Genomic DNA, 144,179 nt, shown 5'->3' with positions numbered 1-144,179 from the left:
ACCCCAGTTGAGTGCTAACAAATGCTCACATTAAACATTTGAAAAGTTATTACTTCTTTTTTTTCCCCGGTTTTGCCAGTATCTCTTTTCTGCTGCCAGAGTCTCACCACTCAACACCATTCAATATGCACACATAAGTGAAGGAAAACCAGTTATTTTTTGTATGCAAGTGGACATGGAATGAAATTTTTGTCAAGACCACCAAATGTGTATTTTATCACTTGCCCTTCCATGCAATGTTCATATTTACCTGAATAATTCTTCCAGAGTCCAATGAAATTAGATTGAAGTCTAGTGGGGAAAACCATGACACTAAAGAACTATGCACAGAAGATCCAGAAACAAGCCAAGGTTCCAGGAAATAATTAAGAGGAATAGGTTGCTGATAATGGTTATATGTGTCATATAAAGAACTGCAGTTGCATTCAGTTCAAAGAGCAGTGAGAGGCAGGCTTAAATGACACCATTAGGGAGATTCCCCTGGGCTGCCAGGTATTGTGAATTGCCTGAAACTTTGGAAGAGTTCCTCAGTCTTGACACAAACTCCGTTGCTTGTGTACTTAAATCATGATAGCTCACACAAACAGATAAGGGATGTAGCTTCCACCATGGATTCACAGTACAGATTTTATCATTCAGACAAAATCTCTGTTTGTTGTGGATGCCTATGCCTATATGTCCTCAGTTTCAGATTCTCAACCCCTCTTATTTTTTTCAGTATTTCATGGAATCCAAAGGAGGAAAGTAGGAAAAATCCAGCATTTCTTTCTTCCTGTAAGTTACATTTTCAATCACGGTACTTCCTTGAGATTTGTTCCTGTTTGCTAGCTGTTGTCTGGACATGTAATTGTTCTACTTCCTCATCCCAGAATTGACTTAGGTGCATGTAACACAGGAACTATGCATGGAGTGTTACACTCCTCTGGATATTCAAGAATTTGTTACGGCAAGGGAAAAAAGATACACCAGTCACCCACTACTTTAACTCTCCATATCTTATTTATTTTTGAAATCTGTTTCTAGATCTTGCAGCAAAAGAGAAAAGACACATAACATTCCTAAGTTAGCATAGCCCTATCAGTCATGTTCTGCTTAGCCAAAGTGTGCTTCAAGCATTTTTGCTTCCTTAGGTAGCAGCTTTCACTTGAATTTTCCCAATATTCTGAGCTAATTTACAAATCTTGTTGAGTGTACTACTCTGTTGCAAAGGTAGATCACAAAATATATGTTAAAAGTTTCATGCACCGGGAACACACTCTGGATGCAGATATGACATCATACTGTCACAAAATGTTATGCTAGTCCAGTCAAAAGGCTAGATGTCATATATCATTTTTAGTGAAATAATTGTTCTGAGTCTAAATAGCAAGCAACTGAATAGGCACCTTCATATACATATCCTTATAGATATATATGACCAGTAAGGATACAATAACAGGGGACGCCTGCCCACTCATTGACCATACTGGTCTTTTAAGAAGCTAGGAAATGTGTCTTCTCCATTGTAGCCCCTACCCTCCAGAACAGGGCTGCCAAACTTGTGGCCCACAGGCCAAATGCATCACGCAGTGGCCACACCCACACCTGGTTTAGCGAAGGGGAAACAAGTCCTGATATGTCACGTGACGCTGCTGTGACGCTGCAAGTTTGTCTGGAGATTAAGACAACCCTGACTCTGTTGGCTTTTCATAAGCCTGTCAAGACCTGATTCTGTACCCAGGTCTGGGGCCCCAAAATGTATTAAAGGCCCCATTTTTTTGCCTGCATTAATATTCATAGCAATAATTTTAGTCAGAAATGATATATTTTTCTTTTGTATTGTTTTAATTGTTTTAAATTGTTTTTTTATTATATATGCTGCCCAGAGTCACTTGTTGAGATGCATAGCTATAGAAATCAAATCAAATTAAAGAAATAAATAAGAACAGTGGCAGAATATGTGGGGAACAGCAGGGAGCAGTCAGGGAGGAGGAACATCTGAGGATATCATGCCTACAGCTGTCTTATACCCGATACCATTTCTGATAGTGAGTTTCATAAGAGAGAGTTGCTTGTAACATGTTCCAGTGTGCTATAAAGAATTTCACTAATCAAGCCTGGTTAAATTCTTTCCATTAAATACTAATTAGGGACAATCTCAGTGGTTGCATGCTCACTAGAGTAAGATGCTACTAGGTAAATTATTGCTCACATTTCTGCACTGCCTTTATGACAATAAGGTTTCCAAATAATAACCAAAGCCTTTTGGGCATTTCTGTATTACACACTGTTCTGTGGTTGTAATGATCCGATTGTAATGATCTGATCATATATTCTGGCTGCTCAAAGAAGAACATTTTCATTATTTATTTTTAGTCTCGCTGTTCAATCATTCAGTACTGTGCCTCATTTGCTGAAACTCATCAAAATTGTGAAATAGATTTTTTTAATTGAATATTTTATCAGGCAGTAGCTATATGTGATTTCCCTTTTCTTAATGTTAATGAATCTAATAACATGGTATTATCAGGATTCCTGCATAATGTACATCTTGTGGGCTTGCTGTTGGGAAAATGTTTGTTAATGAAAATGAGGAGATAGGTGTGAGAGATATACCAAGCTATGATCTAGCTAATGTAGCCTTTAATTGTTGGCCAGTAATTACATAGGTCTAATGGAATGGGATGGTTAGGCAGAATAGAATGAGATAGATAAAAGAAAAAGACTCCTATTTCTGATACAGCCTGTGGAAAATAATAATTGGGGGCGGATCCTTTCTTTCCTTGTATAAATGCAGCTCTGAGTTAGAACAAAGGTGGTACTTATCTTCATATTTTAAAACCATAAATATTAAGATGAAACCATAGCTTCTATGACAAAAGTTATGTAGGTTTTGGTTTTTTTGGCTCTACAAACATAGTTTGCACTTACTGACAAATGTTACAGGTGCTAAAACAGTTCATAAAGCTTATGTAATTCTAGCCTACAGTAATAGATGAAGGTTGTGAAACCATCTGGGTCCAGAAGAAAATGCTTATTGTGTGTGTGTGTGTGTGTGTGTGTTATGTATGTATATGTACACGCATACACACACACACACACAAACACACACACACACACACATGGTTCCAGGGGATATTTTACCATTTATCCAGGCACTGTTCTATAATCTTGATCTCCTCTGACTTCAGAAAAAAAAAAAAAACACTTTACAATTCTCACTGTGTGTGGAGAAACTGGGAGTAAGAGATAGGACCCAGCACAGCTTGCTGACTAAAAATACTGTTACTATATTACACTGAACATAGTTCTTTAATAGATTCTAGCATTAGGTGTGCTGATTCTCACTGGCAATGCCTTTGACTATTTCTGGAGTCATGGAGTGTGCAAATCCTAAGACTCCATGAGATGACTTTATCAACTCAAATCCAGGACTTTTAGATGCGCCCATAAAACAATACTGAATAAAAAAATATGATAAGAGTAATACATTTTCCCCAAAATATAACAATATAAAATATCGAAGTAGTTTATTTGTCTGTTCATCACATTTATAGACTACTACAATGGCAAAGACTCTTGACATTTCACAAGATAAAATATACGATACAAATGCAGACTTTAAAATTCCACAAACCAATTAATAAACAAGGAATAAAATCTAGAACCCAACAAATTATTCCCCATTTTTGAAGAGCTCTGTTTGATATGCAGATTACAGATTAACAGAGTTGGAGGGACCTTGTAGGTCATCTAGTGCTAACTCCTGCCCAAGCAGGAGATCCTACACAGCAATGGGTTCCTACCTTGGTCATTACCAGTTTGGTGGGTGATTGCATGCGCGCACCCCTAACACACATGCGCACATGCCCCTAACGCACCAATCAGCTGAGAGGATGAAGAAATGAAAAGGTAGGAGTGACCCTCCCACCTGCCCATGCGCTTGTCGTTTCTTTTATCCTCTCAACTGATCATCAGAGGAACCAGTTGAGATGAACTGGTAGTGTTTTTTACTACCGGTTTGGCCAAACCGGGTTTAACTGGTAGCATACCACCATTGTTCCTACACCATTTTTGACAAATGGCAGTCCAATCTCTTCTTGAAAGCCTCCAGTGATGAAGTTCTCACAACTTCTGAAGGCAAGCTGTTCCATTGGTTGATTATTCTCACTGTCAGAAAATTTATCCTTATTTCTAGGTTGAATCTCTCCTTGATCAGTTTCTATCCATTATTCCTTGTCAGGCCTTTGGGTGCCTTGGAAAATAGCTTGACCCCTTCCTCTCTGTGGCAGCCCCTCAAATATTAGAAGACTGTTATCATGCCTCTCCTGGTCCTTCTCTTCACTAGACTAGCCATGCCCAGTTCCTGTAACCATCCTTCATATGTTTTAGTCTCCAATCATCCTGGTTGCTCTTCTCTGTACTTTTTTTGCTTTTGAAAGGCAGTAAAAGTAGGAGTCAATCAGATGTCCACTATTTAAAAGAATCAATACTGTTATTGGAAGGCATCTATACACACACACACACATACACACACATGCCTTATCTCCTGTACCTTAAATGGGAACCACTAGTAGTTTTTTCAGGTAGACTGAATTAGTCAGTTAAGTTCCAATAGGAGATTGTGATGACTCACAATGTAACACAAATGTAACAAAATCCAAAACATAAATAAATGTCCTTTATTGCCTCCAACTTGGCCCCACTGTCAATATTACTCAGTTGGAGATAAAACTTACTCAAAAATAGTCTTCAAAAGAAAGCAATACAGTCCAAATTTAATGAGCAGATAGCGGTGAAATAAAAAAACAAACAAAATGATGAAATGTCCACAATGGAACCGGAGAAGTATTTACCAAATTCAAGGAGATAACAAAGCACAGTCTGTTGGAAGGACGCCAACCAAGATAACTTCAGACCAAAATAAAACATGCTTGTTTCTGGCAACCTGTGTTCTAACCGTCTCTCTTATATACTCGTCTCCCCAGCTGTAACCAGTGAGGAGGATCATTGCCGCTTCCTCTCTCGCAAGCCAAGTTATTGCCTTCTCCTTTCCTCCCTGCGTGTCCTAGGATGCAGAGGGGTTGGGCCTGGTTCTTCCTCTGACTACCCAGCTGGCCTCAGCCCTTTTCCAGCCTCTTCCACAACCTCCAGAGCCACACTTCCACTCCCTGTCAGCTGTTCCTCCTCTTCCTCAGAATCCGACTTTACCAAGGGCATGACATAGAATGTGGTTTTGAAGTAATTTAACACCAGGCCATGTTGGGTTTATAGGTTAATATCAGCACTTTAAATTCTACTCAAATATCTATTGCTAACCAATATGGGGCTCTAGTGTAATGTGATCCTATCCTGATGAGTGCTGCACATCAGCCACTGAACCAACTGCATCTTCCAAGTGATCTTTTAATTCATCCCCATGTAGGGTATGCAGCAGTAGTCTCAGCAAGTGGTGACAAGGACAGGAGTCACTGCAGCAAGCTCCCCCTGCCCAATGTAGGGCCACAAATGCAGCATTAGCCAAAGCTTGGCATACCACCCACTACAGCCATAACCTACTGCTAAAGCAGGAGTATGGGTCCAGGAGAATGCCCAAATCATGAACCTGTTTCTTTATGAATAGTGCCATCCATCAAGAGATACCACTAGGAGAGACAGAGAATCCAAATGCCCAGATAGTAACTTCTTTCCAGGACCATTTAAACCTTTTGTTACCCATCCAGACTCTCTTAGACTTGTAAAGCTAGAACAGAACAGGACTTCAATAACATTATCAGTCTGGGCCAGATAGTGATGGAAAAGCCTACTGAGAATAATTAACACCAGGTTGCCAGATGATCTCGCCCAGTGACTTTATATGAATGTTAGTAGAAGATGGGGAACAACTGATCCCTGTGGCACCCAACAAAGTCCCCTTTCCTTTCCCAACTATCTCACATCTTTGGGACTACAGTGGACTTCTTAAGGCGAGAGTACACCACTGGCTTCTGCAATGAGGCATTTTCAGACTCCCAAATCCAAGAAATTATCCCCTCCTCAAACTGTCCAAAAGAGTCAGGATCCAGCCTACAAGTTTTCAATTATTTATGTATTAAATGTATTTCTCATCTTTTTATCAGAAGCTAAAGGCAGCCCACCTCCTAATATCTACCAGATCTCCTCCCACTCGGTGAGATAATGGGTGAGAATGGCTGGTTAACAGAAGCTGTTTGTATCAGTTTTTGTTTACTCAAAAAGTTGCACAAAATCATGTGTTTGAGAAAGCTATACCCTCTCCCCCAAAAGCATGCATGTGGGAAAGACCTAAATATATATATATCTTTAAACAAAATTCATGCACTTATGATCTTTATATATTTTAAATTTTACACTAAAATGTAGTTGGCACCTTTAAACAGTCAAAGAGAAATATACAGTATACAGATATAATGTTGCTTCCAAAGGTGCTTTTTCCAGAAGGCTACTGGATTTTGTTTGACAACATTTTACTTCTCATCTAAGAAGCTTTTTCAGTTCCCATGTACATAGATTTATCTGACTTTCACATTCCCTCTCGGGCAGGGTTTTTGTTTTTGTTTTGAAATTTCTCATATTTAGACAATGTACAGTGTATCCTGTGTGGTGTTTCCAGTTATATTGACCAATAGGAGACAGGATATGACCAGTTTCACCCTTACTGAGAACTGTTAGGTGAATGTAGCCAGATCATATTCTACAGGATTCAAAGCCTCTATTGGGAGGCTTCATAGGAATTGTTGGAAAATTAGTTGGAATTGAGTGTGACACTGATTAAAGGCTGGAATTGAACTCACCTCAACATTCCTCATAAGATCTTTAAATGACCCTTTCATCTCTATTATTATATTATATTCTCTGCATTTCAGCTTTTCTTTATATTACCTTATTACTGATAGAATGATTTGGAAGTGCTTCTCTAATTACCCTCCAGAAAGTAAGCCCTACATTCAAGGGAAGGCTTTTTCAAGATGGTCTGTATAAGATTGCATGTATTTCATATCATTCTGTTAGGGTCCATTGTCCATCCTACACAGAATCATTCAATCTCTCTCCTTCATTGGACTCTTAATATTTGTGTAAAATTTCTTATATCATTAATCTTTGATCACATCTGGAGATGTCCTGGTTCTATCATCACCCATGAATATGAGGAGAATGATTGACTTAGCGTCTAAACATCTCACTGAATTTAGAACTGTGAGAAAAAGTTTGTCTCTTTCCCTAGCATTAAATTGGAACAGAAGATTTCCTTGTTTCCAAACATTTGCAATGAACTATATGATTGCTTTGAAGCCAAACATGTATATATTACAGGCTGAAATGGTGCACCTTAATTTCCCCTATAAATGAGCAGTCTTTGCCCTATTCCTTTTTCCCCCTGTCTTGGTTGCCATTCAAAAGCTCACAAGACGTCTTCAGTTCCAGAGGTAAAAAATCTAAGTGGAAGAAACAACCCTTTCCCCAAATTTAATCAACAAGGGTCACAGAAGTGACAAGCCAACAATAACAATGACAGTCTGCCAGCTGGCAAGGACTCTGAATGGAGCAATGCTGCCCTCTTGAGACAAGCAAAAGGGAAGACAGCTTTTCTTCTCCCCATCAAATTCTCCCAGTCTTCAAAAATATCTTAAAAACATAGAAATATAACTTCATTCATTTATCTCATTTATTCTGGGACTTTTTTTTTTTTTTTTTTGGCTCCTCTTGGTTCCCCACTTTTCTTTCCATGTTCTTATATTTGTTCCCTGCCAAATCTAAATTTGCATTATTTTATTTGATGCTTTGGAGTGAGTATTGACTCTTAGTGACTGCTTGTGTCAACCCAGGATCCATCTTGAGACAGATTCCAGGCTGCCACAGCATGGGATGGGCAAGTTGTAGGAACAGTAGAGTAGCAAAGGGAGTACAGCCACAACAACATTATTTCACCAGTGGTCAAGGACAAGCGCGGCGGGGGGGGGTGGATTCCTGAGACAGGAGCTGACCATGGCACCAAATGGGGAGGTGTGAGTGGGGGGAATTGGCTTCGTTCAGTTTTCCTCAGTTGAGACAGGATTGTTGACCAATGTGATCTGAGAGTCACTAAATGGGGCAAGGTGTGAGTTTTAGTGTGGAGAGGGGCAAATCATGGGACTTCAGATTCGGATTTTCCTCAAATGTTCCAACATAACTACTCTAATAAAGTCTTCCTTTGATGGACTTTGTCTCAGAGTTCTGGAGAGTTTGGAGAGTTTACTTGAAACACTGAGCTTGAACAAGTCCATGCAGTTTTCTTGGCAAGATTTTTCTGACGTAGTTTGCCATTGCCTCCTTCCTACGGCTGAGAAAGAGTGAGACCCAAGGTCACTCAGCCATGCCTAAGGTAGAACCAGAACTCATAGTCTCTCACCTTATAGTTTGAGAGACTATACACCACCAGAACAAACTGGATCTCTTCTAAAGTTGCATTATCAAGACATAACAGCTGCCTTGTGAAAAGTTAGTTTGCATGCAGGCATTTTGTTGAGGCTTCTATGAAGAGATTTCCCTGGGTTTCAATAATTTTGCCCATGGAATGCTTTGCTTCTGCTCTAGCAACAGATTTATATGCTCAGACTAAGCTACATTTGTGGGCAACATGCATCTAATGAGGGATCTTAGTTTTCCAAAGCTTTCTGGAAAATTTTAGTACAGAGACTTGTCAAGAAGGTGTTCTTGCAGAATCTACTAAAGATAATGCCTACAAAGATTTCTTGGTACCTACTATCTGACTTTTCTTGTTGTTTTTTAGATTATTTAAATTAAATACCAACAAATGGGAAGATGTCTTATTGCAAAACAGAGAATGAATCCATCTCATTTCTTTTATTTCCAAGAAAACCTATAGCGGTTTTTTTAGGAGAAAAAAAAAAACAGCAGCTCAATTTAGTTAGATGATTTCTTTGGAAGAGTGTCTAGGAAAAGGCAAAGATATATGCTAAGGTAGTAAAGAGCATCCTGGGAGTAAAAGGTTTCTCACTCATTTGCCTTTAGTAAATAGGAGTTTGGGATCTACCTGGACTACTAAGGCAGACATTTTGAAAAAGCTATCTGCAAATTACTGTCATAATGCCAAATGTGCCCATTTTTCATTAGCACTAACCATGGCCAAATTAAGGAGATGAAAACAGGCAGTGAATCCTTTTAATGAATGACAAATAAAACATTAGTATGATGAAAATAGCAACATGAAGAGAAAGAGAGTGGGGAGTGTTCAGTTGTCAAAAATTGCCCACTGAACTTTACAAGTATGAGAAAAAATTTATTCGCAATCCCACATTTTTCTTCTGCTCACTTTCTCTGCCTCTCCAGCAACCACCTAGATCCCAAGCTGATTAAAATTTTAAGTTTCAACCTATATTTTGCAATCAAATTAAAGCTTGGGGGGGTTATCTAAGGAAAGGTCAATTTCATTATGAGACATAATCCAAAATAGAACTTTAGATGTGTGTGGAATATCTTGCATCTAATCTTCTAAATTTAAACTTTAAACTTCTTCAGGTGGTTTTTTAATATATTGGCGTATCATATAGATATTGTAATTGCAGGATAACCAAATATTCTGTCTACTAACTGAATCTATCCAAAATGGCAACTATTAGACTTATACTCATCTACAAACAATCTTACAATATTTAAGCTGACAAGTTAGACCAAAAGATGGGGATTTGGTCTAACTTGGGGATTTAAATGAAACTAAGAACCTAAAGTTACAATACTGTACTTGCAATTCCATCAAGGGCTATATTCAGTCCCAATCAAAGCAGACTAGGGTACACTTCCTTCTAGGTCCAATTCAATAAGATGACCGTAAGAACCACTCTTACTCTATTGAGCTTTATAAATATTTAGACTAAGATATTTGTCCATTTCAGAAGGCCTTTTCTCACTGCATTTTGCTCCTGTACAATCACCTTTAAAAAAAAATCTTTCTCCTCTATCCCCTCCACTTTTTCTTATTTTGCTTCTTTCAGCTAGCTCCATTTGTAATTTGACTATCTTCTCTCAGTTAGGCTACTGACTTCTGGCTTTTCTGAGCTTCAAGAACTATTTTCAGAACTTGGTCCCTGTGTAAAAATGGGGAAGAAATAGGATCAGAACACACTAACCATTCCAAAATACAAATGCAAAATACTCTGATACGCACACTTTGAGACGTAGTTCTCCAATAATAGTAAACATCCTTCAAATATGCATTTATTAAGTAAAAATGTACATTTAGTTGTGGTTCATGAATACAACATGAAAACATAATTTGGAAAATGGATTGCTCTCTGCCCACATTGCTCTGATTTGTTATGAACTAACAAAAACCATTTGTTCACTAAGTCACTGACTCGTCTCAATTACTTGCACCCATGCCCAGAATATAACATGATTCTGCCATCATTTAAGTAGCCTTAAAGTCTGACTTTTTCCAACCTCTGGGATAAAGACTGCCTTTCCTTGATCGTCTTATATTTTAATGCCTTCTCCTTTCTTTGCTTTTATTTTATTAGTTTTATTTTATATCAGGGATTTTTATTAGCTTTTTTTTTTGTAAGTCACTCAGAGTCAATGGAGTTGGGCAGCACTATACATTCCACTAAACAAATATATAATCTGATAATGGGAGAAAAACATTTATATTGAGAAAATAAAAATTTGAAAGAAATGAAATAGAAAAATTTATGCTGACATTTTTTTTCTGCCTAGTCCAGGCAACATTACTTGCTTATCTATTGAATTCACATGGCCAGTGTCTTTCCTTCACTCAGAACCTGGAACAAATTATGTTTTGCATACATTCATTGGTAGTTAATGTTGATTTTCTGGAATTGTATTTTTTTCAGTAGATATGCATGGCTGTGCATAGAAGGAAGGCTGAGCAGTGATTTTAAAACATCCTATCCATAGAAACCTAATATGGCAAGATTTTTCTAAACTTAGCTTTTTTTTCTAATAAACTAATTGTGCATTTGTAAGGAAGATTTATTTGTTAGTGAGGTTTTTTTCAGGTGCAATTGCATTCAAGCATAATTTCCCCACCTTAAATGTCTATCATCTGGAATTGTCAAACTACTTTTAAAATTATTCACAGGACTTTCTGAATCAACACTGACAATTTAGTTGCATACTGTAACTAAATCCAGCTCAAACAACTCAGCACTACTCACATTTCTTTCTGACCATAAAAAATTAGTATTTATATTTTATATTATGTAACTTTTCTAGCTTCCTTCTTAAAAGCAGTTTCTTGTATGAAATTTTCAGAGTTAAATTATTAAAATGTTATCAAGACCGAGCAGAAGTGCCTAGGTTTTTTTTTTCCTTGTTGCTGAATATGCTATTGTATAATTCAGGTTTTATTCCACTTTCTTCCTTAGCACTAATCTTCCCTTATTTAGGATTTCAAAAGATAATGGACAATTACTTCCTCTTTTTGGTTTGAGTTTAACAACTAAAATTCTTAAATAAGTGATTATCATAAGCAGAGAGCTCTCATTTATGATAATTTGTCCTCAACAATTCATGAAATTCAAGTTGTTGACTCCCTGTTTATTCGATCTTATGCCATTTATTGTATATTTAGTGTTGCTGAGATATAATGATGTCTTATCTTTTTTTTTTTTTGCTTCCTTTATAAATGATAGAAAGAATTGGGGGTGGGGAGCTAGGAAGTATATCACTGGAGAAATTTGCCTGAAGTTATTGGCAACTTTAATAAGAGCTTCCACAATTTGGTCTATTCTTGACCTCTTCCCCCAGAATTTCCACTAAGATCTGAATAGCTAAAGCAGAACATCTGAGATCTCAAAGGACCATATAAATATGCATATGTTCCTTAGACAATCTGCCGGTGAGAACTTTATTTCTCTTCAGGACAACTCAGAACATGATGTATATGTTTATTTTGTTGTTGCTGCTGTGCTTTTGTTTTGTTTTCCAGATTATGTTTATTTTGTTGTTGCAGTTGTTCTGTTTTCCAGAGTCATAGATTAAAGGGAAATGAGGTAAAAAGTTCTTTCTGTCTATCCAGGATGATCTTCATTTAGAAGAGGTGATCTACATTGTACAAAGCAAGGTATTACTATCCCAGCAAACAGAGACAAAGTTTCAAGACAGTTTCAAGAAAGCATTTACATCTCAAAACTTTTGCAAAGGTTCATATAACCTCCAGAAATGACATGTGGTTCCTTAGGTTTGCTCCATTTTGGGATTCTTCAGTGATTCTTCCTATATGACAGAATAACAGAGTTGGAAGGGACCTTGGAGGTTTTCATGAGATAGGAATCACTCAAAAGTACTATTTTGCCTCTGATGTAATTCAACCTCATCATGGAATTCTACTGAAGTGGTTCATGAGATTACAACTCCCCATAGATGCCAGATGGAAAAAATAGGAGGCACAGATCTCTAGGTGTAAAGGAAATATTCTAATCATGAGTTATTGTTGCCAACCAGTTTAATAGTGATGAGAGCAGTTTTGTCAGTACTAAAGGTAGATCCCTCAGCCTTGGACAGAAACATTCATGTCGTTGCATGCATAGACAAAATAAAGATGAAAGTATTACCACTGGAATTGTGCACCAGTGACATTCAGTAGATAGGTAGGCAGAAGATACATTTACTTTAACAGAATATATCTAAGAGTCTCTCTTAGAGTTTAGACACAGTTGCTCAACTGCTTATATTTCTTTTATATTTCTTTTAAGCAAACTGGTCATTCCAATCTTAGTTATTTCAAAGCATTGTCAAGGTTTTCATTCATTTGGCAGACTCTAGCAACAACATATTTCTGTAAATTTACTCTTATGGCAAAAATAATAGTGAGGAAGCATTAAAAGCTCTGTTGGCTCTGTGGCTCAAGAGCCTGTGGATCACTCTATTTCTTTATGTTCAAGATAATTTGCAAGTTGATTTTCAGGTAGTTTTGCACTTATTAGCCTTATCAGTCCTTGGCTTTTGATCTTATGAATATGATTTCTCAGTTCTCATAGAACTTTCTCTGTCTGATCATTCCAATGTACCATCTGATCCAGAGTTGCTTTGGTTAACCAAATGGAAATAAGTAACATCCTGGCTTTTCAGATTTAATAATGAACTCTAATTTTGGTTCAAAGTGGAAATCTTCCATCTTTTTAAGAAAACAATTTATCTATTTCCCTTTTAAAAGTGATGTAGGTGACAAAGATAAGATATTCTTCTGATATATCTTCCAGACTTCCTGGGATTTTTTTCAGCCTATCTTGGTAAAGAATCTGGCCGCCAGTACTCTCCAGAGGCACAAAATAGTATTGGATCCAGTTTATACTGTGGAGAAAGGGATCTGCACCATTTTGAATCAGCAGATATAACATTTTTCCTTCAAGGATGTTAGATGATTTCACCTCTATTTGTACCTCATTTCTACTTATGATATCTTGTAGTAAAGCTGGGAGCATTTCAAATCCATTTATTCAGGTCCTTTAGAATTTCTGATTTGGAAAACTTTTTTTTTTTTTTTTTACTAATGCTGAATTCTGCATTTCTAATCAGGGAAATCACTGTCCTTTCTGTTATAGGTAGTGATTTGTTTCCCCATACAAAATAGAGGAATACTGGTTCCTGCATTTGTCCACCAAGTCAGTATTTTTCAACCTCAGCAGTTTTAGGATGTGTGAACTTAAACTCTCAGAATTGTCATGCTGGCTTCTCCCATCCTCTGAAAATTGCTAGATTGAGATACATTGCCATTGATAAATTCTACCTGCATTCCCAGGAAATAATCTTTCCTAGATACTTCTCATCTGCTGATAGCATAAATAGGAAATCCAGAGGTCTGTTCAGATCTAACTCAAGAACATCCTAGATGGTTAGCCACAGCATCAATATTTGCTTCAGTGATTGATTGTAAGTGAACCTCTATTAAAATGACATACATTTCTCAGGTTCCAATAGGAATTAAAGTCTATAATTCCTAGTCCCTTTGTTAAAAGATTATACAGTAACCATTTGGGTTACTCTGTCTACATTTGTCAGACATAAGATTGACTGGTTTGTTTCTTCAATGGATTGTATTGTGTTGCATAGTTTTATCATTTTTAATCTGCCCTCAGGAAATTGATTTGGGATGATCCTTTCTTTTAAGTTATACTAGAAGACCTAGAAGAAATACTGGTTTTATATAAAGTCCTTCTCTTCATCCAGCTGTGTTTCTCCTGTTTTCCCCTGTTCCTTTCATTTATTATTTGGTGACGAAACGAATCAGTATTCGCATTTCCCCAAATTCTCCAGTGAACTGGGACTATTATCATTACATTCTGTCTTGCTGTTACGATGCTTATAAAATCAATCAAATGTATTTTTATTACCCAAAGCTATGTCTTAAGACTGAAGATGTCTCATCTCAAGGGGTACAATGAGTTCTTCACCAGCGCTGTCTTCAGAAATAAGAAAATAGGAAGCTTTCTTGTAGGATGCATCCATCCTTAAGTGGAGGACACCTTGAGCTAAGAACAACGCTCCTCTTTCCTGGGGGGTCTGTGCGATTTTATCCAACTGCAGGCAATCACAGCATTTTTGGGAAGGATCAAATTGAAAGAGTGCACTTGAAAATGGCAATCTTCTACCAATGTATTCAGAGAGACAGAGAAAACCTCTTCTAGGTACAAAAGAAAAGATTAATTGACAATTTTTATGGTACAATAAAGCTGTTCATGGCTCTAAGAAGGTTGGGACAAGATGCCTGGCATTGTTTCACAGGAATCTTCTCAGCAAAACCACTTCCACTTCTTTTAGGTCTTTTGTTAGGAGCAAAGTTATTACACTGAATCATATTATTCTGTTTGCCGAAAAATTATGATTCAATGCTTTGAACTTCTTTGCTTGTAAGTTATTCTTGTGTTTACTTTGATAGCTCCCTTCTAGATAAATGGATAAATGAGAGGGGGAAGAAGCCTGTCAGTAAACATGTGTTATTGCTGTGATTAACTCTGGGAATCATATACATTTTTCATGATGTTCTTCTCCTGTAGTTCTCAACCATATAAACACCCATCTTTTTCAAATATGCTTTTAGGGTAAGCTGATAAATAGTACTTCATTCTAAAGTGATTGGGAAAGCTTGCATGAGACAGGAGGAAAAACTGATGGTAAAAGAGAAAGAAAGGGCATTTGTGTTTGGAATTAGGTTGAAGTTTATTTTATCATAAGACTGCCATTCATTGGAGATGGTTTATCATCCATAATGATAAACAGATTTCCCTAATGAGAGATTGCGCTACAATTCAAAGATGCTAAAATGACATGGACAATAGGTTCTGAAGCACTTCTTGTTGTGGTTCTTTAGGTACCTTCAGGATGTTGTCTTGTGAGCAACTTTCGTCACAAGCATTGCAAAACAGAAACTAAGTGTTCAAAAAAGAAGCTTTATATGAAAGCTTTTCCAAGCCATCCACACTTGCAATAAAGGACAATAGTCTAAGGGAGGAATCAAATTTGTCATTAGTCATGACTCTCTTCACACACGCAAGATATCTAAGTCCAGCCCACCTTGAATTCATTTTTCTCTTATCTACAGCTAATTTTACTTTGCCATTAGTAGTTCAGATTCTTTTAGAGAGTTTAAGCTTGCTTAAGCTCGCACTGAATCTTTTGAACTATCTGGATCTCCTTATTTTCCTCGTGCTTGACATGTAATATGCACGGTCTATTTCCTTCAGATTTCAGATGTTGCTATATTCTTATTTCATATATAAGCAAATCCAGGTCTTGTTTGGAAGAAAGCTCTTTGGATTTCAGTTGAAATAGTATAAGAACAAAATGAAAGCAAAGGAAAGACAAATGCTGCCATTTGAGATTAAACTTTTGAAGTCTTTATTTTCTTTGTGGATATTTATTTAAGAGATTGTTATGGCCATGCAACTCAAATACTGTGACTCTGGGTGGCTTGCCATTTTATTTGTATTTGTCAAATTTAGATACCTTTAGATCTTACTCCAGAGTGACTGGGCTATGTACAATTAGATTATAAAAACCTTATAAAACTTATAAAACTGTGATACATCAATAAAGAAGTCAGATAAAAACAGAAATAAAAATTTTAAAGGTGGGGAAGGGCTATAGAGATGCCAACTAGAATCTCTTCCTGGACCCCACCTATGGAAATTCTTTAACTGGCAGGATCTATAACATACTTTCTCTACTAGATCAGGTCAGATGGGGAAATAGATGGTTCTTATAATCACCTGGCCCCATGCCATTTAGGGTTTTAAAGGTAATAATTAACACGTTGCATTGGAGCCAGAAGCAAACTGGTAATTTCAGTTTTTCCAATAGGGTTTTTTTTTGGTTTGTTGTTTTTTGCAATTATAGCTTCATCTCATTCTTCAATGCATGAGCATTTCAGAGGTACAAAGTTCTGTTTTGGGTTTAAAAAATGGCTAAAAGGAGAACGATGATGATAATGATGATGGACAAGATGATCATGATCATTATGAACATGATCATGCTTCAATTTTTTTGGGGGGAGGGAATGAAAGTATTGCTTCATTTCTATTTTGGGAGGGGGCTGTATTTTAAAAAATGAGGTCTGGCCTGTTATTGCAGCTTGCAAGCTTTGAGTTGTCCAACCTCTATTTAGGCATCCTAACCAGAAAAGTAGGAGAAAAAGTTATAACAAAGGGCAGTGGAAAATGTTTTCAATAAATACTCTATGTGATTAGAAAGCAGGAGACTCCAATTTTCCCAGGTGTGTGAACGATACCTGTATATTGTGTATATGTGTATATTCATGCACATACCTGGATTGCAAAAGTGTGACTAAGCCTTGGATGGGAGAAGAGTTATAGCCATAGCCCTGTCTAACATATGTTATAGTGTGACTTCCAAGCAAGGTTCAGGAGCTTGGGAGAGTAGGGCAGCAGGCATCCTGTCTCCCTTCCATGGTCCAAATCTTTTAGCACTGAAGAAGGCTTCTCTATATAGATCTTTTTACTGTACAGAGCCCTTTAATTCACTTTGCTAATGTTCTTTGCATCATCCTTCTTGGCTTTGATTGCTGTGATAACTCTCCCATGTGGTCTTGGCACTGTACTTGCTGTAATTGCTGTGAATCCACAGAGACTCGATAATGGGCTATTGATGTTCATTGTGTTCTAATTCTCTCCTCACCACCTTTACATTTCCTGTCACCCATTGGCAGATAATCCTCAAGTGACCTTTTGGAGAAGTGCATCCATAGAAACAACTTGATAAGCAGAAGCTCCAGAAGTGCATCTAGAATTAGTAACTACTCCAGGTTGCTCTGATCGCTTTGCAATGTGCCACTTCACATCCCTTAAAGAGACTGATTTGAGAAGTAAATGGAGTTGGAGCAGGTGAAACTTTAAGTAATTGCAAATTATTAGGACACTTCATGTTGTAAGGACTCTTCAAATGATTTTAAATTTCTCTGCACTAATTGTGATCAATGCTGTATTCATTTCTAATACCTCTTCAGATTGACAGCCATGTTGTATTTTAGAGGCTTACAGAGCCAAAGTTTATTTAAATAAATTTTCTTTTAAAAATATTACCCATTTATCTGCAAGATAAATAAAAATCCTAGGACATCACTTTTTATTATTTTGACTAACACAGTATTTTTCTACAAAACTGTATGCTCAAATTTATACCAACACTAAGTAGTAACAAGGGAAACTATCACTCACTTAGTATGTAGGTAAGGAAACTTACCAAATTTATTATATTTTTGCCTAAGTTAAAAGTATAAGAAAATATAAATATTTTCTCTTTGTGTATTAGATATTTTGCTAGACACAGAGTTGATAAGGTGGCTGAATGCTCTTTATCATCCATTATTTTCTAGTCTACTGGAAACACATTTCCTAAGAAATACATTAATGTTAGATTCTGAATATGATCATTTTAGATGTTTATCCATCAAGATTAACATACATAGGGAAAACCTAGTGATGTATACCTCTTTATAGTATGCAGGTGGAGATTTAGTAATACTCTGAGCAGGCCAACACCTACTTCCTGGGTGGGGATGACATTGTACTCCTTCCATTGCCAGTCCATGGCAAATGCACCCTGTGCCTATATGCTTTTCTGTTTCAATTCAAAACTGCTGTTTTCTGACTCGAGGCATCTTAAGTCCTACAAGTAGATGATATCCAGTGTGCCATGCTAAGCTAGTGACAGCCCCAGCTTTGATTGGCTGCAGTGCCTAGCATGCCCCTTCCCATCCAGTGATGAGTTACTGTGCTATACAGTCATTTCATCCTGAGCCATGAAGCTGTTAAGATGGTTTTGTTTTGTTCTGTTTTATTTTGTTCTGTTCTGTATTCTGATTGACAAGTGCTATATTTTAATAGTCTAACAGTAGATCCAAATCTGTTAAGTCAATGAACTTTCCTCAGTCCACCATTCAATCTTTGCCTCTCCCAGAAGGCACCCTTTTGGTTTCCATCCAGGCTGAGTAAAATATGTTACTCTACCTTTCCCAACTCTGTCCCAACTCTATTTTGTTGTGCCTTTAAATGTCATTGTAGGGTTGCTGTTACTTTTGTATTAGGAGTCTGAACTACCAGTTCTTCTTTGCTGTAAAGTTTATCTGAGCATATAGAAGAACATGAGAAAAGGGAAGGAAGGAAGGAAGGAAGGAAGGAAGGAAGGAAAGAAGGAAGGAAGGAAGGAAGGAAGGAAGGAAGGAAGGAAGGAAGGAAGGAAGGAAGGAAGGAAGGAAGGAAGGAAGGAAGGAAGGAAGGAAGGAATAATGCTAGTGCAAACATCTGCAAAAGCAAAGGAAAAAAACAGAAATTAATTAGAATGAGGTGGGAAAAGGCAGGCACTGGTTGCCCTGCCCATACAAGATCCAGCTAATTAGGCCTGCCTTTCCTACATGGGTGTTAGGGGCAAGAAGTGGGGAGTAGACAGTCAGATATGTGGGGGTCACAATTCAGATTGGGCACCAGTTGACCTCTTTGCCAATCCATGGCATGATGCACTGAAATATTTGAAGTTGGCTTAAGAAACATCCAGGTGCATCAGGGATCTCCATAGAATCACTGTATTATACATCCCATTTGCCACTGCAAGAATGAATGGACATTGTGTGCAATTTTTATTTTATGTCATGTCATATATAGGAAAGACCTTAGAAAAATGGGCAAAGAGATGCTGCTAGGGAATGGCCACATAAGAGAAGGCATAGTCCACAGCTGGCTAATAGGTGAGATGAAAGGGTCAGAAAGTTTTCCTAGTTTCTTGGGCTGTAAAGGAGACTGTGCGAGATTTATACTTCCAGACTTTCAAGATTCTGGTAATGTAGTCTTCTAACAAAGTGGAGTTAACTTATCTGGTCAGGTTTTCTATCTGGTTTACTTGGTAAGGCTGACAATATAGGTATGAACCTATTGTTTGTCAGAAGCAGTACTTACCCTGCATTGAACCATTCTTCTCTTTTGGGGAAGCCTTTAAATTTTATTCACATATTCACTCCACTGCTTTTTAGTGTCCCTTAGTAAAGGATATGCTAGCCCTTTGTGTGATTGCTTCTGGACCTTTTACTATTTTCATAGCATTCCTTTACAGGTATCAATTTCCTTCTTTGCTACAGCAGGAGCCATAACTGAAAATCTTTTTACAGAAAGCTATTCTCTAAATGGGGTAGATCTATACTAATGGGGTTTTTTAGTTTTCTTCTGATTGAAGCCTTATAGCACTAAATAACATCTCCCTATTGACCAATTATCATTTTCTTCATGACTACAATCTCCAAATTTGCTTCTTAAATGCATGCAACAGAACATGATGAAAAATCTATAGTCTCATTACCCAACTATTCATTTCTAACATTAGACTCAGTATTGAAAAAAAACTTTTATACTTATATACATATGTAGACAGATACTATATCCTTTTGGAGAAAGCAAAGTAGTAGGGAAAAGAATTTAAAGACAGGAAGTAAGATAAAAAGAAATCTAAATAAATCTAAAATGTTTTATACCATCACATTTTTACTTATTTATTTTGTTTGTATCCCATGTTCATTATTTTTATAAGTCAAAGTGGCAAACATAGCAATAGCACTTAGACTTATATACTGCTTCACAGTGCTTCACAGCCCTCTCTAAGCAGTTTACAGAGTCAGCATATTGCCCCCCAAAATCTGGGACCTTGTTTTATCAACCTTGGAATGACGGAAGGCTGAATCAACCTTGAGCCTGGTGAGATTCGAACTGCCAAATTGCAGGCTGTTGGCAGTTAGCAGAAGTAGCCGACAGTACTTCATTTTAATCACTGCGCCACCACGGGTCTACCAAATACTCCTTCCTTCTCTTATTTTTTCCACAACAACCTTGAGAGGTGGTTGGGCTGAGAGAGAGCAGCTGACCCAAAGTCACCTAACCAGTTTTCATGCCTAGTGCAACACTAGAATTCACAGACTCCTGGTATCTAGCCTTTTGCCTTAATCACCAGACCAAACTAGCTCTATACTTACTATATCTTTCCATAAATTTCTATCCTTGCAAACCTTCATAATTTCTACCATGTCCATACACCAATTTCTAAATTGTGAGAATGTAGTTTATGTGATATCATCATAATCTATAATAATAATGTTGAATTATTGTTTCTTCTGGTAGCTAAAGAAAGTGTTACACTCGAGTTTACACAGAGCTTGCAAGATGCCAGAATATTACTTTGTCATTTGAAAGTATTCAGTTTTAAATTTATTTTTTAAGAATTATATAATACAAATGTGTGAACACCCTGAATATAATCTTTTTAGGTTAAATGCTAATATTAAATATTCTTAAATGCTAATATTAAATATTCTATTCTTTATTAAATAACTACTAGCATTGTGTTCATATAATAGTAACAAAGCTTCTCATGGATTCATTCCATTGAATATATTTCAAACAAAAGCAAATAGCATGATTGCATTTCTTTAGCCTCATTCATTGCAGCACTATTAAGTTCCTTTCCTTTTCTCTCCTCTCTTCTCCTCTTCTCTCCTTATAGATTAATATTGCTCAGTCTTCATATCTCAGTTGCTGTCATTCATAAAAATATAAAATCCATGTGTGATCTCTGTTGGCTCCATATGTTTGACTTCAAGATACTGACAGCCCATAAGGTCAATAGACAGATGGCTAATGTGCTGAAAATTGACAGAGCATAAATTCAACAGTGATATCCATCATTCAAGCTGACAGGCAAAATAATTATTAACTTTTAAAGTCCAAGCAATAACACCCTTCTCTTTTATGCTGGCTATAGCATTCTTTCTCCAGAAGGTTCAGTGAGAATCTGAAAATAAATTCAGTGGAAAAAATCTGTTGTTGTGGCTGTTTTGTGGTCGTTGTTGGTACTGATAATAATTTTGAAACCTGGCAATAAGAAACTGTGAATCTTGGCTTCTCAGGACTCAGGAAAAAAAAACTTTCTCTTTATACAGAATTTCCACTGAAAGGAAATGCCATTTGATCTGGAGTGCTTAATATTACAGTAATTACATTACTATAAGATACAGCCTTTGCCTATTCCCGTGCACCTTTAGATGAAAGTTTCTCAATCTTGGCACCTTTAAGATGTGTGGACTTATATTGGCTGGGAAATTCTTGGAGTTGAAGTCCACGTGTTTCAAAGCTGCTACAATTGAAAACACTGATCTAAAATGCCCGTTGTCCACTTTTGGAAGGTATTTTCATAAATGTTATATTTCCTAGCTGCCCTGCTTCTAGACATCTAATTCAAATGATGTGAATATAGCCCAATCTACCAAAACATAACTATAAAAGTCAGACTAGAGATACAAATTATAATAGGCAAGAAAGTGGTAAGAGAATACCTGTTCACTTTAGGTGAGTTCAAATCACCAGGACTTGATGGATTACATCCCAGAATTCTAAAAGAGCTGGCAGACATGATCTTGGAACCATTGAACCATATCTTCCAAAGATCCTGGAGAACCCGAACACTACCAGAGGATTGGAAAAGAGCCAATTCCATCTTCAAAAAAAGCGGGGAGGGGGACAGATTCAGGAAACTACAGATTAATCAACCTAATATCAATAACTGGGAAAATCCTGGAAAAGATAATCAAGCAACAGATCTGCAAACACCTAGAAGCAAACAAAATTATAACAAAAGTCAACATGGGTTTGTCAAAAACAGAACATGCCAAATAAATCTTATTTAATTATTTGACAAAGTGACTAAATTAGTGGACCAGCAAAATGCAGTAGACATAGTATACTTGGATTTCATTAAGGTATTTGACAAAGTAGACCACAATCTACTTCTTGATAAGCTAGAAAAATGTGGGATAGACAGCATCACCATCAGATAAATTTGTAACTGACTGATAAATCACACTCAGCATGTGGTCCTTAATGGAACTACATTTATGTAGAGGGAAGTAAGCAGTGAGGTACCCCAAAGTCCCGTTTTAGGCCTAGAACTTTTCACTATCTTCATCAATGATTTAGATGAGGGAATAGTAGGAGAACTCATCAAATTTGCAGATGACACTAATGCCAATGCCCCAGATGATGGGCTCAAAATCCAAATGGATCTCAACAGACTTGAATATTCATTCCTATCCAACAAAATGAAATTCAACATAGAGAAAAATAAGGTCTTACACTTAGATAAGTAAAAAACAAAAGTATAGGTACAAATTGTGTGGAACCTGACTCAATAACAGTAATTGTGAGAGGTATCTTGGAGTCCTAGAGGACAATTATCTAAATATGAGCCAGTAGTATGCAGCAGCAGCCAAAAGAGTCACTGCAATCCTAGGTTGCATTACAGAGGGATAGAATCATGACCAAGTACTAGTACTGCTCTGCAAAGCTTTAGTAAGACCATATCTGGAATACTGCATCCAATTTTGGTCACACGTCATAAAAAAAGAAGTTGTGACTTTGGAAAGAGTGCAGAGAAGAGCAACAAAGGTGATTAGGGACCTGGGCGCTAAAACATATGAAGAAAGATTGAAGGAATTGGACATAGTTAGTCTAGTGAAAAGAACTAGACATGACACAATAGCAGTGTTCCAATATTCGAGGAGCTGCCACAAAAAAGAGGGGGTCGATCTATTTTCCAAAGCAGCAGAAAGCAAGACAAGAAACAATGGATGGAAGCTAATCAAGGAGAAATCCAACCTAGAACTAAGGAGAACTTTCCTGACAATGAGAGCAATCAACCAGTGGAACAGCTTGCTTTCAGAAGTTGTGGGTGCTCCATTAATGGAGAGACCGGAAAGTCATTGTCCAGTCTCTTAAGAACGGACTGGAGAATCACTTGTCAGAAATGGTATCAGGTCTCTTGTGTGAGCAGAGGGTTGGAGTAAAACAGGGGTATCAAACTGGTGGCCTATGGGCTGGATGCATCACATGCAAGTCATGCCCACCCCAGCTCTGCAAATGGGAAAAACATTGTGAATTGTCATGTGACAGCAACATAAAGCAGCAAGTTTGACATCCGTGAAGTAGAAGATCTCCAAGGTCCCTTCCAACTCTGTTATTCTGAATGGTCTGATTCATACAACACCCTCATTCAAAATCAACCAACCTACATTCTGGCTTGGTTTATGCACCAAGATGTATGGCTTTGTATATTGTAACAAAAGGTACAATATATTCAACCAATAGTAATATATTCAATATTTTGATGATGTTAGCATAATGTACACATTTAACCGTAGAGGGATACTTTGATACTTATAGTAAATGGATTTTTCTCATCAAGTAAACAAATTGAACTAGTTCTAAAGTCACACTACTGTACCAAGAATTAAACAAATACTATAGCCATTACTAGTCAGGTCTGCAAATCTGCTTGGAAGATTGGAAAACCAAACTATGTGTTGGTTTCTCAGTGTTTTTTCTATCATGCTAGGTCTAGATTCCTTTGCTCCAAGGGTAAGATTTATGCAAATTGTTTTTGCATCCTGAATCAGGAGGAAAATGGAACTTGTAAAACATGACAGCAGGAGGAAAAAACCATCCACCAGTTTCAGTAGCAGGAGGTTCAATTCAATTTTCAGGCATATTTTCAGTCATGTTTAGTAATGCCTCTGTATCCTTCCTTTTCACAAACCTGGAGTAAAAAAATATCATGAATGGCAGACCAGCCAAGGAATGTTCCAGAAAAAGGAAGAAAAACTAAACTTCTCTCTCTTTTTTTTCCTCCTCCCTCCCTCTCTCTCTCTCTCCCGTTCCTCCCTCCCTTTCTCTCTTTCTCCATACATACATTGTTTTTAGTCTATCTGATCTTATAATGCCACTGAAAAATATTGTTTGTTTTACTATTCATCTTATTTTTCATATTTCAATAATACTGGATATTCTTATAAATGGTTGATTATTAATTATTATTAAAGTGGCTTAAAATATTCTGGTATCTTCCACCCCCTTAATAAGTATGAAGTATGAAATAATTTATTTGTGGGACAATTCCATAGGATATGAAAGAACATAATTATTAGCTCTGAGAGTCCATTGAATATGCGCCTGCATGATTCTCATATTGCTTTGGAAATCACGAGGGCATTACATTGTACAGCTACCTTATTAAATTGCTCTTGAAAGACTAACGGGTGGCAGGAGGCTTTAATTACAAACTCAACATGAATTTGATGTGATGCACATGCTCCTCCTAATCACAAACCTGCAAAGCACTTTAAATTTAATTTTAATCATGGGACTGGTTCAGTATAAGTCAATGGGACTACTCTAACATTACAGATTGTTCAGAGGTATTTCTTACATAAATGTTCATTTGAAGAGTTCTCCCATAAGTCACTTGAGTTGCAAAGAAATCATAATGCAGGAAAGATTTATACCTGAATCAGTTTGAAAGTAGAATACAGATAAACTGAAAATTCAAGCTATTTATTAAATGACAAGGACAAAATGCCTTCTCTCTCTATTTGTCCAGTGTCCTCTAAAGTGGACAAAGTTCAGACACTCTCAATAACAACATAACTCATGAATCTCGTGGCTGAAATGTTCTGTATTCATGTTCTGACTTTCATGAATTGAAAAGACTCTTTGGAAAAGCTACTGTAGTAAACAGAGCGATTTCATTATCAAAGGTTCAGACATATAAGAAAACTTTAATCTATTACTCTACAAGAAGGGGGAAGGAAGGGAGAGGGGAGGGAGAGGAAGAGGGGAGGGAAAGAGAGAGGGCGGGGCGAGAGACTCAGTTTGCTTATCATTGAGCTGTAATCATTGCCCACATTATTTTAATTTTTTTAGATATATTTTTCCATTGCCCACATTATTGTTGGCAGAGAAATATTCAGCACCAATTCAGGCCCCAAATAACCTTTTTGTGAATAGACAATTTGCTATGCCCCCCAAGTATATTAGGCCTTGCAGGAGCCCAAAGAATGAGAATTTGGCTTCCTGGGAAGCCTTATGGCACTTACCTGCCAGAGGGAGGGCCCATTGGTCCAACTGCCAGCATTCTCTTCAATCCTGTCCTTCAAAAGATTCTTGGCATCCAAGGTCAATGGAGGGCTAGATCAGCATGTCTCAGTCTCCAATGTTTTCCCTTGCCAAAGACCAAAATGGATATTTCCAACCTACAGGGAGGAAGGTAGCATGGCCCAATTTGCAGGTGCCCGCTAGTCTAAGATATTTCAGCCCTGTTCCTGAGGTAATGGTGAAAGTGGGCCTGTAACATCCCTCTTTTTCAAATATACAGGGCAAAAAAGCTCTTCAAAACCCTCTCCTACTTCTACAAAATCCAACTATCATAGAATATGGTTTGGTAGGGCTGTCTGTGCCAGGGCCAGCAGTGTGGGATCCTGCCAGTCTAGGTGCCCACACGACTTCCTCCTTAAGAAGACCTCACTCTTAGACCCACCAACCAGCAGTGATTAAAACCTGGTGAGAACACTCAAAAGGTTTGGATTTAGATGTTGGAGAAAACAACTGTGTGGGGTTATACTCTTCTGCTTGTGTGTTTGCATACCAATCTTAATAGAACTCATAAAAGTACTCATAAAACTGTGAATATATTTTTCTTCTCTATTTGGTTTTCAACTCTTCCTTTGTTCCTTACTTATAGATACACATAATAAATGTTTGAACTCCCCACATCCTAAGGCTGTCTCCATATATGGTTACATTTAGCAGCTTGTCCCAATTTACCTTTTTGGCACCTTTCCCCCCTGTTGTTTAATTTCAATTTCTCTGGATTGCATATAGATGTTTTTCTTCCCATGCTACAAGCCTGTGAGCACAGTAATATGAATGACAACAAGCTACTGCAATAAGCTTATTTGTCTATTTGAGTCATTTTAGGATTTTCTCATGAACTAGAATATTGTCCAAAGTTTATTGTTTTGTAGTCTTGATAACTTGTACAGAACTGACAAATTAGACACAAGATCATTTATGCAAGAAAAGTGTACACCATCAAATTAATAATAGAACCTAACAGGAGCTTAATGAAACATTAGTGAATATATTTAAAAGCTAATTTTATTGCAACCCTGTGGACCCAGTCTTCTGGGAAGGGACAATGCCAGAATGTTTATACTGAGTAAGAAAAAAAGCTGTTACTCCGACATTGGTGATCCAGATTTGCCACCTGTAGTACCCCAAAGTAAGGAAAACTTTGTAAGATTTTTATTAACTGCTGCATTACCAATGTCAGGATCTGAATGATTTTTATTTGAATAAACCATGGTGCTATTGATTGAATGAATGTATGAATAAACGTTTTTCTTAGGAAGTTGTTTCAAGAATTAATGGGTAGCATTCTTGACTAATGAAGTTTCTTGAAAGTGATAGATTCTTTAAATTAATTATCATGGCTGCCTAATTGATTGCAAAGGCACTTTTTGTGAGTAACTTAAATTGGAACACTATCCCATTATTATTATTTACACAGCTTGTTTGATCGCTCATCTCATCAAAGCAAATTTTTGCAGCTCACAACAAAGCAACCCAATGATAATATGTTAAAAACCAATATACAAACATATAAAAGACATCCATAATCAATTTAAAACAAAATAATATGACCAGCAACAGAATCAATTCTTACACCAGCTTACTATTGCCAGACTCCCAAGAACTGCAGCAAAGCATGTCTTCAAAGCTTTCCCAAAGGCTGGGAGGGTCAGAGCCAACCTATGATCCAGGTAGATGATGATGCACAGGGCGGGCACCACAACAGAAAAGACTGTCTTCCTTGGCCCCACCAGATAGCAATAGTAGATAACAGATAATCAGAGTTGGAAGGTACCTTGTAGTTATCTAGTCCAACCTCCCACCCAAGCAGGAGACCCTACACCATTTCTGACAAATGGCAGTCCAATCCCTTCTTGAAAGTCTCAAGTGATGACACTCCCACAACTTCTGAGGGCAAGCTGTTCCATTGGTTGATTGTTCTCACTGTCAGAAAGTTTCTCCTTATTTCCAGGTTAAATCTCTCCTTGCTCAGTTTACATCCATTATTCCTTGTCTGGCCTACAGGCTCTTTAGAAAATAGCTTGACCCCTTTCTCTCTGTGGCAGCCCCTCAAATATTGGAAGACTGCTATCATGTCTCCCCTGGTCCTTCTCTTCACTAGACTAGCCAAGCCCAGTTCCTGTAACTGTTCTTCATATGCCTTAGTCTCCAGTCCCCTAATCATCCTGGTTGCTCTTCTCTGTACTTCTCAACATCTTTTTTATAGTGTGGTGACCAAAACTGGATGCAGTACTCTAGGTGTGGTCTTACTCTAGGTGTGGTCTTTATAGAGTGGTATTAGTACCTCACTTGATCTCGATTGTATCCCTCTGTTAATGCAACTTAGGATTGCATTAGCTTTTTTGGCAGCTGCTGCACACTGCTGGCTCATATTTAACTGATTGTCCACTAAAACTCCAAGAGCCCTCTCACTGCTATTGAGCCTGGTTTCACCCATATGTGTACGTTTGGTTTTTCTTGCCTAAGTGTAGGACTTTACTTTTCTCTACATTGAATTTCATTTTGCTAGTTATGGCCCAGTGTTCTAGTGTGTCAAGATCCATCTGATAGCACTTAGTCTTATATGCAGCTTCACCGCACTTTACAGTCCTCTCTAAGTGGTTTACAGAGTCAGTGTATTGCCCCAACAATCTGAGTCCTCATTTTACTGAGCTCAGAAGGATAGAAGGCTGAGTCAACCTTGAGCCAGTGAGAATCAAACTGCCAAACTGCTGGCAGCCAGCAGTCAGCAGAAATAACCTGTAGTACTGCATTCTAATCACTGTACTACCACGACTCTACAGAACATGACATTCTTCTGTAGATAGAACTCATAGCATGCCTTTCCCAGCTAGTTGTACATAAAGGGGTGTACCCAAAGGGAGATGATCCCTCATATAATCCAGTCTCATACCATAAAACTAGGATCTTGAATTGAATCAGGAAGAATATTGGAAATCAATATAGCTTATGAAACAGAAGTGTAACATGCGCTGAGAAAGAAATGCTCATAGTTGCCCATGCTGCCATATTTTGCACCAGATGCAGCTTCCAAATACACTGCAAGGGCACATTACAATAATCCATATCAGAGGTGACCATAGTATGAGTGTCTGTGAGCAGAATCTCCAGGTCCTGGGAGGTAAACAATTATAACTCCTTATAATTATTCTCCAAAGCTGCATAACAATAATATCTTAAACAATTCAACAGATGGCACGTTGAAATTAACTTTTTGCAATTATAGTGTCCCTTTTATCATGAGTATTTTTAATCATTCCTTTCAGCAGTGTAAAGAGGCTTGTCCTTCATAATCATTATGTAGAAATCAGCATATAGCTCAAAAGATGTACTCACAAAAAGGCTCAGTTTTACAGGATTCCTACTGTAATCTTCATAACACATGAATACAGGAAATACTTTATTCATTTGTCATGTTATTTTTGTACATAAGAAAAAAAGGAAAGACTGAATCATAGTCTGACTTCTGCTCCATAAGGCTTAAGTTGCCCATAAGATCTGGTTTGAGCTCCAAATCCTTCTTCTTGTAATACCATCCAAAATATGGTCTACTTTCTAGTGCTGACAGAATCAAATATTATTTTTTTAGAATCCAAAACTGTGAATCTACCATCTTTGTGCAAGTGGACTACCATCTGGCCTAGTCCTCAAAGTCAAAGAAGAAGGGAAAAAAGGGAAAAGTTCCTTGAAATAAAGGTTAGATGGCAAACCTAAGACACAAGTTCAGCCTCACTTAGATCAATGGAAAATGCAGGCGACAAATGCATACAGTTTGACTTAGTTTAATACTAGCGTTAATCAAAACCTAACTTGCAATTTCTAAAGCATTTCCTCCAGAGGAGTCTGTTTTTTACCTTATTGGTGTCTGGTTTTTTTTAAATATCTTAGTAAGCTATTTAAGCTTACAAGTTGCACTAGACTTATGATTGGTCAATTAGCGACCATTCAAAGCTAAGCCAGAGCCAACCCTCTAAAAAAGATACCTAAAACCGAGTTCTGAAATTCTGATGAGTGCCCCCTCTAGAGTCACATGACTGGATTTGAGGTGGTCAGCAACTGGCCCTCACTTATAGCTGTTTGCAGCATCCCATATCATGTGACTGCAATTTATGTTTTTCCCCCAAACCAGTGCTCACTTCTGATTTTCAGCAAAAAAGGCCCCATAGAGAACAATGGGTTCGCTTAACAACCATTGAAAGCAAATTAAAATTGGGTCAGTCACTGGTCAAAATTGGGTCAGTTTACACCATCATATAATGGCCAGGCTCCATTACGGCCATAGTCAAAGACTGCCTGTGCTTGATTGTTTAAAGGTATTACTAGTGATGTCATTTACCATTCATTTCTGTCCAATGACTAATGGCAGAGGATCCCTCATGGTTTCCTCCTGTGGGATTTAATTGAATTATGGGAAGACAGGGAGAGGGCAGACTACTGGCAAAAGTTTGTACAACGATTGCATGTCATTTGGCCATTTCACAACTAAATAAATGCAGTAATCAACATTCAGCCAATGAAAACAGTATCAACATTCTCTCCCCAGTTGGAAGTACTTTTAAATTCTCTTTTCACATTGAAAGAGAGTTGCCTCCCACCCCACCCCACCACAAAGCCCAAGGAACATTTTCAGTATGATAGTCCTTCTCCATATCTAAAATAGGTGGGTTTTTTGAATTACTTGCCTTTGCTTCCTACCAAAGCTTTCCATTTGTTGCATGGGACCTGCATGTTCTCTCTTTTTCTTGATACAATACTACTGATGCGAATCATCAAATATTGACCTTTATTTTTCTTTTTGTGCCAAGGAAGAGTCTGCTGATTTGTGTTACCAGTTTAAATTACGGAGAAAATTAGGAGATATTAATGACAGAGACAGAGATATTGCAGCAAAACTAAAACAGTAGATTTTTTTTTATAAGAATCATCTTCTCTCTTTTTCCAAAAAATATTTTATCTACTGTACATTTATAATGAAAAAAGTTTCCAAGATTTATTTTAGTTTCCTCTACTTCCTCCAAGATAGAAGTGTAGATGTCAATCATTTGTTGTGTGCAACCAGGGGTGAATATAGAATTTTCAATTGACAAGAACAATTTCATACATAAGACTTTCTTTCTTCCCACTCCCAGATCAAGTATAAGAATAGAAAAATACTGTAGAACTGTATCAAACTCTATTTCATCAGGGTTGTGTTTGACCTTGGGGAGGCCAGGGAGGCATGGCCAGTTTGACATCACTCGTGTTGAAGGCACCTGTGGTCCGAGTGCTCTGCCAGTAAAATTGGGTTCCCGAGCTCTGTTTTCAGCCGTGATGGCCTCCTGCAGCACTCTGCCAGCAAAAACTGAGTTCTCCTGACTTCTGTTTTTGCTGGCAGAGGGCTGCAGGCCAGATCTTCACTGTTTTCAAGGCGGCCCCGCGGGCCAAATCTAAGTACCCCGTGGACCAGATCCAGCCCCTGGGGCTTGAGTTTGACACCCCTACTGTAGAGTTTCAGTGATTCCTTTGTAGCTCTTTGACCTCTTTCTTTTTCCTTTTATGAACCTGTAGTCCCTTAATTTGGGAGAGTCAGAGAGACTGGATGGAGCTGAGCATTTACTGGCCAAATGCCTTTCCTGATGCCTCTGTGGAATTCTCAGCACATTTTTTTTTCTTTGTACAAAGAAAACAAGAGAAACATCTGCCACTACCTAGGATTGAACCTTCTGAGAGGGAGGCGAGCATCTTCACCACTAGGCTACCACATCAGTCATGACGTTCTTTGACTTCCTTATTTGTCTGAAAATGTTCAATAGTATGGCTCAAAGTTGTACCCATTTCTATCTTACCCATTTTGAGTTAATGAAATTTCAGGGATTAGAACAAGGCCAAGGAAATCCCCATATAATGAACATTCTATAGCTGTGTGGCAAATAGAACTCCTATGCACTTTAAGGTTCAGTGAGCTTTCTATTTAGAGACAGCAATGCTTTAAATAGAATTTATGTCTTGACTGAAAGATTGTATAACACTATTGCACAGACATGCAATTTCATACCAAGATAAGATGCTTATCTGCTCTACTCTGATGGTTCAGAACATAATTTGATGTACTTTTACTATGTTTCTGGGACCTTTTACTAATTTGAAAAAAGAAAAATTCATTCACACTTCTCTCTTCTACAATGGCACAAATAAGAAAATGGTTGATCTTGCCATGCAAATAATAAGGAAACAATAGAAGAGGGTAATGATTACATTTGTTCTGTGTGTGAAAAACCATTGTAGAGTGTTTTTACCCTGTGAGGTTCTGAGAAATATCTTTGCCTTGTGTTCCTTCTCTAGGCTAATTTTCTTTCCATTGTTCTGCAGTTTTCAGTACTTATGAATTGGTTTCACTGAGAACTTACAGTGAACAACAGTCTGCCTACATCATAGGACAAGATAGGATATGTTATACAGTTTACTTCTTGTCTCATTTGCAAGTTCCTGGAGGAACCCCATTCAATCTTGATTATTTTCACACCATGCATGTTCAGAACTATCAGTGCATTGTTTCATTTTATCCTTGGAAATGTCCCTCAATATCTCAATACAGCTGTTCCAGGGATAAAATTGATAATAGAATAGATCCACTGTGAGATTAAAATTCAATTAAGTCTTTTAAAAGTTTCTTTAATGTAAGCTATTGTCATCAGTATTTGAACACATTCTTCATCAAAAGATAGTACTGGACATATTAATGAACAATATTAGAAACTATATACTAGGTATCAAGTGAATAAGAAATTTCTGTTATACACTGATAATGGGGAGGTGGACTGGAACTCTGGTCTGTAATGCGAGAGTGAATGTAATTCACAAGTATGCAAGTCTGGCCCTATTTTCATTGATGAAGAGTTGGATAAAGTGCAAGCTCAAAAGATAGATTATGGTATTGCTGTTAATATGCAATTTAAAGAGGCAATTCCACTATCTATGGAAAGGGTATCTCCGTCAGACTTCTCTTACTATCTATCTTCATTCATTCTACCAAGTTGCAGCAAAGGGACAGATGAGAAGTATGGTGATACCACCGTCTCTACTGAAAGACTGTTTTTAATTGAATTCCATCACTTTTGGATAGCTATTGTAGGAATTTTATAAATAAGAAATAGAAATGGTGCTTTTTGTAGGGAGGGCTGGCAACTGGAATAAATAAAATAAAGCAAATTAACCATTTCATTATTTTTAATATACAGTAACTCAGTTCAACTTATCACTGTGAAAAATTGCAGGACACCTTTACAGGAAGATTGGAAAACATTCCTTGTTGAAAAACACAGTTTTGACTCTGCAAAGGCCCAACAGTGCAGTTGATACAGAACACAAATCACAATCAGGCAGAGTATTCAATTACTGGGAAAGCAGATGCAAAGTCCTGTGCTAGCCAAAGGGAAAAGCAAAGGCACTTTGGATTGCTGTGTGCCAAGCAGACTCCTGTGGTGCATACTTACATGCTTGCCTAAACAAAGAAGTTTTTGTCTCTATAGCATCTTGAATGCATGCAAATGTACTAGGTTCCCTTCTGGGCAGTAAAATAATTCTCCCAGTTTAGAGGAATTGAAGCCCCACTTTATAAAACATTATTGCAGAGTGTGATCAACTGAGTGACAGTTTTTACCTGAGGCACTGCAGGAAGCAGTATACTGAAGAGGGTTTAAGGAGATGTAGCTCCACACTCAAGGGTGGCATCTTTCTGGCTACATTGTGCTAAATCTAATCCTGATCATGTGATGCTGCAGTTAGCTTCTTCAAAACAAGTTGGCAGAGGATGAATTTGTTTTCTAATTTCACACTGACTCAAAATATGGGTTTGATAATGCAGTTAGGCATTGTTCAAAGTTTGAATCAATAGTCTTCTAATATACTTCCTTTTTTAAGTTCAAGGAAAAACAATCTAATATCCTCCAGATGTTTTGGATTGTGCTTTCCATGCACTCCAGGAAACATGGCCAATGGTGACTGATTATGTAGTTAAAACCATCTGAGACACTAGGTTCCTGTTACTATTTTATATAACAATATGTACTTTTTACTTATTTTAAAAAGTGCAAATCCAGACATAATAGAGCCCTCCTATTCATCTGGTTTAGAGGGATCATAAACATTTTTCTCCAAGAGCTATTCTTACAGCATCATTAATGAAGAGGAAACTCAGTTTGATGTAGTGCCTAAGCCACTGCAGAAATTAGGAGACTGTGAGTTTTAGGCCTCCCTTAATCAGCCTGCCAGACTTTATTGTGATTTTAGACCAGTCAATTTCTCTCAGCCCAACCAACCTACCTCCAGGCTTGTTGTTGTGGGGAAAACAGGAGTCAGGAAAATCATGTACGCTCACCACTATCATTTGACCAAACAGTTAATCATTTATTATTAACTCTGACTCTGTTGTTACATCCTCAAGCCCCCATTCCTTTAATCTTAATCTACTATTGACCTCACCCTATTCCTAAGAGGTCTGTAAGGGGTGTGCATAAGTACACAATCATGCCTACCATCCCTGTCTTATTGCCCCCATTTATTCTTACCTATTTCCTGTATTCATACTCATGTTACTCTTATACCTATTATCTTATAAGCAATTGACAAATCAAATAAATAAAATAAAAACTGTTATTGTTATTATTTAACTTGACAATAGATCTTATCATACCTTAGAGGATAAGGAAAATATGCAAGAACTATATTTTCAGCAAAAAGGGCTGAAACTGTCCAAACAATGAGATAACACTCAGAAGTGACTCAGACAAATACCTCCCTAATTCCTAAAAATATAAAAAGTAGAAAGAGGTGTAGCAGAATCAGACTTGTAAGTTTCTATTATATCTAATTTCAATAAAAGTAGTTTTAGTCTTCCTGTTCAATTTCGTGGTCTGGTATACTCTGATCAAGAGCTGACCCTCTTAATTAAATCACAATATTTTATTGCTAATATCTTTTGTTGATAATGTATTGGAGAAAATGTACTTTTTCTGCCCTGCAAAAAGTTTGTAGATCTATTTTCTAACTTCTGTAATGCTTAAATCTAGGTATGTTCAACTTAGCTATATTAGGAATAGGTACATAGATCATTTTATAGAGAAATTTGCATTTTGTTAATGGAGTCACTTTTAATGCAGTTTTCATCTAACCTGCCAGAATTGGAACCTGTCACTGTGAATCCATGAACTATTGATCTGACTGAAAATGCGGCTAGGTGCCTGTTTCTCCTGAATTCTGTCCCTATCAAAATAGGAAATCATTTTGTTCCTAAAGAAGCCACTCTTTGTCAGACCCGATAGAATGGAGATATCAAATGATTCCTTTTATGGATCCATTTACTATTACAAAGTATTTAAGAGACCAGGAGGCAGCTCATTCAGTTCTACATTTGCTAGTTATGGATGTTAATTGTAATATTGTTTGAGAGAAACAGCCATTTCTTTTTTTTTATTTTTGCCTCTTTCAGAAAAAAGAATTTGCAGAGAAGAATGTTTGGCATTTTGCTATCACAACAGAAAAGTACTATACTGCACAAGAAATCCTTGGACTAAAATCCCAGCAAAAACAATGGATTAAATTAGAGGTTCCCAATATTTCCAGTGATTGAAAACAAAGAATAATGATCTGTTATTACAAATCAAGTCCAACAAGAGAATATTTTAAATGAATGTACCAGTTCTGGAAGGAACAACATGAAAAACAGAATGGAGGCATGGGAAGACAAAGTACTGCATGGCCAGTATATTTAAAAAAATAGCAGGGAAAGGAGATAACAACAAGACCTGGCAATGGCTAAAAGCATGAAAGTTGAAGAAAGAGAACAAGGGACTAATTCTGGCTGCACAAGATCGAGTCTTAAGGACAAGTGCATACAAAGCCGGAATTGAGCAACAGAGAGTAAGTGCTGCCTATGCAAAGAAGCTGAAGAAACAGTGGACCACCTGGTAAGCTGATTTCCCAGATTGACTACAAACAACGGCACAACAAAGTAGCAACAATGGTGCATTGGAAGATCTGCAAGAAGTATCTTTTGCCTGCAAGCAAAAAAAACTATGGGACCATAAAATAGAGAGTCATAGAAAATGAAGAAGTTAAATTCCTCTGGGACTTTAGAATTCAGACAGACAGGCACTTGCCATATAATACCCTGACTTAACAATTGCCGATAAGAAAGTCAAAAAAAAGTCTGGATAGTTGATGTGGCAGTGCCTGGAGACAGCAGAAGAGAAGAGAAAGAATCAGAGAAGATAATAAAATACAAAGACCTACAAATAGAAATAGAACAACTGTGGCAATGGCAAGCAAGGGTAGTACCAATAGTAACAGGTGCCTCGGGTGCAATCACAGAACCACTGGAGCACACTTGAACACCATTGGCATTGACAAATTTGCCACCAGTTGATTAGAAAAGGTGGCTTTATTGGGAACAGCTTCAATCCTGCAACAATATCTGTAAAACCATCCAACTTCCAGATCTGACTATCCCAGGTAAGGACTCAATAGGTAGATAAAAATGCCAAACCCGGTCCCAACATCTGGCTGACTGTGTGATAATAAATAGTAAAATAATAATAATTAAGGCATGGATCAGGGCTGTGAACATCTGTCTTTAGGAAAGAGTGGATCACAAATAAGAAAGTGATAGAAAAGACAAGGTGTACCCCATTATCTCTATTCATTGTTATACTAACTTGAGGTGGGTGGAATTGAAATCTATCAACATCTGGAAGGCCATAGGTTTCCCAGTCTTATATTATAGCAAAAGTAATCAGGTTCAGAAATACACCTCTTTCAGTGGGAGAGAAGAAAAACCATGCATCAACTTCCATCTGTAAACATTATCTGTCTGGCCACGGCTTCCAGAAACTGGTTCAGCTTTCAAGCTTAGAAAACTTGGAAACAGTATTTTTGCTCTTTATTGTACAATATCTAAAAACAATGATGTTGTGATGGTTTGCAGTTATGGAACAAAGCCAGATTTTATCTAAAAGCTGAAGATGGATTGGCAGTAGGACTAGAATTGCCAGTAGGCTCAGCAAGTAAATTTTCACATGACCCATAATGATGTGATTGTTGACCCACATGAGCTACAGCTATTAAAATTGTAATCTAAATATTTATCTCACTTTACTGTTTATCTTTATCTATTCCATGCCTGATTACAGTATTGCTTATATAATACTGTATAAATAAATTCATAAATAACTACAGTTTGAGAAGCAATGAGCTGTGTTAGTAACCTCTCTGCAATGCTATCAACCTACTGCATTTCTCCACTTCACTAGCAGCGGGTGCACAATGGTATATTTGTACATTTATTTCTCTGACTTGTGACATTCCCAGAATCAAAGATATACATGTCTTCCCAACTGTGCTTCTCCTCTAAAAAACGGGCAGAGATACATATTCTGTTGATCAACTGTTGTGTTATGCATTTGCTCACTTCTGCGGAAATCAGTTGGATTTAGTCATGGATTCTTCCTCTTTACAAACATTGCTCATCATTCATGGATCTACTGAAGCAAGGCAACAACTGTGTGCTTTGCTTAGGCTATAAAGCAGCCATTAATTTGGTTTAATATCCCAGAAAAACAATTATTAAGATGGCTTTTCCTTTGGTATAGAAGTAGTTCAACCGAATTCTTATATACCATAAACTAAGATAGAGAATAGGTATTAAGCTTCTAAATCCCTACAACAAGAAGGAGGCATAGTGACCAAATGATAATAGGAGGGAACAACTCAATGCATTGTGTCTTTATGTTTTCTATTTCACATTGTGCAAGTATATTCAGGAGTAATTCAGCACTGAGAGAAGCCACCTACCTTCATCCCACTACAATTAAAGGACTGAAACCTTTGGAAATGTAAGAACGGAAGAACATACAGAAATGTAAACACAGTCTATGTTAAGAGTAAAATAGGGAGACATATATTGGATCTTTTTAACCTAACATTGATCCAATGTCTTCTAGAGCTTTTCCTTGGCTTTTATTTCCCATGCAAAGACATGCATGTCAATTGTAAGCATGACATGAAACGCAATATTCAGTTTGGCATTTTGTGTGTTATTTGTTTACATGTCTCCCATCTGTCCTCCATCCGTTGATGACAAAATATGAGCTCTGATATTTAGACAAAGAATATATCACAACTTCTCACAACAGCATATTGAATGCAATAAAACAAATAAAAATGCATCTTTATGGAAAGTGCATGCATCTTACAGCCAAACATTTGGCATGCAATATAAAACGAAATGTCATGCAAAGAAGTCATTTAGGGCTCATGTCTTGTCTTAACAGAAATAGGCTGAGGGCCTAGTATTAGATGATAGCCAAGAGTTGAAGTTTCTTGCCCCTTCCTGGTTTTGAGGAGGCAAGGTATGCATTGTCTTATCAAATATAGGGAGATCATAATCTGACAGTTCAAAAATCACAGCTCTCTTTCTTACAGTCCCTGAAATCATGGTACCAAAATATTTCCTTTCATTTAGTGGAAAGAGAAGAATTATAAATTGATCTTTTTTAATACAATTAATTATCTACAACTACAAATAAAAATCAAAGAACAAAAATTGTGAATACAAAAAATAAAAATCTGTCTAAACAAATGTGATTATAAAGAAGAGGAAATATAGATTTAAAAAAAGAAACAGAAGACACATGAATTATTCTATCTTTCTATTACAAGAATTATATTAACAAGAATTATATATGCAGCAGTGTAGCACTGATGAAAATTGTGTAATGAAATGTCTGCAACAAAACAAGAACCTCAGAGAGAACCCCTCAGTTATATCTATATAAATAAAATATAATGTCTACAGCTTAATTTTTAAAGAATAAATTAACTCTCATTCACATAAAATTATATTGTCTGATATTTTTTTCTGAAAAAGAGTCACCCTTTTTCAAAATGTGCAGCTCAATGTATTATCATAAGATCTTTGCCACCACTTGTACTTCCAGGAAAGAAATTGTGAAGTGAAGATAGCTCTGTTAAAATTGGAACCAACACCCACAGCAGAATGAAGAGCCAGTGGGAAGGAGAGGACTTCAAATCACTCACAGGTGCTCCAGCTGTTGCTCCATGCAAGAGGACCACAAGACATCGTTCTACATTGGGTTTAGAGCTCTGGGAGATGAAGGAATAAATAGCCAAAGGGTGATTAGAATTCTGATTTTGCAAAGTGAGAAACTGACTAGGAGTCCAGATGGATTTGAAACAAGTTTTTGGAATTAAGTATAAGAATCCTTCCCATGGGAAAATGCTTTTGTGTTGTTGTTGTTGTTTTTTAAAGATAGAATTGAACTTTGAAAATTGGACAGAGAAGAAAATAGAAGGAATCAAAGACAACAATTTAAAAAAGAACACTTAAATTTGACTTACTAATGAAGCAAAATACATGGGATGTATTGAAGGTTATTTGTGAACAATTGTGATGGCTTCCCCACATACCAGCTCTGACGATGATGAAGAAACAACTATGGGGATTTGGACGGGTGGTGGTGGTGCAAAGGAACACCAGGAAGTTGACAAGGTCTCCAAGCCAGAAGTGGAGAGGCCAGGCATTAGCGGAGGGCTCACTGGAGGGACAACTGGACAAACATCTAGCTGGAGGGGAAAAAAGGAGAGGTTCAGATGCAGCTGGAAAACTCAGAGCCCCCCTCCAAAAGTACAGATTGTGGAAGTTGCACAGCTGCAGCCAGCCAGTGAGAATGAGGTGGAATTGCCTCCCCCACCTGATCCACAAATGCACAGTGTGGAATGGGAGCAGGTTCAATGGAGGTCAGTGAGGCTACTCACAAGAAGGCAGCCTCACCCTTCCTGATGAGCTTTGTCACCAAGCAGTTATTTAGTCTGATGAGTGGAGCAGGGGGTTGTTGGAAACAACTGCCCATTATCTTGTTGTGTGCGTGCCTTTTCTTTGTGACTTCAGTTTTAGTGGACTGTGCTACATTTGGACTTTGGATTTTCTCGTGGATTTTGGACTCATACTTTGGACTTCAGACTGGAGCTGGTTTGTGGACTTTGCAGACTCTTTGCCTTGCCTTTGCTTTTACTTTTGAATTTGGTATCCTTGTGCCTAGAATAAGCAATAGGACTTTGCCCTGGGTATAAGTTGCAATCTGGGAAATTCATATTAAGGGCCTAGACTATCAATAAAGGGCTTAAAATTCTTGGGCATGTTGTGTCTGTGGACTGAAACAGGGCAACAATGGACCCAAAAATTAATTTTATGAATGTTTGCCATTATAGATACAATTTGTCAAAAATATGCTATGGATAATGAACAAGTTTTACACGGCAAGACAGCAACTGATTGCAAAGCAAATTTAAAAATGACAGGTGCAAGTTTAATATGGAAAATGATGCTAAAATTGGACATACAAATGTAAATTAATGTCTTAATAATTAAAATGGATATATAAATAATAGACCAATAGGGTGACCTGGATAATCTTCCCACATTCATTTTACAAAAGAGGCTTGCTAAAATTTTGAAGAATTTTGTGAGAAGGCACAAAGAAATGAATAAAAAAATCACATTCTATGATATTATTTGAAGGGAAATAAGATTAAGATTGTTAAAAGTAGAAGAAAGGAATATAAAGTTGGTTTATTTGATCAAGGTTCAAATAGATATGTTGCTATCTTTGGTAATCCTTAATGGATATTTCCTGACATGGACTGAAAAAAATGAAGTTTTAAGGATCTGTTTATAGCCAAGAGATGAAATGTAGGAAGAAGATATATTTTAAGAGATGATAAGTTTCTAAAAATGTTTATACGTATTGTGATGAAGGGAGAAGTCATTTCTCTGTTTTTCTTTTTTTTTCTTTACTATATTCTTTTTTTATTTCCATAGTGCTTGCTATTTTTCTTTTTATTCTTTAATTTTATTTACCTTTTACTAGTTTTTAATCTAATTTTAAAGAGAAAAGTCAAACCTTTGGACCTTTATAAATATATAGCCTCATAACTAATGGTTTTGCTCAAACATGTGCCCTTGTTCTCAAATTATAAAAGAGATTTTTCCACACTTCATTTCAAATTTCCAAAATGTGGCTGGGCTAAATATGTATTCCTTCATTTAATTTATATATAACTTTTGCTCCAGGAGCTCAAGATGATGTACCTAAGACCCCAGCTTCGTCTTTCTCACAAGAGAGAGGGGGAGACAGGGAGGGAAGGAAGGAAGAAAAGAGAGAGAATGACAAAAAAAGAAAACAGACCCAATCAGTGAATCAGACCCTGACTAAGGGTAGATCTGAAAATGAATCTTCCCAGATTGTCTGTTTCACTTATACAAAACATGATTTAATACAATGAGCTATAAAAAATACGATAAGAATTCACTCTAATGAAAAATATGCCAAATATCCTAGCGTTCATTAAATTTCATACTCCTAATTTTTGCAATGTGCTTCTTAGTTCCTTCTATTTCTCCAGTAATTTTTGAAGACAAACATCTAAGATCTTCCCGATATGATGGTTAAAATTTAATTTTTTTTTCTTGACTTGGAATAAAAACAAAAGTAGAATGGTATTAATTGAAAATTAAGAAAATGCTGTTATCCAAGCTAAAGTATTCGTTAGAGCAGCATTGCCATCTAGTGGTCAGAAAAGTAACAACCACCACTCCTCAGCAAGTTGTTTTCACTTGAAGCGGTCAAGCCCTTTATGACCTCAAAGCTATATTAAGGCCTACACAGATAGAGACATACAGACACACACAGATACAGATACAGATATACACAAGCACATACAGATAAGCACACAGACACATGCTACATAACACACACCACACATTATACATGGAGTCAGCTAAACTACAAGGAAAATCAGATTAGATGTTTCTTAATATATTTCTTGGCAGAGCATGATATGAGTGAAACTAAGGTAATACTGATCATTATATGTATATTTGTTCCATGGTAATTGTATAAATAAAAATATAGCCACTCTTGATACATTATAATTCACTAACATTCGTTTGGCTGTTCCCTTCTTATCCTCAGAGGTTTGATAAAATTGAAATCTAAATTAGTTCTGAATATAAAATGAATAATTAATCTTATTGGAGTTTAAAAATGGATTCTTGTACAACATATCGAGTATCATTCTAAAGAAATACTCTGTGATTAAAGAAGATATCTATTGAGTTACTGGTGGAAGGGGAGACCAGGAGAGGGCACAATAACTCAATGATGCATCTCCAAAGCAGAGGTGGTAATCAGCAGGTTCTGACCAGTTCTGGAGAACGGGTAGCTAAAATTTTGAGTAGTTGAAGAGAACCGGCAAATACCACCTCTGACTGGAGATTTTACAGTATCTTTCCCTGGCCACGCCCACCAAGCCACACCAGTAGTAAAAAAAATTGAATACAATCACTGCTCCAAAGTAATAGTAAAAGTAGAAAAGAAATGCTACCTTTATCATGTCTCCCTAGCTCTATAATGATTACTTTGTCTGGTTATAATGCTATAGAATTAGTACACCAGTCTGTCAAACAATCTGCTATTTTACACATTGAGATACCAAACACTCTGTCCGTGGTTTCAGGATGTAAAGTAACTTCTGAACCATTCAATCTTTCACCCTGTCACCAAACTTTGCAGTTTTACAAATGTTACATGTGATTGACCTGCTGGATGCTGAAGTATAAACTACTAAGTTTTACAATAGAAAATAAATACTAGTGTTAAATAGTTTTGAACATTCTCTCCTAGGAGCTGGAATGGGTGCCTAGGGTATCTGGAGAGTATGGTTTTAAAAATGTCAATATGGCTGTTGTGTGATTAAAGCTCTACACTTTTTAAATGTGTGTTGTACATTATTGGTCAACATCTTGATGCTCCACCATACCCTGCAGGCAACCCTGATGTGTGTTAGTTGACCATATCTGTTAAGACAGATTTGTTCACTGTATGATGGAAAGGGAAGATCTGGAGAATTTTCCCCATGTCCTCAAAGCTTGTATAATCTTAATAACATGAAGGAAAAAAACACCCTGCTAAACCTGGATGCCATATGTCCATGTAATAGCAACAAGTAAAGATCTTCAGGGAACAGTAACTGTATCTCAAAACCTTTAGTATAATAGGTAGAAACCTAAAGGCTTCTTCCCTGGACTGTTGATCCTGAAAAGGAAAAACTCTGCCTTTGTACCCCATTCAAGCAAACACCTGTATAAATTGCTTTACAGCAGGGGTGTCAATTTCATTGAGGGATCAAGGTTGTGTTTGACTTTGGGAGGCTGGAGTGGGTGTGGCCAGGATGGGTGTGACCATCTCGACATCACTTGTGTTGGGGGCGCCTGTGGTGGTCTGAGCACTCTGCCAGTGAAAATGGGTTTCTGAGTTCCATTTTCGGCTTCAACGGCCTCCTGCAACCCTCTGCCAGTGAAAATGGAGCTTGGGGGGGTGGCTGTGGCCCTCACGACCTCCGTTTTTGCTGACAGAGGCACCGTGAGCCAGTCCTTCATTGTTTCTAGAGTAGCCCCCTGGGCCAGATCTAAGCACCCCATGGGCTAGATCTGGCCTCCGGGCTTGAGTTTGACACCCCTGCTTTACAGTGTGCTTGAATGACAGGGAAAATCAACATTCCTGAACAGTTTCTATACTTCACTGTGCCTCCACTAAACAGGCATTTTTATATATTTGTTTATCATATGTGTGTGCTGTCCATTCCCTCTAGAAGCAACTCATTAAAAAGCCAGTAAACATTAAAATGATTTTAAAAAATAACATCAGCAATAATATAGTGCTAGCTATTCATAGAATTTCTGAGAAAAAAATGAGAAGTGGGACTTAAAACTGTGTTGCCATTGTTAAAATATCCCAAAGATGCTTTTTCAGGAGGCAACTGGACTTTGTTGGTTTTTTTCTTCAAAGACATCTCACTTCTCATCCAAGAAGCTTCTTCAGCTCTGACTGAATGGTGGGAAAGGATTGATATTCGTTGCAGACAGCTGGTCATTTTCATCCTTTTAGGGGGTCGTTGAAGCACTTGGAGGTTTATCTGTAGTGCTTCTGGTTGCTGTTGTCTCCATCTCCAAATCTACTATCATGTGTATTTTGTCCCACCTCCAGATACCAGAAAGTGGAAATAAATAGGTGGACTCTTAAATATTGAAAATTAGCAGATGGATAAATTGGTTGTATAAATGGATGGGTAAAGTAATTGACTTATAGGCCATGTTTTGGTAAGATTTCATCATACATTATTATATCATTAAAAAATTATAAACCAATTATTCAGAAATAAGCACCAAACCAGGATTATCAGTCTCCCTAAATCTGGTACTTATTATTAGTAGTTCTGGAAGTAGAAATGATAACTCTCAAAATTTCCAACAAGTACTTTCCCATATACTCAGCTATACCTGGGATAGCTCAAAACTGCATAAACCAAGCTATTAAACAGTTGAAAAATAGTTGTTCTTGAACATTTTTTTAAAAGGAGATATCAAATATTTGTTATTATTTCCAGCAGATTTCAGAAACCTATGTAGCTGTCAATAAAGAAACCAAGAATGCACAGTAAGTATCTTCAAACTAGGAATATAACAACCAAAAAGCCCAGGTTTTAAGACATTGGAAGAGAAATGTATTAAATCTCATGGCACCTTCTTCTACCTGAGCCTAATATTCTGCCTACTCTGCAGCTCACTGATACATCTGTTCTTTAAAAGACTATTTTATGACTAATTAAGGGAATATTTCCATATGATGCCTCCAACAATCCTCTTACTTCTCCAAATATTGAGAAGCTGAAAGAAGTAAAAAAATACTGTTAGCTCTGGATCACTGCACATTTTTGCCCTCAAACATTAGAGTGAGATACAAAAAATGGACCCAAATTCTATAACAGCAATAACTGATATGTCTCTCTATATATGTACCCCAACAAGGGACACTTGGATAGCAGTCAAAGGATCTTCCATCTTTCAGTCCAGGCATATGAATATATGTTTGAGAGAACAAATTACCTATCTCCTTAATGAAGGGAACAACATCAAGGCAAGTATTTGGGATCTACAAGATACTATGAGGATCATGAAAGCTGAACTCAGAAGGTAAGTTGTAATAAAGATGACGCTAAATGAATGGCACATTCTTTGTTTTCTTTTTTGAAAAACATTCAATTGAAACATGAACAACTTTTCAGATTTGAGCCTTACTTTGTATTGCTCAAATATTTTCTCCAAAAAGCTCATCAAATAGACATTTAAAAAACAGTTTAAATCAAAGCCACATTAATTAGTCAGCTCTGATTATTATTATTATTATTATTATTATTATTATTATTATTATTATTATTATTATTATTATTATTATTATTAATGATGATATTGTTATGGTTGTTATGATTACTATGACTAATATTTCTAATTTGCACAACATCCAAAGTTCTTTGAATAGATTAATACATTATTTAAAACATGATTTATTTATTTATTGCTTTTGAGTGCTTTTGAGTCAGCATTGACTTCTGGGGAGTATCTCAACTGCTCATGTCTTGCGTTGGCCAGTGGATCACATGAGAAGCCTTCTCCATGGGACGGCCTTGGCTTGGAGCTCCCACCTAGCAAATATAGTCGTTAATATTTTGAACAGCTTGGACAAGTCAGTCATCTGCTAGCCTTTTCTGGAATATCTCTTCCAATACATCTCTTCCTTCCCAATTTAGCTGGGGAGGGAGGAGTAGCTGCTGAAAAATTGCACTTTGTCTAATTAGCTTTTTTACAATGAACAAATCATTACAATTGTTGTTGTTGCTATTATTATTCCATGGCTCATGCCCAGGATAAAACAAGCTGAGGAAGCCATCACTTTCTTAGAAACAGACATGGAAGTAGTTAAGAAAAGACAGGAGGAAGAGAATGAAACAGCATCTTCAGAGGAGGAATTTCTGAAAAAACTGGTAGGCAGTAATAAAAATAAATATTCCTGATTAATTTTCCACACAAAACATGGCATCCTAAAAATAAGAACCATAAATCTGCTGGCTAAATGACACGTAACTGGTGGCATGATTTGAATGCATTTAAAGCAATACCTGGCAGCCCTACATTACATTTAGTCAAACAAATTTTTAAAAGCACTGATTTGTGAAAGGTCTGCTTAAAATGAATCTCACCGCTTTAAGGTCTCAAGAGACAAGATAAAACTGAGCTTCTCAGGGATTGGAAAGCAAGGAGGGTTAGCCCTAGCCCTAGATGAATAGAAGGTATCAGGAATTTCCAGGAGTGTAGGCTATTTTGAATTTTAAAAAAACACAGAAGGTATAATTTGCAAACAATTTGGTGACTGCCAAGAAAATGGCATGCACCTATTATGAATCACCCAGAATCAGGTTTGATTTGCAAGGGTATTTGCTTTTTCTTAGTTCAAGACATATTTGCTTGACACCTTCAGTGATTGTGGCACATCATTACTTAGACAAGTAGCCCAGCTCAGTACTTATAACTCAGAAAATCTGTACCGACTGTTCTCCGAACAATCCTCTGAGTCCCTGTCAGTTGTCAATCACTATTTGCCCTATTGAGCAATGTCACAAAGCAGGATAAAGAAGGAATCTCAATGAAAAAGCTTTATTTTTTTTAAATCCCCCAACAGGGTCTCCCTTACCATTGAGCAAAGTGAGAGTTATATCCTGTGACACTTGCTGGTAGTGAAACGGCAATTGCCTGGACTCTTCCTTCTGAGTCTTCCTCAGTTGGAACATTCCCATGCTGGTCTGCCCGAGACCTCTGATCAGAGTAGTCTACCCCAGGGGTTCCCAACCCCCAGGCCAGGCAAGCAGCAGGAGAGTGCTCTTGCACAGTGCTCCATTTGCTCAAGTGGTGGGCACTCACGTGAGCATGAGAGAACCACTAGTCTACCCCCATCATGCCATATAGGGATTTTATCCTTTGCCACAGGCAGCAAAATCATTCATTTGGGTAGCTCTGCTACTCACATCATGAATTTAGGCATATTGTTACTTCCACACCAGAGTGGTACTCCCAAATGTAGCAATAGCAATAGCACTTGGTCTTATATACCACTTTATTTATTTATTTATTTATTTATTTTTGACAATTGCTTACAAGATAATAGATATAAGTAAAAAACATAGTTATGAATACATGGATACATATAAGAAAAAAGATAAAAATAAAAGAAACAATAGGACAGGGACGGTAGGCACATTGGTACGTTTATGCACGACCCCTTCACAGTGCTTTACAGCCCTCTCTCTGTGGTTTACAGAGTCAGCATATTGCCCCCAACAATCTGGATCCTCATTTTACCCATGTCAGAAGGATGGAAAGTTGAGTCAACCTTGAGCCTGGTGATCTGCCAAACTGCTGGCAGCCGGTGCTCAGCAGAAGTAGCTTGCAGTACTGCATTCTAACCACTGCACCACCGCAGCTCTTATCAAATGTAGCTGTGGATCCCACAGCTGGAACAGTAGAAGAGGCTTGAATGAATTTCAGGAATGAATTTCTTTACGAACTAAAAGTCATAATGAATCATAGAAGAACATCTCTTTGGGCCAAGACAAATTTGTTTAATTATAGTTTGTTAAACAATTTATGGCTCAGGTTTTTTAGGTGTGAATCTATCTCTGTTTATCAGCCTTTAGAACTAATGCAACTTTAAGGCAGAGATTTCACTTTTTTTTTTCTTTCTTAGGAGAAGGACAATGAAAATTTACATATGAGAATCTTCATGCTTTCTGAGAAGGTAAGTTAGGTAATTATTTCCTTGGATGCTTTTCATCCTACAACATAGAAATATAAACATGACTTTTCTTGTTGGATGACACTACTACAACATTATCATATTTAAAAGCACATGTATGTGATGCTCTAGAAGAAAATAGCTGGCATAGGCTGAAGATGACCTTATGGCTATGGTATTACACATCTTCCTAATACTTCATGTCAGGCATTTTCACAGAGAACATCACAATGCACATTGAAACAGTACAGAACTTTGACTGCATAATTGTCACCCATCACCATGACTTTTTGAATCCTTTTGCGGATACCCCAAACTCAGGGCATTCTGCTTTGCATGCTTTCCTTTAAAAATAGTCAGAATCTCCCTTTTATTTCCCCCAGACACCAAAACCTCCAATCTTTAAAAATACTACATAGATGGGATATAACATCAAATAAATTATTATATATCCAAAAAAGTCAATTTCAACTCTTTGTTTGAAGAACAGTGCATACTAATTTGGTGAGAAGTTAAATGTTTCATTGTTGAATAGCACTCATCTGTTGAACAGCTAGGAAATTCTTCTGGATGTCTAATAAAAACCTCCTTCCTTGTAATTTAACCCTGTTGTTTCTTATCTTGTGTTCTGGAATGACAGGAACAAGTCAGAGGTGGTATTCAGTAGGCTCTGACCAGTTCTGGAGAACCAGTAGCAGAAATTTTGAGTAGCTCAGAGAACCAGCAAGTACCACCTCTGACTGGAGATTTTATACTGTCCTTCCCTGCCACACCCACCAAGCCACACCCACAGAACCGGGAGTAAGAAAAATTGAATCCCACTACTGGAACAAGTCTAGCTGATCTGTTACATGGCAATCCTTTCAATACTTCAAATAAATATTATGTCCACCTGCCCAAGGCTAAATATACTAATGCCCAATCATTCTTCAGAGGTTTTCACTTATCAGCTTGGTTTTTTAAAATAAACTTACTAAAATATGGTGAACAGAACAGGAAACAATATTCTGGATGTGCTCTGCTCAGTGAAGAATAAATTTGGAAACACTTAAAGACACCATCGTTCTATTGATGCAACCTAGAATTTGTTTTTGTTTTTTTCTGCAGGTGCACTGTCATCTCATATCCTGCTAGGCATTCTGATCTTTTTTGCATGTGCTGTTGCCTAGTATGGTCTCCCCATGCTTTATAGATTCATGCTTTTGCTTTTTCATTACCCAAAGGAAGAGCTTTGCATTTGTCCCTATTGAAATTTTGTTATTATTATTCCAACTTGTGAAATGTTCTTGAATCTCGACGGTATCCTCTAATGTACTTGCTGTGTTCTCTACCTTGGGTCATCAGCAAATTTATTAATCTTATTCTGTAGCTCTTTCCTGAAGTCATTTATAAACATGTTCAGCAGTACAAGGTATATAATGGCTGTGGAGTATGCTACTTGACATTTCTGTCCATTGCATTCCCATGACCAAGTAAACTGGTCATGCAATCAAAAATGGAAAACAGTTTGGATTAGTGTAGTCAGAAGAAAAAGAGAGGAACAGGACAACTAGGAGCAAGTTGAGAGCACATATTCACAGGTTAAGCTGTGCACAGGTTACATACTGCATTCCAATCACTGAGCTATGGTGGTGCAGTGGTTAGAGTGCAGTACTACAGGCTACTTCTGCTGACTGCCGGCTGACTGAAATTTGGCAGTTTGAATCTCACCAGGCTCAAGGTTGACTCAGCCTTCCATCCTTCCAAGGTTGATAAAATGAGGAGCCAGATTGTTGGGGGAAATATGCTGGCTCAGTAAACCACTTAGAGAGGGCTGTAAAGCAATATAAGTCTAAGTGCTATTGCTATTGCTAAGCAACAGGTACAATATTGGAAGAGCTGAAGAATCAGTTTGGGGACAGATAATCTGGAGAAGGTTTAGTCTGTACTCACTAAGAATCAACACCAACTTAATGCCATGTAATCAATCCAGTTAATAATATGCCTACTGTAATTATACCTGATGGTAGTTTTGATCTCTGGAAGATCTATCATTCTATTCCTTTATTTTTATTGGTTTAACTTAATGTAATTTAAATGGCATTCTCAAAAATCTAATTACTAGGCACCTGCTAACTAAATTAATATTCCAAGGGATAAAGCAGAAATGAATTTTGTTGGGGTTCTTTTGATGTCATTTTTTATTATTTACTATCATTCTCCTATTGTTATTCATAATAAATTTTAACTTAATTTCATTCATTCCCAGTCTAATTTTAAAAGACTTTTTGCCAACAGATAACTTTTTCAGACACCTTGCAAAAACAATATTTTGCTAACAACCTTCCAGGGAAGGGATGGGGTGAGAGGTAAAATGGGACAGAAAAACAAAGAGTATTCTACATGCTGTATTACAGTATCAGGGCCCAATACTGCTTATGCCTGTTCAATGTATGTTCTCAACATATCAGTTTGATCACATGAATCAGCTTTTAACTATGCTGATAGAGTTTCTGTTAACTTGTGCTTTCCAGAAGGTTTATATTATGTCCCCATGGCCAAAGTTACTAAAGTGATTGTCAGGTCATTTTCTGCAATGAGATCATTTTTATACATGACTCTACAGGTAATCCTTGATTTACAACCACAATGGAGTCCAAAATTTCTATTGCTAACAGAAACAATTGCTAAGTGAATTTTGCTCCATTTTATGACCACACATACCACAATTGCTAAGTGAATCACTGTAGTTGTTAAGTTAGTAGCATGAATCTGGCTTCCCCATTGACTTTGCTTGTCAGTACGTTGCAAAAGGTGATCATATGAGAGTAGGAAACTGCAACTGTCATAAATACATGCCAGTTGCCATGCATCCAAATTTTGATCGCGTGTCCCTGGAGATGCTGCAACAGTTGTAAGTGTGAAAAATGGTTATAAGAGCCCTTTTTCAGTGTCGTCATAATTTCAAACAGTCACTAAATAAACTGTTGTAAGTTTAGGACTACATGTATAGAGTGGAAGTGCTGCTTCTCACTGGTAGTTCTTGCCTTTTGGAATAGTTTTCTGATTGAAATCACTCTGACCTCCATCTTGAATTCATTTCAGAAAATTCCCAAAACTGAGCTCTTTCAAAGCGCTTTTGACAATTGATTGGAGGTCAGCTAGGTACAAGGTATCATTGATATTTTTTTATTAGAGTTTGACTTTCATTTAATTCTTTATTTTCTTCTTTTTAAAATGTGTTTTATATTTATTATGAATGTTTTATGCATGTTTATTTAAGTTCTTACTGTGGGTATTTATTATTATCTCCTGTGGATATTTTAACTGTACAAAATTGTCAACCTTCAGAGGTGCTATTGGAATATATATTAAATGAAGGAATAAGTAAGTAAATACATAACAAGATGAATAGTCCAAAAGCTCTGGAGGGCATTCTGATTAGTAAGGCTGATCTGGAAGAACATTGATCTAAACCAAGTTTCCTGCCTAAAGTGAATTGGGAACTGTTATTGATTCATTAGTGTTTGTTCAGCCATATTGAAATAAGTATTTAAAAAATACACTGTAATTGAGAGGGGGCGGAGCTGGCGTCGCGAAGATATGGCATGCGATCTTGGAGGTCTGAGATCGCTGCCGATATCTTTGCTCCTGGACGGTCCAAGTGGATCTAAACCATCCTGAAGAGAAGGTGCATGTAAAGATCGCATCCTGTCAATCCCAGGGATATCACAAAGTCCCTGGTAGATCCAGGAGAAGCTCTTTTTGCCAGCGGCAAAGAGGCAGCCATTAAAGCTGCTGAAGTTGGGACAGCTCCAAAACGAAAGAGAACAGAACGAGAAAGTGTGCTGGTTTGGTGAGAACTTTTCTTTATTTAAAGATTTGAGAGGACACCCTAAGGGAAAGAAAGAATCTGTAAAAGTTTTTTGACAGAAGTGAATAAGCAGCGATTTTAAACAGGAATGTCAAAGTAATTTTTTTTTTTTTTCCTTATTGCTGATGATCCTATATTTTGAAACAGGACTGTTTTTTTCCTTTTTTTTTTTAATCTACTCTTTTCTTTCCCCTTTTTGATTTTGTAATATATTAAGCCAGAGACTCCCTTTTAGTCTTTTTTTTTTAATATTTTCTTCCTTTTTAAACTAATTCTTATTATACTCTGCTGGAAAAGGAGGGGGAAAGGGAAAGCTAAAGAAACTTTGTAACACTGCCAACTAGAGGCTTGGAAATACTTTTCCTTTGACCAGACAAAGCTGATAAAGAATTGAGACTTTTTTTCAAGGACACTGCCTATTTGATAAGATAGAGGGAAGAGCATGGGAGAGTATTATTGCAGGTGCTCTTCTGGGTTTCTATCAACAGCTGAAGTCTGGTGTTGAAACCTAGGGGGGAAAAAAGGTGATAAGTTTTTGGAGAAGACAGTTATAATAAGAGCCTTGGATAATTAAACAAAGTGCAGTGTGCTCTTTTTACTTTTTCCAAGTTGTGCTATCCCTCCTCACCAGCTTTATTTTATTTCATTTTATCTTTTTTTTTTTTTGCAACAGCTATTTGGATCTTTGGCTTTGTTGGAGCTTGTCTTTGTTTTTCTTTGGAAGTCAATCTCTACACTTGCTTTTTATTTTAAAGGGAAAGCTTTAGTATTAATGTTTCCTTTTTTTTAAGGGAATAGCCTTTTTTTCTTCTTTCCTGGTATTTTTGTTTTTTCATCTACCTTTCTGGTTTATTTTTATGCACTCCTTTCTATTTGAGACCTCTCAATTGAATTAAGGTGTTGAAGAACTTGAAGAATTTTTCCTTTTCTTTTTCTTTCTTTTTTTTAAGCCTTTTTCTTCATCTAACCACTGATTGGATTAAGGTATACAAGAACCTGAAGAAATTTTGTCCTCCCTTTTTTTTCTTTTTTCTTTATCATTACTATTTGGCTTCTTTTTTCTACTATTTTTATTTCAAACTACAATTGGTTATTTCACAATTGGATTAAGGTTTAGAAGAACCTGAAGATTTTGAATTGCTTAAAATGGGTAGGAAACTAACAGCTCCTGGTTCTTCAACTTCTACTTCCTCCTCTCCTGTCCTCCACCTGGAGGACAACGTTCAATACAGACAATGTTAAAGCAAGAAAAAGAACAAGAAAAAGTGACTGCAGATGAGTATGCAAGGAATTCAAAATATTCAAGCAAAATCAGAAAATATTGAAAAGAGAATAGAGAACATTGAACAAAGAACAGAGAACATTGAACAAAGAACAGGGAAAACCGATGAAAAAGTGGAGAACATCTAACAAATGATGTTAAAGTATGATGAGAGATTCAAAAAAATTGAAGAAGAAGATAAACAAAGAGACAAGAAGATTGGAGATATTGGTAATAGATTAACGGTGGTTGAACAAGATAAAAGTGGTATGTTGAGATGGGAGATGGATAGATCAGAATTCTATCTTAGATTCCAAAATGTAGAGGAAGAAAAAGGACAAAACTTAGCTGAGATAATGATAGAAATACTGGCTGAAGCTTTGGAAATAACTCAAGAGAAGATGATGGATGGAATAGATGAGAAATAGCTTACCAAGAGAAGTTCACATTAGATTTACAAAGAAATCCATTAAAGCGCAAATATTGCAAGTGGCAAAGGAGAAAACATTGAAATATAAAGACAAGGAGATTGTGGTCTTGAAACAAATACCCAGAAGAGTGAGAGAGATGAGAAGAGAATACCGATTCCTGACTAAAATGCTACTTAAAAAAGAGGTGAATTATAGATGACTGATTCCAAAAGGTTTAATGTTCACATGGCAAGAACAGAGACATAGAATTGACTCAATTGAGAAAGCGGAATTATTTTATACAGAATTTTTTGGAGGGAAAGAGGAAGAGGCAGAAAAAGAAATCTCACTAATTGAATTCCAAGAGGACTGCCAAATGGCGATTGAAAAAGAAGAAGGTGCAGTAGGTGGAAAGGTGGAAGCCAAAGAACAACGTGAACCAAGATCTACAAGAACTGCTAAACCTAACTACAAAATATAACCATGGAAGAGAAAAAACTGATTACAATTAATATAAATGGACTTAACTCAGCCATTAAAAAAAGGAAAACCTTTCATAAATTAGAGAAATTAAAATTTGATATAATTTGTCTACAAGAAGTACATATTAAAAAACAATATGAACAATTGTTGATATAGCCAAAACTAGGGAAAATATGTACTTCCTTGACACAATGTAAGAAAAGAGGAGTGGTTTTATATATTAAAGAGACTATCCCAGCAAAATTGATTTATACCAATGATGACGGAAGAATACTAATGATGGAAATAATGGACAATAATACAAAAACATGCCCGATTGCAATCTATGCCCCGAATGACAAACAAGAAGAATTCTACAAAAAAATTACATATGAAAATAATTGAACTGGACTATGCTAACATAGTTATGATGGGAGATTTTAATGGAATTGTAGACAATAAATTGGACTATACAGCACAGAAAACAATAAAGGAAACCAGAAAGACTCTCCCTAAATCTTTTTTTTAAATGGTAGATGAAATAAACTAAAAAGATACATGGAGAGAAAGAAATGCTAAAACTAAACAATACACCTTCTATTCAAATAGACACTTATAGAATAGATATGATATGTCAACAGAATTGTTAACTAATATTCAAGAAATAAATATTGAAACAAGTATTTGGGCAGATCACAATCCAATGACAATTAAATGGAAAGGACAAAAAAGAAGATCTAGATGGACGTTAAATAATACTATTTTAAAGGAAAAAGACTTTACACAGTGGATGAAGAAAGAATTGCCTTTTTTCTTTAGAGAAAACAAAAAAGAAGATACATCATATCTTAATGTATGGGATACAATGAAGGCATATGTTAGAGGCTTGATAATAGACTATACAAGGAAAAGAAATACTATGAAAAGATTAGCCTCTAAGGCCTTAGAGGATGAGTATAAAAGACTTGAAAAAGAGCTACAGAAAATGCCACAGAAAAAGGACATCAAGCTAAAATGGATATAGTTAAACATAAAATGGGTCAAATAGAAAAAGAAGAATTAGCACAGAAAATTAGAGGTGCTAAACAGAACTACTTTGAAGACGCAAACAAACCAGGTAGATGGTTAGCATACAAATTGAAAAGGAGAAAGAATCAAGGAAAATATTGCAATTAACAGATGACCAAAGCCAAGTTTGCTATGGTAGTAAAGAGAAGAAGGAAATCATTCGAGACTTCTATGGGAAACTATATATGCAAGAGAATATTGATGAGGAAAGAGTTAAACAGTACTTACAGAATGCTAATTTACCTCAGATACCTAAAGAGATTGAAACAATGTTAGAAAGCAATATAACGATGATGGAGTTAACTGAAGCACTCAAGCAGCAAAATAATGGAAAGGCACCAGGCCCAGATGGACTTCCGGCAGAATTTTACAAAACATTACAAGAATCGTTGAATCTTCCATTGCTAGAAGTTATGAATGAAGTTATGTTAAAGAAGAAGATACCTAAATCATGGTCAGAAGCCTATATTACACTTATTCCAAAAGAGGAGGCCGATCCATTACAAATTAAGAACTATAGACCTATTTCTCTGCTAAATGCAGATTATAAAATCTTTGCTTCATTATTGACAGAAAGACTTAAAAAATATCTAAATAATTTTATTCATCCTGATCAAAATGGATTTCTGCCAAAGAGACAAATTAAAGATAATATGAGAGTAATCTTGGATACCTTGGAATACTACGAGGCACATCCTGAAAAACAAATGTGTTGTGAACGAAAGAAATGTAATTAATAAAGATTCATTTGCCTAGCAGGATCGTAATCCTGCACGTCCTATTGGCCCATATAATGGCAAGTTATGATTGGTTCATTCCAAGCAATCTGACTGGCTGTTGGCGGGCTGCGCCAAGGTTCAAACACTATCCATTGGTTATCCGGGGAGCAGCTTACTCTATAAAAGAGTGACTGCTAGCCGGGTTTTTTTTGTCTCTGTTATGTTCATGAATAAAGAGCTGAAGTTCACAGTTTACAGTCTGGTCTCCGTTCATTAACCCATGCCTCAAACTTAACACTGGCGACGAGGATGGGATACGGAGACAATAGAGCTGAATAAACCCTACAGAGCACCAACCGAAGCACGTGGCTGAGAGCGCATCTACATCGGCAGAGAAGGAAGACTGGGAGTCGTATATGGATCGGTTCCAAATGTTTCTAGAAACCAACAATTTGAAAGACGCAACAGCCGGAAAGAAGTGGGTGGTGTTCTTGACCCATTGTGGACCAGCCGTTTTTAGAATGGCGAAGGCGCTCGCGAAACTGGCTGAAGTGACAGCAATGGATTGGGACAACCTTGAGCCTATCCTACGGGCTCACTATGCCCCCGCCATACCAACGTTGGTTCGGAGACACGAATTTTATCAACGGGATCAGCGGAAGGGTGAAAGTATTGCAGACTTCATCGCTGACCTAAGAAACCTGGGAGGCCTCTGTGGGTTTTCAGACCTAGAAGAAGCTATGCGAGACCGCATAGTTCTGGGTTTAGATGACCACGCAGTACAGAGCAAGATCATGGCAAAAGGGGACATCGATCTTGCAGATGCCATTGCTGACGCTACTGCAGCAGAGGCAACCAAGAAGTCGGCTGCTCGAATGCGCCGCACCAACGCACCACTCCGTCAGTTCGCCCGTGAAGCCTCGCCTCAACTAGAAAGACACTCAGCGACAGCGCACCATGAGGACCTCGAGTCCCAATCCGAGAGCGATGAAGAAGAAGTTAACAGACTTCGGGCCGAACGAGATCAACAAACCCTAAAACTTCAGTGCCCATGTGTGGGTTGTGGGGGAAACCACCCGCGATCCGGTTGCAAATTCCTCGACGCAATCTGCCGTTCCTGTGGGAAGAGAGGCCACATCGCACGGGTCTGCAGAAGTAAGAGGGAATTCAACACAAACAAAAAGGAGAACGACCTCCGCCAAACCACAGGGAACCTCCCTGCAAATCGGGATCGTTTGAATAACCAATGGAACAACCATGCCTACAGCAGCAAAACATCTGGTCTTCCAGCAAGACGAGAAGAGGCACATCAGACTATTATTATCGGCTACGCTTCATCATTAGACAAACAAAAGATCCGAGTGGAAGTGGCCATCGAGAACAAACCTTGCCAGATGGAAGTCGACTCCGGATCGTCCCTCTCAATGGTTTCCTGGAAGACTCTTAAACAGCTGATCCCTACCATCCGTCGGCAAGACCTCAGGACACAGAAAATCATCCTCAGAGATTATCAGGGGAACTCGATCCCAGTCGTCGGAGTGAGTCAAGTCCATGTATCTTTTAAAGATCGTGCCGTGTCTCTCCCATTAACTGTCGTCGATGGTGACCGGCCTAGCTTACTAGGCCTACAATGGTTCGCCCCACTCGGGATCGAGGTGGCCGGCATTCACCAGGCTGGAAGCGACGATTGGGAAGAGAGCATCGTCCAGGAATTCCACAACGTGTTTTTGGACAACTTAGGCAAGTACAAGGGGACCCCTATATCATTTAGCCTCAATCCAGAAGTAGCCCCTATCCGCCTTAAGCCTCATTGGGTGCCGTTCGCCCTTAAACCCAAGATTGACGAGCAACTTGATAAGTTAATAGCCCAAGGGGTGTTGGAGCCTATTGACCACGCCCGGTGGGAAACCCCAATCGTAACCCCCATCAAACCGGATGGGTCAATCAGAATTTGTGGAGACTACCGCGCCACTCTGAACCACGCACTCCAACAGAGCGCTTATCCAGTGCCGGTGGTTCAACATCTTCTCCACTCCCTGGGCGGCGGGAAGATCTTCGCAAAGTTAGACTTAGAGCAAGTGTATCAACAACTACCCGTTGATGCGGAAACCGCAGAGGCACAGACTATCGTTACACACCGAGGTGCCTTAAAATGCAACAGACTCCAGTTCGGAGTGAGTGTAACCCCAGGGATATTTCAGAGTCTAATGGAGAGACTTTTACAGGGAATAAAAGGGGTTGTACCATATTTCGATGACTTGTTAATTGCTGCCCCAAATAGAGTAGAGCTTGAAAGGCGTCTCAGATTGGTTTTACATATATTTAAGGACGCCGGCCTCAAGGTTAAAAAAAATAAATGTCAACTATGCACTGAAAGGGTAGAGTTTCTCGGATACCTCCTCGATAAACATGGTATTCACCCTACCGAAAACAAACTCAGGGCAATCAAGAACGCCCCAAGACCTAAAAAATAAGACTGATCTCCAGGCTTTCCTGGGACTTATTAACTTTTACAACATCTTCTTGTCCCAGAAGGCGACCGTAGCTGAGCCCCTACATAGACTTCTCGACAAGAAAGCCACCTGGGTCTGGGGACATCGAGAAGAACGCTCTTTTCAAAAAGTGAAAGACTTATTAACTTCCGACGCTGTGCTAATGCAGTACAATGAGACTTTGCCATTAAACATTACATCCGACGCGTCACCATTTGGGGTTGGAGCCATTTTGAGCCACGTGTTACCAAACGGGAATGAGGCCCCTATTGCTTACTTTTCCTGCACATTATCAAAGGCTGAATGAAACTATAGCCAACTTGACAAAGAGGCGCTTGCTATTGTATCGGCCATGAAACGATTTCACGAATATGTCTACGGGCGGCCCTTTACTCTAGTCACAGACCACAAGCCTTTACTTGGCATTTTAGCGGGTGATAAACCAACGCCGCATATATTATCACCTAGAATGACTCGCTGGTCAGAATTCCTAGCAGCCTACAGCTACGTACTGCAGCATCGCCCGGGAAAGCCATTCCCCACGCTGACACTTTGAGCCGTTCCCCACTTCCGGAAACTGTCAGCGACACAGCTCCAACCCTCACCACATTGCAAATTGAAACCCTCAACTCGCCGCCACTAACGACAAGAGATATCGCTGCCGGCACAAAACGAGACTCTATCCTCGCAAAAGTTCTCAGTTGGGTCGAACGCTGGTGGCCAGTCGAAGAAACCCCTGCCATTTTCACGCCGTTCAAACACCGGCAAACGGAACTATTCTCCAAGAAGGGCTGCATCCTATGGGGAGATAGAGTCATTGTGCCAGAGAAACTACAGCGACTTGTGTTGAAAACCCTACACGAAGGACATATGGGCATCGTCCGCATGAAGGCTCTCGCCGAAGCTACGCGTGGTGGCCAGGCATCGATAAACAAATTGAAGCCTGGGTTACCACGTGTAGAAACTGCCAAGAAGTCAGCAACGCCCCACCGAGAGCAATTCCCACCGAATGGGAAACTCCTCGAGGCCCGTGGTCCCGCATCCACATTGATTTCGCGGGACCCACGAAAGGACACACTTTTCTCCTAACCGTGGATGCCTACTCCAACTGGCTCGAAATCCACAAGATGAAAAGCACAACTACTGACTCGGTCATTAAAAACTAGATAGATTATTTGCAACACACGGTTTCCCGGACGTTCTAGTTTCCGACAACGGACCCCAGTTTACGGCCCTCGCCTTCAAACAATACTTGGCGGACCGGGGCATCCGCCACGCCTTAATCTCGCCGGCTCACCCTGCGGCAAACGGTAGGGCTGAACGGATGGTCCAATTCCTTAAAAAGACACTCCAAAAAATGGATCCGGGGACATCAACGCTAGATTGAACAAAATACTCTTACTACAACACATTACCCCCCACAGTGTCACCAACAAGACCCCAGCCAACTTTTAATGGGGCGGAAGCTTCGCTCCGCCTCGACCAGCTACACCTGTCTTACTCGCCAGAGAAACCCTGTGGATCCAGCGGAACGTATCGCCAATTCAAGGTAGGCGACTTAGTCTACGCAAAAAACCTTTCCGGCGAACCGCTGTGGGTCCCAGCCACCATAGTCTACCTCACTGGCCCTAGATCTTACCGCCTTAAGACAACAGATGGCAAGATATGGAAACGTGACATAGACCAACTCCGATCTCGTTTACAATCAAATATTCACGACCCTCCGGACTTCCAAACTCAGGGAGGAGGGAATACCAAGGGGGACGAAGACTACATAGACGACGACGTAATCGGGGACAGACGGCCACTAAACCGAGTGCTCGCGCCACCTGAAGAAGGTCCGGGATCGGGGGCATCCTCCCTGCAGAGGAACACCATAGCGGAAACATGCCCGCCCGATCCAGGAATGGACTTAAGGGACTCTGATAGTGTCGCGAATCAACCCCGGGTGAAGACGAGCCTTGCGTTCCACCGGAACCGAACTTTAAACAAAAACCGGTGGAACAGCTAAAATCGAATAGACAGGTAAAACGACCTGCATACCTCGTGATTACGTCACCACGGCCACAAATGAAACCCAGGGGAGGGGTGTTGTGTGAACGAAAGAAATGTAATTAATAAAGATTCATTTGCCTAGCAGGATCGTAATTCTGCACGTCCTATTGGCCCATATAATGGCAAGTTATGATTGGTTCATTCCAAGCAATCTGACTGGCTGTTGGCGGCTGCGCCAAGGTTCAAACACTATCCATTGGTTATCCGGGGAGCAGCTTACTCTATAAAAGAGTGACTGCTAGCCGGGGGTTTTTTGTCTCTGTTATGCTCGTGAATAAAGAGCTGAAGTTCACAGTTTACAGTCTGGTCTCCGTTCATTAACCCATGCCTCAAACTTAACAAAATGGCTCTGATATTTCTAGATGCACAGAAGGCATTTGATAATGTGAATTGGCGATTCATGTTATTACTGCTGGAACAGATGGGCTTTGCTAGAAAATTTATTCAAGCAATAGAAGCTATATACTATAAGCAAATGGCAAAGGTAATGATAGAGGGAGAACTAACAGACTCTATCAATATAAGAAAAGGAACAAACAAGGGTGCCCACTATCACCTTTGTTGTTTGTGTTAACTTTGGAAGTGCTAAACAGAAATATTAGAGATGAAAAGAATATAAAAGGAATGAAAATCAAAAAGGAAGAATTTAAGCTGCAAGCATTTGCAGATGATCTAGTTTTCATCTTAGAAGACCCTCTAGAAAATTGATAGAAAAGATAGAGACATATGGAAAGGTTGCTGGTTTGAAAATAAATAAAGATAAGACAAAGATCTTGACAAAGAATATGCTATTAAGACAAAAGGAAGAACTGGCAGACCTATTGAAAATTCAGGTCACAAATAAGATCAAGTACTTGGGGATATATTTGACAGCAAGATGTAGTACTCTAAAAGAGAATAATTATATCAAACTTAAACAGCAGATAGCACTAGATCTGGTGAAATGGGAAAATTTACAACTGTCACTAATAGGGAGAATATCAACAATCAAGATGAATATATTACCGAGAATTTTATATTTGTTTCAAACAATCCCAATTAGGCTTGGAAAAGATTACTTTGAAGATTTAAATAAAATTGTGTTGAAATATATATGGCAAGGTAAGAAAGCAAGAATAAAGTTAAAACTTTTGCAAGATGCTAGAATTAGAGGAGGATTTGGTTTGCCTAATTGGGAGTTGTATTATCAAGCTACAAATCTGATGTAGGTTAAGGAATGGGTAACACTAAGAAATACTAGATTGTTGAGATTAGAAGGACATGATTTGTTGTTGGGGTGGCATGCTTTTTTATGGTATAAAGGAACTAAAACACAGGGGTATTTTAGTATATGGGAGTCTCTGTGGTTAAACTGGGAGAAGATTAAAAGACAATGTTATTTGAAAATTCCAGTCTGGCTATCGACTATTGAATCATTTTCTTATCCTATAATATACAAAAAGAAACAGTTAGATATGGTGAAATATTGAATGAAAAGGGTGAACTTAAATCTATACAAAAACTAGAGGAACAAGGTATAAAGATGAATTGGTTTTCATGTTTTAAAGATTTTAAAATGGAAGGTTTCTATTATAAATTGACTGATTTAGATAAGATTTTGACAGGTACTGATGAAAAGGTGATTAAAAAATTGTATGGATATTTATTAGAAATTAAATTAGAAGAAGAACAAGTTAAAGAATATGATTGCTTGGGGAAAGAATTTTGGATATGGGATTGATTTAGAGAAATGGCAAAAATTGTGGTCTCAAAATTATAAAATGACAATGTCAACAGCATATAAAGAAAATTTGTATAAAATGTTTTACAGGTGGCATTTTCCCCCCGACAAGAATAGCAAGAATGTTCAAGAATAAATCTGAAAAATGTTGGAAATGTCATCAGACACCTGGCTCATATTACCATATGTGATGGACTTGTGCGGATGCTAAAAAATACTGGACTAAAATCCACATGTGGTTGGAAAAAATGACAAAAAACATATAGACTTGAAACCAAAGATATTTTTATTGGGAATTTTACCTGAAATATATAGTAAAGACTTGAAATATCTGATTGTAAATGTATTAACAGTGGCTAGGATTGTATTTGCTAAAAACTGGAAAAATGAGAAAACACCATCACAGGAGGAAATCATTAAGAAAATATTGGAATGTGCTGAAATGAGTAGATTGACATTTGAAATTAGAGAACAAGAGGATAAACAATTTTATAAAATTTGGGATCTATTCTATCAATGGTTAGACAATATAATACAGTAATGAAATATGTAGACTTTTAGAAAATAATAAATATATAAAGATGTACTTCTTTCTTATTATATCTACAAAATGATTTTAGGATAGATTTGGGATAATAATATGAATTGTTATAAACCAAACTAAGTAAATTATGATTATCTTGTAAAACATGAATGAATAAAAGTATAGTCAAATGATTGATTAATAATGATACTAAGGTATTTAATTTTTGATTGAAAATATGAGATTATATGCAATGTAATTGTAATTAAAGACTACGAAATGGAAGCACAAAGCAATTTGTAAACCAACCGGCACACTGTATGTATACATATGGAAGATGGCTTGATGTTTTTATGTTTTGTTTGTTTATGTTTGTTTTTAAAAACCAATAAAAACTTGAATAAAAAAAAATACACTGTAATTATCTCCACTGTGCTCATCCTTCTTTATCATATGTCTGCCCTGACAGACTGAAAACCATTACAGAGGGAAACATGAAACAGCTTTCGCAGCTGAATATCTCAGCTGTAGCTCACTTGTCACAGAAATGAATGTTATGCCTCAAGCACTAAATTTTGATAGAGTGCAGCTTTTTTCCCCAGTTTAGTTTTGAAATTACGATTTAATTTCTGTTGAAATAAACATTCACATTATTTAATACATGCAACATAGATACTATTTTACCAAGTCATTATAAAACTTATTTTACATTAAGCATCCAACGAAGGGTGGCATGGCACGTTTCCGATTGTAATCACCTTTGGTTTGGTTTTGCTCCTAAGTAGACATTCGGGGATTTCCTTGAAAGTGACAGAGGCAATACTTAAAGAGATGATGTTTTGCTTGTTCCAAGTCTCCCACCAATGAAAGTTTTCCTCTTTGAAGCTACTGTTAATTAGCTTCCTGGAAGGAAGGATGGAGAAACAAAAGGGAACCCTATTTATCAGTTGTTGTTCAGTTGCTAAGTCATGTCTAATTCTTCACAACCCCATGGACCATAGCATGCCAGGCTCCTCTGTCCTCCACTGTTTCCTGGAGTTTGCCCAAATTCATGTTCATTGTATCAATGATACTATCTAACCAACTGCTGTCCCTTTCTCCTTATGCCTTCAATCTTTCTTTCCCAGCTTCAGAATCTTTTCCAGTGAGTCCTCTCTTCTCATTAGGGGGCCAAATATTTGAGCTTCGGCTTCACTACCATCTATCAGTAAAACAAAACTGGAAGCTTCAGTTTTAAGATTATCAGACCAGTTTATGAATTGGCCTTATATATCAAGATGTAGCAAGGAACAGTTGACTGATCAGTCCATTGTGGTGAACTGAATATGAATTTTTGCATTGCTTTTGTGTTCAAAACTAGAGCTCAGCTTTGACAGCATCAAAGAATATCAATCAGAGGAACTACCTTCAGCTCTGCTGTTATGTCAACAAACTACAGGTAAATAAATGTAGAAGCAGAATAAAAATAAATACATTGTTAAGGACTTGTCTGTGTGAAAAATGGGAAGTTTTATTGTTGTCATTATTATATGAAACTCTATGTAACTCGTTTCAGACTAAGAACCAAAGGGGTATATGGTGGTTGAATATGCTGCAATATATTATTGGTTTATAATAAAGAGTGTGGGGAAGATCAGGTTTATACAGAGAGAAAACATCACCAGAACTCCTAAAATGTAATTTTTTGTCACAGAATTTAAATGTGTAAAGTATCTTATTCAGTATGAATTTTGAAGTACAGATTACCTACAAATATTCAATCAACCTCTTCCAAAGCATTTCAGTTAAATAATTACAATTGATCTGATTGGTTGTTATTATTGCAGTAGAGATACCACTTAGTCTAAGGCCAAAAATCTGCACTGGACGTTTTTGTACAATTTTCTTTGCTGCTATCTGGCAGTCGTCTAGTTCCTGACTGATTGACCAATTGACAAGATGTTGTAGTTCTACCTGTTCACAATACAGCACAAATAAGAAAAGACTTCTGGATCAAAACATTAGAACCATAACATTTGATTACTTCAATTTAGCCTCATGTTTGACAAATATCACATTTTCTATGCATTACACCGTGAATGCTGCATTTTATCTCAGAGTAGCTGAAGAGAAAAGTTGAAAATCTTTGCTTTTTGTCCTCAACTCCTGCTTTATTACTATTTTTGAGATAACAAGCTGGGATATCCACTGAGATAAGTAATTATTATTGTTTTTAATTAGAGGGAGCTTCAAGAATGCAAACTGATTTGTGGAGACGAAGATGAAGTTTTCAGAAAGGTATATTTTATTATTATATATGCCAAACTTTCAAAGAGTTAAGTGTGTTAGTATGCAATTCAAAGAGTCTTATAATGACTCTAAAATGTATCATAGAATCAGTTTCCATAGACTCCACTATATCAGCTTCATGGAATATGATGCTGCGAATTCTGGTTGCTGTGAGAAGAAGAGAAAAGTTAGAGAAGTCAGTTATAAAGAGACAATAACAGTTTCATAAAGTTAAGCAATTTCAAGTCTGCTTCTCTCTGAAAACAGCAAATTGAATTCATAATCCTAGAGTATTCTGATCCCCGGAGTTAAATATACATGTAACTTTTCCCTAAAAGAGACATGGAACAATAGATACCAGCGTGTAGCTTGATATGCATTTGCATAGAAATACCCTGGCTCACACAAACTTCCTACTTACTCCCACACTTTATTCTAGACAATCCAACTCTTCATTAATTTACTCATGAGGAATAAAGCGGTGCAGTTCCTCTGATTATTCTTGGTAGGCTCACCAAATGAGAAGGAAGAGTGTGATAAAATTCTCTCAGAGTTTGTTCCTCACTCTTTCCTAAGGGAGAAGGTACAATAAAGACAATTTAAAGTTGTCCTTTCTGCAACTGGCTGGTGTCTTGGTGAATTTCTGGGCTTTAATGGTCTCTGCCCACTAACTAGATTTGTGTGACAAATCACACAGAAGTTTTCCTTTAACATATCCAGGTCTGGGTCTTTTAGAATAGCCTTTTGGAATTAACTACATATCATTTTTATTAACAATCTCTTCATTAACCTTTCGAAAAGCAAGGACTTTTGTTTTAATTTGACAAGAGGGGTAGCAGGATATTTGGCTGGTATTATCAAGGTCTTTGAGTGACCTTCCAAAATATTTCATTTTCATGCTTCCCTGGTGATTTTCAGGTATTTTAAAGACAGCTCAAATAGTCTAACTGATTTTGAGGGCAAGCATCTCTGAAGGTTTCAACACTGCAATACTTCCCTGCAATACTTCCCCATGTTCAGCCAACATGGGGATTCATACATTTTGTTATGACATAGTTTATATGGCTATGATTCCCTGAATGAATCACAATTCTGGGTTTTAATAATAAAAAAGTATACGTGACTTATAAAAAACAATAATTGGACTCCCACAACAGACTAAGCCTCAGACATATTGTATTTTTTACTTCTACAATGATGTTGCTACTCAGTCACTGCGTGTTTAATTAAGGCAAAGATAAAGAACTCTAAAACTGAAAATGACCATTAATAAAAACAAAAGGTTGTGGGGAGGTTTGTATCTCTTTGCAGCCATTTATTGCCATCTGGAAATTTGTAGCCTAGATATGGTACTTAATGACATTTAAATGTGCTTATGTAAATGCACTGAATAATAAAAACAAAGCAGTCAAATAATATGTTAAGAGCATGGCAGACATTACTTGAATTTGTTTTCCAGATGAAACACCAAATTCAGGAGCTAGAAGAGTACGTACAAGAATATGAAGTAAAAATACAGGTATTTTTTAAGGTACTGAGGTGTGAGTATTATATGCCGGCTGCAAAAATTCAGATGACTATTTTATGGCAAAAAGTTGGAGTTTTCTTTGCTGTCCCCTAATGGCCCCTATTTATGTAGTCTTAAGTTGGTAGCATATTGAAAGGTAACTTGCCAATGGTATACAAACATGACATTTGTTGTTCTATAACTAAACCAAAGATTCTTTGGCAAAAATGTTGATTACTCACAAAGAAAGCTCATTCTATACTGATTCAATGGTGCTTATATCCCCAGTTTTGAAAAACAGTCTTTCCTTTTCTAGAATAAAATAACAGGTACCGGTTGGATGTCACGAACCTCATCCTGGTATTCTTTACCTAAAGATCTTCCTGCATGAATGCTCCGAATCAGCCATGCCCCTCTAGACATCATTCATATGACATCATAATCCTGCAGGTTCTTGCTCACATGGATGCAGTACATCTAAAGTCATAAATGTTGAGGTAATTCCTCATTAGGAGAATGAATGCACACAGGGAGACGTAGTGAGAGTGATGTTGAATAGCACATGACCAGCACACAGATACACTAAATAGTAAAATGTAGGTTTTTACTTCCAGTAAATGGTTAAGCAAAGTCCAACAAGCGGTCCAAGTCATACACGGTTAAAGCATTCAGTTTTCAGACCAGGGATAATCCAAATAACAACGTCCAGTATCATACACAGTTCAGTAACAGACTTACAGCAATTCAAGAAGAATGATAATCAGTAACAGTCAATAGGAAAAAATGCAGGAACCAAAAACAGAAAACATCAGAACATCTAGCAACAACAGAACAGAACAACCCAGGTTTCTGACTCCATCTTATAGCCCTTTGAAGAACCACACCCAATTACAATTTTAACATTCCCTTAAAGAGACAGTATTAAATGTCTATCCTGGTTTATATATTTCCAACCCAACTGTTAGGTGACTATCAATTCCTAACAATGCAAGTGAAGGCTTTTCTACTGAGAGCTGCATAACTCTCTGCAAGAGAAAAATATCATTCGAAAGAATAGAATAGAATAGAATAGAATAGAATAGAATAGAATAGAATAGAATAGAATAGAATAGTTGGAAGGGACTTTGGAGGTCTTCTAGTCCAACCCCAGCTTAGGCAGGAAATACTATACCATTTCAGACAAATGGTTATCCAAGCTCTTTTTAAAAACTTCCAGTGTTGGAGCATTTACAACTTCTGGAGGCAAGTTGTTCCACTGATTAATTGTTTTAACTGTCAGGAAATTTCTCCTTAGTTCTTGGTTGCTTCTCTCCTTGATTAGTTTCCACCCATTGCTTCTTGTCCTGCCCTCAGGTGTTTTGGAGAATACCTTGACTCATTCTTCTTTGTGACAGTCCCTGAGATATTGGAATACTGCTGTCATGTTACCCCTAGTCCTTTTTTTCATTAAACTAGATATACCCAATTCCAGCAACCATTCTTTATATGTTTTGGCCTCCAACCCCTAATCTTGCTTACTTCAAGAAATAATTCTTGCTTACTTCACTAATAGGAGCAGGCACTCCAGGCAGAAAAAAGCTTTCATAGAGCAATGGTGTAATTGAGGACAAATGAAAAAGAGTCAGTGTGAGAACATAATGGTAATAAATTATATGAATCCTTTCAATCAAGGTTCAGGCCTGGGCATAAGAGAAAAAGTCCTCTAATTGTTCTAGTTGGTGACATAAGGCAAGACTTAGATGCAGGAGAAGGACTGTACTTGTCATGTTAGATCTTCAGTACCATCAACTATGCTATCTTTCTGGATCCTCTGTGAGAATTAGGAATTATTTTGAATTTTGGTAGTTCAGTTCCTTTTTTTCAGAGCAGTTCCAGGCCGTTGGGTTTAGAAACCAACTAAAACGCAAACTTCAGTTCTCCATAGGGAACGGCCTTCCCCTGGAAAGAGCTGGTATGCAATCTGAGGGTGCTCTTGGATGTTTGGCTCTTGTTGGGACAAGAAGTAGAAGTGTAGCTAGGAAAGCCTTATTCATTTCCAACTTGCTATATATTTCCTCCTAGATTCTTCAAGACAGAGAAGAAACTCTGAAGATTGAGCTGTCAGCTGTTGAGAAAGAGAAGGCCCAGTAAGACATTTCTATGAATCTAGTTCTTTCTTTATCATATGTTAACCTTTGTAAGTCATACAAACATTATTGGAATTATGTACAAGAAGAATATGACTTTAATGTAAGTACTGCTATAGGAAAGAGGACAGAGATTTTCCAGCTGCATCAGGTTCTTCTCTAAATCACACCTTTTTTGTGTTGTGCTTCTTTTAGGTAGATTATTTCTGAATATTTCCAATAAATAAAGGCCCTTGGCTTAACAATATACAGTATGTACAGTTTTAGAGAGAAAAAACCCAAATGGAGCTTTTTAAGGGTCTCCTATTCATTTTGTCCCCTCACACAGCTTCTTTCAGTACAGGTAATCCCCAACTTATGACCACAATTGAGCCCCAAATTTCTGTTGCTAAGTGAGACATTTGTTAAGTGAGTTTTGCCCCATTTTATGACCTTGCTTGCTATAGTTGAATCATTGCAGATGTTAAGTTAGTAATAAAGTTGTTAAGTGAATCTGGCTTTCCCATTGACATTGCTTGTCAGAAGATCGCAAAAGCTGATCACTGCAACCAACATAAATATGAGTCAGCTGCCAAGCATCTGAATTTTTATCAAATGAACATGGGGATGCTGTTAAAAATGGTCATAAGTCACTTTTTTCAGTACCATTGTAACTTTGAGCAGTCATTAAATGAAGTCATTAAGTTGAGAACTACCAGTACTTTTATTTCAAAAGTCACTCAGAGTCCAAGGAGATGCAAAAAAATGGTAACTCTTTCCAGGGTTTCTTGGATTCTCATACCTTTGTGAGGCTATCTTCATTTACATCTGAAATCTGCAGCCCTTTCCACTAGCCAGTCCGCTAAACCAATTCTGTTCTGGTATCCTCTCCCACTGCAGCTTCCACTGCCACCTGATCTGGAGAATGATACACATGGTATCTCCAGTTCATGCCATAAAAACAACTCCAGAAACATCCAACAACCTGTGTACCCCGAACAAGCATTTTAGCTCTCTCTAATATTGTTTTGAATCAACATTTGTTGCACATATCTCTTTTAACTATTCAGATATTGTCAATTCAGCTTTGGATATTTGCATATCAATTTCGTTTGCACTGATTAATGACTGCAATGAAGCTTTTCAGTTTCAGTTTTCCTGGCCTTTCCCTGAAGGGAATTGGTTGGTTGTTTGCATAATCAAAGGTAGCTGAAGTTAGCCAAGTCATACCTGAAGCCTTAACATGAGTCTTTGTAGTTTGCATTCTGAGGAAAGAAAGAGAGTTACTGACTGTGAAGGAGGAATTCTGATTTTAATATCTGTACTGTCTGTACAAGTCATTTTTCAAGAAGTAGAGTTTGCAAGTGGAAAAATATAGTTAGAAGGGCATGAATTTACTGGATCTAGATCAGGGGTGTCAAACTGGTAGTCTGCAGGCCGGATGAGTCACGCACAGGCCACACCCACCCCAGCTCAGTGAATGGAAAAAATGTCATGAAACTTCATATGACGACAATATAATGCTGCAAGTTTGATACCCGTGATCTAGATTCTTTTACACACAGAGAGCAAGAAAGGGGGGGTGAGGAAACACACACACACACACACACAGAGAGAGAGAGAGAGAGAAGCATTTTGTGTACAGTATATGAGCCCTGGATAAGTTTCCACCCAATTCAGCGCTGAGTTTTCTTTTGCCAGTTGGGCCCGCAATATTCGCTGATGTCATCGATCCATTTTGTTTTAGGTCCCTTTCGTAGATGCTTTTTTATCAAGTGGAATCCATTCTATGACTGCCTTGGTCCACCTGCCATCTGTTCTTCTTGCTATATGACTAGCCCTTTTCCATTTCAGTTATTTTCCTCCCTTGATAATATCATAAATTTCATTTGTTCTCTCTGTGTATACATTCCTTTTAATTCTTCAGATTACATTTACTTTCTTATAAAAAGACCCAGGGAGAAAGGGCTGGCAAACAAGAAAAAAACATTCTTAATATAAATCTCTATGTTTTATACACAGTGCATACCTGCATCTTATCATACAAGCATGACTTTCTCAGTGTTGGCTTAAAGAACACCACTTCTTCCATCATAATAATCTCCAAAGAATACCACATTCTTTGAGGATTTTTTAAAGAATCCCATTTGGGAGATTTTAGGAACAAGCTCACTGGTATAAAATCTGTTTCAAAAATCCGGATTTCTCTTCTTTCAGATGTCACAGCAATTTTCCAGGCAAGTTTTTGAATCTTCACCCAAAGAACTTGATGTATGAAATAGCCAGGGCTCAACTGGTCAGTAACCTTGTTTTATCCAAAACAGAGAAAGCTATCTGGTCAGTCTTATGAACATAAATTATAGATCACCAATGAGGGAAAAGTGGGTCCTTTGTTTTAGCTATAGTTATTACAATTACCGAAACTGAGCTTTGACAGAGATAGCTGCTTAGTGATACCTTGGAGCTACAGAATAAGATGTCCCAAAAGTGTTTTTTCAGAAGGCAACTGGACTTTCTTGTTTTTTCTTTTGAAGACATTTCACTTCTCATCCAAGAAGCTTCTTTAGCTCCAACAGGATAGTGGGAAATGGAAGGATTTATATTCCTTGCAAACAGCTGGTTATTTGCATCTTTTTGTTGAAGTACTTGGAGATTTATCTGTGTCCTCAGGGTCACCTGGTTCCTGTAGTCTGCAATTTTTCCTCTGGAAAAATCTTCAAATTCATTGCAAGACTACAGGAACCAGGAATACTACTCAGGTGATCCTGAGGACACAGATAAACCTCCAAGTGCTTCAACGACCCTCTAAAAGGATGCAGATTACCAGCTATCTGCAAAGAATATAATTCCTTCCATTCCCCACTATCGTGTCAGAGCTGAAGAAGCTTCTTGAATAAGAAGCAAAACATCTTCAAAAGAAAAAGAAGAAAGTCCAGTTGCCTCCTGGAAAAAGCACCTTTGGGACAACCATGACCTGAATAATTGAGAATCTCAACAGGCTTGTAGAAAAAGATGTTCCTTAATAGCTTCTGAAGGGGGAGAGATACAGACTAACTTTATATAATTTGTTATTTAATTCAAAGAAACTGGCAGGTTGTCCTCACAGTAAGCTAATAATCTACATTTTGCAATTACTATCTTCTTAAATAGTCAGCAGTTACAGTATCTATAGTCCTAAAGTAAGGATTGACTTAACAACCTGACTATGATGTTTCTCTGCATTAACAGCAGGGCACAAATTTAGCAGTAATTGACTCATCATCTGCTGTGACTGGATTTCTGTGCACATATGGGTGCTTGGCATCAATAGAGAGACAGCATGCCTCTGACATTCAGTTGCTGGAAAGCGTTATCATGTATCCCGCCTGAGGTATCCATCTGGGAGATCTGAGAAGGAATACTGAACTAGACTGGTCCTTGACAGTATTTAGCATGTTCTTTCTTAGACTTTCTTAAATCATGTTGCTTAAAATGGTTACAAATGCTGTTATTTCATAACAGCTAAGAGCATAGTGCAAAATCATGCTGTAATTTAACAGCATGGTTTCAGTGCTTCAGAGGCAAGAAAATTCAGGGAACTTAACTGTCTAAATTTCACAAAGAGGAACTTTAAAATGTTTGCCAATTAAACACTGGGAATACTGGAAGCTAGAAATCTTAAAAATCTAATTTTATTCTTTTTTTACCTAAAGGAAGAAAAAATAAGAAGGGAAGAGAGACTTATGAAACAGCAGCTTTGTGGTGGTAGGTTAGTGAAGAAAATATTACTATTTGATAGTGACAATAACTGCAACATAAACTTGCAACAACCAGAAAGAGGAACCTGGCTGATATGCACAGAATCCATTTTTCTTATGATCAGATGATTTCCTGGAGAGCTTGTCTAAGTGGATTTTCAGAACTCTGTTTTTATGATTAATCTGGCAGACCACAATTTCCATTAAAGAAAAATAGAATCCAAAGGTGAATTTGCAATACACTCAATGGCAGCAGGACATTAAGCAATAGGATGGTTTATAAAATCTAATGAGAATTTCTTCATAGTTTCATATTATATTATGCATCATGGATGTTGCAGATATCCAACACAGCTGTAGCCTATTAGCCTAAATGAGCTTACATCATTAGTCAAAGAGGAATCAAACTTTCTTGGAATCCATTAGATTCCAGTAAATTGGTTGAATAATCAGTGCATGGTAGATTTTCAGTGGAATGAACCAAAAATGAACGTGATTCTTCTAAAAATTGGATCTCAACAGCTTTACCATTTTTACATGATAGACTATCATTAAAATATAAACAATGAAATAAATTTTTCATTAGATTAATATAGTAACTTCTGGAAAACTCTCAGATTTGTTAGCATCGTGGAAATATAGTAACAGGGGAATCAGTAGTAGTATTAAAAATATAAGAGGGAAGTTATGAGAAAATATTGGAGGGGGTCAAAAATGGACATAGCAGAGGAAAAACTGTCATTCAAAATTTAATAAAGTCATAAAAGTCAGCTTTAATGTTCTAAAAGATCCCTATAAATATATTAGAACAAATAAATAATAACACTTAAGTGCTTCTTTCTGTGATGCAAGATAGAAGAAATTGTTGCATCTATTATTCAGCTAAGCGTTTTCAATGGGTTTCTTTCCTATTTAGTGGTTTCTTTGTGGCAGAACTTTGACCCCTAATTAGGGATGTATTAACTTACACCAGTAAACAAACCAAAGATTTCTGTCTCCCTTTCTTTTGTTAAATGGGAGGAATTATTTTTATCAGGTGTTTGTTTGGTTTGATTTAATTTTATGTGATGTTTCTTGGAGAACAGAACATATAAGTTGATTAGGTAACAGGTACAGAGCAATGTTTCTGTTGTTACATGGGAGAAAGGCTGTCAATCATGATTATCTAGTCTTAGATTTGTGGGCAAATTTTTCAGTATTTCAGATCTATCAAGATTTGTGTAAAGTAAAAATACCATTGTTTATTTCTTGAGTTATGTGCATAAGCAGAAGAGAGAAAACCTACGGGATGGACAGTATAGAGCAGCCACAGCCCACTGGTGGGCTGCGAGAAAATTTTGGTGGGCCACAGAGAAATCTCACCCCCAGAGCACCCCACCCCCCAAAGCAATTAATCCAGGCTGCGCAGAAACACAAGGCTGCGCCGCACACATGGCCCACGGGAACTCTCCCCGCCCATTTACTCCTTACCCGGCAAACTTGCCTGCTAAAATTGCTATTTTACTTTTTTTCGACCATCAGCTGTTCTGCTTTGTGGGGAGATTTAGATTAGCTAGGAAGCAGGAAATGGTTGGATTTCTTGCTTTCTAGCTAGTCTTTAGATCTTCGGCTCTGCTTTTAAGCACAGCCGAACCTCCCTTAGGACTGAAGGTTCTATTATTTAATGCAGATTCACAGCAAGCAAATTTTATGTGACAGACTGAGCTAGCCGATGGCAGATAGATAGATCACTGAATGATTTTGTGAGCAACTCAATCTGCCTGCCTGCTTTGCCTGATTTTGGGTAAAAGTTGCTCTTTTTATAAAAAAATAATAATATTTACATACATAGTGTGAGTTAATTTTGTGAGTTTGCTTGCAAGCAAACTTTATGTGACAGACTGAGCTAGCCGATGCCAGATAGATAGATCTCTGAATGAATCTGTGATTCTGTGAGCAACTCAATCTGCCTGCCTGCTTTGCCTGATTTTGGGTAAAAGTTGCTCTTTTTTATATAAAAAAATCAATATTTATATAAATATTTATAATATTTACATACAAGCCATGCCCAGCCAGTTACATGACCACCAAGCCACACCCACAAATTAGGCCATGCCCACAGAACCTGAGGTCCAAAAGGTTGGCAACCCCTGGCATAGAAAATCTTTTTCCCAAAACATATCTCCTACAGTCAAACCAAGGAAGCAAAGGAACTCTGGAAATTTTCCTCACAACATAGCTTCCAGAATTACAGCTCATGCAAGTTTTAGGAGTAGAAGTTCCAACACATCTAGGAAGCACCTGTTTGAGCATGGGTGGGATTATAAAGTCTTGCTGAAATTTGTCATAGCTGGGGAGATACAAATATAGTTCTGCCATATTCAGTCTACAGTTTTAGATGTTTGATCAAGCCTGATAGAAAGAAACCAGATACTTCATTGACACTGAAATTTTATCAATTGATGATTAACTAAAACTTCGGGGGGGGGTTGCTGTTTGTTTTTCTTTCATCTGTAATATGAATGCAGTGCCAAACATGTTTCTTTATCACCCAACACCGTTTCCCCTTGCTAGTTTTCAACAACAAATTCATATGTCCAGAAAATGCAACAAGGGCTTCCAGACATGCCTTTATAGTCATTTTTTAAAATCAAAAATCCAAAGCATTCTTGTACCTGAAAATCAAACTCTAGGAATTTAGTTACAGTATATATTTTCTCCAATCATTAAGATATAAGAAGTTATTGTTTTTGTCATGACCTACTGTACTTTTATCAACTGCGGGTTTCACATTTCTTTTCAACAGGTGGAAGCTAACCTGGGTCTTTATTATTTTGTGGCATTTCGCTGGAATCCTGCTGGTGATACTCCTCACTATGCTTCTAGCCATACTCTTCATTCTTGGTGCCTGTCTTTCAAACCATACAGTGACAGAGGCCTACCAACGACCCCTATGGCAGTTTTTGGACTATTATATCCAACCACATATGCAACTGTACAGTACTGGCCTCTTACCAAAGTGATGCCAGAATCAAAAAGAGCTGCTGACTAAAGAGATCCTGTCATTATAATGTATATGAATGTGGATAAAGCTGATATCCTATCAAAAATTTTAAGGGCTGAATTATTTCAACTGAAATTCCTTGAAGACCTGCTCAATTTAGCATGCTAAATAAGGCAACTCTGTCTGGCTGACACTCGGGACACTTGAACCATACTGTTTTCTCAGTGGTGGGATTCACATTTTTTTACTACCAGTTCTGTAGGCGTGGCTTGGTGGGTGTGGCAGGGGAAGGATACTGTAAAATCTCCAGTCAGAGGTGGTATTTGCCGGTTGTCCAAACTACTCAAAATTTCCGCTACCAGTTCTCCAGAACTGGTCAGAACCTGCTGAATACCACCTCTGTGTTTTCCCTGCCTGCTTGAATTTAAAGATAGCATAAGAAGAGTCCAGACCAAAGGCCTATCTAATCTTCCTCCCAATAGTGGCCTGAGTCAGTCATTATGCCATAGACCTAAATAGATAAACCTTCTGTGAATCTCTCTAATTTCTTTTCAAGCCTTCCTTTACTTAGTTTAGCTATCCATTAATTATTTTCTTTTTTCTGAGAAGTGTATCTCCCACACTCAGTGCCATTGAAATTGCCAAGTTCTAGAATAATGAAAAGAATTGATAATCCACTTTCATTATTCCAGGCCTAATTTTATATGTATATAAAAATCCATAAGAAGAGTATGTGTGTCAAATGATTGATGATCCATGACACAAAGCTTAATTCATAAAATTGGATAAAAAATTGTGCTTTAGAAGAATATAATTTACAAATAAAAATATAGAACACAAATATTTATCATAACACAAGGTTATTAAGGTTATTATAAGTATCATTATATCAAATTGGAAAAATAACAATAAAAATACTACCAACAAAAGAGAATATTAAGTCTCTTCAGATCGCATTAAATTGATACAAAGACCTGGTGAAAAGATGAATCTTCAACAAACAATGGAACTGAACTTCCTAATAGTTCTCTGCTTCCTAAAACAGGGAATTCTCCATGAAGGCATCAGAATATATGTGTCATCACTCCATTGGCTTTGCTCATAGATAGAAATGAGAAAATCATGTAAGACCTCAAGGACTGAGTTAGGATACCAACAGTATTTCAACAACCCCGGCTGCAAACCATATATAACTTTGTAGGTCAAAAATAACTTAATAAATGGAAATTAATGTTCCGCCAATCAAATCAGGGAGATTATATGACTCAAATGTTATGTGCAATTCCAGACTTAAATAGTGATTGTCTATTGCTCTAATATATCAGAGGAACAATATGGAAAGATGTCTGCAATCTTGTGTGTTGCTCAATGGGGCATCTGATGATGCTATTGGAACAAATTTGGAGGCAAAGTAGACATTTAGATTTGTTGCAGGGTCTGGTTCTTATGTTAGCATCATTTCTTATTGTTTCTTGTTATTTGTGAGAATCTGTTTCAGGTTCGGGGGTTGAGTAGAAATAAACAATGCAGTGTGGGTGGAGAGGCAAAGTTTAATTCTGGACCAATAGATTCAACCTTCGTCTGTTTTAGTCACAACTGGGGATAAGTAATACATTTCTGGTACTAATACATTGAGAAGCACTAAAGAGACATTATTTTGTCACATCTGAGTTTTTGTTATAGGAAAAAGTACGTTGTGTGTAAAATTCTGGGTCTTTTTAATAGAACTTATTTGACATATACTATTCATTTAAACTGTGCAACCTTTGTTGACTCAATGACATTGAGAATAATTAAGCGTGAAAATTATCAATAAGCTATCATACTATATGTGTTTGCTCTGCATTCCGCAAGTCTATAACAAAGTCCTACATCCTTCATTTATTTTTTAAAACAGGATCTGTTCACAGCTGAAAGCAAACATGGAGACTCTATCAGATAACTAGGGTTCTAGTTCTGAAAAGTCAGCATACCTCCATTCTCAGCAGACTTGACATATGACTCAACAGATTCTATATACATATATAAAAAGTTACATGGAGTTCTAGTAAATCAAACATAGCTTTTGAAAGCCAATATCAAAACATAACTACTTAGAGGAAAGTTGAGTAACAGGACAATTTTTTTCCACGTAAAAAGTTCCAGGCATCTCAGTCCTGGCATCTCAGCATAGGACTTTAAAATCTCCAGGTGAAGGCTTTGGAAGACCACTTCTATTTAGTGCTAACAGCATTGGGCTAAATGGATCAATGGTCTAACATAATATAAAGCAATTTCCTGTGCTCCAAGGTATTGCAATGGTACTGTTATCCTTTGCTTACTTTTTCAGACAACTGTCATAAACTTTAGGGATGGTTACAATAGCTAGAAGGACTTGCATCCATTATAACCCTCCTGTAATGACCCTGATTTTGCATTCACTAGAAGAGGAGGAGGAGGAAGGAGGAAGAAGAGATACTGCTTACTATCAGAGAAGTACTGAGATGAAGAACTCCACAGAATGCCATGGACCTCTAAAATTTAGTTCCAGGCCTTTTTCATGTAGAACAAAATATCATGGCAGTAAATAATAGGTTTACAACAAAAGAAAACAAAAATAAAAGTTAGCATTTCAAAAATAATGAAATGCTGACTGATGACAGAAAACCATGCATTTTTGCATATTCAAAAAAACAAATAGATTTTTTTTTCATTTAAATTCTTTCATCAGACAATTATTTTAATATCTGCAAAGAAAGAAAAATATTTATTATTATTATTACATATTCTCTGTCTTTTTGTGATATGAATCACTGACAAATAAATGCCATTTAACACTTGGAGGGCTGAAAGAATATTGTTCTTTATTAGCTGTTTTCCGAAATACTAAATATGTTGGAATAGTCTATTGTTTGCACTTTTCATGTTGCTAACCACTAATCATGTTAGGAATATAAATAAAAGGAAAAAACTGATTTTTACTCTTATCTTTTTTCCTTTCTTCATTGCCTGATTTAGCAGAAAAATATTCTGGCATAATTTGATTCCCCTTTTGTTGGTCCTTGGCCTATCTCTGTTTTCTGTTTTCAATTACTGCAGTCACCACATTCTATTTAAGGTAACACGTAACAAGTTGAGAAACGGTCTTAGGTCCTGTTAAAGGCACCAGCTTAGAAACCAGAAAAATGAGTTATGGTTCCATCTTATGCACAAAGCCAGCTCAGTGACCTACAGCCAGTCAATATCTCTCAGCATGAGAATGAAGGTAATGTCAAATCATTTGCCATTTTCTTTGAAATCTTGCAAAGGAAACATCAAGGACCTGTTGTTGGTTGGAAAGCACAATTAAAAAAAAAAGCTTGACATATTTTAGATACCTTGAGACTGCTCTGAGACAATAGGTGGAAAACATTACCATGAAGTCTACCTTCTTATGGGCTGGAGATGAGAGGAAGACATGGTTTTGGGGACACAGAAGGGATAGGCATAGGCAAAGCATGCAAGTGGTTAGGTACAGGTGGGGAAATGGGCCTTACCTCTCTTCTTCATTTCCTTTTCTTCTTCTTCTCTGCTCTACCTGAAAACAAAATTCAGAGATGCAGGCCTTTGCTTAATAAAAGGACAAAGACAACTACCTTATCTATTTGGGTCTTAATCAACTATATTATTTTTACTTACTTACATACTAGCATGTATGGGGTGACTTATTTTTGGAATGAAAAAGGAGTCCTTTTTCAAACGCCAACATAATGTGCTTTCATAGCTAAACTAGAGGACATTAACAAGCTGATGAAAATCTACATTTTGTACATTAAAACTATTCAAATCTATAATTGATGGGTCTATGGGCTGAAAAATCAAACAAAAACTGGACATATTTAATGATCATGGTATTTGGGGTTTTGTTAAGAAAAATAATTTTAAGTTAATCTGATTGGGAAGAGGACCCATCTGGCTGGTCAGGTTCCTACAACATTTTCTTACAGGAACTATTTGATAATAGTAACTTCCTATTTATATTGTTCTGTTTGTTATAAATAATGGTTGAAGATAATAAATTTCTGCAAATATTGGCACTTGATTATTTTATTGGAATTAAAGCAATGATAAAATATAAAGAGCTTTGGTACACTGTGAACTGAAACAAACTTATCAAATAGAACCAATGCTTTAGCTGACTGCGTCAGTTGATACCTCAATCTTCTTTATACAAAGCTGCCTTTGACCATGTTACATGGTAACCAAGTTGAAGTTACACATTTTACAGTTGTAGGAATTGAGAAAGAGAGAGTCCACTTTCTACCTCTCCCCAATTTGGTGCTCACAAGAGGAGGGCTTGGACTCTCTATTCCAGTTCTCTGATTATATTATGTTTGCATAACATCCTTATCTGGATTCAATTAATTTTGATCAATGATCAGGAAATTGCATTAAAGCATAATTTAAAAAAAGTAAAACTACCGTGCTTAGACTGTTGCCTCGTTTTCACTACCACAACACAATATTTTGTTTGTGTTCAGGTAACAGATAAACTCATATTTGAGAGTAGGAGGTTCATATAGTAATTATTCATTGTTCCTGGGTATTGATGCAGCAGTAGTAAAATGTAATTATTATGAATATACCTATATATTAAATTTATACTATAGTAGCACTTGAGAACTGCTTCTATCTCTCCAAATCCACATGGGCAGTTACACTTGGATAATAAAATTTTAGAATGCCTACTCTATAGAAATACAGATGGAAACAAATTGTGCCTGGCCTTGAAATTGTTTTCCTTAACCTAGGAAAGTTAAGAGTTAGGCATTGAAGCCTAAATACATCTTTCAAATTCAGCAAACCATTTTATTAGGCCCCTTTGGGGTTTTTTTTCCTGCCAAACTATGACTGAAGTTTCAGTCTAACAAATCAGATAGGCACCAAGATAGGATCATCTCCCACCACTCTTTCTGAGCCCAAATTGTTCTTTAGCACATTAAAGACTATCTGCTCAAGAAAAATAATCCAAAAGAGGATTGGGTACAAGAAATTGGTCTCTTCTTGGTGGTTTTTAAACAATCATCTTAAACTATGAGGGAGGGAAATTGCATTATACCTTTTCTATTTTGGATACACACCTTTTCTTTTGGTGTGTCTCATTTGCACTCTGAACTTTTTCTATTAACAAATTATTATACACCTGGTACAGACATATTAGATATATTAGCTGTTGTATTGCTTATCAACTAGTAATTTTTAAAACTCTTTTTGTTTCCTCTTTTTATCTCATGGCAAGTACTGTACAAACATCACTTCTAAAAGTTAGGAGTTGGAGAGATATCCAACCTATAAAAGGTCTAGTAAATTGACGTTCAAGCTTACATTCACTCAAATCTAATGTAAGCTTTATAAAGAATTTTCAGTGTATGGGCTGCTTTAGTGTCAGGCTAGCACTATCTGCTGTACTCTTCAAAACAGGTAAGCCTTTATTTAGAATATTCTTTTAACCACAGCAGGCAAGGTAGATGTTAGATCAATTGTGTTCATTCTAATAGATGTTTGAATCAATAAATCATGAGGGAAACATTGCATAAATTAAAAATTATTCTAAAAACCTCTTGAGTTTTCTGTGCATTAATTTAGAGCATTAGGACAATTAGCATAGCACCTTCAAACTCACAAACTACACATGAAACAGGTAATAATGTTTAAATATTTAGCAGAGAATAAAAGTATGACGCAAGCAACCAAGATTCATATACATACACACACACACACATATATATATACACATATATATATAGTTTTATATATATATATATATACACACACACACATATATATATGTGAAACGTTGGATATATATATATATATATATATATATATATATATATATATATATATATATATATATATATATATATATATATTCCGAAACGTGCTACAACTTTAAAAGTACAACTATAATGATAAAAATACCAACAAAGCTGAATACCATATATATATATATATATGTATGTATGTATGTATGTATGTATGTATATCCCAATGACTTCAGTTGGACTATCTCTTAAGAAAATAGGCATCAGATTACACTTTAGTTTATATTAATATATGTATATAAATATTATTTAATATTGCATGTAGCTTTGTTTTTCTTTTGAACTTTCTAAAATTGAACAAAATAAAAACAAGTATATTAAGTAATATGCCTGAGCTATCAGGAAAAATTTATTTGAATCATTAATTTAATTCAGAAAAATTGAATCAAATCTGAAAGTTAACCCAGTCCAGATATTCAAAATAAATTGTTAAGTGTGTTTCCTAATAGCTTTTTTTTGGGGGGGGGGATTTCAATTTTATTCAGAAGCATCAAAGTGATCAGAAAAGAATCAGAAGCATTCAATTTGATGTTTCACTTTGACTTTTCAATTAAATTCAGAAAGTCAATTCAGAGATTCAACCACATCATCAGGAATTTGATTGCCCAAATTTTTTACTTAACTCTATATTTAAATAAATCTGGTACCTTTTGCCATTGCTACTGAACAAGAAATCTAGCAACACGGATTTTGCTTGATGTCTTTATTTCTTTGGTCCTTTTCATTAAAGTATCTTCTTGGACATTAATTACATCCCCTTTCTCCTAGCCAGCTTGTGTTTAATAAGTATTTTAATATCTTCCTTCCTTAATTTAACTGTCAGTATCTCTTTTTGTTTCTCGGTGAGATCCCATCTAACAGTAACTTGTTTGTCTTCCTTTGTCTTCAAATACAAATGTATGTTCTTTGCCTTTGCAAGTGATCATTCTAAAGAATTAGGAAATTTAGATATTATATTAACAAACCCCAACATTGTTTAGATAAATAAGCAAACTCCTATATTTATATAATGGACAATCAAAATTTCTTTACAGTTCTTTCAGTTGTGGATAAAACAGACAGGTGATTAATCTGTGAAGTTAGTCCTCAGGGATGTTTATAATACATTCCTCACCTTTTCCAAAGCTAAGCCATGGTGAAAAAAAAAGAACATGGTTGCTAAAATATTTAATTATTCATTTCACTTAAGTGTTTGCAGCCTTTTTGCAAAAGTGCAGCATTGAGATGACTCCAATGCTTTTCAGTAAAGCGTTGTAAGTCCAGGTTCTCATTTCAAAATGAAAACGGAAAGACAGATGAATAATACTTATTAAGCAGCCATCACTGAAACAAATATTTTACTCAAGAAAGTCTGCAAGAGGAAATTTTAAAAAAATATGTATTGCTAATGAAATTTGGAAGAAAACTACCAGCTTTCTCATGATCATCTTCCTAATGTAAAATATGAAAGCTGTGGGAAAGACTGTGGGAACATCAAAACCAGTTGATGTTCCAAGGTACCAGAAGTCAGAGGATGCCAATTTTTAATTTCTATCAATTACCTGGAAACTAATATTAAGCAACAACATGAATACTCTGGATACTGAGAATATATCCATCTGCTGCATCTTCCTGGAATCTCCTGTTGAGACAGCTGAGTTAAAATATTGCAAGCATCTACTGATTTCATCAGAATATAGCCACAAAATCAGGTAATCTGTCAAATGTTGTCTTATTGTTTGGAAAGATGGGGTGTTCATTTCCCCCAAAACAGGATTTCCTAAGTAAAAAAGTTTAAATATATTCAATCCTGGGGTCTTTATGAAGAAATGTCATGGATCTCTCATCCATATCTAGTGTTGCTCCACTAGAGTAGCTCAGTTATTCCTTCACTTCAAACCTCCGTCGATATTCCAATACAGAAGCTCAGAAGCAACACAGTTGTAACAGAATTGTAGCCTGACATGAAGTCTATTGACAGAGGAGATCTGTTCAGAGAATTGACTTTAAACTATCTGTTGATATTTAACAGGAAAAAAGTATCTTCATCAGAAATAGTGTATCTACAACAATTGTAAGACAAATGTCATACATGGCCACAAGGTGGCTCAGGGAAAAAAATCTCCATATTTTTCTGGTAAAGGGTGAGATTTTATTTTTATTTCTGCATGTTGTATATAAAGCTGCTGCATTCTGAAACATATCTGTTACACTCTTTCTCAAATTTACATAATTATTTCTGGATTTTATGAATTTTTCAAACACTTTGGTACGGGTGGAGATATACAAGATGGTGATGTCGAGAAAAAAATGAGCATTCTCAAGATTCTCTGTTGTGTAATACATATTTATCTGGAAATAAACCCAGCTCAAAAAAATCCTAGACTTTTCCCCTATATAAATATGTGTTGTTGTTCTATCTTCTAACTATTAAGAGATTGTAGTCTTGTTTCTGAAAGCCTGGTTGGTGGGCTGGTTAATAGTTTACACTATATAATTCTTAATGCATTTTAAGGTGGAGAGTATATGTTGATCTTCCATTTCTAGAGAGCCCACAAAGGAGTTTTCCATGGGGAAATGTTTTTGAGAAGAAATCAGCTTAATTCTGCTCAAAAGTGTTCTTAACATAGATTCTTATATCACTGTAACACCTATAAAGAGTTATACATTTCAGTCTAGGAGAAGAGTAGCTGAAGAATTTTAGTAGCAACAGTAAAGGATATTTTTGTGTGTGCAATAGTTGTGGTCGCAGTAGAAAATGCATGACTAACACATGTTGTTTTCACTCATATCAAAAGCTTAAGAAGCAGTCAACAAGATGAAAAAAATCCAGATGTGCTTGTGTGTCACCTTTCTATTTGCATTTGGAATAGTTTATGAACTGTCCCAAGAACCAGATTGCTTCTTTTTCTGCAATCCAATTTCCAAACATTTCCTGAGGCCCAAAGATGTCATGTCCCAGGGCAGAAGTATCATCTTTCTGGAGACAACTGATCATCTGCAATCTTCTCCACTTGTTTTATGTTCTGTGGAATCTGCTGCCAGAGTTTATCCAGACAGGCCTATCATTTTCTTTATGAAAGGACTGGACAACAACACATTGCCAGTTATAAAGTCTTCTTACCCCTCACTTTTCTTCTTATCAACTATGAAGAATGTTTTCCTTTTTCCTCTTCAGGAGGACAATTTATTCCAGGACACGCCTCTATTGTCATGGTATCTTCAGGTAAGATGGGAAGTGGGAGTGTTTTCTGGATAGCCAGAGAAAAAGGCAACATTAATTCCAACTGACCTATTATTGCTCTTGCATTTATCAGAAGAAACACTCTTCTTTGGGACTTGTGTTTGACTCCAGCCCCATTTACTCAGTATTTAGAGATCTGTGAACACAATTTCCTTGGTTTTTCAATTGTTACATGATTTTACTACTCTAGTTTATCCACAATACTTCCAGGAATGACCGTGAGACTCCTGTTTAAAAAAAAGGTCAATCTTGATTCAGAATACTTTCCCAAACATAGAAATTAGATGGAAAGGATTTTACTTGATCTTCATTGCTCTGTTTAAGTTAAGAGGTTGCCTGAACTCTGCAAAATTTAATACAACATATCAGGAAATAACCACATTGGCTCTCTATCCTTTGAAAAATTATTCTCTAAGAACAAAGCCTATCACCAGGTCAGGCTATTAATCTATACAGCTGTGTAGATTTTCAGGAAAGAGGCTTAAGAATGATCTAATTTCTGACTCATTTATAAGGAGATAACAATTGGATTTGAGATATTTTACATGTGCTTAGAAAAAGCTATCCACGCTGATGAAGTAATTTTTTTAAAAAAACATTATGTTATACCTTGTTATGGACATTAAAAGAACAATATGAACATTTTTGAAGCCTTAAACTTTTGCTTATCTTTATTATTTGCATATCTTTATTTGGGAATGGTTTTCACTCTATATAGAATATTGCCTTTAAGTTTGTAAGACTTGCATTCTGAACAAGTTGCAGCAGTATTTATGTACTGATCACAACATGTTATGTTGCTTAAAGCTTTCAGAGAATATTAAGAAAATACAGAAATCAGTATAACTTATATTAGTGATTTCATTATATATTTTTAAAAAACATACTTTGGTTAGCAGAAATACACACACACATTTCTGTGTATGTATGGGTACATATATGTGGGAGTGTACACATACACACATACACACACACATCATGCAACATTTGATTAAGTTAAAATTTCAGGAATAAAGCTTATATGTACAGTTTAACATATCATATCCAGAACTTGAATCTGTAACATCTTAGGCAAGTTGTTCTATACGGATATGATTTCTTCACTGCAAGAACCAGAACTATTGCTTTATTTTAGCTAGGTGTTATTCCTTGCTTATGTATCGATTTTGAACTTTTTCAGGTCAATACAACAAAGGAGAAATATTGGACCTATATTATTTCTGATGCAATCAGACTTGCAGTAGTGTGGAAATATGGTGGAATTTATATGGACACTGATGTTATTTCCATCAAACCTATCCCAGTGGCTAATTTTTTGGCAGCTCAATCTTCCCAATTCTCCAGCAATGGGGTCTTTGGTTTTCAGCATCATCATTGGTTCATCTGGGATTGCATGAATGATTTTGTTCATAATTACAATGGAGACATCTGGGGAAATCAGGGACCTTACCTATTTACAAGAATACTAAAGAAGCAATGCAATCTTAGAAATTTTGAGAATGTGGAAGACCACATATGTTACAACATTTCCTTTTTGCACCCTCAACGTTTCTATCCCATTCCTTATAAAACATGGGCAAAGTATTACGAAGTATGGATTACAAAGCCAGAGTTCAATCATTCTTATGCTTTGCACTTATGGAACTTCATGAACCAGAAAGAGAAAAAGAATATGACCATTGGAAGCAACACACTTGTGGAAAACCTGGTCAGAACGTATTGTCCTAGTACATATAGATTTGAGCTTCACAAGACACAGATGCCTCAAAATAAAACTAGTTAAGGTTGTAAACCTGTTGCTTTTGTGAGTATTCCAAGAACCTGGGAATCCCTTCCTTTCTTTTTACATAGATGCAAGTCTCTGATGCTGGATATTTGAAAGGCCAGGAAATCAAGGCCTCCAAAACCCATACTAGAACATAGTAAATTCTGGGTGGGAGGAGACAGAAGAAACTAAAGCAAGTTAAGACTCCCTCCCCTGATCCATCATGCTACTAACACTCAATGGGAGTTTTGACCAGCCACTCGACTACTCAGAAACATGTGAAATAAGAGGGACACTTTTTTCTCCTATACCAAACAAGAGAGCTTTAATCTTACCTTGAATTTTTTCTATAATTCCAGCACATCATAACTGTGATTTGAAACTCAGTAATCCTTCAAATATTAATTTGGCAATCTTTGAAGATATTTAACACTGTCAGAAATACAGGGAATAAATGAGCAAATATACCTTTATTTGAGCTCAGGAAATATATAGATTCTTTTTAGGATTTTCCAAAGGAAAATCTTTTCGCCATTTTCATTTCACACTAGAAAATTAAAGACTATGTTGCACTGATGGCAGACCTGCTATATGGAAAGCAGTCACGTGCAATTGCTAAGAACTGAGGTTTGTTATTTTTAAAACAAAACAAAATCAATACTTTTAATTGTATGTTATTTGTTGAGGTAATTCCCCATTAGGAGAATGAGCACATACATGGAGATGTATTTGAGAATAGTGTTTTAAATAATACACACACAGCACACAGATACACTGTACAGTAAATGTAGGTTTTCACTTCCAGAAATGGTTTAAGCAAAGTCCAAACAAGCAATCCAAAGTCATTCACAAGTAAATCAGTCAGTTTTCAATCCAGGGATAATCCAATAACAAAGTCCAGTGTCAAAAACAGTTCAGTATCAGACTTACATCAAATCCAGGAATAGAAGTCAATTAAGAGGAACGGCAATATTCTCCAACAGAAGGAAAAAGAGAGACTCACTGAGACTTCTTCTGAGACTAAGACTAAGACAACCCAGGTTTCTGGCTCCATCTTATGGCCGTTTGAGAAACCACACCCAATTACAGTTTTGCATTTTCTTAAAGATACAATATTAAAATGTCTAATCTGGTTTATATATTTCCAACCCAAATAGCTGTTTGGTGACTTACATTCCTAACATTATTGATGTTTTATTGTTAAGCAAATAAATACTTTTATGGAAACTTGTCTTTGAACAGGGAGAATAAGTTGCAAATCAAAGATAAGATGATAACCTTTTATCATAGTTTCTAGTATCTCTGTAAAAAGCACTCATGATTTTGAGGTAGCAATGAGGACATTATATGAGGACTCCTTAAGGATAGATTTGTGCTTGGAGCACCAAGTATAAACTTACAAGTAATTTATTTCTATTCCTTTTAACAGCAACCTAGGGAATGTTTCTTTTATCAATTCTCTTTGATGAAGGTTATAAAATTATCATTACTGATAAGATTTACATCTTCAGAGATGCCCATTGCACTTTTACAACCATATTTCATAATGTACAATTGCAATGTCATCTCTGGCTATAGAAATAATAATTTCATATTTAATGTTGTTTTCAGCTGAAAACAAGAACGGTAAAGAAACTTCAAAGCCAGTAACTTGATATTGCTTCATGTCAAATGAAAATATGTTTAACAATAAGAAAAAAGACTAGGAATGGGATATATATTATCCATAACATGTTTATTTCTTATCTGTAATCTGAATATTTTCTCCAATAGGGTATTTAAACAGGACACTTAAATAGACATGCTCTTTTACATGGAGCTATTCTAGTTGGCATTTAATGGAGCACTACATTCCTAATAGCAAATCTGCTACACTATGTCTTTCTATGAACAGGATCACACTTACTAGGAAGAATATCTCATAGGATCTATTTTGCAATTCAGCCAGTTTTCCATTTCAAGTAAGACTATGCAATATACACATGCACACATGTCTCTTGGAACCAAGCTCTCTGACTCAGCTGGTGGGTCTTCTCTGCTGGCTCCTCACTATTCCTTCAGATTCTTCTGGTATCTTCTGAAATTTAAAATGTATTTTTCATTTATAATAAATTATGTTGAAAACTATTTCTAATGTTTGGAAAAAATAAGCTTAAATTCTCAGGCACCATGTAAATACTTTCTGTAAGCAAAGCAAAGCCCAATAATTAGCAAAGCGGTCATACAACAGTCTCTTCTGATACAGAGCTAGTAATAGAGAAAGGAAATAAGGGAGAAGGAATGGGGAAATTGTCATCAGATATTCTCTGACTTTTTTTCATCTATGTTTGCTGGCAACTTTATAACTGGACAGTATTGCATTTGTGATAATGATGAGAAAGGTTGCTGTGCGAGGGGTGGGAGGGTATTTAAAAAGTTGAGAATACAGTACTGACAGGTTTGAAATGTGACATTTTGGTAGCAATATTATCTGTATTGTCAGAACAACTGCATACATAATGAAATGAATAGATGAACTGAATGAATGTAATGATAATGTGAAATGAAACTAGTTTTTTTTAATCATTTGGTATATAAGAATGTCATTTACAATTATTGAAATACACATCACTAAAGTATACATGGTTTTCTCATTGTTGTGTATACTATGTTATGGATACATTTCTTATTCATTTTTCAGTGATCAGTTGAAGACCTCAAGATGTCACAAATTTGTCTAAAGCTGTGATTTTATTCTTAATAACCAGGGAGTAATCCCCAGTGTATTACTCCAAATAGACAGGTATAGAAACAAACTATAGTGGTACCACAGCACTCATTGTTAATTGGTTCTGGGAGTTGCAATGAGTACCAAACAAATTTTTCCCATAAGGAATAATGTAGTGAGCCACAAGACAGCCAACACTGACAAGTTCTAGCTTGTGTGTTGACTACCAAACAATGAGAATAAGGACAAAAATTTTGGGTTAAAATGAGTTGAGTACCAAATTCGATGACTTTCAAAGCAATTAAGTACCAAAGGACTACTGTATGTAGAAATGTTAGATTTTGACATGTACTAACATTGTCTAATGATGAAGCTAAGTAAGATCAAAAGGATGTAGTGTTTCTCAACCGTGGAAACTTTTTGCTGGGTGGATTTCAACTCCAAGAATTCCCCGACCAGCATTTTGGGGAGTTGAAATTCACACACCTTAAAGTTACCAAGATTGAGAAACACTGATCTAGTACAATTTAGTACTGCTCTCTTCTGACAGCAAGGATGGAGGTAGACTGTTACATTTCTGCTTTTGGTTTAGGAAAACAAATCACAAGTTTATTTTAAGAGAAGTACAAGAATGAAATTCAGGGAAGAGATATATACTAATTTATGGATAGATGTGAATTAGAATTGGTTATAATTTAATTACAGAATGTTAGCACACTTCAATAGGAAAGATTCTCAAGCTGATCTATGCGCAATGAGGAGGCCTGAGCTGTGCCAAGGTTAATTCCGTGGCTGGACCTGATGACAAAACAGCTTCCTACTTAATATAAGGTTAGTCCCCACACTGTAATAAGCTGTTTTTTTTTTTTCTTTTATTCTTAATACAATTACTTTGCATGTTAAGATCTATGTGCCATAAAAGGTTCCGCATTTTTCTTTTTTAGAACCTGAAAAGAATTATTTGATATGTTCTACACACCCAGAAAGGGACTTCCTTCTTTGACTCTTTCACCATTTAGTTCAAGGGTCTTCAAACTTGAGAGCTTTCAGGCTTGTGGACTTCAAACCCCAGAATTCCTCCTCCAGTCATGTTAGCTCAGGAATTCTGGGAGTTGAAGTCCACAAGTCTTAAACTTGCCAAGTTTGAAGAGCCTTGATTTAGTTAAACTTTAAAAATGCAAAAAGAAAGGAACTTTCCCGCTTTCTCTCATCAGTGCCTGATCGTTTTGGAAGGCTTCATTTATTCTCTGAGGTTTATTAAGCGATGCTTCTTTTTCCATCCTTTAGAAAGGTAGAATGGCTCAGCTGCTACTTGGGCTTTCCTTGGAGGGCCCAGCAGCAAATTAAAGGATCTCTTTCTCCCCATTCAGGGGCATTTTGTTGGTTCAACGTTGCACACACGGCTACAATTAAAGCTCTCAACAGAACGCATCCCCAACCTTTGGACTTGCGTCCTCTCTGCTGGTAGTGATGAGACACCAAACCAGAAACGGCTTTGTTATTCAACAAGCGAAGCCTTAATCGACCTCTGAGGATCGATATTTTAACCGACTGTGATTGTACGATCCTCCCTCGTTGTACACTGTGGATAGATTACAGCCGGAATGAGGCTTAAACAAGCAAGAGAAAGCAATTAGATGCCGTGTTTTCATAAATTACTACAGCAACAGCTTGGCTTGGGGGACGCTTTACCAGCTGTTTCCAGTCCTCCTGGGAGAAGCTCCGGGGGCGAAGCGAGAGCCTCGGAATTGCTTTCAGGCTTCACCTCTGACGTTGCAAATTTCGGGCCGAGAAAGTGATTCGTTGCTGTGGGGAACCGGCGCTGGGATCTTTGCCTGGATGGTGTTGAATTTCCTGGGTGGGAGGGGAGAGACGGAGGATTTCAGCGCCGACTTTTGTCTCCAGCCCCGCGCTGTTTGTACCGGGCCTTTTTAAGCGCGAGTGCAGGCACACAGTCACATAACACATATATACCGCCCTGCTTCACAAAATATGCTTCCTGCGGGCAGGTAAGGATTTGCTTTGTTGGAAATGTAGTTCCCGTGCTTTACTGCCAAAAAAGCTGGAGGAGGGGAGGGAGAAGAGGAGGTGGGACTACGCCTTGCTCAAGCCAGTTCCTTCTTCTCATACATATGTGCATCGTTTGCTCGGTTAATCATTACCAGCTTGTTCATTGCTGAACCTCTGGCATATCGGAATAATAATACTGGCTACGGGAACAGGGGATGAAGTGATCTCCCTCGGCGATCCCTTTTCACCAGCCCAACTTTTCTTCGAAAACCCTTTCCTTTGCAACCGTTTCCTTAGGCCCGGAGAATGCGAGGTCCCTGGAGAATGCTTGCCTTATAACCGGGGGACGGGGGTGGGAGGAGGAGGATGGGGGGTTGAAAGGAAACAGAGGAAGTGTGTCGGGTACGGTTTGGTAACAAAGTGGCTTTCTGGATTCTCGAGTGGCGCTTCTTGCTCAGTCGGAAGCCGCGTGTGGGAGGCTGCTGGCCTCAAGAAGTTACTTAGCTTGGACCGTCGTGAATCGAGGCCCGTTGCCTGTCTGTGGCCCTTTTTGTGGAGGCTTTAGCATCTCTTAAAGTCTCTTTAAAAAGGGGCTCGCGTTTCCATTTTGGAAAGGAAAGGCTGATCATCGGCTGGTTGTGAAGACAAGAGATTCCGTAGAGTTGGACAGATTGTGGCCTCCATCCAGAGATGGAGATGCACAGATCCCAAGCCTCTTGTAACTTAAATACTGAATCCTCGTGGGTTGTATACTAGCACAGGTTAGTCCTCTTATGACTGCAATTGAGCCCCAAATTTCTGCTGTTAACAAATGTTAGTGAGACATTTGTTTTCTGAGTTTTGCCCCATTTTATGACCTTTCTTCCCATGGTTGTTAAGTGAATTACTGCAGTTGATAAGCTAGAAACCCAGTTGTTTAGTGACTCTGGCTTCCCCATTGACTTTGCTTGTCAAAAGGTTGCAAAAAGGGATTAAATGACCCTAGGATCCGACAACAATCATAAATATGAACCAGTTGCCAAGTGGCTGGATTTTGATCACGTGATCATGGGAATGCTACAATGCTTGTAACTATGAAAAATGATCATAAGTCACTTTTTTCAGTGATGTTATAACCTTGAATGTTCACTAAATGAACTGAACGAGGACTACCTGTACATTCAGGTTGACCTGAGTGAGGTCAAAATAACAGCTGCCATATCTCATCCCTGAGCTGAGGCAGCTGTCTCCAACCTTGGCAACTTTAAGACTTGTGGACTTTAACTCCCAGAATTCCTCATCTATACCTTTTGTCATTTTAAAGTTGCTAAGATTGAGAAACACTGGAATAGTCGCTTTTAAATGAAAGGAGAAGTAACAGCTGTGTTGAACATGTCTTATCCATCAATCAACAGATGAGGATTCCATATTATTTTAGCCACCCAGAGTCATTTGCTACTACTGTAGATAGGCAGCAAATAAATACATAAATAAATTCGTTGTGTGAGCTGCTTCAGGGCAAGATAGGTCTGCAGCTCTTGTATGAATTCCATATCTCATACATTGAAACCAGATTATATAGGTTAATCGTACAAAGTGGGCATGACCCAAAACCAAGCTTCTTGCTTTAGAATCACTATTTATAAAACATAATTCACATATGTAGGCTTTGTAATGGTCATACATGGTTTTGCCAAAAATACATATAGTTTGCTTCCAACCCCAAAAATAACTTTCTCCTGTCCCAAAGATGGGATTTCAGGTGATTGTTAGGTGATCTGTATGACATGAATCACCAGCTAAATTTACAGTATATTCACTTCAGATTGACATAGCTGAGTTCTCATTAGTGAGGGTGTGCAAGATAAAGGAACTCAGAACATGTCACACTATCAGGATATCCTTCAATACAAGATGCTCATTTTACCCATCATTTTGTTTTTTGTTAATATACTGTGCTTTCTGTTATTATTTTTATTTCAGTTAAAATTAGCATCCATGCTCAGTCTATAAAAATTTTTAATTCACAGACATCTAGCTAGGAAGAAGTAATTTGTTTAGGTACAGAAGGTTTGATTTTTAGTTGCCCAGATTAAAGATGTAAAAATACATCTAAATGTTTATTTGTGCTATTTCTCCAATATTAAAGGTAATGGGGGAAATGTGCTAGTTTTCAAGCCTTCTGCTGAACATTTTTCCATTGTTAAATCATTTAGCATCTTTTCCTTTGTGCTTCTACTTTTGAACAGTATTTGAATTTAATTTTTTCCCCCAAAACACTTCAGAAACAGTCCTTGGTTGTTTTTTTCACGACTTGTTTTCCTTATTACTTTTCTGGAAAGAAGCTTTGAGGTATCCAATTCGAAGCAGAACATTCAGATTCGGTCACAGTTTTTTTTCCCCCCATATAACATCAACCTTGTGAACTCTCAAGCTTCTTCTTTCCACTATGTATTCAAAATGGACAGTGATTAGTGTGTATGTGTGTGTTTGTTTGTATGTATATAGCACATGTATATGTGGCAACAGAATTTCAGTTTTAATGGGTGTCAGTGTGCTCACAGTAAAAAATGACAATAAAAGTTATTTTATCTTACAATATAAAGAATTGTTATTTTATCATTGAGAGAACATTCCATTGGACCAGAGTATATTTGCACTGCTATTGGCAGAATGCTGGAATCCTGTTACCATTACACAAGACACACCTGGTAACTCACTGTTGCTCAACACAACTGTCCCATTGCAGATAAGTAACAGAACCAAGTTGATTTTAACAGCTTTTCTGTGTTGAAATCATGGTATGTATCTTTTCGCAAACCATTTCTCCATCTTTTGCCTGAATGCTAGAGAAAGTGTAGTGAGTACAGTATATCAAAATTCATTTTTCTGTTTAGAGGAATTGTATGCTATGATTTCAGTCCTGTGTAGACTTATGTGGACACTACTTCCATTGAATTTACCAAGGGAAATGCTTTTATTTATTTATTTGTGCTGTGAAAGATAGTGTAATGTTTACAACAATTTTACATGCCCTTATTTAAATTATTTTTAGATTTTATGGGGCATTTTTAATAATATGCTAATAATACCTCAAACTTTACTGAATGATAACCATTACTTGAAATTATGTAGGTTTTCCTAAGCAGACCTCAACACATCTAGCTTGATCCTTGGCTAAATGTATACAGAATACCATATACTGTAAACTTGAAATAATTTTTGATATGGTAATATCTGTAAAATAATAAAAAGCCTCCATATTTTTTTCAATGGTAAACAGAGAAATCAATATATTACTAGGGTTAAATTATGTTTATGTTCTAACAATTACTCTCACATATATTAAGGTAACATGCTCTTTGTAATGTAAACTTTCCTTATAATATTAAGTAGTACTGTTTCCTACTAGGGCAGTATCCTTGAAATATTCCCTTCTAAATCCCATTCTCAGTTCTGAAGTATTTACATACCTATATGGTCAATACAGCTGCTTTTTGGATATTACTGAAATTTTCATCCTCAAGCTTATGGGTCTGCAAACACATATCTGTACTTAGATTGATTTTTCACTATAGAGAGTTCAGTAGCGCTTTTCTTTTCTTTTTCTTTTTTAATAAAGTTTTATTTGGGTTTTCGCACATACAAAATACAAGTAAAACATCTTTTTTGAAAATAGCATGGTCCTGGGTTGAACTTCTTTATACAGACACAAAACTCAATTTCATGCTCCTTTTTGTGTTCTATGTGTATTCCATATCTTATACTATTCTACATTTTCTATATAGTTTTTCCCCTCTTTTAATTTTCTCAATTTTATTTTAATTATCTCATCTCAATTCGAATCATTATATTTACACTTTTGTCTGTTCTGTTTCAATTTCATATTATCTTTTCTCATTAAACAAATTTTCTCCTGTAGTTACTAATTGGAGTATGACACCTTTATATCTTTTTATTACATCCATTCAACTCTTATTTAAACTTCAATATATACCTTAAGGTTATGACCTTTAATATAATACATAATACATAACTTTCAATCAAATTCTGCTTGGTACATTCTTATAATACACACTATATTCTTTTTTTTAAAAAAGATTATAAATATATGTAATTATAAACCCTCATTCCATTCCAATTCAGTTCTATCATGAATAATCATTAAAATCTTAGCATCTTTAACACTTCTTTTCAATTAAATATCATACTTCCTAAAAGACACATATAATCTCCATAATTAATTTTTCCCTTATTTCTCTTCACATATGTTTTGTAAATCATTAAATATTCATTTTGTTACATTTATTTATTGACAAGCATTCCACTGAATTACGATAGCTATTTTATCAAACATTTTAATTATACATTGTTTCATATTTTCTAAAATTATTTCTGTTTCTAATATAACAATACTATCTTATGTACCTTTGCAGAATCCCTTTTTCCATTAATTTTTCACCCATTATCTCTAAATAGGCCCTGTTTCTCTATATTTTGTTTCTGTCCTTTATAACTTCTTTACCTTTCTTTCTTCCCTCTCATCTTCTCCCTCCCCTTTTTACCCCTTGTCTCTCTACTTCTAATTCTCTCTTCTTCATTTCCCTCTTCTGTTGCTTTCTGATTTTATACTTATTTTTCACTCTATTTTGGGGGGAGTTGTTTTTCCCAATCTTAAACTTTCCATTCACCTTTCCCCCTTTCCTTTTTTTCCCCCACCTAAAATTACTTGTTCATTAAAGATGGCTTCTTCTTTGTCACACTCTTTTTGTTCTGCAGGCATTTCTTGTTGTTTCTCATAATTCCAAATCTCCATTTCTAAAAACTGAAATATGAAGCCAAAAGATCCTCTCCTTTCTTGTGCATCTTCTTTGTATTTTTAAAGTTCTATTTTCAGTTCTTCTAAAAGTGGAGCCATTTTAAACAGTTTTAAACAACCACCCAATTGATTTTAGTCATTCAAATACAATAACCAAAACTCCAGAAATCATCAAGTAATCCAAATAGTCCTGAGTTATATCTTCTTATTTCTTTTTCCACTTTCTCTTCCTGGGGTTTTTGTTGCGATATTTCAGTTAGAATGTATCTTTTGGAAGTCTTGTTGAGATTTTGCTGTAAGTTCTTTTTAATTCCAGGCAGTCTCCTCCCTTCCAGATCCTGCCCTTTTATTCTTTTTCTCTCCTTTCCTGTTTTCAAAAGCTTTTGATTATCCAGAAATCTTTATTATCCCTTTGACTTTTTATTTTCAGCATTAAATGCCTATTAATGTCAAAGTGGATTTTTTTCCAATTTCTTGCTTAAGTCTCTTAGCTGTCAGTATAGGAAAAGGAGAAAAGAAAACCAAATCTTTTCCCTTTTCTCTCTCCTTCGCAGTTTAAAAATCTTCTTAGGGAACAATGTTATTGTTTTTTAATAGTTTCAATTCCAGGGTACCTTATTTGTTGCTTTTGCTGTTTGACCCGATCAACCAAAACTTTCTCCTCTTATCTTCCTCCTGCATATTCTTTTCCGGTTGAGTTCTTCTTTGTGGTGGCCATTTCTGACCACCGCTGCAACTGCCTTCAGGAAAGGGAGTAATGGCCAGCTGGGGAGGACCCTGCAGGCAGTGTCCCCCCACTTCACCACCTCTACGGGGTGGCTTAGCCCCGAAACCAGCCGGCTCGGGCGCTCCAGCGGCGAGCACAGATCGACGCCTCGCAGAGACGAGGTTTCGGTCTGTCGCTGAAGAAGCTCAAACCGGAAGCACCTAGTAGCGCTTTTATTTTCTATCTGTAGTCACAGAATGTGCACTTTTGTAGCCCTCTGAATGTCTGAGAGAGCTATGTATAAATTCTGAATATCTGTATGCCTTTCAGCATATACTGTAGATATTGTATGTTTTCAGTCTGAAATCTGAAACGTTTCTATTGATAACTGGCATTAAATTTGAATGGTTAGTAAATTAATTAGAAAATGAATTAAGTGTATTAACTCACATCCTTATCTTACTCGTATTAATTGAGTTACAGTTGACTTTTGAGTAAATAAATTGTATTATCACAAGTTAACATGTAAATGCTAAAATACTCATTGTTTGAATATTGGTATGGAATAAAAGTAAAAAAAAAATAAGCCAATTTTGTAAAGTCCAGTTCAGTATAGACATGTCAAGTACAGGTAGATTACCTTAGCGGTAATCGGGATCACAATTTCCATTGCTGAATGTTGCAGTCACAAAGCTTGACTGCTTCACAGCAAGGCAGTTCTGGCAGTCACATGACTGTGCCTATTATCAATGGCAGTTCTGGCACTACCCAGTTATTGGCATTAAGTGTAGACTTCAAATGACCATCACTTTGAACTTTCTGCCAACTTCTCTGGCTTTGCTTGTGGGAGGCTGGTAAGAAAGGCATAACTCATGTTCATGTGATTGTCACATGCTGAGAGGAAAACTGGGCCAGTTCACAAGTCCCAGATCATAATCCTGTAACTGTGGGAGCACTGCACTGGTCAGAACTTCGAGGACCAGTCATATCTACCTCTCGTTCAACACACAATTCAAACAATTACTGAACGAGTGGTCATTAAACAAGAACCACTTGTATATCTTCAAGTAAATATGTTACTGTTACTTTCTTTCCATTCTGATTCATCTATATTTTTTTGTTTTTTCCTAGCCTTTTCTATCTAATATTTATTACCCATTTCCGCTGCCTACATCTCAACATTATTGGATGAATATGCCAGGTTCTACATTTCCTGTGAACTTCCAGCGCACCAGTGACTTTTCGGGCAACATGCTACCCAGCCCCTCCATAATTCCAGCCTTTAAATTCCAGTTGCGGCGAGAAACAGTTGACTGGAGGCGATTCAGTGCTATTGATGTGGAACGTGTAGCTCGTGAGCTGGATCTTTGCACTCTTCAGGAAAATATCAACAGCATCACCTTTTGTAATCTTGATGCGGAGAAATGCCCCTATTGTCAGCAGCCAGTAGACCCTGTTCTCCTTAAGGTTCTGAAGATGGCCCAGCTGACCATCGAATATTTGTTGCACTCTCAGGAGTACTTAAGTATGAACCTGGCACTCCAGGAGGAGCAGCACCAGGCAGTTCTTGAAGACTGCAAGCGTATCAAGTATGATTTGGATAAGCAAGCAGAAGAATTAAAGGGGGTGAAGGAAGAGAGCAGGAGACGGAAAAAAATGATTGCCACTCAACAGCTGCTCTTGCAAGCTGGGGCCAACAACTACCACAAGGTGAGGTTGAGGTACAGCAAAATGCATGAGAAATTTATCTAGTCTGTATTTTAACACAAAACGTGCCCAATTTTTCAGAGACACACTGAAATTTGGCAATTTTTTTTAAGTTCTCAATTTTTCCAGTGGAGGGAAAAAAAGCCATAGAAAAATGCATATATGATTGAAAATGCAGTTCTTTATGGCGAACCACAGGTTGGTTCTTTCCTCTATCCTATTTAACCTCTACATGAAGCCACTGAGAGAAGTCTTTTGCCAGTTTAGAGTCAAGTGTCATCAATATGTTGAAGATATTCAGGCTTATCCAAACAAAAGAGAATGGCTGTTCATAGAAAAGCCTCTTATTTCTGGAGAAGTACCAACTTTGCTTCTGAGTGGAATAGTGCTATCCCACAGAGGGCAAAGTAACAACTTAGGGATATTTATGAACTTATGGCTTCTCTGAATGAGTGGGTACCAGTAACATTATCTAAAACAGGAAGCACTGAAGATCACTTATGCACTTATCAACTTGTGCCTGGATTACTGTAGTTCACTTTACATGAAATTTCTCTTGCAGGTTTCCTAGTAACTTCAACTTAGTAGAAAATGCAATGTCAAATATTCTTAGGGAGAGTCCTTTTACAACTCTTGTAGGAACTCCCTTAGTGTGTTTCCAACTGAAATTAAAAAGCTTTTGGCCTCTTGAGACTTGGGATTGAGACTGCCTTTCCCAGATAGATTCTGCCTGTCCGATCAAAGCCAATAGAGTATCTGCTGAAAGTCCTTACTGGTGTGTGGTTCAATCATGTCATGAAGGAATCATGAAGCAAACATTGTCTGTGGAATTTCCTCTTTTGAAACAACTTTGCCCTAGAAACAAGGAAACTCCCGGTTGCCTTCTAAATGTCACAGAACAGAACAGCCTTACAAAGTACCCAATTCATCTAAATGTTGCAATTATGTGTATACATTTTTCTTCGAAACCATATGGAAAAGGTTTGCCATTGTCTTCTTCCCAGTTGATGCTGGAATTCCTCATAGTTAGTTTCCCTAATACCCACAGAGCTCTTTCTAATTTATCATTCATGTGGATTAGTTCTTAGTTTTCTGCTCTCATTTCAATTTTATTTTTTCAGCATATCCCATTATACCTATTTGCACGTAAATAAAGTCACATTTAGACCTATTTAGCACCCTGTTTTCACAGTAAAGATTGTGTTGCACATGTTTCTGACCATAATTATGCAGTGCTGGAAGCATGCAGACTTTGAATACATAAGACAATATTACAATTTCAGCAATTATTGCTGGAGGTAATACATTTAAAATTCCATAATAACATTGATTGAAATCTTTAATAATGGTTTATTAGAGACTGACATCTGAAAAATAGGAACTGTCCTAAATAACAATGACATCTAGCACAAATGCAAATGCAACATTCCAAGAAATATTTAAAAAAAAATCTTTGTTTTTCTTCCACTGTTTCAAAGATTGGGAATATCAATTTGGATAAAAGGCTTTAAATTACCCTATTAACTCAAGATTAGAACTATTTTAAGTTTACAAAAAATATGACCCTAGGTTAAGGTTGGAGGTAGTTTTCAACCTATGACCACAATTGACCCCAAAACTTATGTTGCTAAAGAAGACATTTGTTAAGTGAGTTTTGTCCCGTTTTACAACCTTTCTTGCTACAGTTGTTAAGTGAATCATTGCAGTTGTTAAATTAGTACCAGTTGTTAAGTGAACGTTGGCTTTGCTTGTCAAAAAGTCACAAAAGATGATAACATAAATATGAAGCATTTGCCAAGCATCCAAATTTTGATCATGTGACCATTACAACAGTTGTAAGGGTGAAAAATGGTCATAAGTCACTTTTTTCAATGCTGTTGTAACTTGAATGGTCACTAAATGAATGGTTGTAAGTCAAGGATTACCTGTACTCTTGTCCCATATGTGTCTTATAGCACTAGGAAAGGAAAATAAATGAGCAGAGAATGAGAACTACTTGGAGAAATTCTTCCGCCATCAGATTACATGCTTAATCTGTCCTTAGATGACTTTTTGTCCTATTTCTTAGTGCCAGCTCTGTGACAAGACCTTCATGAATTATTCCTTTCTACAAGGCCACATGGAGCGTCGGCACGCTGAAGCCACTGCACTTGGTAAGCACTAAGTTTGCTTGAATATTTCTTCTCTGGAGAGAATTCCAAAGGATTAGATTTGAGGAGGTGGGGGGGGAGGAGAAGATCACTTATTAACTGATTAATTCCGGCATTCAGAGGCTTGTTTATATACAATTTCAGAGTAAAGAGGGGAGATACATTGTGTGAAACTAAATTAATGTAGATTTTAATGTAACAAAGCATTTGCAATGAATCTTATATTGCCATCATGCCCAAACCACTGTGTATCTATCTTTACATAAAAGTGAAATGGACCTGGAGTTGGAAATATTGGTAAACTTTCTGAATCACTATATCCTCATCACAATTTTTATTTGTAATTTAAAATCTAAATAAAAGTTTGGAAATTTAGACTGTTAATTGTTTGCAGCATCTTGTCAAATTTTGGAGTTACATTTACATTTAATAAATGCCATGAATATTTTTTTACTTTTTTTTAATTTCAGTGGTTATATAACCTCTTTTGTCTTGAAATAGAAAATGCCAATTCATTTTTGAAAAAGTGAAAATGGTGAATTATTAATATCCTGTCTGTCTTATTGTCAATTTATATTCTGCCTTTATAATTTTTATAAATAACCCACGGTGGCAAATATATCCAGCCTGGTGTCCCAACCACCAAGCAAACTGGCTAAAACTTTGCAACTTTTGTTACAAAATACATCTTCATTCTTGAGAAATAATTTAGCATAAAAATCTAGTGGAATTCCTATTTCAGCTCTCTGTACAGCTTCAATTTCTGGTTGAGGCCCTCACTAACATTGCCTCTTTTTGAATTCACCTGAAGAGCATTTGAAGAAGAAACAGGTGCAGCAAATGGAAAGTGAGATCGAAGAACTGAAGGTCAAGTTGAAGGAGACCCAGGTCCAGCTGGAGGCTGAGAGTCAGCAAAGGGCTCTGGTATGAATTGTTAAGAATATGAATAAAAAGGAAAGCAAAAGTCAAATGCCTTTTGTCAAGGTGAAAACTAATTATAGGTAGACAAAATGGGAATAATTCATGTTCTGTCAAAAATGTCAGTGATGATACAGCAACAGGCCAATCTTTTCTGGGCCCAGAAGCTAAATAGGATCATTCTTAATTAGTATTTTAATAGATGCCCTCTGAGGAATATTAGGACTGTAGATTAAATTGGTAAAATGCATCTCCGATCTTGGCTAATAATTTAGAGAAAATTCAGAAGAAATAGCAGCAAAAGGCTGCTGTATTACTGGCTATCAATTACCCAGATGCATCCACGAATTTACCAGGAATTCAGCTCAGCTTGAAGGAGGATATCCTGTCTTCTACAATTGTTTGGGCCAGTTGATTTTTACAGGTAAAAACAAAATCAAATAACTCGGATAAGTTTATTGCTTCAGAATGATCATTATCACAGTCTCTGATTCCTCTCCAGTTGCTATTTGAAAACAATGACTAAATGTGAGGCTTTTTTTTAGCTATAACATCCTAGCCTTTTTATTTGTGTGTTTGCCTGAACAATATTGGTGCATGACCCTACATTTTCCTTCATAGGTAATACAATCAGAGGCTTATTTTCTAACCATGCAAATTAACCCCTAATCTAGCAGTAAGCACAATAAGTTGAATAGTACTTAAGGTGGAAATAAAGAACATATAATGTAAAACAGCAACCAATGAAGTAATAAAAGTAATTTTTATAAAGTAATAAAATACTGTTTTATTTCTTTATTAATTGAAATTTTAACTATTGTGTTAGAAAACAATTTTGCTGGATTATCTGCTCTAGTGGGATGGCCAGAATGGTAATGGATTCTTATCTATATGTAATGTTTTATAAAGTAAATTTCTCCAGCCTGTTGCCATATAGATGTATTTGATTTCCATCTCAGAATCCCCAGTCATAGTTAGAGGACATACTAATGCATAAGCTAAATAAGTTTTGCCTATCTCAAACAAGATCAGAAAACAACTGATCATTGAGATGTAACTATCAGGGTCATCTGTTGGCTAAATGATATAATGACAATGCCATCATCCTACTCTCAAATATCTACAAGTAGATCAAAATGGTAAACAGTTATTTGTACAACAATTTTGTTTGATAGCGTTAGGTTCTGCAAGACCGAAATGAAATCCCAATAAACTTAGTGGGACATAGATTGTACTGCAAATATTTGTGATAGTACAAACTGTCCTTGCAAGTTACTGTCTTTCAGTTTATCCCTTGTGTTGTGTGAAATCAGTGTTTCCCCAGCCATTTTAAGATGTGTATACTTCAACTCCTAGAATTCCCCACCCAGCTCTAAGTCATTGATGGATGCAAGGTTAAACATTCAGCTCAAACTAGGTTCTTGAGGCCTAGGCCAGAATTCTCATTCGGTTTTTCATTCAGAATTTGTTTAGTTTGATTGCCTGCTAAAACTTCTAAAAATGTTTCAATTCCCTGAACCTAGTCTTAGCTCAGCCCCATAACTACTTTATCTTCCATTTGGGAATAATTCTTTTCTTATAGGAAGCAGACCGTCTTCACCAAAGGGAAGATGAGGAAAAGAGGACATTTGAAAGATGGAAGGAAGAGGAGAGAGCAAAGTTTCACACAGAAATGGAAGAGCTCAGGCAACTTTTCCTCACGGAAATCAAGGACTTTTCCAACAAAAATTCTCTCTTGGAAGGAGTAAGGAAAAGATATGGCTTGCAATTTTCCTATTTTCTTAAATATTCAACATGTTTGCCATCATTAATTCAGTATGGACACAATTTTATTATTGAACTGAAGATATGAGATATATTGATAATATATGCCTTATTTATATATCAAAGAGATAAACATCAAATTCCTAGAAAAATGTTGGAAAACAGAGCAGTTTACATCATAGGATCTACTCCTGAATGTCTTAAACTAAGCTGGATGCTATCCACCAATTAGTAATCCCATCACTTTTTATTTAACATAAAATGATGAAAAGGTGCATTCTTGTCCTTTGCTGCAGATAGCAAAATTGATGGGCCAGACCTGACTAGGAGTAAGAAAATAATTATTCTGACTGATGGGAGCTTACCTCAAATGTCTGAATTCTTATGAAAACATTACCAATATTACAAGAATAATAGGTAGCTCCTTGATGTGATAGAGATGTTCTAGGCAATAAACATTTGATATCAAAAATTGTTTGTTTTGTCCATCATTAATTGGCATTCAAGTGCATGCTCTCCTCTGTTCTTCCTATCATATGTGAATGGGTTATTGGGAAGGAAGGATGAGCAGCTTTATGATCTGTGAGAAAGTGTAAAGCAACAATAAGAAGTCTTGTAAATCTATTTTGCTCAATTGTTCTCCAGCATTCTTCCTATAGCAGACAGTAGGTTGCCATATGAGTGATTGTGATAATATTTAGATCAGTATTTACCCAATCAAGATAAAACCTTGATCAGAGATTTAAAGATGCAGTTGGGAATTCTGACCCTTCTGACATATATCCATACCTCAATTAGGCTGCTGTATATAAGTATATGTGTCAGATGTTACATGTTACCTAGAGAAATATTTTTTATTTTTCTGGCAGCTGCAGACTGTGGCACTTTGTCATAGATCACATATTCCTTCTGCAGAAACTTCAGGAATTACAAGTCAAGAGTGCAGTAGCCTCACATCTTGGGACATTGCAAGATGATGATTCTTTTGAGAAACAACAGTGGACAAAGACTCAGAAAGAATTACAAGGGATGAAGGCAAGGATTGAACAACAGGTAGGGGAACCTAAAAGAATAGTGCAGACTTTTCCAGTCTATTGTCCTTCAGTCATATTGAGACAACATCTCCAAGAGTTCCCAATCAACTCAACCATGACCATACTGACTCATTCTTCTGGAAATAATAATTTTGAGCTATTGTATAACAATAGATCCACTTACCACTTAAAACTAATTTAATCTTTTTTTATAGTTCTTTGGATTCAATAATTTTAGTTCTATAACTGTTGAAGAACATCAGAACCACTATGAACAGATGGTTCTGAACTTATTTATATTGATGTTTCTAAGATAATAATTTTTAATCAATAAAGTTATACAAGCTTCAATTTAAAATGAGAGATTCACACACAAACATATATACATATATAGTTACAAAGTAAGTTGTATCTATTGATGAATCCTGCAAAACTCACTTTTTAATAATATGATAGGAGCATCCTACATTAGTTCTTTCTCCAGGTTACTTGACCATGACTTCCAGCATTCCTAACTATATCCTAAATTCCTGAATTCTGTGTCTAGGAATACTCACCAGGAGAGCATCAGGTTAGGAAATACTGGTATGTGCTAAAATGGGTTTACAGATTCCTCAGTGAAACAAGGCATTATAGAACTGAATGCAATTCCCCATTCTTTAGTTGGTACTCTAATCAGATGCATCAGAAAATATGAAGACTGACATTTTTGCTAAGACTCGAATAACTTGTGATAGATAACTGGCAGATAACTGTCAATAAGGCTGGGTACTTTTTCCAATATTTATCAGAAAACCGAGTGGGAGTGGAAACTTAGAAAACTTCAGAAGGAGAATGAGAAAGAAAAAGAAAAGGTGAGTACACTCATTATTTTTGCAGCTTTTTCTGCTAGTAGAAAAATGAGGACATTGTATTCTATAATTAATGCCTATTCATTTAAGGCAGAGGGGGCAGGAGGAACTGCCATGGAGAGGAAATAAAATATCTTTATCATCCATTATAGACAAGGAGATTAACTGATGGCACACCCTCCACCATGGTATAAAGAGGATTATAAGTAGCCAAAGCAAATCTGAAGGGTCTCCCTCCCATGCCCACATATGCCCACCACCTACATGTTGGATATAGTATGTGTAGATACTTTAAATGTAGGTGGTGGGCATATGTTGCATGTTCATAAAGGACAGCAAAATCTACAGATATAATCCCATTCCCTCCACGTTTATATCTGTATTATATTTCAGTACAATGCTTTGTTGTTTTATGGTATGATTAAGCAATAAGATTCAGAATAATGCAGCTCACACTTGAAAATGGGTCTCATTTTGCTGTGGGTGGGGGTGGGTGGATCAATCAATTGATCAAGATTGTATGCCTTCATTGTGAAATCAGATTCTAGAGATATTAGAGCATAGACAACTAAGTCCATTTAGTTGCAGCCTGCACAATTGCATTTCTAACCATTTGTCTCTATTAATGAAATGTTTAATTGAATGGAATAGTCTTTATACCCAAATGTTATTTTTCTGTCTCAGCTGAAGAATGAGAATGAAAAACTCAGGTCTTCCTTGTCTTCTGACCAATCTAAAATGGCTGAATATAACAAGAAACAACTTGCCTCTCTTATGACACAACTCAGAGAACAAGCTGGTGTCATCCAATCTCAGGAGAATACAGTAAGCTGAATACAGTTATTCTGAGAAGTTATTTATATTCTTCAATTTAGAGAAGAATTTGTGTTTGTTTTCAAACTAGAACACTCCTGTATTCTGAGAATCAAACTATACTGTTTACTAAAGTATAGTTTGACTCCCATGAGGCAGCACTACATCACCGTTTCATATTTTATATGGGAACTCTGTTCCCTTATTCCAAACACTTAATCAGTTGGGCAAAGTATGAAGGAAAAAATGTGATTTGGAAGATGTGTGGTTTTGAGAATACCTTAAATACTCTGGATTATGCATCAGTTGTGGAGGTAACCACTTAAATCTTGAAAAAGATATTGCTGTTTTAAGGTAATACCTGCAGATGCTACCTATATACTACATATGCTCCAAATCACAATTTGCCTTTGAATCCAATTTGTTGCACAGCCCTATAATCCAGATAATCTAATCACTTTGCTTGTGAGAAACTTTCACCCTACAATATACATAGCTTACACCAGAATGTAGTATTGCTTTACTTACTTTACACCCCTAAAGTGACTTGATATATTAGAAATAAATGAGTGGTCCTGCACTCAGGCATATAGGCTAAAAGGGAAGATGAGGATAAAAAATAAATTATTAGTCAATGGCAGAATAAAATGTTGAACTTTAAAGTGATATTAATATCCATTTGGGGTCATGTTGATCCTCCCTTGATTGTGTTCCTACCTGAATAATATTTCATGGTTTTTGATCCTGGGATTGAAGGAAAGAGGCTGAAATGTGCTTTCCTTTAATTCTTCATTGAAGTAATAACTGAGTCTTGTACCTGGGAGAGATCAGAGAAAATTTTCTGTAACTGCTCCTTTTCTGGCCAAGTAAGCACTTCCTCTTGCTATGTCACTCCCTTCTTGATTGTGGAGAGATATATGAAACATGTGAAACACATTTTATTTTGAAATGTGAGTAGTTACTTTGTAAACTGATTTACATTGTTATGTACCAGTCATATCAGCTAAATACTTATTAGACCTTGTAAATAATAGCTGACTTATTTTACATACTTATGTTATCTTTCAGATTAAGCTTCTGACTTCCAGCAAACCCAGAGGTAATGACCAATCCCTATATTGAATAACTGTCCATAGTAACAATAGATTTTCTTTCTCTTTTGACAAAACCATAGAATTCTTTAATAGCCACGGTTATTCATCCAGAAGGAACATCTACATAGTAACTCTCTCCTATTGGTAACCTTAAATTGGGTGAAATGGTACCTCATAAGTCAATAATTTTTGAATCAACATAACTTCAGATAGGCTAATTTAAAGAATGCATCCAAAATCTAGTCCCCATTGCTCCCATGGGATTGGAATTTGGCAAAGTTCTGGGTACTACAACACTGCAATCACATAATCATAATTTCCAATGCTTCCTGTCAGCATCCCATAAAAGACGTCAGTGGAGAAGTCCACTCCTGCTCTCGTTGCTTTTTTGCCCACCCATAGTCATTCTTTTTCTCTGTTTAGATAAGGAAATATTTCTGAAATGACCAATGGATTGCAGGTTGTCTAGTAAAATATGAAATTCCACATGATAACAAGAGAAAGCAAGAGAAAAACAATATACAGATATTCATTGCCATGCTTAGGTTTGCTGAACAATTTGTAATAGAGTATGGTAATGTTTTTAAACCTGTACAAAAACCTAAGATTCATTTACATTGTTGTTATTTCTCTGTCCCCCACTTCTCTCTTTTCACTTTATGCATGCAGATGAGATAATTTATCATAATATAAAGTGCTGGTTCATGGGTTTTGCAGAGAGTACAAGTGATAATACTTTTCATTTGGCCCATTTTTTCCTATAAGTTTTCTTAATGGAATATTTTCCTGATGCTATTTGCTTCAAATTGCTTTCTCTTTCCTTTTAAAAGAGCTGGGCTGGAGCCAAATTAAGTTACACTTAGTTCCCATTAAAATAATGGCTAACTCGTCATGTTAATGCCATGACAATGTCAAAGATATGATTGTGTTTTGGAATATGAATATAGGCTTTTTTTAAAAAAAAATTGCTTTTAATTTCCAGAAATCCAACAAGTACCCAAGACAGAAAAGCTGGAAGAATCCAGTGAAGAAGGTATATTTTATAAATTTCACCTCCCATTGTTCTTATATGCTAAATATTACTATTACACAGAGAGAGAAAGAGAGAGAGAGAGAAAGAGAGAGTCTGACTATTCAGAGATACTTTCTGAGATGCTGAGAAATTCTTGTAGGTAAGGAAAAGACAGTGTAGAAATTGATAGTTATGGAGTTCTAGTCATGGATCAGGACTATATTAAATCCTGATTAGGACTATATTAAATCAAGCACTACATGAGATCACTATATTTTTATTTGGTTGTCTCTGCTGTCCGGAATAAATGAAGGAGCTAAGACTATTTTCTTGAATATTACAGAAGCTATCTCCTTCAATGGCAAATAAAATTAAAGTTGGATGAAGACTATTTTTGTTTGTTTGTTTGCTGAAATAGATGTTTAAGTGGCAGTTTTGAGATAGGGTATAAATGTTAAACATTCCAGCATTGGGATTTTTAACCATCCTTTGGTTTCTGCAGAACTAGATGATACTTTGGACAGGAAGAATAGAGTTCTGGAAACACTGCGGAAGGATCCAAATTTGTTGAAACAATTCCGGCCAGTTCTGGAAGAAACACTTGAATATAAACTGGAGACCATGGGAGTGAAACGAGTAAGTTAGAAAAGGAACATTTATTTACTAGACTTACTTTGAATTTCAGCTGGATGTGATTTTGAGGATTGCGATATATATTGATTTAGGAAAAAATGTGATGTAAAATTATACTCATCTTTGAACACCTGTTCAACACATTCACATGCTTGACAGAAAATTGAAAACACCCCAGCATCTCCCTCTCCTCCTCCTCTGAACCTTTTTTCAGGAAAATGGCTTGCCCAAGAAACTGCTTTTTCTTTTGCCTCCAAAAATCAGGAAGTGCTAATTAAAGAACATTCTTTTAAGATTCATTCTTGACTTCTTTGCCTCAGTATTTGCAACAAACCAATAAAACACAAGGAAATAAGCTATGAGATCAATGTATTTGGAAAAATGCATTCTTGCTTATGCAATGTAGCTGTTGCAGGGAATGTGGAAATACTTAAGATCAAACAGTTATATTCAAAATAGACAATAACTATATCATGAACTAATTTATTATTTTTCTTTAACTGTGATATTGCAAAATTTAAAACAAACTTCTGGATTGTCTCACATTTTTACTTTCATAGCTAGATAGATCTATCAGTGACATGCATCTAAAGCAAATAATGTGTCTTCAGGTCCCTCTCTTTTCCTTTGACTTAATTGCTATATAAAAATTAGATAGCAGTAAAAATAATAAAACACTTTATGACTTTAATGGTCTGCTGTCAGTAATTATTATTTTCCTATTGCAAAGTAATGCTTTGTTTGAAATCAGTGGTCTTAAATTGCATAGTTATATGCAATTCCCTTTAGAATTAATAGATGGCTTTACATTAACTTAGCTGGCATCCTCTCATAGCTAGTAAAATGATAGACTTTCAAAGCCTCTTCTTTCTCCAAAATTCTGTTCAGGTTAGAGTCTGATTCCTCAAAACACAATCTTCAATCTTCAGTTTTTTTCCCTCTACCCAGGGAGCTTCTTCAGTGGTCCTCAGTCCATCTGGAACTAGCATATTTTTGGCAGCCAAAAATGCCTGTATCCCATTGACTTGCTGACCATCTTCTTTTCCTCCCCATGTGTCCATCCACAAGTCCTTTTCTATGAGCCCCTTAGTCTATTTCAATTTTCTTCCCACTCTCCATGAGAGTCCCTCTTTCTGTTTCATTCCCAGCTATTTTCTCCCAGACACAGCTCATCTACCTGGGAGATCAGATGATAATTATGCTCCTTTTGTGATGGATTTAAGATTGGAACACAGTTGTACAGCAGTTTAATCTTCCTTGTTTCCATCCTTTTTAATTCAGCAGCAACTCTTCAAAGGAGTTGAAACCAAGTTTTCCACCTGAATAGAGGCTTCCATTATTTACATTCAGCCTAATACAAGGAATCCCCTGTATAAGAGGTTGTCAGGAACTTATTCACTGCATGAATGATGAGAGCAGGGCTCACACACATGCATATACTGATTAGAAACATTTGTTCTGTTTTATAGGGTACAAAAGGTATCCCAGCTCAAACCTATAAACATTTGAGAGCTTTGATCAAAAAAGAGCAGCAGCAGAAGGCTAAAACATTTCCAGCTCTGCTAACCTTGAGAGATAAACTTGAAAAAGAAGTTCAGAAGAAAGCCATTCAGAAGGATGAAGAGAATATGTCCTTGACGTTTTCTTCAATCATTGGTAAGATGCTCAGTTATATTATTTAGAAACATAACATGTATTTTATTCGATTAATATTTTATCATTTTGTGTAAAAACAGCAAATCTTAAAATATCTTAAAAGACTAACAAATTTAATGCTTAAATGATGCTGTGCTCCCTGACTCTAATGTTATAGATATTTGTTTTTATAATTTTTTCAAGATAAGATTAAATTAATCTAAAACCTAATTTATAAATTTGGAGTTTATATATGTACATGAAAGGACCCTCCTCAAAAAAAAAATCATGGTTACTTTTACAGCAGATGGATTATATGATTCCATAAGTTCATAAGCTTTAATCATTCAGATTATGAAAGCAGCAAAGTTTAGTAGCATAGCACATACATGCTACTACATGTATGTGTAGTATACGTAGCACATACATGTATACGGTATCAGATATTAAAGGTATTAAATGGTTTGGTAGAATCACCAACATAAACTCCAGAAACTTCATAGATGTATTTTGTGTGATTTTCTTGACAGGAATGTGGAAGTGGATTCTCATGGCCTTCTTCCATTATGTTTTTGATTTTTGAATCTAGCTTTTAGGCTGGCCATTCCCTCAAATTCTCTTATCCAAGTACTAACTAACCTGACCCTTCTTAGTTTCCATAAGCCAGATGCCATATGTTGTCACTTGCTGAGATATAAAACCCATAAGTATAAACCAAATCGTGTGAATAAAATTTACAAAAGCAGAAATAAGAAGGCAAATATTCAATTTCTAACAGAAGTTGTAGATTGGTGCTATGTAAGATTACATTGCACTCCAAAATGTTTTTCTCCTTTTCTCCTATTATTCAGTCCTAATAATTAAGAACAAAACAAAATAAAAAATGACATAGAGCAATAATACAATCTTGAGATATCCTAAATTTTAAGCATATTCAGTATTTTCTGTACAAAAGGTTATTTGTATCAATAAAAGTAATTAATAAGAAATAACCTAGTTTTTTATTTTATTAAATTTGTTTGCCACCTGTCTTACCAAAGGATAAGTCTGAGCAGCTTAAATGTTTAAAATGATAAAACTATATAAAACATGTATCTAATAGAAACAAAATACTATAAAATACTAATTGTACAAAAGTACAAATTATTATAAAGAACTAGATGAGAGTGAATCCTTAACTAAAGACTTTTTCAAGTTCTTGTTATGATAGTTGCTTGGTCCATGCTGTTTCCCACACTTCTTAATATCCAGGAAAAAGCATACTTGGTAATCATGGTAGTAAATGCATTTTTTTTACTAAATATTCTTCTGTCCATTATAAAAATCATGCTTCAAAGAGGGTTCAAATCTTTCATGAAGATTGGGAGATAAGCATTTAAATTCAGTTAATCCAGGACACTTTTCTACAACAGAGTGAGCCATTAAAGTGCAAAAGGTTTGCGTATATGTACATGTGTCTGCAGTTGCAGAACCTGAGATTCTGGCTTTAATATTAAATCTGTGGATCAAGTGTATGAAAAGGCAAGAATAGATAATTAATTTTTGCTAGTGGGGAGATACGTATTGTGAGATTACTTGCTGTATTCAGGATCCATCAGTGACTCAGGTATGAACACGTAAGAGGCAAATAGATCAAAACAATTTATGTGCAATGTTTGAGTCAGCTGGATAATTGAAGCCAAATCACTAAGAGGATTTTTACTTAGGCTTCTTGCTTCATTTGGTTTCTGGGGCAAACATAAAACTTTTGTCATGTTAGAACTGCAAATCCTGCTTTTGTACTTGCATTAATGCTATTAAAGGTTATTCACAAAGCAAAGGAGATATAAACCTTGCATTTTAAAAATGCTATGAAATACTCAGTAGTTCAGTTGTAATCGTTTGATGTGGAACTCTTTAACATTGAATCTTTGAGACCCACATTAAATACCAATCAGATTGGGGTTTTTTATTAAATGTTTTCATTTTTTTTCCTTCAGAAAAAAACCAAAGAGACCAGCATTCTCCACTCCAGGTTACACCTTTGAAGATTGGAAGACACCCAGTGGAAGTACCATATTATGCCCTGAAGACACCCAAGCCAGCTCCTCGGAGCAAAGTTAGTTCCATGACTAGTTCAATAGAGATTCCAAAGGTACCATCTCCAAATCAAATTAGAAGCAGTTCACCTTCTCTTCAACAATCTGCTGTCCACTTCCCCAGGTGAGTTCTGGATTATAATTGTATTTACCTGATTTGATGTTTTAACCTGTGCACGATTTTATTATAATTAAAGTGAATTATTTATTTATTGAATTTAAATAGTCACCCATTCATTTCAATGAGACTTAGGAAGCTTACCTACAGTAGTAATTGCAAATGTGCAAAATAGTCAATGAAAAAGCTTGTAAAAACTTTGATAGTCACTGACTCAGCTCATTTGACAGACAAGTGCAGACATAAATTCCACATTCAGGAATGCAGTATGACTTTCTGTTGTGTACAGACTGAGAATATTGCATTTCTCTGCTAGAAATAACAAAAGTTTAAAATTTTCTTTTAAAATGAAATAAGTTTCTGGATGGAGACTGGAAAAGAGAAGAATTTAACATAGCTCTTTAATAGCTTCTAGTTAAAATAGAATCTCTACAGAACTTGGAGAAAGTTTCATTAAATAAAGCAGAGGAAGTTTTGCTATGAAAAATTAGTAATTTGGAGAAAATATAAAGTTGATTTAACTTTTTTCCTTTTTTCTGTGTGTTACCTACTCAAGTTGAAATTCTGTATTTCTCTGTGCAAGTTAGGGAATTCTGGGTATTTCCAGTCTTTAGCCTTTCTTCATGTAGAGTATCACAATATTAGTTGTTTTTGTGATCTGTAAGAGAAAAATCTCCTGCAGCATCTCTCCAGAAGGTATACTTTTCTTCTATTTTGTAGCCTTCTTGTGATCTGCCTGAAGCACTGTGCTTCCTTTTTCAGTATAGCTTTTGCAATTTATCCTTTTTCATCAACTATTTTGCATTTAAATATTTACATTCAATAATTTATCTCTGCATATCTCTTTTCTTTTAAAATATTTTTTGTTGTCCAGGGTTGGATTGGTCTATCTACCAAGAAGGGAAGAAGTTGAATTATCTAATACCTCGATGCTAAGTAACCATATAGTTGCATTTTTGGCATGTAATTGCCAGAAACAGCACAGGTTGTTATGGCCTTTTCTTTCATATACTTATGAGAAGGATGCCAGACATGGCATTCCTTGGCAGATAAATGTTTTAGCAAGAATTACCAAGCCACCTCTTCCCAGTAGGATTGGGACCACCTACTTTCTCCCCTACAAGCTCAATCAGTCTGCTACATTGATTTTTGTGAGGTATTTTAGTGTTTGTTTCTAAATTGTTTGAGTTTATCTTTGAAAGAAAGGTGGGACATGTTTTCACAAATAGGTCATTGATATTGTATTTCCTAGCTTGGCTACTCTGAAAGTACTTCAGATTCTATTAGAAAAGTTGTAAACTTTCTTAGAATCTCACAAAGCACGGTCTCTATTATAATTTATTGGTTTTATTCAGTTTGGACACTTCTTGACTCTAGATTGATTCTGGGCAGTTCACAGCATAATGAAACAATAATACAATAAAATACAATATAAAATTTTCATAATATTTATTCTTTTTCCATTTTCCCTTCTATTGTGTTTCTTTCCTTCAGTACTTCACCTTTCAGCTCTGAGACTGAAGAGTCAGAGGAAGAAACAAACATGAGCTCTCCAAAACACATGTCCCTCAAGACAGAACCAAAGCAGAGCAAACCTGTCCCCAGAGCAGCACAGGTGGAAGAGAGTGAGTGGGATTCATCTGACACAGACTTTTCTAAGGAGAAACTTGGTGCAGGAAAGAGTTCTTCAGTTGCAGCAGGAACTCATTCAGGTGTCTATCATTTAGTTGGATTTATTATTGTCATAATGTATGAAAATGTCAGTGTCAAAGAAGTAAAAAAAACACATCCAAATACTAATATATGTATCAACTATTTCAGTAATCAAATGATTACTATGAACGGGACAACAGTTATCTTGTTATACATTTTTAATGGGCTTAAATGACAGACAACTGAATTTTGGTAGTTGCTATTTTAATACCAATGTTTAGTAAATGAATACTAAGTGAATTAAATACTACTAAGGGGATTTGCCAGGGTGTGTTGCTATAATATAAGCTGTAAAACATACATGATTGTTTTTATAAAATTCAGTAAGACACAAATTAATAGTTGTTTAGGCTAAATAACTTTTCAAATAAAGTAATCATCTCCTGTGAGGCCTAGTACTATACTGAAAGGCTAGTACGATCATGTCACCACTAATTCTGAGCCTAACTGATTCCTTGCTTCACTTAGAAACACTAGTGCAGTCAATGGCTAAAAATCTGGAGAAGAAACTGAACATACCTGTAAAGAAGCCTGTAGGTGGCGTGAAGCTCTTTGCCGTCCAAAGCAAAGATGATACTAAAACAAATCATCCCACAAAAAAGCTTCAGGTATTGGTGTTGTTTTCAAAACTCAAGACTGTAGTAGGTAGTCTCTTAATTTTTCTTCCTAACAGTACAGATCTTGTTCATAACTGATTCACTGGTAGCATGATCTGCACATTTCTAAGAAAGTTATATTGTACTCTGTAGGCCATAGTAATAATGGGTTTAAGATTATTTACAAAAAGTAAAAAGATCAAGATAGTGAATACTTCAAAAGTAGTCAATATGTTATCAATGAAAGGATTGTTCATTGGGTTAATCTATAATTTTAGTTAAGTTGCCTAAAGATTATGAGATCTACCACATCTCAGCAGCAAAAAATCAGATGGCCAACACATGTCAGGAAAGAAATACAGAAGATATTTTGATACCATGTAGTAATTGTCTAGACTTTTGTAGCCAGGATCTGGTAGCCCTACTTTATAAACTCTCAGGTATTAAAGCTTTGAGTATAATATTGAGCTTAATGTTTTCGGTATACCTGAACTTAATATGTTTCTAGAATCCATATTTGTTTTCTATGACATTATTATTTATAAACACACATATACTAAATAACAAATATCTAGTGCCCTCCATAACACTGGAAATACAACTTATAGATTTCTAGGACCTAAGACTCCTTACATTGCCAGCACAGATAGAGAGCATCAGAAAGAGAAGGACTGCTACAAATAATTTGTGAATATGCAAGGCAAGGTAGACATGGAGAAGATTTATCTATATGGTTGTTAAGAGTCAGCAATGACTTACTGGCATGTAATCAATTAATCAAAAGTAGATACTTTTAATAGCTAGAGACAACAGTTATTTTTAGTTTTTACCTAAAGGGCCAGGAACAACATGGGGAGGAAATGATATGAAATGTTAGGGCCATAGCAGCCATTAAAGCTGACCAGTGGTTTTCATCCAAGTGCTGGGTAAATGACTTTGTTTTTTATATTTGACACATTTTTTACAAGCCTGTAGGCTTACAATGCAGTTTCATTTATTTCCCACCTCAACATCATGGGAAAATTGGTAAATGTTGAAGTGCTTCAAGGGGCTACAAAAAAGGGACTTGGAGCTAAAGGTTGTTCACTCCTGTCTAAATTGGTGAATGCCTGCCTAAATTGGTGAATGTTGTATGAATTCATTGATAAGTCATTCTTATTTAGACATTCATGTGCAATGTCTAACAGCATAAAAATTCCTCAGAAATAACATATTTTTAGAAATAAATATTAAAATATATTTTAACAAGTTTTTACAAATGTTCATCTTAGTGAAAATGTTCTGTTTAAATGCATATATTTCTAAATCTGTGTTTTATAAAATTCAGTGAAACATAAAATCTGAAGGGTAATTGCAAATGAAATATTTTTATTCACAAGTATCAAATCATTCATGCATTTCTTGGTGCATCCAACCTTTGCAAGTTTTCATTCCTTGTTCTCTGTCTTCTCTTTTCTTCCTGATGTAGTTTGCCTATGAGGAGGACAGTGATTTGGAGATTTCTTCTTTGGAGGAAATCAGCCAGCACCTGGAACCTGAAACTAAGATAAAGAAGCCACAAGGGGCAAAAGTTAGTGAGAGCTCTACTGGATTACGAGGCACCAGTATCTGGACTTCCAGTAGCACAAAGGCCTGGTGATTCCCATGGTTAGATAAGTACAGAACCCAGTTGAGATAGAAGAACATTCCATGACAGAGAAATCATGGGATTTGATAATCACAAAGAAAGAACAAAAACACCAAATACCAAAAGTATCACATTCAAGGTTCTAGGTTCTGTACATAGTTTCAAAACAAATATTTAATTAACATGAGTTCTTCCAGTGGTTCTAGACTGATTTGTTCTTTTGCTGAAAGTCAGTCTTGACATGACATTATAAATTAAATTTTGTCCAGAAGACACAAGCCTGATTCTTACATCATGCACAGCTATAATGTTGTATATTTGGGTCTGACTTAGTGTATGTGAACCCAGCCTTCATGTACCATGGGATATGATTTAGCATTATATTATTGTTTTTAAAAAGCATATCTTAGTGCAGTATATAAATGCAGCAGTAGATGAAGGCTGAATCAGACAGCAGTCATGGCATCATAGCCTCATTTGGGGGTTGTAATGAAGTTTACAGTACACCTTTCACTGATGTTCTAAGTGAATTTAAGTGACAATAAGAGGGAAAGAGGTATAATTCTTGTGGTCCACTTAATGGGAAAAAAGGCTTTTGCTACATTGTGCTGTGATACAAAATCTACTTTGGAAAAAAAATGTTTCTGAAAAAAATCTGAGTTTATGCAATTAGGCAATTTTTTTCTTTCTAGTACTGCGATGCAACTTTTTTCTATTTTTGATAAGTTTGTGAATAGCCATAAAAATAAATCAAATGGAGAGGCTTCAAACATTTTTTTATCCCGTCAGCCTTCAGTTTCATTCTTACCTTGATTGCACTTCAATGTACAGTAATTCTGAAGGGCAGTCTACTTATTTAATTCTGAAATACTTCGAGAATTTTCAAAGTATTTGTCTATTATTTTAGGTAGAATTACACTGAAAATGCTAAAAGTATTTCAGAATTAAATAAGTATATCTGTGAAATAATATAGATCTGACCTTGGGACAGGGGAAGAGAACAATAAATCATTAAAAGAGAAGAAAAAAGTTTTCAGAAAATGAAAACTTAAAATATACCACCACCCTCAATTTTGTCTGATGCAAGGTGCAACAGACAGAAAAAAATCTGAGTGGCTTTCAAGATTATGTTATTCTACCCTACAACAATACTGAGCATTCCTGGAATCCATATTGCTCATGTTTCATAACTTTCCTATCTTGAAAGGTTGACAATATCATGAACCATAATTCATTAACCACAATTTAAAATGTTGGAAATTAATGATAATCATTTAAGAATAATAGTTAAGCAGTTGGAGTAGGGTTGGAAGAATCCAGATTCAGGTTCATTCTCAGTCATGAGAGCTCACAGTGACTTTAGGCCACCCCTTGGCTCTTAAGTCCAATCTAACACACAAGATGGTTGTTGTGAAGATAAATAAAGATGGGAATGTTGTGACTGCTATCTTCAGCATTAGGAGGAAGCATGGGATATGATATATTCATCCCATAGTCATTTCCCAGTTGGATTAATGCCATGGACTCTACGTAGGGCTACCCTTTAATATGCCCAGAATGCAGCAGTGCATGCTATTTTGGGTGTACCAAGGTTTGTTCAAATTACATTATTGTTGCCCAAATTTCATTGCCTGGTTCATTATGGTTCATGATATTGTCAACCCTTCAAGATTTTTTCAGGTTTTTTTTCATCTTTAAAGTCTTGCATGGTATAGGGAAAAGTTATTTCTAGGATCACAACTTTCCAAGGATTGCCCATCCCACCAGATCTGACAAGGTGAGCACAATCCCGATCACCCTGGGCCCTAGTTGATGTGCCTTCTCTGTTCTAGGATCTTCCATTGGAACAACTACTCCCTGATTCAGAAAGCCCCAACCTTCTTAGCCTTCTAAATGCTCTGAAGACCTAACTCTTCCACCAGAAACTGGATGTTTGTTGCACCCAATATACCATACTGTAGGTGCAGTTCTTTTGACAGTTTTATTATGATACCTTGCTTGATGTATTATGCTTGTTTATAGATTTTTAAAAAAATATATTTTCTGGGATTTGTTATGAGGTATACAGGATTATCCATTTAAGATGAACAGCTATATAAATGTTAAAAATTAAATTTTATATATGTTTTATAAACATAAAGAAATACGGTATGCTTTTTCAAGCACAATAAGGATGAACCACCTTTAAGTATTGTTCTCCTAAACCACTACTAATAGGAACTGACTTATAGTTACATTGGTTTCCAATGATGCATAAGTCCTCCATGATGTGAAATGAATGCTGAGAGCTGGAATATCTACAGAAACCTCTTCTTATCCCAGGGAAGATACTGGGAGGTTTATGTCATCTTCTCTGATTAAAATTATTCCTGGGCAATTGTTGCAATGTAGTTGTTTTTCCCTGACTTCTCCCTTATCCCAAAAAGATGCTAATCTCTCTATTCAGCAAGCAAACAAATCTCCATTCATGGCAAGTTATGGAATGAGATATCTTCTGGCTTGAATAAGTCAGGCTGATCTGAACATTAAGTTTTTCAGGGGTCCCCACTTCTGCAGATATTTTTCTGGACCCTATTCTTCTTAAAATGTGGACCCTTCAATGTGGTCAGGCTTGCTCATAAATTATAACTTAATTTGAGGAGCTCTAGAAAATATATTTGAAACTGAAAAGTTGCTGGCAATTACCACTTGATGGCACCATGTCTGAAGAAACATGCAATGTTTTCCTTGAGACTTTGCAAATGATATTTGCAATAAAAAAGGGTTTTCCCCCTAAAGCAAAGCATATAGAACTTCCAAAAGAATAATAGTGAACAAGCTATCCTGTACCTGTGTCTAAATTGAAAGTCAGAAAAATAAAACTTTTGCTTGATTCTATTTTATCCCATCCTTAATATGCTTTTTCCTTAATGAGGTCAATGTTACAAAAATTTGCTCAAAACAATATCTCCCAAGAATACGTAATTTTAAGCATAACTAGATTTCTCAAAATTATTGTATTGAAAAAAAAATGGGGGGAAAATCAAATTGTACCTAGAAATGTTCGGAAAATGTTCAGTGGCTATATTTGAAATAGTAAAAATGAGTGTAAAATACTGTAGTGTAAATCAAAAATTTTCATGCTATGATGTAAAATACTGAATGTCTTATGCATATGACAATTTATCTTTTTTGGGGGGGGGAGAGAGAGAAAATGAGATCATGACTGTACCCTAAAGTCATGTTTTAACCACAGAGCTTTGTAAGTGAATATTTATAAATAATATTTATAAATTCTTAAAACTGTAAAGCATCAGACAGTGTTTCTGAGAAAAAGATATCCATATGTTTGCTTTTTTTCCTAAAAAAGTACAGAGGTTTTTGGAATATTTCTAATGCAGAAAAGCCGTGTGAAAAATTACAAGTCATTTGTATATCTGGTAGATTCCTGGTTTCATCCTATTACAAAAGAAATTACTGAATGGATTTAACAGTTTTCATGATGAGGTAAATGTTTGGATTATAATATTAATACAAAATGTATACAAAGTGCTGCATAAGCTGTTCTAACGTATCATTGTATACACATTCAATTGCAGAGACATATTTATATGAAAGATTAAAGCTATATTTGTATCATCAATAGTTTTCTATGCATATGTGTTATGCCATAAGTAAAATGAGGCAGTAGAAAACAAAGTAAAAGGGCTCCTAAGTCCTGTAAAATATCTAGAGATATTTTAAGGGGGAGCAGTTTTTGTTTGTTTTTTGTCTCTCATTTCTTTGTCTAAGTACGATCTGCAAGTGTCATGTGTTCTGAAGGCCAGCTGATTTTTATTTTTCACATATGCTGTGACTGGAAATCATAAAAGTCACACAACTAGGAATTATTGTAGCCTCCTAAAGTTGAGAGAGGCTGGACTAGACAATCCCAGCATGACTTTTCTTTGTATCACTATTAACTTCTGCTGGTTGAGAACCCAGAAACTTGCAGGATATTGTCTCAACTGGCTCTTTAAAATTTTCATCCTTTTCTGCAAAGAACCGCTTGGGAATCCTAAGCTTTACAACAGCACTATGAATGGAGAAACTGGATAAAAAATAATTTTACAATCATGACCAACAGTAGACATTGGAATATTATTCCATTGTTATTTTTTTAAAATACTGAAGATAATGGCATTTTTAATTGTAGAGAAGAAACAACTTTTGAGGAAAAAAACCTACAACCTTCTGTTAAATGGCAGTTCTACATATATAATCACAATAAAGGAAATGTAAACAATTATTCTTTTAAAAGAAGGGGGCTAAGATATAGATATACAATATATTTTGAGATGATTCTAGCAAATACCAACTAGAATTTATTTTCAAACAGTTCCTCAAACTAGCAAAATACAAAACAAGCATCTACCTGGAAACAAAACTAAATATGAAATGACTACAAAAAGAATATAGTATGAACCAATTTTTTAAAAAAGTATCATTAAATATCATTTAATACATATTAGAAGCAAATAAGATTTCGAGCTTGCCACAAGGTGGTGCTTTTTAGCCACTTAGGTATGAAGTGAAAAAAATAATAGGCAACCTGTATGGCTTTGTAGTTCTATGCAACAAGTATTTGACCATTTAGTTCTATACAGCAAGTATTTAACCATTTCCAATCTGTTTTTATAAAATGTTTCTTATTTAGGATGTCTGTGTGAGCCTGTATCTTTCCATAACTTGTTTCTGTAATCTCAAAAATTCTAGCCAAAAACATGATTGCCAGTTAAGAAGTTGGGATCTGTGACCCCAGTACACAATGCAGCCAGTTTGGTTCAGGCATCAGCCTAGAAATTGGGCAACCATGAGTTTAGTTCCAGTTTAGGAATGAAGCCAGCAGTTGACTCTGGATTAGTCATTCTCTTTCAATCTAGGAAGGAGGCAGTAGCAAACCACTTCCAAAAAATCTTGCCACCAAAATTTCAGGAACTTGTTCAAGTAGTCATATGAGGTAAAAAATCTAGCTCCAAAATATGTGAATATATAGGAAAGTTTATATATACATACACTTGCACACATTTATATATCAGTTCTCCTATATGTTCTCTGGCTAGTCCAAACATGCATTATACCACAACAAATTTTTAATGAGATACTTCACATCCCATTATTCCTTTGGAATTGAAATTTTCACAATGTGCATAACACTTCTATTCCCAAGGTTTTGGTTGTTGCTGTATACCTGCAATCACGTGATCATGATTTCCAATGTTTCCTGCCAGCTTCCCACAAGCAAAATATATAGCAAAGTCAATTGGGAAGCCAGCAGGAAATAAAAAATCACTTCCAATCCCAGTGCATTATATTACAACAATTTTAATCAAGATACCTTCAACTTAAGGAATGCATTAAAAAAACTAGAACCCATTACTCCTGTTATTTTGGTCATGTCAGACTGCATTACCTTTCTTTCAAAAGATGACCCAAGAGGGCCTGGTATACATACATACATACATACATACATACATACATACATACATACATACATACATACATTTGACTATCTTGATTACATCTATCCATCCCACCAATCAGCCAAGAGAGGTCCTGTCTTCAAAGGAACTCCATCTGATGAAACCTCAGCAGGGTTTCTTTTCTATTGTAACTATGTGCTCTGGAATATCATTGTCCCCCTGAGGTGAGATTTGTATCACCTATTTGTCTTGCAGAAGACTCTTAAAATGTGGGTTTCTTACCAACCTTAGGTATGCAATGGAGACCATGCCAATTGTATGAGATTAAGTGATGTTTGTTCTCCCTCTTTTTTTGTTTACTTTATTCACTTTATATGTCTATGTATTTTTCATTACTTTTAGATTGTTTTGAAGTTTTTAACTGTTTGTATATACACAGGACTAACATTTTTGTGAGATGGGCAATAATATGCTATGAATAATATATGCATTACATATTCAAATATGTATATATACTTATGTTACACATGCAGATACATACACACACAAGAGATACATTTGTGTATGTGCATGTGTGATCCTGTAAAACTTTAGCCCATTTTTGGTGCTTGTAAAGTATCCAATGAAGTGGTGGCCCAGACCAGGCATACTTGTTTAATACATCTACAGCAGGGATGTCAATCTCGCGTCGTCACGGCAGTATCACGTGACGTATCAGAACTTTTTTCCCTTCTGCTCTACTCAGGCTAGCATGTGACGCATCCAGCCCATGGGCTGCGAGATTGACATCTCTGATCTGGAGGGCCTCAGATTGGGAAAAACTGATCTACTGTATATTTAAAAAGAGAATAAAAATGTGTGTGGTAGTGAAAAGAAAATAGGCTTCCAAAAATATGTTTCCTGTGTTAAAATATGTTAAGAATGTGACCTGTAGAATTGCTTGAGCCATGTGGTGCAGTGGTTAGAATGCAATACTGCAGGCTACTTCTGATGTGTGCTGGCTGCCTGCAATTTGGCAGTTCGAATGTCACTGGCTCAAGGTTGACTCAGCCTTCCATCCTCCCTAGGTCAGTAAAAAGGACCCAGATTGTTGAGGGCAACACGCTCATGCTGTAAATCCTTAGAAAGGGCTGTAAAGCACCATGAAGCGGTATATAAGTCTAAGTGCTATTGCTATTGCTTGCACCTTGCAACTCCAGCTTTCTCGAGTGAGATGGAAAACCTGCATAAGAAAGTAATGAGAAGATGAGAAGAAATGAGATCTGAACAAATCCCTCATTTGAATCAAATCTTCAAATCAGATTTCTCAGCAATTCACTAAGTTAAGTGCTTGTCTAAAAAGAAAGGTTTGAAGTCCTTAATTAGAAGTTAAAATGTATCTAGATATCAAGCATTTCTTGGAAAAAGGAAAATAAGAAAATAACAAAGGAAGGCAACAATCATACACATGGAATTCCAAATAAAATAAATCCAGTCAGCCTAATTAAGCTAGCTAACATATAATTCCCTTGAATAAAAACTTGAATTTTAGCCCGTGTTCAAAGTCCATTGCAAAGTGGATGTCTGGAAACAGATAATCCAGGCCTCTTGTTCCTTGTCTCTCTTTTCCTGATTCTGAGTCCTGAACTCATTTTTACAGAATATAGAGTTAAGTGAAATTGAGATTTTTTTTGGAGAGAGAAATGCTTCGCTTAATCAAGGAAAATGTTCCCTTTATATCATCTTGGGTATAGCAAGCAAATTTTTAAAAATGAGTGGTTAAATCCACCTTCTTAATGATTCTTGATGGGATGATAAAGACATTCAATTGTTTTTACTAATTGTGTCAAAGCATACATGGATTTATTTATACAGGAAAAAAATTCGGGAGAACAAAAGCCAAATTCCCATTTCTTTGAACTTTCATCATGTGCTCAACTTACTAAAGGCCTTTGTGAGCAGCAGTGAACAATGCCCATAACACTTTAATGCGACTATCTTGGTTCCTAGAAGTTTGTTGCAAGCAAGCAAAACTTTCTTTTGCAACAGGAATAGATTTATGGGTCAGAATGAAGGTTAAGGAAGAGCAGGAATGTGTTTTATCCAACACTGTTCATCTTTTTGGTTGGCAGATACAACTGGATTTCACAAATCCTGTGTCCTGTCAGAATACTACTAACATCTATTCTTATATTTGTTGCTTAGTTAATATTTTAGAATCAATTATAAAAGCTGGAAAAGTTATACTGCATTTTTATTACAAGATACGGGATTATATCCATGTTTCATAGTACAATAACAAAGCCACCATTTTCTACAAATCTGTGCAACCTATGTTTTTGTTTGATAAATCACTCACATGCCATGAAATTCCTGCAAAGCTGAGCTATTACTACAATTTAACAATTACTATTAAATTGTAATTCAAGATTTGACATAAGGGAGAAATTACAAGTGTAATAATTATAAGAACTGTATGTAATTCAAGGTAACTATAATTATTTAAATTTAATTTTTTGTTTCAGCCTTGCTTGTTTTTTGTTTTTTGTTTGTATGCCTTTAAAGGACAAGCATAGCCTTCTTTTGAAACTATTACAAAAAGCCTTATGTGTTTATAAGATTATTTCACACTAGCTTTATTAACTTTACAAACAGATGAACAATTGTTATTGATGATGAGTAATGTCCGCACTTTGTAAGCATGAATGACGCTGTGATTCAAGAATTATGAATATATCAAATTGGCTAAATTAAATTTAAATAATAACAATACAATAATAATAATGCAAACACTCTTTCATATACAGATTTCCCAGGGAATGAGGCAGTACATTAATTAAATGCCACTGAGGGTCGCAATATTCATTCCTTCAGATCAAAACAAATAAGTATGACACCTCTGAACACTAATTTCCAAACCAGAAAACAATACATAACAGATGTTAAAGAGATTGTGCTACACTACAGTTGATTAGAACAAAAAGCCAGATATTATCACTGGCTATCTCTCCTGCAACTGACGAACAAGATATTTTTTGACTAAGAAGCAACTCAATATGCATCAATTGTTCTGAGTTTCATAGTTGGATGAAACATAATGATGAATGCGTAGAAATAATGCAGGTACATTCATTAATACTTAAAAGGATAATCCAAAACACTGAATCATCCTCGATTACATCTGGAATGGTTTGTTTCAACTCTCAAGTTCAATCTTCCTTAATATGAAATATACAGGCAACCTGGAAGCTCAAATTCTGTAGCCTCCAGACCCTCCAGAGTGTGCTGCCAATATTCAGTGATAAATTACTATTGGTTAGCCATTTTAATAGGTTTTAGAAGGAGGAGATAAAGGAACTACCTGCCATTATTAAAATAGGATTTTAAAAATGCAGATTTACTGTCTTGATATCACTGTATAACTGGCTATGCCTTCTATGTCTCTTGAAGGCAAAAAAAATAAAAGTGCCATCTTTGAGGAGAAAATATTAGATGTTATTTATCTCCATGCATATAAGCTTTCATCTAGCCATTCATTCAATTAAACTAAAGAAATAATTTCTAAGTCAGGCTTTAAGTATGTAATGACAATTCTGGCAACCCAAAGATTTTTCACGCACTTGTACTGCCTGCCTTTTCAAATTAAGAAGCAACAAGCCAGTTTGGGATTTTCAGTCTGTCAGATTGCATATACAATTTGTACAGAAGGAAGTAAAGTTCAAAAGTCAGGATGAAATGACTGAACCTCTTGTCCTTGTGCAATTCTGCAAATAGACCTTCCTGACTAGTTCCTGACATATTTCACCCTTGTCAGTAACCTTCCCTCCTGATTGTCCTTTGAATGATGAGGAAAGGGCCACAAAGAGGAAGCATCTACTCAGCTTGCTATTCAACTTGGGATGTGCTGAATTGATTCTTCATTCACCTCATCAGTACTGAACAGCACTAAAACCAGTAATGCCATGTGAAATCTCTTCAACTGTGTGCTTGTTGACAACATGAGAGCCCACTCAAACCTTCTCAACTGGTAGTAACTTTCAGGTACAACAACTGTTTATTCATGAGACTTGAAGCTGGAAGGAGTGGAGATGTAGTTTTTTTATTTGAAGATACACATATATAACTGATAGAATCTACTAGGCAAGCATGATTAATTGCATGCCCTTGTAACTCCCTAAGTCTTCTCAGCAATGAACTTTCCAAGCTCATTATGTATGTTGTTTGCAGGTTTTTCATTATGGATATTTGAGTCATTCTCACCTTTATTTAGGGATAATGTGTGCATGGATACTTTGAAAGATAACACTCATTTTACCAGAGAGAAATCATATAGAAATCTATAATCAATAATATAATCACTAATATCAATTGTGAAATGATGCACATCTCAGTATTTGTTATGTTAAAAATATTTAAAATAATAAGTTAACAGGACAATGTAACAGAAATGAAAGTATATAAAAGTAACACCTTACATAAAAAGTCCAATCAGACATTTGATCTTTTTTGCCTATCAATGGCAGAGTGTACCTTTTATAGTATACTTGGCAACTCGGTATTATCTACATTATAGCATCAATAAATCCCCGTAAGCATTTCTGCTTTTGTTATGGATGCAACTTCTGTCCTTTAAACTGGCCTTTAAACTCACAAAAAGGGACATGATCAGGAGGAAGCCTAAATTTGGTTGTGTTTGACTTAAACTAAAGGCAATTATTAGGATTTTTTATGTATTTAATATTTTTATCATCCTATTTTTGTTGCTTTATGAGCTGAACTGAGAACAGTTTGTGTTTGAACATTCAATACTGCAGCTTTTTAAAAATATATTAAAATTATTTCATATTCTTGGTGTATTATTCGCTTATAATTCATCTGAGAAAAGGAAGAAAGTAAAGAGATTACAGACCTATAGAGCATGATAAATGTGTAAATCCATCACAGACAATGATTTTTTTTAAAGTTCATATTAAAAGGAGGAAATTTATTTTTTAATCAAGTTGAATTGAGAAACAGGTACCCTGATAATTCTTTGGCACAAAGATTTGTTTGTAATGACATAAGACAACAAATTTAGCCTTCCCACAAGGGAAATAGAAATGAATAAAAGCTTAATCCAAACAGTTTTTTTTTCTTTTTGCCAAGATGAGACTTGAAAACAACCCAAGACAATGAAATCCTATTACCAGCATATACCACTGGGATTAGGGCAATTCTGTGCCCAATGTGAAGATGCATTTTATGAAAATAGGGATGTTCATACAGAATATGATTTGTACACATCCTTTATTAAATAATGTTCGGTAAACTGTTGTCTGGAATCTTCAGATTTTTTTATTTTATTTTTATTTATTTATTTATTTATTATTTGATTTGTCAATTGTTTACAAGATAATAAGTATAAGTGTATACATAGTTATGAATACATGAAATGGGTACATATAAGAAAAATAAAAGAAAAATAAAAGAAAAATAAAAGAAACAATAGGACAGGGACGGTAGGCATGTTGGTGCGCTTATGCACGCCCCCTACAGACCTCTTAGGAAAGGGGTGAGGTCAATAGTAGACAGTCTAAGGTTAAAGTTTTTGGGGTTTGGGGAAGAAACTACAGAGTCGGGTAGAGTATTCCAGACATTGACCACTCTGTTGCTGAAATCGTATTTCCTGCAATCAAGTTTGGTGCGGTTAACCTTGAGTTTGTATCTATTGTGTGCTCTTGTGTTGTTATGGTTGAAGCTGAAGTATTCATTGACAGGTAGGACATTGCAATGTATGATTTTATATACCATGCTTAAATCAGACCGAAGACGGGCGTAATTCAAGGTTTTCTAGTTCTAGAATTTCAAGTCTGGTGTCATAAGGTATTCTACAACGAGTAGAGGAGTGGAGAACTCTTCTTGTGAAATATTTCTGGACTTTCTCAATTGTGCTAATATCAGATACGTAATGTGGGTTCCAGACTGATGAACTGTATTCGAGTATTGGTCTAGCAAATGTTTTGTATGCTCTAGTTAGTAGTGTGATATTACCAGAGAAAAAGCTATGTAGGATTAGGTTAACAACTCTTAATGCCTTTTTGGCTATGTAGTTGCAGTGGGCTCTAGCACTTAGATCATTAAAGGTGAGTATTCCAAGGTCCTTTACAGAACTTGGGTCATCAACAAGATCTTGACTATTCAGCTTGTATTTTATTTTCTGATTTTTTTTGCCAATATGTAAGACAGAGCATTTATTTGTTGAGATCTGAAGTTGCCATTTGTTTGACCATTCTGATACATAGTCAAGATCTTTTTGTAGGGTAGCAGTATTGTCTGTGGTATTGAACAGCTTTACATCATCAGCGAAAAGAACGCAGTTGCTCTTAATATGATCACAGAGGTCATTTATGTAGAGTATGAAGAGAGTTGGTCCTAGAACACTGCCTTGGGGGACACCACTATTGACAGGTACAGAATTTGATAGGACACTCCCAATTTTGACCATTTGTTGTCTGTTTGACAGGAATGCTTCTATCCAGTTATGCAGTTGTCCAGAGATACTATAGGATTTTATTTTTAGTAGTAGTTTGTCGTGTACCACTGAATCAAAGGCTTTACAGAAGTCTATGTAGATTGCGTCTATTGCTTTGCCCTGATCGAGTTGTGTCGTCCATATGTTTTTGCAGTGTAAGAGTTGCAGATTACAGGATAGTTTTTTTCTGAAACCAAATTGTTTATTGGAGAGTAGGTTGTTTGTTTCTAAGTGGAGGATGATGGATTGGTTAATAATTGATTCCATGACTTTACAGGTGACGCAGCATAAGGAGATTGGTCTGTAATTTTCAACTAGGCTGGGGTTTCCCTTTTTGAAGATGGGGATGACCGTGGCTTGTGACCATAGGTTAGGTAAGGAGCTGGTCCTGAAAGATTTTTCAAAGATTATGCTTAGAGGTTTGGCTATGGCAGTGGGTAGCTTTTTTAAGAAGTAGGCACATATTCCATCCGGTCCAATAGATAGAGATGTTTTTAGATTGCGTAGTGCTTTTTCAACATTGTCTTCTGTAAAATCGATATGTATTAGATCATTGTAGTTATCTGTGGTTCGACTAGGAAATACTGGGCATGATCCATTGCTGTTTACAAATACTGAGCCGAAGAATGTGTTAAAAATGTTGGCTTTAATGGTGTTGTCGTTGCAGTCTTTACCATTAGGTCCTATCAGGTGGGATGGACCTTGAGTCTTTTAGTTTGTTGTTTACAAAATTGTAAAAAGCACGGGTGGAATTGGTGCTTAGAAGGTTTTCCTCTTGTTTAATGTGATAATTGGTGCATTCGGTCTTTATCTGGTGGCATAAATTTTTGTATCGGCTTTTGAAATTGGCAACGTGACCAGATTTGTTTTTCTGCCAGAGTGATCTCTTTTTGGATTGAAGTTTCCTTATTGTTATGGGTAATCTGTTTTTTTGTTTTGTTTTGAGAGTTGTTGTTGGTACATATAGTTTGATGACTCTTTTGACTTCAAGTAAAAATATGTTGTAATGGTCTTCAACAGTATTGCATCCAGTGAATAGAGATTGCCAATCAAGGGATGAGAGATCATTGTCTATAAGATCATAGTTGCCTTTTTTGAAGTTATAATTGGGGATTACGTTATTGTGGTGGTTTTTGTGTGGGCGTATGTTGAGACAAAAGTCAATCATATTGTGGTCACTGCTGGAAAAGGGTTCTTTAGTTTGTATTCCGTAAATTAAATTCAAACTATTGCAGAAGATGAGATCGAGGCAGTTGTTTAGTCTAGTGTTGTTGGTTACTAGTTGTTCCAGTCCCAGATTTATAACAGCATTGTAGAAGGTTTCGTGTATGGTTTCAGTTGTACATTCATTTAGGGTCCAGTCAATATGAGGTAGATTGAAATCACCAAGAAAGATTAAAGGGTATGGGCAGGATGCTGCCCATGTTAGTAGTGTATTTAGCTTGTTTACATGTTCGATGTCATAATCAGGTGCTCTGTAACATAGTAAGAATCGAATTGTGAACTTTGTATGGTGTAAATCAGCAGACTTCCCCTATCCATGAATGTGGTAAGTAAAAAAGAACAACGGCACACTGATTCTCTTTCTGAACAGAACAGAGAGAAAGTGGATGCTAAAAGTATGGAATCATACAAAACTCCAAGCAAATCAGGAAACTGTATTCCTACAGTATTGCAGAAAAAAACAGAACAACTTTGCATGTCTACTACTGGTTCAAAGAGTGTTCTTCAAATTTGGGGAAAGGAAGCAAGTTATATTTGCATTAAGAAAGCAAAATAGGCTTTGTATGATTTAATTGACCCTTCTGTTTTGAGATGCTTATTTTTTCATTTCAGGGTTTTGCAGTATCTTTTCTTACTTTAAGAAAAAATTAAACTAAAATGGCTGAGTGTGGTATATGGCCCAAGCCTCTGTTTCTGAACATGATCTGTATATGTCTGTATACAATTCTTCCAGTTGTTCAGTTGTAAAAAATATCATTCATCTGTTGTACCAGTTAAAAATCTTTAAAAAATCTACTTACCAATCAGGTAAGTAAAACAGGTACAACAAGTGAAACAATCTGTCTAATGGTGAAGGCACCAGACTAGAAATTGGGAGACTGAGAGTTCTAGCTCTGTCATAAGACACAAAGCTAGTTGGTGTCTTTGGGCCAGTCACTTCCAGCCAAGAAAAAAGGCAAAATAAATTCTGAAAATCTTGTCAAGAAAACTGCATAAACTAGTCAGGCAATTGATATGGATTGAAAGCAGGAAAGGAAAAAGGAAAACAGAAAAGTGGGGGAGGAGGGAGGGAAGGAGAGGGGAAGGGAAAGGGAAAGGAAAGGAAAGGAAAGGAAAGGAAAGGAAAGGAAAGGAAAGGAAGGAAAAAGACTACACAAGCTGGAAGTTCCACTTAATGGTTGGGAAGTGTTTTAGTAACCTTTAAGAAGGGGAAATTGCCAGACTTCTCAGAATTGAGATTATTATTGGCACCTAGCAAGTGTGCCTGAGATTATCTCAAATGATGCCGTGGGAATTCTGTAGTGCTGCAGACAAAAAATGTAAGCATGTTATCTCTTTCGTAACATCCTAGTGACATTGGGAGCACCATGCATAGTGTAACTGGCTGAGTGCTCAGATTCTCAGTAGGCAGCTACTTAGAGCTGCCTAAATGGGGAACAAATAAGTGAAGTATTAGTACAATATTTTAAAGGGTTATTACTGTATGTCAAGATGCAGCAGAAGCATTCCTATTGTTGAAATTGTTTCAGCCACTTCATATAAAGTCTAAGAAAACCAAAGCTTGGAAAACCATATTTCTACTGTCATCAACATATTTGCTTTCTAATGGGATCAAGAATCCTCATATTTTTTATTGATAATACCAAATGCACTTGGATAAATAATGAATGCCAATACTTGGAATCCCATTATTTGCATTGTATAAAGAACTTTATAGTAATTTCAATGGAAGACGTGATGAACAAAAGCTCATTTTCTTCCCTTTCTACTGGAGTAGAAAATGCATGACTATAACAACAGTCACATTCACACAGACACAAAAAAGTGCTGGTTTTAACTCAGAAAGAAGGAACACTAATACAAATTCTTAAACTAATTTAATAAGCAAACATTCAATATTTTGAACATACAAAGTGACCTATATAATCAATTTTGTTAAAATAAGTTAATATGAGGTGTATTTATAAAATAATAGCAGATCCTATCAAAGTAGATCACTTGACTAAAGAACATGACTGCCAGCATAGATTAACAACAAATTATATAATGCTAAACCATTACATAAGGCTAAATGCATGAGTTGGAATGAGCGTGGCCATGCTTTGGACTCCCTAGATGGTTACAGAGTAACCTAGCAAAGTGGACTTATTTTTCCAATTTGTCCTTATTCTTTTATAAGGATCAGATATCATGGTTTAAAACAAAATAAATTAACTCAATTTTATAATTGATGAAGTTGGATTGTTTTGAAATTAAATGGATAATTTGAAACAAACCATTTTTTCTGCTTTATCTAATGCAGTAAGCTATGAAAGTGAAACTAAAATAGCAGTAACACTAGCTATACAAGATGCAGGAAGAAAAGGTCTTACATTAATTAATGCATGTTAAAAGGCTGTTACATTAATTAAAATATACTAAAACAGTATTTCAAAAAGTATGCCTATATTTTCTAATATAATATACGATTTGTGTTGGATTATGGAAAATGTTTTATTCCTTCAGTCCTTTATTCCTTCAAAGTTTCAACAGAGAATTTAACAGTACAGTTCTTTCTTCCTGGAACTTTTGTGGCCATCAAGGATTCACTTGTCTTGTTCTCCTTTAACAGACTTGAATATCATGTAACTTCTATGGAGTCACATACTGTCGACCTCTCTCACATCAAAAATCAGTGCAATGGAATAGCTGATGGACACTCAGATTTCTAACTTCTTATGGAAAATACTATAAAATTTCCTTAATGTTATGAAAATAACAGAACTGCACAATTTTAGGACAAAGTATTAATTTTAAACACAAGAGGTGGCAGTCAATATTTTTTGAATAATGGCAATAATGAAGTTTTTCATTAATAGGAATTGGAAAGCAAAATAGTAGCATTAACATTTATCAAATTAATAACTATTAAGATAATATTTATCAAAAGAATTTTAATTAGGTTACAATTCTATGCATGTTAAACAACTCACTGAACTCAAAAGATTTATTTTAATTATTTTATTTTTACATTTGACATGCATTTTTATTCTGTTATACTGAAAACTATTAGCTTTGGAAGAAAATTGATAATCCTTAGAAATGAGTGAGAAATGGCCCATCAAAATGTCTGAATACATATCTTGAACCCTCAGAAAGAAAGAAAAAACACAAGAACACTTAATCCAGTTTTAAAATTAAGTAATATAAAATAATGTTAAAAATGTATATTAGGAAAAAAAATTAACTCACAAAATATATTCTATTAAAATGCCTCCAAAATTATGTAGAAAAGGAAAACTGCACTTGAAAATATAAACATCAATACAAGTCTCTAGATTTCTTTGAAGTTTTGCTGATTACAAACATTTGCAATTTAATTCAAAAGAGAAATTTAGCAAAAAAATAACCCACACACATCCAAAATGATACAATTCTAGCAGGGGATAAAAAGATGATCTGAGTTTGCTGTTCTCCATCTATAGCATCCTAAACAAGAAGATAAGATGGAGCAGACCAATGTTGCCTTAGTAATGCACTTTCAAGACAATATGTGATACTAATGTTGCAAATTTATTTTGTCAGTATTCAAGTGTAAGAATGACAAGATGGTTGCATCATACAAAATGTGCCATGACTGAAAGTGTATTCAAAAATAAAGAAAAAACTTGCTATAAGCAAGCTACAATAATCAACATATTTTTATTATGTCACTGTTTTTTAAAGAGTGAATGAAATAAGAAGGAAAACACACTTGGACATATCTGCTGAAATAGAGCAAGGATATTTGTTTTAGCAATTAATCCTACTTCATGTTCACCCTAATTAATTCTAAAGTTACATATTATTTGTAGAAATTAAAATAAAATAATTTTCTTAACTTGGATTGAATTTTGAATGATTTGGGGAAATGTTCAAATAGATTATCAAGATATGTTTAAAACTGTAAAGTGTTTTTCAAATTTGGAAACTTTAAAATACATGGACTTCAACACCTAGAATTCCTTAGCCAGCATGGGAATTCTGCGAGTTGGTCCTTACATCTTAAAGTTCCCAAAACTTTAAAACTTTGACATGGGACTTGTTTTATCAATGGTTAACTAACAGAATCAGGGAGTAGAATCTAATAAGATTTAAAGATAATAAAAACTTTTGTATTGAAAATTTTATAAGATGGATAAACTAATTGTATTACCATTTTGTTATTATTACTGATGTTTATTATGCTTATTATGATTAATTTTGATTAATATTGCATTTCTACTTAAAACTAATTGTGTCCAGACAACATGCTGTTCAGACAGATATGGAATTTTTATGTGATATTTTAAAAATGTATTAATAAAACATGTATTTAAAAAAAAAACTTTGAAAAACACTGCTGTAAAGTCTCAAAACATAAACCTGAAAGAGATTCAATATTGTAAACTGCAATGATGTTCCAGTTTTTTACTATATAGTTACACCTATTTAAAATATAGAAAATGGGCAATGGAGTGTTTTAACTCTCTTTGAAAAGGAAGCAATTATTTGGGGGGGGGAATAATCAATTAATTTCAAGTTTACCACGATATTTACAATAATAAAGCAAACATTAATAAACAAATGGAGAAGAGATTTACAGCATCATAAGGGCAAACCTAAGAATAATTCAAAGAGAGGTCAGACGTGATATTAACACTTCACCTAGTTTGGATTAAAGCTAAAGTTTTAACAAGTAGAATGTGAAAACATATAATAACAGGACAATTTCTATACATAGTCATATTTTGAAGGGTAGGAACGTCTTCCTTCATCACTTTTGACAGTATTATTATCCATTACTGGAGTCTTCTTAGTTTCATAAGCAGATTTATATCCAGCAGACTTGTAGGAGACTGCCTTGTAACTGAAAGACAAGTAAATCAATGTGTCATTTAGTGGAAGTGGGAGGTAATGGGCTATCCTTGAGGTATCTGCACTGTTCTTTTCAATATAGTTCTCTACACCTATAAATATCCAGTATCTACATAACTAATATAATGGCCCTCTGTTGGCCTCCCAAGATAAACCATATAGGAATTACAGCCAGATGATCTAACTCTACTGTATTGCTAACTACCTTTACAGAATCTTGCACATCTGAAAGTACATTTCTCTCCACCCATCTCCTATAGAGCAAGGAAACGTATGAGTGTCTTGCCCCACCCACTATCCAGTTACAAACTAAGCTGTCTCTTATCTGCCCATTCCTTGGCAGCATCTCTTTGCCCAGTTTCCCAAGGTCTTTCTTACTTACCATTATACTCTCTCAATCGCAATGAATTAAAACTCAGTATTGTGCATCTATTTAGAACTAGTCAAACAATCATCTCCATCCAACTGAGAGACTCCACACTAAATCACAATTTGTCCCGTCCTTGTTCATGGGCTTGGGCAACAATGCCATTACCAAGTAGCTACTCACTACTTTAATTTTCTCACATTTGTCCAACATAACATTGCTCCAAGCATTACATGGAAATGAAAAACAGCCAATGAAAATAACAAAATGTTCTATACATCAGAATGATAATCAACTGGAAAATGAGGGGAGAATGTCTCTTTGGAGCTTTGCAGGCTTTACAGGGAATAGGTAGCTTAACCACATAAAATCAAGCTTCATCACTAAAGATCTGATCTTATTGTGGGAGAAATTTGCATGCCTAAAACTTCATTTCTATAAGCAAAGTCATAATTCAGCAGTAGGATGGGTTATTTGCCTTGAATTACACTTGAAAACATATTAATAACCTATTCTTTTCCCCACATTAAATGTAACTTTCTAGGAGTTTACAAGTATTTCTATTAGTACTTCATACTAGTACTAATAACTACTACTAAGCTACATAAAGGTATACTTTTTAATATAAAAGTTGGCCTTTACTGGATATCTACTAAAGAAGTCAACTAGAAGAGAAAAGGTAATATACAAACAGCTAATACTAAAACAAATTCATGTTGTATTTTTTCCAGAACTGTCATTTAAGTACTGTCTTGATTATCTACTGCTTCTGATTTTAAATGTTGTTTGTTGATTGTTATTGCTGACAACTATTTTTTCTCATCTTTCTTAGAAGTGGCTCATAATTTTTTTAAAAAGGTAGAATAAGTGAAATCTTCCATTGTCCTTCATCATACAACATTGTTTACATATAAGGCTAGGTACTCACTGGGTCTCCTCAGGTACCAGTCCTCGGCAAGCAATACACATCATAATGCCTCCCACAAAGGCCAGGCCTCCAGCAACCCATCCCACAAAGAGAGCAGCACCGAATGTGTATCTGCAAAAGGAAGAGAAAAGGCGGGACTTAATTTTCTGAGTAAACTGGGCTAGATTAAATTCATTCTGGATTAATTCCACTGAAATCAGATGGGCTTAAACTAATTTTTCCTACTAGCTGCAATATGACTAAAGCAGTCTCACTGCCCATTGCATGGTATGCAGTTCCTGATTAACTTGGATGCGATTCCCAGAAACTCTCTCCCCAAATGCTATCAAATTATAATTTCTAACATGAGACGATAGGAAAACAATTACATATATTAATCATGTTAATGGGATTTATTTATTTATATTCATATTTCATTCTTTCTTTCTTAATTCATTCATTCATTCATTTATTTGATGTATAGGGCTTCAGAACTCAAGCATTGACTCTGGGCAATATATAAGAGAGAAAAAAGTTACCATGGACTACTTAATAAAAGCTCAATATATAAAATATAAAATGATGATCAAAAAGCACTGCCTTGACAAGTCTGGGTCCAAATGCCTGGGGAAAAAGCCAAGGCTTAGTAGATCAATTATAATTTTGCTTTGGAAATTTCATTTATCTTATTGTAGTCCTGATTGCAGCTCTTCCCCCTGTTCCTCGAGGTTATTCTCACAGCCCATTACATGGAGAGAAAAAAGATTATTAAAATGAGCTTACTATTTCAGTGCTGATATTAGGAAAACAGCAGCAACATTCTCCTCCTAAGCACTATGGACTGAAATTACCTTACTTGAAGTGACGGCATCATTCCTGGCTGGTACATATTAGCTGTTGACATCCAGTAGTCTGTGACAAGCATGTTGGCGAAAACAGATACTCCACAGATAGCACAGATACCTATCAAAAAAGAACAGAGATTTTTAGTATCAGACCCAATGAGTCTGAAATTCATCAAAACATTAAAAACTTTTTAAATTTACTATGTAATTATAAGCAGGTCAATATTATGATCATGCAACTGGGTTTTTTTTACCTCCACTTACCACTTATCAGATTTAAACTCTACTTCTCAGGAAATATGCTAACACAATTTATTTTTAGTAAGTTTACTTCACTGTAATGTTCATGAAGTTTAAGAATATTATTGCTATGATTCCTATACTCTATCCTCAAATCATGATCATCTATTGCTAGGAAGGAGCAGTGATCAATTATCTTCATGCTCTGTTTATGAGAGTCCCAGGAACTTTTCCTTATCTGTTGCTGAATTGGGTACTGATGTCTAGACAAACTGTAGATCCAATCCAGCAAAGAACACTTTGTTTCAGTTTACAACACAAGTGAATGAAAAGATGCTTGGTTCACTGGATTCCTAATTATACACTATACATTGAAATACTACGTAGGAGCAAATGCAGGTGTCCTTGTATTACATCAGTACCATTACCCTGAGTTTTTCCAGAAACTAAACATTAAATTATTGTTCCCCTCTGATCTGTGTTAGTCAAACTGGACCTAAAATATATCATCCAGTACTAAATCCAACAATCCAACAATTTAGGAATGACATTGATAACTGGAATGTGTTCAAAGGGTATCAACTAAGAAGAATTCAAGAAAATATTCAGTCTTCAAATACTGAAGGGCTATCATGCACAAGATGGACAAAATTGTACAGGTTTGTTATTTCCAAAAGGAAAAAATGAAACAATGGACTTGCATTAAAAAAAAGTAAATTTGGGCTGCACATCAGGACATTTTATTTCCTAAGAAGCTATTCAATAGTGAATGAAGAGTTATTGAAGTAGAGTCTGTATGGTTTTCACACCATTCTTGGCAAGCATAATAGTAGAATTCTGTACTCAGCAGGGGATTGAACTAGTCAAATTTCAAAGTCCCTTCCAACCCTTAAATCCTCTGATATTGTACTGCACTTAGAACATCCAGTGGAGTTCTATTTCATGACAACATGAATGTCCTGCAAAAATAATTTGTTAGCTCTATTCTCAATAAATAATTTTAAACAGCATGCCAATTGTGAAATTGATTGAAATCATTATAAATATATAAGCAATAATATATGAAATAGCAGGCAACAATCATCTCACCCCTGCCCTGAAATTTGTATCTGACAATGGGCTAGGAGTGAATGGAATCTGAGATGGTGGTAGCTTGGTCAATGTTTGTAGGTGAATGGGGAGGACAGTACATGTGATGACCTTTTCACACAAAATCCCCTTTGTTGCAATTGTCTTCAGCCTCAAATATGAGAATGTGTCTCAGATATGATCTTCTGATACTAGCTCTTATAAGACCCATTGTGATTCATTACTAAAGCTGTAAAAGCCTATTTGAACTGAATATGAGAAATGTAATCTACTATTGTAGGTTTATCAGAACCATATGCAATTTTTAGTGATTGGGAAGTGGTGGGGATGTGGTCAACTAACAGTTCTTGACACTTGTAACTTTTTAAAATGTTCTCCACCTTTTAATTTCAAACATTTCTTTAAAAATAGATGACATCTATATAAACTCTCTAACTCACCAGATACAATGCACATGACTCCTGCAGCCAAAGTCATGCTTGCCTTGGCAGAGTCTTCCATGTTGCCCATCCGTAAACATTTCAGAGAAAATGTAGCCACCAGGAGACCAAAAGCACCCAGCACAATGCCCACGATCATCAGTGCTCTTACAGCTTGAAGCATCGCTGTCAAAAAGAGGAAAAAATAGAGAGAAAGGTGGGGAAAAATGTCTCAAGTGAATGGATACAGGAAAACATTGTTCATAACTTTGTATATAACAATAAAGTAATCTGGGTCTCAGCCACCGTTCTTTCACCATAGACTCAGGACTGGTAGGAAATATTGGAGAGAAAGCTAAATGATCAGTTTGCTAAAAGGACATTAATATTGAGGGTTTTCAGGAAAAAAAGAGTAGATAAATTCATGAAAACTATTTGCTGTTATAATCTTCAGGAGCCTTTTTTCAATAAATGCTGCTGGTAGGTTGACAATCAGAATTGAATTATCTGAAAAAGTTTGTTTATTTATTTATCAAATTTATATCGCTCCCCCCATCTCACAAACAGTATCTGTGGGTGGTGTATAGCAAAAAAGGTACAAAAGAATAAACATGTAAAAAGTCATATTTTTTTAATTAAAAAAAGCACAAACAAGAGACTTGTGTATCTAGAAGTATCTGAATATTGATTTCCTGGAAATATCTGCCATAGCCATAATAGTCAGCAGCTAGATGTTGATCTAGGTTGAAATTTAGGCAAAGCTAGTATAAAATTTCCACAGGAAAGAAGTAAATAGCTGGACTTATAAAGCAAATGCCAAGTCTTTTTCAAAAAAGTTCACAGTGTCTTTTCATATGTATCCATTTTTCCTGGTAGAACAACAGTTAGATTGTAAGCCTGTACGTGTGTCTCTTATCAGTTCTATGTTTGCATGTAGCACCTGGATCCTGAAATGTCCCTTGAATTTTGTTATTGTCCTTTTCCAACTTGTAGTAACCTGGCGTAACCATATTAGGAGTCTTATATTCATATCATCCTTACTTCTCTCTTCTAAAAAAACCAAATTATTTGGTGATTTTGAATGATCATTTACATAATGTTATATCTGTATTAATATTTCAGTTGTCCAGGGCTGGAACCTGAAGTGCTGTAAAGGCAACTTTTGAATTCTACTGAAGCCAATTAGTAACCAGTACAATTCTCAAATGAAAATGTTCTGCATCTAGCAAGCACATAGGAAACCCGTGCAGGTATAAATCCAGTACATGTTCCTTCCATATTTTCAATTTAACAGGTATTTCGCTATTCTTTTCCTGACCTTGGAGACCTTGCCATTAGTCTCTAATTTGTAAAAGCCCTAATCTCTTTCTAGCATAAAAATCAGGGGTATATACCTCACAAGTTTCAGCTATTGTACCGTTACTGCTAATACTGCCCGGTAAAAAGCATGTTCTGGCCTATTGCTTCCATATACTGGAAAAGAAGCAAAAAATCTACTGTTTTGCTCCTCTTCTAATCCAGTTTTGGACTGTTCTACCATACTATAGTCCTGCATATAGTTAATTAAGGGGGAAATCTCATTACAAGCATCGAATCCTAGTTCTGTAAAGACATGTACTATAGATTCAGAAATAAAATATATCCAAATAAGAACTAAAAAAAAGTTTGTTGGCATTTTGTTAATCACTAGATGAGTCACATGTTTATGTGCTACTTTTTCAAAATTATATTGTGTAAATTGTTTGTTATGGACAGAATTTAGTTCAGTTTGGATTGACTTCCTTTCTTCTTTCCTATTGCTTCAGCAACAATTCAATGTTTAAAATTAATAGAAGGCCAGAGTTATATTTCCATAGGTTGGAAATATTGAAATGATGACTCTAGTAAATCTGGAAGGCATATTTATCAAGAACTCATATTATTTCTGTTGTTCCTGTTATAAAAGATCTTCACTGTTGATTTATTTGTCCTTTCTCCCAAGACACAAGAAAATTTATACCACTCATTTGCTACAGATAACTTCTAATTTCTCAGTGCCTACAGTAATACAATAGTTTATTTCCTTTTAATAATTATTATAAGTATTGTAAGATTATTGTAAACAACTGATTAAAGTTGTTACTTTTTACATGGAATTACATAAGAAATAAACTATATTGTATACAGGTGGTGTAGTTGTTTAATAATTATTATTTAGAAGTATACTTGGAACCAAAATGATGTATTCCTGCATATATTGATATTCCCTCTCTGCCACTTCTAAACTCATTTTGTGATACCAATGTATAATATTTTGTGGGGTTTGTATTCTTTTCAATAAATAGAGCTGTGAAGAATTTAAGAATAATTGTTTATAGAAATGTTTACTTCAAAACTAACCTATTAAATCTAAAAATGTATTTGAAAAAAGAATGTATACAACATTTATTAGTAAATTAAATCATTAGCATTTCAGTCTAGCTCAGAACTACTTTATTCATCATACTCCTATCCAATGATTCCAAGTATACACTATCTTTCTGATGTTGAAACATCCAGCAAATAATAAATAAATAAAAACATTTAGTAATGTGAAAAAAATGTATCATACTAAAATCAAATAATGGTTTTACCAATTATGTTAACATTCTTAATGAGTATCATTGACTGACAATACTTTATACTATAAAATTCTAGAACAATAAAAAAAAGAACATGTGTGCCCATTGGAAGAAAAAAACATGCCAGACAAAACAAAACTTTTAACATACTATTAGGTATGTTTCATTGAACTTTTTCTAAAAGTTTATCAATCTCAGAATTGTTTTATAATGTGCAAGGTATTTGTAAAAGTCAAATGTTAGATCAAGTTCTTTTTTCATAACTGGTGTGTGTATATCTAACTTCCGTCAAGTACATACGCTCATGAGTTAGGCACAATATTAATACCATGGGAAATTCTGATAAAAATTTAGAAATTTTAAATAATTTAAATGACATTGTTTTATTCTCTGATATTTTAAGGTCAGCAGTCTACTTTTTCATAGTGGAAAATATCAGATTGTCCTGTGGGAAAAAAAGTTGATGCCTTTTATTCAGATCATAGATAATGAATAAGTATATATTAAATTAGTAGTGACATAACAGATAAAAAACTCAGTAAGAAAACTAACAACTTTAAACCAATTTTGATTTTTTCCCTTTGTAATAGTAACAAGTTTTAAACATTAGTATTTTCTATCTGCTACTTTCGTAATGACAATATCCTTATAAGTAGACATATCTACTTACTGTAGTCAATATAATCCCCATTTATATAGGCAAGCTGTTTAAAATATTGTATTTGTCAGATTACAAAAAGCATTTGCTTTTATTTTATGTCTGTGGTAGATTTAGCCATACCTGGAAGCCCAAGAATTGTATAATAAGGCCGACACTCAGTAAGACCCGAACTCTGACTCACACAAGTCCTCCAAAGGCCTTGATACAGGAATAACGATGTCACTGGGTTATTGTATAAATCCTGAGTGCTCCATGGATCCATCGCTGTGGCCACAATACAGCCCGCAAACCCAAGGGCTCCGACACAAAAGCCCATCACTTGGCAAATTGTGGTAGACATATTTCCTTCTGCTACCAAGCTTAAGGTAATGCCAAAGTCCCCTTCACTGCACTAGCAAATTGTGATTGTGGCAGCCCTTATCAAATGGTTTCTATTAATAAGTTTTGTTTGCTCAACCTGTTTTTAGAAGATAAAGCAGTTTCACTCCTGATGAATGTGTTGGGTGTCTCAAGCTGGTGGCATTAGACTAGAAACTAGAATTTTTCTTCCTAGTTCGTTCAATCGTCCATATAGATCAACTTTCTCTGATAAAATGTTTCATAGATTCATCATACATACACATATTGAATTGTTTTGTTTAGCTTTGCATACAATATGAGTCTGACGCATCATGAAATGGATTATTATGGGAAAAGAGATAAGAACAATATATTTATGCTAATTTTCATCATAATGATCTTTCTCTATAATGTTATTAAAACGTAGTTTTGTTTTGCTTTATTTTACTTTTATAAAGCACAGTAATTTAACATTATTTCCATGTTAATTGAGCAAAGTGTAATGTTTCATTTTAAAAGCTTTTCAATGTTTCTAAATGGAAACTACTTTCTGTTAAACACTGTGCAGTTTTATGTTTGGGGAGACTTGTTTGGGTGAGATAGCCTCTAATTCACATTAAAGAAATGGAATGATCTAGGATCTTGGTAATTGTTCTTAAATCAGAATGCTATAACTACATTGATATAACCTTGAACAATGAAAAAAGGGGTTTTAATTTTATTTATGTATTTATAATAATTATATGTGGTAGCTATTTATGTTATGAATCACAAACATCTCACAAAATGATAAAAACATGAAAAACACAATTTCAACAAAAATAATTGCAACAAGATGGAGATACTGTGTGTATGGTAACTTGGTATGCTTTATCTCAAATGAAGAAAGTAATCTGTACAAAAAATACCAATTGTACAGTGTAAGAGTTCCCCTAGCTTATTCACAAATTTCCCACACCGAGAGGGCACTACCATGCTTTAATTCTTCTTACTGGCCTAACATCTGCAACATATGATATGCACATTCTGAAATTAAACATTAATGTGTGAATAGCTGCTCTTGCGTAGGCATGTTGAAGAGTTAGGACATTTGACTGTGAGAGTATTCCAACCAGAGCTGAATTTCTATTAGGCACAATAGGCATAGTATCTAGGATCCAGGAAAACGCTTTGATTTGCTTAAGTTAGAAAGAATGAAAATTAAGTAGCTATTTGAGCTATTTAATTTCATGCCTTGCCTTTCAGCCTTGAAAATATATACATAGATAAAATACAGATACACAAAATACTAATAAATATACATTAATTCCAAGTTATATTTAAATGCCATCAAGATAATATTGAAAATCATATGAAATATAATTTTAATACTATTATTTTTATGAAGGATGCTGTCCATGGATGCCTATGGTCTACAAAACTCGCAATGAATTCCCAATCCCATAATTCCTTCAATTGATCTCATTCAGTAAGATCATGTTGCATGTGGTAAGTGTCTGGAAAGCATCTTAAATCATTATAAAACTATGTCCGATTTTCACCTTGAAAAATAGTCAAAAGTACTTTCTATCAGTTATGATCAGTTCTTTAACTGTAGCCCTATCTGTACAGAGTTTGCCTTATCTCAGTTATCAGTACATTAATGACATTCAGACTGAACCATGATTTAGTCACTCTGGAAACTGAAACTTAATGCAAAATGTAGATATTAACGAGCTCTCAAGAATCATAAGATTAGCCTTCCTTGTTTTAGTTGCATGGCTCGTTAAAATTATGGGACTAATTTTAAATAAATTACTTTAAAAACTATTTCCTCCCATACTGGTTTACTCACATTTTGAAACCAGCATTCAAAACCTTACAAACATTCCATCCCTGTGAAAGAAATTTGGCTGGTCAGCCTGATAGAAAGAGCAATTTTAAAGCAAAGATAGGGGAAACCTCATTAACTAATTGCTTTTTTTAAAGTTTTAAATTATTTATTTTCCAAGGCCTTCACTTAACTTTTCCACTGAATTTACAAAATAATCTGCAGTTAGATGCTAGACATTAGCATTTTTACCAAACCCAATATATTTGTAATGTTCCCTGCTGCTTTTATTCATTTCTGTTCCTAATATTGTGTGTGTGGTTAGAATTGCCCTGAAAGAGTTTTCATTCTTTGTGTACTATTGTAACTATTCAAATTAAATTAAATTATCAAGTACCTAATTAAACATTAATAATAAAAACAATGGGAGAGATGACTTTGAGTCAGCATCGATTCCTGGGAACTGCCTGGATAAGTTTCTGCAGTTTTCTTGACAAGACTTTTTGGAATTGGTTTGCTGTTGCCTTCTTCTTAGGGCTGAGCAATAATAACTATCTGAAGATCACCTAGTTTTGTAACTCTTAGGCTTAGCACCTTAACCACTACACTAAACTGGCTCTTCAGAAACAATTGTACATGTTGATTACTTGATTCATTCAAATGAGACAATGTCTTACCCCAAGGTTACCCCAAACTAGCTCTCTTCTAGACGTATTTGATCTCTTCCAATTCTTACCCAGAATACCTACTAAATAACTTAGGCTGACAAACATTTGACCGGGGCAAAGTCCCCCAAGGAGAGAGTTGACTTGAAATGAGTCTTTGGAATCCAAACTAAAGAAATTTAACATATAAAATCATCAGAGAATTGCCATAGTAGCTCAGCCATATTATGGTAGTAATAATAACTGAATGTATTTTGACTCTATTCTACATATTTATAAACCATGTTTTATACAGCACTGGGAAATGACTTTCAGGTATTTTTGTGTGATTTTTCAAGAAAGATCTTAGAATTATTTTTCTGTCCAGTAGAGGAATGTTCAGATGGATTTCAATGCCAATGTCATGTAACTGGAGCATAAAAGATATGCATAACTGTAGAATTTGTCCATAAATATAGGTTTACGAAACCATAAATGAATTACCAACACATCATATGATATTGGTTTGAATGAGAAATTCTCCCACTTGTATTGAGGAAGAAAAACTTTATATAATCACTTCTTTTTTAAAAAAAACATAAGGACTATGAGAATTTGGACATGAATTCTATTTTTTCTCCTTAGTAATAGCTCAAAAGTGATATAAAACTGCTTTGAGGTGAGTTAAACAGCTACATCATGATCACCCCTTGGATTTCAGCTCATCAGTTCTCTAGTGCTTCAACTTTAACCTAGAAACAAATCCAGCTTTTATCTAAATACAGTATCTTTATTTGCTACAGACACAATCAATACAATATTTTTGTTGTGAACTGATGAAAAGCTATGATTAGGTTTTACAGGGAAACTATTATGCATAGACCATTGAATAAACATGTGCGAAAAATAGTCCAGAAGGCCAGGGCAATCCAATGATCCATGAAACCAGAGACTGGGTGTTTATAATTGTCATACATAAATACATAACTTGTTTTATTTGGCTGCTGTTTTTAACTGTTGTGAGCCAACCAGAATTATTTAGGTGA

General features: G+C 35.9%; 4 protein-coding genes across 6 annotated transcripts; 3 read left to right on the top strand and 1 right to left on the bottom strand.

The window, feature by feature from the left end:
- Positions 1-41,378: 41,378 nt before the first annotated feature.
- Positions 41,379-74,406, top strand: LOC113412283 (uncharacterized). Its single transcript, XM_087962553.1, has 12 exons — positions 41,379-41,393; positions 43,986-44,035; positions 44,407-44,571; positions 45,302-45,419; positions 47,177-47,227; positions 63,148-63,225; positions 64,008-64,064; positions 65,515-65,574; positions 67,624-67,688; positions 69,885-69,908; positions 71,364-71,411; positions 74,190-74,406. Exons 1-12 carry the CDS (start codon positions 41,379-41,381, stop codon positions 74,404-74,406), a joined length of 948 nt encoding a protein of 315 aa, XP_087818679.1.
- Positions 74,407-83,027: 8,621 nt separating this feature from the next.
- Positions 83,028-85,236, top strand: A4GNT (alpha-1,4-N-acetylglucosaminyltransferase). Its single transcript, XM_026668817.2, has 2 exons — positions 83,028-83,435; positions 84,634-85,236. Exons 1-2 carry the CDS (start codon positions 83,028-83,030, stop codon positions 85,234-85,236), a joined length of 1,011 nt encoding a protein of 336 aa, XP_026524602.2.
- A 4,226-nt stretch (positions 85,237-89,462) lies between these two features.
- DZIP1L (DAZ interacting zinc finger protein 1 like) lies at positions 89,463-115,952 on the top strand. Of its 3 annotated transcripts, none has more exons than XM_087964904.1 (16): positions 89,463-89,934; positions 96,571-97,149; positions 99,215-99,299; positions 100,108-100,220; positions 101,797-101,958; positions 102,894-103,031; positions 103,804-103,866; positions 104,548-104,688; positions 105,745-105,775; positions 106,753-106,803; positions 107,285-107,418; positions 108,885-109,071; positions 111,030-111,252; positions 112,741-112,958; positions 113,428-113,567; positions 115,024-115,952. In XM_087964904.1, the coding sequence occupies exons 2-16, from the start codon at positions 96,628-96,630 to the stop codon at positions 115,192-115,194; spliced, it is 2,379 nt and encodes a 792-aa protein (XP_087821030.1). In that variant the 5' UTR covers positions 89,463-89,934; positions 96,571-96,627; the 3' UTR covers positions 115,195-115,952. The 3 variants fall into 3 exon arrangements, with proteins under 3 accessions (XP_087821030.1, XP_087821032.1, XP_087821029.1); XM_087964906.1 differs by lacking the exon at positions 89,463-89,934 and adding an exon at positions 92,630-92,715 and having other exon boundaries at positions 112,741-112,871; XM_087964903.1 differs by lacking the exon at positions 89,463-89,934 and adding an exon at positions 92,630-92,715.
- Positions 115,953-133,068: 17,116 nt separating this feature from the next.
- Positions 133,069-140,680, bottom strand: CLDN18 (claudin 18). Its single transcript, XM_026667767.2, has 5 exons — positions 140,461-140,680; positions 137,101-137,265; positions 135,338-135,449; positions 134,508-134,618; positions 133,069-133,204 (listed from the first exon to the last, which is right to left on the bottom strand). The coding sequence occupies exons 1-5, from the start codon at positions 140,678-140,680 to the stop codon at positions 133,069-133,071; spliced, it is 744 nt and encodes a 247-aa protein (XP_026523552.1).
- Positions 140,681-144,179: the final 3,499 nt, after the last annotated feature.

The sequence above is a fragment of the Notechis scutatus genome, chromosome 4, assembly GCF_049901735.1.
Source record: "Notechis scutatus isolate UNSWTSFEM ecotype Mainland chromosome 4, rNotScu1.2, whole genome shotgun sequence".
NCBI lineage: Eukaryota > Metazoa > Chordata > Lepidosauria > Squamata > Elapidae > Notechis > Notechis scutatus.
This window is presented reverse-complemented; position numbering and strand designations above follow the sequence as displayed.

What these genes read in the sequence shown, in the direction of transcription:
- LOC113412283 (XM_087962553.1), top strand. An exon ending in AAAGAAACCAAGAATGCACA is followed by an intron (nt 44,036 to 44,406) that starts GTAAGTATCTTC and finishes TACCCCAACAAG; the next exon opens with GGACACTTGGATAGCAGTCA. An exon ending in GTTATGTCAACAAACTACAG is followed by an intron (nt 63,226 to 64,007) that starts GTAAATAAATGT and finishes GTTTTTAATTAG; the next exon opens with AGGGAGCTTCAAGAATGCAA.
- A4GNT (XM_026668817.2), top strand. Translation starts at nt 83,028, where the DNA reads ATGAAAAAAATCCAGATGTGCTTGTGTGTCACCTTTCTATTTGCATTT. An exon ending in TATTGTCATGGTATCTTCAG is followed by an intron (nt 83,436 to 84,633) that starts GTAAGATGGGAA and finishes GAACTTTTTCAG; the next exon opens with GTCAATACAACAAAGGAGAA.
- DZIP1L (XM_087964903.1), top strand. An exon ending in GACGTTTTCTTCAATCATTG is followed by an intron (nt 109,072 to 111,029) that starts GTAAGATGCTCA and finishes TTTTTCCTTCAG; the next exon opens with AAAAAAACCAAAGAGACCAG. An exon ending in TCTGCTGTCCACTTCCCCAG is followed by an intron (nt 111,253 to 112,740) that starts GTGAGTTCTGGA and finishes TCTTTCCTTCAG; the next exon opens with TACTTCACCTTTCAGCTCTG.
- CLDN18 (XM_026667767.2), bottom strand. Translation starts at nt 140,680, where the DNA reads ATGTCTACCACAATTTGCCAAGTGATGGGCTTTTGTGTCGGAGCCCTT. An exon ending in AGTCATGTGCATTGTATCTG is followed by an intron (nt 135,450 to 137,100) that starts GTGAGTTAGAGA and finishes CTTTTTTGATAG; the next exon opens with GTATCTGTGCTATCTGTGGA. An exon ending in CTGGTACCTGAGGAGACCCA is followed by an intron (nt 133,205 to 134,507) that starts GTGAGTACCTAG and finishes CTTGTCTTTCAG; the next exon opens with TTACAAGGCAGTCTCCTACA.